This window comes from Mustela putorius, unplaced genomic scaffold (genome assembly GCF_011764305.1).
Source record: "Mustela putorius furo isolate JIRA1106 unplaced genomic scaffold, ASM1176430v1.1 tig00003871_pilon_pilon_pilon, whole genome shotgun sequence".
Taxonomy (NCBI): domain Eukaryota; kingdom Metazoa; phylum Chordata; class Mammalia; order Carnivora; family Mustelidae; genus Mustela; species Mustela putorius.
The window spans coordinates 7,387,645-7,520,175 of NW_025422023.1; the positions used below are offsets into that span (position 1 = coordinate 7,387,645).

At 37.0% G+C, this 132,531-nt stretch overlaps 3 protein-coding genes across 6 annotated transcripts; 2 read left to right on the plus strand and 1 right to left on the minus strand.

Moving 5' to 3' along the window:
- The first annotated feature begins 9,274 nt into the window (after positions 1-9,274).
- Positions 9,275-38,591, plus strand: CUNH4orf17 (chromosome unknown C4orf17 homolog). The gene is made up of 9 exons (XM_004748186.3): positions 9,275-9,519; positions 15,901-16,120; positions 23,815-24,024; positions 26,552-26,616; positions 29,388-29,531; positions 33,722-33,803; positions 35,180-35,366; positions 36,281-36,324; positions 37,778-38,591. The coding sequence occupies exons 2-9, from the start codon at positions 15,994-15,996 to the stop codon at positions 37,963-37,965; spliced, it is 1,047 nt and encodes a 348-aa protein (XP_004748243.2). The 5' UTR covers positions 9,275-9,519; positions 15,901-15,993; the 3' UTR covers positions 37,966-38,591.
- Positions 38,592-45,104: 6,513 nt separating this feature from the next.
- TRMT10A (tRNA methyltransferase 10A) lies at positions 45,105-63,711 on the minus strand. 4 transcript variants are annotated; one of them, XM_004748185.3, is made up of 8 exons: positions 63,580-63,711; positions 57,815-58,020; positions 56,816-56,978; positions 55,382-55,453; positions 54,274-54,348; positions 51,764-51,913; positions 49,983-50,088; positions 45,105-48,787 (listed from the first exon to the last, which is right to left on the minus strand). In XM_004748185.3, the coding sequence occupies exons 2-8, from the start codon at positions 57,997-57,999 to the stop codon at positions 48,519-48,521; spliced, it is 1,020 nt and encodes a 339-aa protein (XP_004748242.1). In that variant the 5' UTR covers positions 58,000-58,020; positions 63,580-63,711; the 3' UTR covers positions 45,105-48,518. The 4 variants fall into 4 exon arrangements, with proteins under 4 accessions (XP_004748242.1, XP_044923006.1, XP_044923005.1 ...); XM_045067071.1 differs by having other exon boundaries at positions 57,815-58,011; positions 63,580-63,703; XM_045067070.1 differs by lacking the exon at positions 63,580-63,711 and adding an exon at positions 63,222-63,471 and having other exon boundaries at positions 57,815-58,011.
- Positions 63,712-75,705: 11,994 nt separating this feature from the next.
- LOC101687395 (microsomal triglyceride transfer protein) lies at positions 75,706-120,338 on the plus strand. Its single transcript, XM_004748183.3, has 18 exons — positions 75,706-75,875; positions 81,354-81,541; positions 82,823-82,966; positions 88,637-88,744; positions 89,907-90,023; positions 90,335-90,474; positions 92,222-92,372; positions 94,486-94,643; positions 98,553-98,721; positions 99,552-99,659; positions 105,058-105,270; positions 106,788-106,999; positions 109,233-109,330; positions 109,455-109,576; positions 110,919-111,146; positions 115,019-115,143; positions 117,323-117,493; positions 118,971-120,338. Exons 1-18 carry the CDS (start codon positions 75,815-75,817, stop codon positions 119,140-119,142), a joined length of 2,685 nt encoding a protein of 894 aa, XP_004748240.1. The 5' UTR covers positions 75,706-75,814; the 3' UTR covers positions 119,143-120,338.
- Positions 120,339-132,531: the final 12,193 nt, after the last annotated feature.

Here is a 132,531-nt window from a genome sequence, read left to right on the forward strand (position 1 = left end):
TCCTTTCTGGGTTTTGTAGTCTGTTCTGTTGACCTATGTGTCAGTTTTTGTGCCAGTACCATCCTGCTCTAATTACTACATTTAATTACTATCTTAAAATCTGGGATTTTGATACATGCAGTTTTGGTTTTCCTTCCTCTTGTATTTTTTGAAAGAATTTGAGAGGAGTAGGTATTAACTCTTCTTTAAATACTTGAAATACCTGTGAAGCCATCTGAGTCTAAACTTTTGCTTGTTGGAAAATTGTTGATGACTGATTCAATTTTATTGCTAGCAATAGGCCTGTTCAAATTTTCTTTTTCTTCCTGATTTGGTTTTGGTAGTTTATATGTTTCTAGGAATTCATCCATTTTTTTTAGATTGCTTGATTTGTTTTCATACAATGATTTCTTAAATTTTTTATTTATTTTTTTGTGATTTTTTTTTTCAGTGTTCTAAGATTCATTGTTTATGCACCACACCCAGTGCTCCATGCAATACATGCCCTCCTTAATACCCACCACCAGGCTCACACAACCCCCCACCCCCCGGCATATAATGTTTTATAAAATTCTCTTATAATCCTTTGTATTTCTGTGATATCAGTTGTTATTTGTCATCTTTCATTTCTGATTTTATTTATTTGAGTTTCCCCCCACTTTTATGAGTCTTTCTAAAGTTTTATCAATTTTGTTGATCTTACAAAGGAAAGAGCTCCTGGTTTCATTGATCCTGTTTATTGTTTTGTTTTTAGTTTCTATTTCATTTATTTCTGCTCTAATCTTGATTATTTCCTTCCTTCTACTGGTTTTGAGTTTTGTTTGTTCTTTTCTTTTCTAGCTCCTTTAGGTGTAAGGTCAGGTTGTTTATTTGAAATTTTTCTTGTTTCTTGAAGTAGGCCTGTGTTACTGTAATAAATTTCCCTCTTAGAATAGCCTTTGCTGCATCCCATTTTTGGGCTGCTGGGTTTTCATTTTCATTTGTTTCCATGTATTATTTACTCCACCTTTGATTTTTTGGTTGACCCTTTCATTGATTAGTAGCATATTATTTAACCTCCATATATTTGTGCTCTTTCCAGATTTTTTCTTGTGGTTGATTTCTATTTTATAGAAATGTGGTTGGAAAAGATGCATGGTATGACTTCAGTCTTTTTGAATTTGTTGAGACTTGTCTTGTGGCCTAGAATGTAATCTAATCTGGAGAATGTTCCATGTGCACTTGAGTAGAATGTGTACTCTGCTGTTTTAGGATGGAATTTTCTGAATATCTCTGCTAAATCCATCTGGTCCAATGTGTCATTCAAAGCCACTGTTTCCTTGTTGATTTTCTGTTTGGCTGATCTATCCACTAATGTAAGTGGGGGTGTTAAAGCCCCCCATGGTTATTGTATTACTCTTGATTACTTCCTTAGTTTTTTTAAATTTTATTTTGATTAATTAATTAATTAATTGAGAGAGAGAGAGGGCACAGACGGGGAGGGATAGAGAGAGGGAGAATTCCAATCAGATTCCTGATGAGCACAGAGCTGGATGCAGTGCTCTATTTTACAACCCTGAGATCATGACCTAAGCAGAAACCAAGAGATGGTGCTCAACAAACTGAGTCACCCAGGTGCTCCCCTTTCTGTTTGTTATTAGCTGCTCTATGTATTTGGGTGCTTCCACGTTGGGTGCTATTAGTCTGTCCTCCAGGTCACTAATTTATTCTGCTTCCTCTAGTGTATTATTTGTATTGTCTCTAGTGTATTATTTGAAATGATTTATTTACTATTTTCAGAGAGAGAGAGAGAGAGCGGGGGGAGGTAGAGAGAAATTCAAGCAGATTCTGACCAAACACAGAGGCTGGAATCTGGCACAGGGTACAATCTCGCAACCCTGAGATCATGACCTGAGCTGAAACCAAGAGTTGGACACTTAACAGACTCCACCACCTGGGTGCCCTTCCCTCTAGTATATTTTTAATTTCAGTTATTGAGTTCTTCATCCCTGATTGGATCTTTTTTATGTTTTGTATCTCTTTGCTATGGGTCTCACTGAGGTCCTCCACTCTTTTTCAAGTCCAGTGAGCACCTTTATGACTATTACTTTAAATTCTTTATCAAGCATATTACTCATCTCCATTTCATCTAGGTATTTTTGGTGTGATTTTGTCCTGATCTTTCATGTGGAACATATTCCTCTGTCTCCTCATTTTGTCAAACACTGTGTGTCTGTTCCTATATTTTAGGAAAGTCAACAAGATCTCCTCCTACATAGTGGTCTTATGAAGAAATCCTATAATGCCCTGCAGTGCAACGTCCTCTGTTACATTTCAGGGATTACATTTTAGGGATGTCTCTTCTGCGTGTCGCATATACCCTACTGTTGTAGGGTACCACCGCTGGGGGGTCAGTCAGACTGATGTGTGTGGTTATCTTCCCTTCTCCCCAGGGCAAGAGTCACTCTGGAGTGTTGTTGATCACCATCAGGGCTGCTTTGCACACCGGCATGCTTGTGTCGCTTTGGATGGTTACCTGCCAAGGGCACGCTGGGGAGTCTGTGGGAGAACCCAGAGGTGGGGCTCGTGGTGTTAGCGAAGTTTGTGCTGGTCTGACATGAGAAGAGACTTGTAGCCGCTTTGGGGAATTCCTACCCAGAACAGGTTGGAGGGTTGGGTCAGCAGGAGAATGTGAGAGTGGGGATGGAGAGGGCACACTATTAGCAAGTTAGGTGGAGAATGTTTGCACTGTGTTGGTTCCTGCAGGTGTCTGTGCATCTGGGCTGGTGTGGGATGAAGGGAAATGGTGCCTGCTAGTTCTTTTGTTCTTGGAGAAGTCTCCCAAAGACCCTTACCTTTCCAGCACTTTCTGGGATTAGTAAGCAAATCTCCCTCTCTTATACCTCAGGTATTTTTCAAACTGCTACTTCGACGCTGTATCTCAGCAGGGATGTTTGTTTTGCTATCTCTGTAAGGGTAGGGACTGTTTCCTAGCGCCCTCTGGTTGAGCCTGATGAATTTTAAAGTTCTAGGTGTTAAGCTCCACTCATTATAAAAACTTGGGAAGTTCCCCTGTGGTTTTCAAAGCCAAATGTTATGAGGATTTCTCTTCCCAGTGTGGGGGACCCACATACCTGGGGTGTCTACTGTGAGGCCTGCTCCTCTCTCCTCTCTGCACTCTTAGTGTCCCTCCCTCCCATGGACAGTCATGCTGGTCAGTTTGGCTCCCTACCATGTCTCTGCCCTTCCCACCCTCTTCGATATGGCCTCTTCTGTCCATTTAGCTGTGGAGCGTCTCTCCATTCTGCAGGTTGTTTTCTGGGTTGTTCACACTAGGAATATCTATGTGACACGGAGAATATAGGATACTCCTCCTCCACCATCTTCCTCAGAATGACCTGGTTGGACAAACCTTAATTCCTATATGGACATGCATTTCGGACATTCTGTCCAACAGATAATGGACAAGCTGGGAGATGATATCGGTTTATGTGTTCGAGTCTGTGATTGAGTTTTCTGAAGAAAGGAGCCATCAGGCTTTTGTTGTTTCTGTTGTTCACAACTGTGTGCCCAGCACCTTGCACAATGCTTGGCCCATAGAATTTCAGAGATTCTGAAAGGAATGAATGATATACAGCTTGTGGAGTGAGACATTAATTAAAATAAAAACACTATTGGGGCGCTTGGGTGGCTGGCTTGGTGGATTAGGCCTCTGCCTTCGGCTCAGGTCATGATCTCAGGGTCTTGGGATGGAGCCCTACATTGGGCTCTCTGCTCAGAGGGGAGCCTGCTTCCTCCTCTCTCTCTCTGACTGCCTCTCTGCCTACTTGTGATCTCTCTCTGTCAAATAAATAAATAAAATTTTTTTAAAAATTAAAATAAAATAAAAACACTATTAGAGGAAAAGTGAGAGCAAAACTAAAATGCAGCAACACAGAGACCTCAGCTGCAGTGAGAATAAAGGCTGAGAGCGAGGGAGAGACAGCAAGGACAGGACTGATACTGAGAAGGAGACAGAAGCCTGACTTCTTTCCATCATCTCTCTCTGTGAAACTGTCTTTCTCATCATGCTTCCATTCTTCCCAGTGACATTCCCCAATGAAAATGACTAGTTTTCACAATGTCCTTGAAGGCGAAAGAGCACACAGACTATGTGCAGGATGGCAAGAGTGAAGGGATCACAGTGGACACCTGCGGCCTGTCCCTGCACGTCCCCTATATGTGCACGTGCGTGCGCACACATGCACACACACTCACGTTTGCTCGCATTCACACACAGATCCTGGCAAAAACAGTCAAAAGAAAAGGCTTCTGCTTAACCCTTCTTTAGACAGTTACCTCTCGCTCACTCAAGAGTTTAATTCCATGGGCCGGGCTGGGCTTCCTGTTAAGGTTCTTTTCTATCAGACAGGCCTTGAGAACATCCAGCCTCCTGCTTGCATTACTAATAGTGTGCTGAAACTGAAAGGTCCTAGAGTTGTGGCAGGCTTTGCCTGTCACATGGTCTTGGGATGGTCATAAACCTCTGAAAGCCCCGTGAAGTGCTGCACTGGCCTAACTCGTGCTCTGTCTTCCCACTATATCACCCGTGCTTTCCTGATGAGCTCCCACCTGAGGCATTTCAAATGTCAAGTTTAGGCAATGATCACCTCTTCCTTCAAGGAACTGGTTTGTTTGGGCCATTTTAGACAGTCTGTCAAAACTGAGAAGACAGAGAGGTGCCTGGGTGGCTCAGTGGGTTAAAGCCTCTGCCTTTAGCTCAGGTCATGATCTCAGGGTCCTGGGATAGAGCCCCACATAGGGCTCTCTGCTCAGCAGGGAGCCTGCTTCCCCCTCCCTCTCTCTCTGCCTGCCTCTCTGCATACTTGTGATCTCTCTCTCTGTCAAATGAATAAATAAAATCTTTTTTTAAAAAATTGAGAAGACAGAGATTATCCTATAATGAGAGATGATACTCAAAATATCTGACAACTTGTGCGGCACAGATACCAACCAACAGGAGAGGACGTAGCTGAAAATGGTCAGTACACCTGGTCAGGGCAGGGTGGCTGAATTTCACCCTGTTGGCTTGCTACCCAAGAACATGCATGCAGCCCACAACTGTAACACACCCCTGAGAACACACAGATATATTTTATGACCCAAACCTGTGAACCACCTTCAAAATCTGCCTCACTTAAAGAGATCATAATCTCATACCTGAAACAGACATTGTTTATATATTTGAGTATCAATTGTAAATAGTGTTCTTAAGTAATATTTACTGTATTAATTTTCCACTGCTGCCTAGTAAATGACTACAAACCTAGCAATTTAAAATAACACGAAGTTGTTACATCACAGTTTCCATGTGTCAGGAGTGTAGGCACAGCCTAACTTTACCTGGGTCCTATGTCCTAAGGCTGCAGTCAAAGTACCAGCTGAGTCTGAGATCTTTCTGTGGCTTGGGGTCCTTTCCCAGGCCCTCAGGGTTGTTGGCAGATTCATTTCTTTGCAGCTGTAGAACTCACGGTAGCTTGCTTTTTGAAGGCTGGCAGGGAAGCTTATCTGATCTTAGGGAAAGCCTAAATCTTCCTTTAAAGATTAAGTCAGACTCACCCCCCAAACAATCCCCTTTTGATGAACTCACAGCAATTCTGATGAGGGATTTTAATTATATCTGTGAAATCTCTTCATCTTTGCCATAGAATGTAACCTAATCACAGGAGCGACATCTACCATATTCACAGGTGTGCCCACTATCAAGGGATGGGGATTATACACCAGGGGGGAGGAAATGGAGAGGCTAATTTAGAATTCTTTCTACTTAACATCAGTACTTTTGTTACACTCTGGTGATGACAAGGTATCCTTTTCTGTAATTGCAGAAACTTGTTGCAAATTTAGGGCTCAATCATGTGTTTCCAAAATTGACAGAACAAAGTAGAGGGTGGACAAGACACCAGATGAAATAAGCTTTTATTCTTGCATTATTTAAAATAAGCATTTTTGCCTTTCCTAAATTATTTACATTACCTTCTTATATGTTAAGCAAAAACAGTGGCATATCTATAGATATAGATATAGAAAATGCAAAATAAGGATAAAGATGAATAGATCTAAGCAATTCACAGCTTTAGATGTGGCTACATTTTTTTTTATTATATGGAGAAAATGGACCTAAGAGAGTGTCCTGCTATTCACACTTGTATTCATCTGCTAGGACCGCCATAGCAGAATACCACAGATAGGGTGGCTTAAACAACAGAAGTTCTTCCCGCCCCCTCCCCCCGCCAATTCTGGAGGCTGGAAGTCCAAGGTCAAGATTCTGGAAAAGATGGTTTTTCATAAAGCCTCTCTTCCTGGCTAGTAGACGTACGGGCCTACTTAGCTAGAGGGAGCCATTTTGTGTTTATGCAGTGAACTTAGATTGACCCCGCCCCTCCCAGAGGAACTTACTTGCTAAGCCTAGATACAAGGGCAGGTCAGGCCAGGTGGAGACATCCAATAAGTGGGGCGTGCATATATCTACCAGGGTAAATTGAAATTCAATTGGCCACCCGTGTGTAACCTAGCATGACTGTGCAGTTTTCTCTGTGTGTTACAGACTTAGCAGGACTATGCAGTTTTCTCTGTGTATTGCAATCTCATTGGCCACCTGTGTATAGCCAGTCTCAACTACCTCTATAAAAGTTAGTCTGTGAGGCTGGGAGAGGTCACCTCTTTGTAAGAGATGGCCCTGACCGGTCAGTTTGATTCTCAATGCTTGGCGTGAAATAAAGCTTTGCTTGACCTTCGCTTTGTATCAATCTCGCTCCTTTGATTACGGACCCTAACAGTAGACAGACACGTTTTTGCTTTGTCCCCACATGACCTTTCTTCTATGTGTGCATGGAAAGAGAGAGTTCTGGTGTCTCTTCCTCTTCTTACAGGGTTACCAGTCCTATCAGATTTGGACTCACCCTTTTGACTTCATTTAGTCTTAATTACCTCCTTAAGGGTCCTACCTCCAAACGTAGTCACATTGCAGGTTAGGACTTCAACATATGAATTTAGGGGGACACAGTTCAGTCCATATAATACTCAAAATATCTGTGGATGATGAACAACTTGGGTTCAGCTTGCTTATGATGATAGTGTCATTGCTGTTTTTTTTTTAAGATTTTATTTATTTATTCATTTGAGAGAGAATGGGATCATTAGTGGGGGCAGGAGTAGAGGGAGGGGGACAGGCAGACTCTATGCTGAGCACAGAGCCCAGCACCGGTCTTGATCCCACGACCCTGAGACCATAACCTGAACCGAAATCAAGTGTTGGATGTTTAACCGACTGAGCCACCCAGGTGCCCCAGACAGTGTTTTTTAAAATTACTAATCACCATTCAAAAATTCATGCACATATTCCAAGAAATCTCTCCATCTATTTTCTGTCTTTGCTGAAAATAATAGTGTCTCAGACTGGTAGTCTGTTACCAAGGCAACAAAGATACATGTGTGCCCTGAGCAGAGCAACAGAGCAACCTCTTATCCCTTGATTCTGACAGAATTACTGAAAACTGTGCCCAAACAAACCAGTTGAATCATTTTTCCCAGTAATGAGACAAGAGAGGTCCCATAGGTCTTCATAAAGGGACTATAATAGACCCATAGTTCCATAGCCAGGGATATGTCCCCCCCCCCCATATGTCTGATGGACCTTTGGCTCTGTCTAATGAAAGGTGTAACTACACAGAAAGCATGGACACTTCTTCCACAGAGGTTAGGGTTGAATGTCAGGAACTGTGGTAGAGACTGCTGTTTACAACCCAATATACTTTATCTCCCCTTTTTGTTAGTAACTGAGCCCCTATTCTAAAAATCAGTGGCAACGTGCCTGGTGAAGAAGCTACATTTTCTTTCTCCACCTTGCAGCTAGAAGTGATCAGTGCATCTAGATTATTGCCTGGGACTCATGAGAAGACTTTTATGGAGGAAGCACAGAGCCATCACATGTCCTTGTCTGTGCTTACCCCCCTTTCCTTTTGTTTCTGCCTGAACTATGCATTTAATGTCTGGAAACAGAGAAGCCATTTTCGTGACTGGAACTTTAGGAAGCATCTTGGATAAGAGTTAACTTCAAGGAGGGAAACCACATGTTAAAGAAGATGGCGCTAAAACGTGGAAAAAACCTGGGTCCAAAATGACACCATGAAGCTTCTATACGAACCCTGGACTATTGGACTCTCTCATGTGACAGAGAAATAAGTCTCTGTGACTTGCTGGGTAAAGCAAATGCTTAACTGATACAAAGTGTAGAAAGAAAATCTCAGAATGTCAAAATTACCTCAGAAAATCCTTTAAATCCTCCATAAAATACAGTTAAATGGCGTGGTATAAATCCTAAATGAATTATAGGCATGAGGAGATGCTTAGCCTTTAATTCTTGAGCCAGTCAAGAAACAGACTTAATTAAGGGTGCTTGGGTGGCTCAGGGGTTAAGCTTCTGCCTTCAGCTCCGATCATGATCCCAGGGTACTGGGATCAAGCCCCACGTTAGGCTCTCTGCTCAGCGGGGAGCCTGCTTCCTCCTCTCTCTCTCTGCCTGCCTCTCTGCCTACTTGTGATTGCTGTCTGTTAAATAAATAAATAAAATCTAAAAAAGAAAGAAAGAAAGAAAGAAACAGACTCATTTATGTGCTATCCTTGTATTGTTTCAATTCGTGTTTGTCTTTTACAAATTATTTATGTTGATTTCAGAGACTGTAATTCAGAAATTAAAATCATATATGGTCTGATAAGGAAGTCCCAGTCTATCTAATCCTGATAGTTGGAAACGTGTGTGTGTGTGTGTGCACATGCATGCATATATGGAATTACTGCATATGATTCCACCTTCACTTTTGACAGGAAATTTTATGACTTTAACTGTATTAATGTTTCTTTATTGACTTTTAGTTAACATTTCAATTTCTTTTCAAGGCTCTTGAACAAGCCATCATCATGGACATCCTGGCTACCAAGCACGATGACTGAGATGTCTTTAAAATCACTCACACTTTCTCCCCCATATGTTTTGGGTGAACTAAGTTTGATTACATTTGTACATCTGCATGGTATGTTTCTTTGAGCAGAATTATGGGGAGAAGTATCAATATGACTGAAATTGCCCTCTCTTTTCTCTTTCTCTTGCATTCCATTCAACACTATGCTATGTCTGAAACGGAGGAAAGTCGCCAGTCCCATGTGGTTTTGTGAGGCTGTGAGTAAGTGAAGCTCTGAGAAGAATGGCAGGTGAAGAGGTTCTGGAATTCAGATTTCCCTAAGGAATGTTACGACGTTGCTAAGCTGTGTAGTGTATCTTAACAACCAGGGAGCCCCGTGGGCTCCTTGGAGTAACAGTGGGAGAAACTGGAGGGAGACAGTGAGATTCTTTTGGAAGCATCAGACGTTAGTCTGTCTCTGCCAATTAAAAATTCCCAGCTCAAGTGCAAAGATTAAAGGAAATCAATGACAACTAAGTACAGACCCATTATGGGGCTTGGAGGGTATCAGCAACCTTGAGTTCCTGTCAACCAGATTACCTTCTTTGAAAACTGTCCTCAGGTATAATTTTAAATTCATCATTAAAATAATTTTCAAAAATGTTTGGTATGGTTTAGGTTCATCTTCTTTTCAAGACCATGTGAAGGCTAAATAAATCTGTTTTGAGGTAATGGGGTATTATCTCTTAAAGTAAACCATCTGTTGTTGAGGAGATCATATAAATAAAATGAGCTAATGTTGTGGAATTTATTTCCACATTTATTCCACATTCTGCGGAAAACAGTAACTTCATGTAACAAATACTGAGCATATACTATGAGACAGATACTGGGAATATAGAGGTTGGACACCAGACCATTGCCTGCTTAATTATGATATCTTATGGTGAGAAGCAGAAAATAAATATAGAAATGGAAAAAAAAATCAGAAAGTGACATGTGGGGGCGCCTGGGTAGCTCAGTGGGTTAAAGCCTCTGCCTTTGGCTCAGGGGTCCTGGGATAGAGCCCCGCATCGAGTTTTCTGCTCCGCAGGGAGTCTGCTTCCTCCTCTCTCTCTCTCTCTGCCTGCCTCTCTGCCTGCTTGTGATCTCTCTCTCTCTATCAAATAAATAAATAAAATCTTTTTAAAAAAAGAAAGTGACATGTGCTATGAAGACAGCTTAAGGAGGGTAAGGGATAGAGAGTTATGGAGGCTGGGGAGATGGTAGGGAACTACTTTAGAGAAGGGTAAGGAAGACTTTTGGAGGAAGTCTCCTTTAGGCAGAGCAATGAAGTGAAGATCTGAGTGGTGTACATTTTAGGCTACTCCTAGCAAATGCAAAATATTTCAGCATTCATCATCTATGTATGTAATCTCTGCATCTCTGGGAATTCATAGTAGTTTTCAGTTCTCAATCATGTATTATGTTCTCCTGTTTTAAACACACATCATACATAAGTGTTATTTTGGACTAAGATTATTAATATTTAATACAGATTTGCATAGTTTAAAAACAACAGTGGCCAAAGTTAGGACTAGATGATTACTAATGTTTTTAAAACATAGATTTGAGGATTTTGTGTCATGTAGTCTACATAAAATTCGGTGACTTGCTAATATACAGGTCAATTCAAGAGGCTGTAGGAAAGAAAATGTTGTTCTCAGAAGCACTTTCATAATTCCCTGTATGGCAAATGGTAATTTTAATCAGATTTTCCCTCAGCTACCACTATACAGCTTTTTTTTTTCCCATTCTCCAGAATGAAAGCAGAATGCTAGCATCACAAGCAACATAGAATTATAAACAGAATTTGGCTACTTTCATTCAGCAGATCTTTTGTGCATAGCCTCTAAGTCAGGAGGGCTCCACCAAGGTTTTGCAACACAGGTGGTTAGGCAAAACACAACATATTTACTAATAATAGCTAAAATATTCATGTTTGCAAATCATTTCGCTTTTAAAAGGAATTAATATAAAGAAGGGTAAGTTTTCCAACACTATCTCTTGGTATTTAGTGGCAATGTCATTTGCCTACCTGTTTGGAAAGATTGAAGTTAAAACCTGTTAATACATACAGCTTTTCTGAACAACAGTTATTGACACACCATAGTTGCAGTGACTGAAAATGTTTTTAGTCCTTTGCTTCTCCACAACTGTGGAATGCATTCTTTAAAGTTGGAACATGAGATGGGGATGTGTCTTTCCCTGTGAACACCACCTACCACGTGCATCACGGTGGAGAAGTAGGTTGGGAACTACTCCATATTATACAGTAAAAACCTAACAAGTTAAAATAGTAGAAACAAGTATGTGTGTGTTTTGTTTTCTCTGTGTTTTCTTTTTTTGTTGTTTATTTGTTTTGGATTTTTAAAAAAAATTTCATAAAATTGTATTTGGGTATAGTAAAGAATCCATGGCTTATTTGTGAAAGTTATTATAACTGGTTTAGTCTTACAGAATCCATCCATGATATGCATCAACCAGTTTTGCATTAAAGGGTATCTCTAACATTGATTTAGGAAAATTTTTAGTCACTTCATTATAAAATAAGTGATATTTTTGATTGTATAATAAAGATAATCTTTGTTTACCAATGAGTAAATAATTTTCTGGTCTTCTGTTAATTCCTTATTTTAATAATATGTTCTTTTCATATTGCTCTTGTCTTTGGGGGGAAAATCTATTCTTACATCTGAGAATTAATGATTCATTCATTTCTTTTGAGTTATAGTCCAAAATCAGTGCTTATAACAAAGAGATACCTTAATAGAGAAAAATTATTCTAAGCCAATTCATGAACTTTATAATGATCTACATTAAAATAAATGAGGAATGAATTGTCAGTCAAAGAGTGTTAAAATCAGTATCAGCAACAGGTGGAAGCACAAGATGTGGCCATTGTTTATAGTAACTAAAAGAGTTTTGCTTTTCTTTAGACTTGAGGTAGTTTCTGGGTGGGTTTGTTTGTTTGTTTGTTTTCTTTAATCAATAGACCTTAGTTTTTAGAGTAGTTCTTAAGCTTACAGAAAAATTAAGCAGAAAGCACAGGAAGTATCTTACCTACCTAGTCTTCCCTATTATTCATATCTTGTGTTAGTGTGGTACATTTGTTATGATTGATGAACCAATATCATACCTTATTAGTAACTGAAGTCCATTCTGTATTTTAATTTTTTTAAAGATTTTATTTATTTATTTATTTGACAGACAGAGATCACAGGGAGACAGAGAGGCAGGTAGAGAGAGAGGGGGGAAGCAGGCTCCCTGCTGAGCAGAGAGCCTGATGCGGCCGGCACTCGATCCTAGGACCCTGAGATCATGATCTGAGCCAAAGACAGAGGCTTAATCTACTGACCCACTCAGGCGCCCCTGAAGTCCGTACTTTAAGCTAGCATTCACTCTGTGTTGTACAGTTCTGTAGGATTCAACAGATGCATAATGTCATGGATCCACAGTTATGGTCTAGATCAGTATAATCCAGGTTAGTGTCACTGCCCAGAAAATCTCCTGCATTCTACCTATTCATTACTCCCCCACCTCCCCTTGAGAGCTTCTTGGCCTCCACTCATGTTTTAACTGTTTCCATGGTTTTGTTTCTTCCAGAATGTCATATAGTTGGAATCAAACTGTATGTAGCCTTTTCATATGACTTCTTGGCAATATACATTGAATGTTCCTCCATGTTTTTTCATGGCTTGATAGCTCATGTCTTTTACTGCTGCATAGTACTCCATTGTATGGATGTACCACAGTTTATTTATCCATTCACCTATTGAAGGACCCCTTGGTTCCTTCCATTTTTTGGTAATTATGAACAAGCATTCATGTGTAGGTTTCTATGTCAACATGATTTCAACTCCTTTGGGTAAATATCTAGGAGTGCAATTGTTGGATCATATGGTAAGAGTATGTGTAGCTTTGTAAGAAACTTCCAATCTGTCTTCCAAAGTGGCTTAAAAAAAAATAAGATACCATTTTGCATTCTCACTGGCAATAAATAAGAGTTCCCGTTGCTCCATGTTTCTGTCAACATTTGGCATTGTCAGTATGTTGGATTTTAGCCATTCTAATGGGTGTGTAGCAGTATGTCATTGTTTAAATTTGCAATCCCCTAATGAAAAATGATGTTGAGTATATTTTTATATACATGGTTGTTTGCCATCTGATTATCTTCTTTGATGAAGAATTTGTTAAGCTTTTTTGCCCAGTTATTAATTTGGCTATTTGTTTTCTTAATGTTGAGTGTTAAGTGTTCCTTATTATTCTGGATACAAGTCCTTTATCAGATATGTGTATCACAGAATTTTCTCCCAGTCTGTGACCTGCCTTTTCATTCTGTTAACAATGTCTTTCATAAAGTGAAATATAGTTTCACTTTTATTCAGGTTCGAGGTAGTTTTATTTTTTCATCATTAGATCACTTGTTAGAACAATTCAAAGTACAACTTTGGAGTTACTCATTTACCTCATTTCTGAAAAGTTAAGGTTTTTAAAAAATATTTTATTTATTTATTTGGGCGGGGATAATAAGCAAGGGGGAGGCGCAGAGCGCAGAGGGAGAGGGAGAAGCAGACTCCTCACAGAACAGGGAGCCTCATCCAGGGTTCGATCCCAGGACACTGAGATCATGATCTCTGAAGCCACTTAACCAACTGAGCCACTCAGGTGGTCCTAAAAATTTAAGTTTAAATTAGACTTTCACTAGTCCATGATGTTTGTTGATTTTGTAAATATTTTAATGATATATATGGATAAAATATTTACATATCACCTTTATCTCTTCAACTATCTTGAAATTATTTTGAAACTTCCAATAGAAGCAATAAAAGTCACAACATCATATAATTAAGTTTTCTGTAATCCCAGAGTAAATTCTATAGCACTTTTTTAAATGTATGAATTTCAAACTTCTTGGAGGCAGCAAAATTTTCATAAGAGGAAAAAGAAGAGTTTTCTTCATTGTTTGTTTATTAACCTATAACACCAGAATTTAAAGTATATCCATACCCTTCAAATTAACCTAAGAGAATGATTGATGTGGGGAAGACACACACAGTAGAACAGGTAATATTCTAGCTGACCACTCCATCAATCCCATCAAGTTTCAGATGAGCAAATCAAAATCTAGGAAATAAAGGTATTTATCCTTGATCACTTAGCTTCTTAATGACAAATTAGGACCATATATATCATTTTTAAATTTCAGTTCAGTGTCCTTTCCACTCTCCAAATTGCCTACTGTATCCTTTTTCCCCAATAGAGACAAAATGAATTTACTAACTTAATTGTATGAAAGATATCACACAGAAAGAATCAGTAACTCTACAGTTTGAGTTAAGGAAAGAGGTTAGAACTAACTCCTCATTATTTATGAGGAACAATAAGAAAATACACATTTTATTGCTAGATAACAGTATTTTATGAATTCCAAATATTTTAATATATCTTATTTAGCCTAGAATAAGTTTAGAATTTATTAATATTAGGTGTTTTGTGACAACAGGGCTGGAAATTTATATACCATAGACTCTGAGTATATACCATGAAAAAGTTAAACACAGATTCTATGGTCTAAAAAGGTAGTCAATAAACTAAAAATGTGTGCCCCAATCTTGAGATCAGTTTCTAGAACATGGATGTATTTGAATGCTGAAAATTATTCTAACCAGAAAAACTCCCTGTCATGGTTAGTAGTAAAATGTATATTTCCCAGTACTGCTATGATGAATAAGATTTCCATGTAAGATAGGAAATATAAAATCCTCTTTAAATTTCAAGATAGTATGCCATTTTTAAAAAAGATTTTATTTATTTATTTGATAGAAAGTGAGAGAGAGAGCACAAGCAGGGGGAATGGCAGAGAAGAGGGTGAAGCTGCCACTGAGCAGGGAGCCCAACATGGGGCTGGACACAGGGCTTCATTCTAGGACCCTGGGATCATGACCTGAGCCCAAGGCAGATGCTTAACTGACTGAGCTACCCAGGCATCCCAATATTAAGCCATCTTTAAGAAAGTTTGTTTAGGGACGCTTGAGTGGCTCAGTCAGTTAAGTGACTGCCTTCTGTTCTGGTCATGATGCTAGGGTCCTGGGATTGAGTACTGCATCAGGCTTCTTGCTCAGCAGGAGAGAGCCTACTTTTCCCTCCACCTGCTGTCTCCCCCCCCCCACCTGTGCTTTCTCTCTCTCTCTCTGACAAATACATATATAATATCTTTTAAAAAAGAGAGAGAGAGAGAAAGTTTATTTAACTCTTTCCTGTGTTTCTCACCCAGAAAATTTCCCCACATAATTGTAACTTCCCAAAGAGCCATAACATTATCTTTGATCACTTAAGCCTATGACACTGTAGGTGTCTAATAAATGATTGCTGAGTGACTGAGAGAAAATCATTAAATATTACTGAATATTGCAACTAACGAATGCCAAAGCTTCCCTAGTTTATCGTTTGTAGATGCAACATCATTTGTAGACGTAACTATCAGATTTCTTTTCTCCTTTAGGTTTTACCTTCTTCTCAGAAGATGATACAAATTTAAGAAGCTGGTTGTCTTAAAGCATAATAGGGAGGGTCCTCATTATATGTATCACATCATAATAGGAAAGGTGCATCAATATAAAACACAGTTGTAGGTATTATAGTTTAAAGCTCTCATTTTCATTTATTATTTCAAAATTGATAGCCACGTTATGTATTTTTACGTTGGTAAGCTAACAAAGTGACTTTAAACGTAATTAAATATAGAACATATTTTAAGATTTTGAGTTTTCCAGGGAAAAATGCCTCTGTTCCACCCATGCCAGTATTCATTTCAATGTTTACAAAAATTTGGTCCAAAGTAAAATAGCCTCACGTTGTTTCAACAGGAGAAATAATGCAGTGCAAACAAAGAAGAAATGTTTGATGTGTAAGGAAATGTCAAGAACCCCTCATCAGAATGAATATCATTCTATGATTTCAGGGTCTAAGCACCTCTGGAAGTGAGGTTAACAAGGTAGAACCCCAGGACCTTTTGGGGCAACAGCGGAGAGGAGCAAACCAATACCTCAAGAACATGAGCCTCAAGTCCCCAGCGTCTGCTCTTCCCTTTGAGAGCAAAGGCAGCCATATCATGGCTAGAAATGGAAGCTGTTTTCTAGTTCGGCACACCCCTCACCCCAGAAGGGTCTGCCACATCAAAGGTAAGGGAACTCGAGATCCTAGAATCTCTCTCTCTCCCTGCATTTGGACTACTTGATGATTCTGGTGGGTAAACACAGGGATAGTACTCAGAATACTTATCTAATGGTGAGGCACGGGTATGGACCATCGAGACCAGAGACCAGACTTGACGTTAGAGTAGAGCCTGCAAGCATCCCCTGTGCCAGGCATTAACCCTGGATTTCCTGACTGTTAGGAAAGGGACCTGGAGGGAGGCCAAAGAGTTCACAGGCAACAACTGACCAATTGGTATAAAAGTATTCAATATTTCAACAAACTGCATATTCGTGCTAGCACTTACAGGCTAAATGTTAGCCCTAGAGAAGCATACATTTTACCCTCTAGCCCTTTTCCCCTTTCTGTTACTTTCTCTCCTTTTTTCTCTTCTTTCTCCCTCCCTCCTTCCATCTCTCTTTTTCTCCATCTTTGCCTCATGTCTTCTCTTCCCCTTTTTCTCTTTTCTTTTCTTTCTTCTTTCTTTCCTTCTCTCACTTTTTCTTTCTGTCTTTTAAAATTTAGTTTCTGTAACATCATATACTGCTAATTGTCTCCCCTATCTCTCTGACTGCTCCTTCCCAGAGTTGTTTTTTATTTTCCCCTGATTCTGTAGTAAATGTTGGAGTCCCTCACAGCCCAGTCCTTAGCCATTTCCTCTCTTTAATCTATACCGTGACCCTACTACAATTTACTCATTCACAAGTTTCAAAAACTGAATAGACCAAGTGCTTTCAGATGGGTGTCTTGGACTCAGACTACTCTTCTAAAATTGAGACCTCCATATTCAATTGCCTGTTTGACCTATATGTGAGGCATTGGATCCTTCATGGGCACCTTGAATTTGGCTCTTGGAAACAGAACTCTGGATCTTCCTTCAAAAGTGTATTTCTCCAACTACTCTACCTGAACTAGTAAGTGGTACCATACATTTTGGGTCTTGCTTGACCTCCTTCCTCTCCTTCCTTTCCTCTTGCAATACTTAACTTGATCTTGTCACTTTCTTTTCTAAATATTTTGCAAATTAAGCTACTTCTCTCCCTGGCCACTGTTACAGCTCCTTTCTAGGCCATTATTATCTCTTGGTCTGACTGCTACTTTTGTAATTCGTAGCCTCCTAACTGTCCTCTTTCCAACGCTGCCCTCATCCTATCCACTCTCCACGGAATAAGATCATATTAAAATGTAAATTTAACTGTTTCAATGCCCTACTCAAAACCCTTCAGAGACTTCCCATGTATCTAAGATAACGTTTATCTTGATGTAAGACTAAAATGTTCACTATGTTGTGGCCTCTGCCTCTTATGACTCATCTCCTATCCATAGCCACCCACCCACCCATTTTCATTATATGTATGCCATACTGCACTTGCCTAAGTTCCTTGAACGTATAATAAGACCTTTCCCATCTCTGGATTTTCACTCATACTATTTCCTCTCACCAAAAAATCCCCTCATTATTTGCTTTTTCTCGTTTCTCAGGTTTTGGTTTAAGTGTAACTTAAAAAAGACTTCTAGGCTCCACATCTTCAATCTAAATTCACTTTCTTTACTGTATATTCTCATAGTACTCTATCGGGGCAATGGTCTTAGATCAGGTTCTCTGGAAACAGACTCTGGGATGGATATTTGTGTGAAGGAGGTTTATTGGGAACTGCTCTTAGGAATAACACATATAGGGGGCCAGGGAAGCAGGACTGGACAGAGGTAATGTAAATAAAAAAAGCCTCAGTCAGTCCCATAAGGAGCCATGGACAGCTCTGTGGAGGTGTCTCAGCTTAAAGCAAGGGGGTCAGGCCTTTGTAACCCCCATCAACCACTTATTGGTCAAGTTTCCGTCATGCATGAGAGCTGTCTTCAGCTGAGAGCAATTCCCAGAGAGGGACTCAGCATGAGCCATCAGTCGCTGACACATGTCAGGTGGACGGATAAGCGTGCTAGTCCTGAAGGCATGGTTTGGGTAGTGCATCCCCACATCTACAACAGCAACTATTGCAGCTTATGACTAAATATTTTTATTTGATTATTATCAAGTATCTTCCACAAATTTGTGAGCGCCTTGAAGGCTGAAGATGTGTCTCTTTTGCTCACCACTTATTTTCAGTTTCCTAGTGTGGCTGTGATATGGGAGGTACTAGATAATTCTTGTGGAAGGAAAGAAGGAAGCTTAAATATAGATAAAATTTAAATAAAAATTTAGAGTCTCTAAAAGATTTTAAGAAGGGCTCATGTTGTACCTCAGCTATCTAGTTGTGTGTCCTTGAGCAAGTGATTTCATTCTTTAAAAAACTCCTTCTAGCTGTATTGTAGAAAGTGGAAGGGGAACAGTGGCCTTAGAAGAGGTTAGGAGATCAGTTGAAAGGCTGACCCAGTCATTCAAGTGAGAGGGATGAAGGATGGGCCAGGGCAGACAGCAGGTTAGAGAAGTGAAGACTGAACTTTGGGTTAGAGCAAGAGAAAAGCCCAGATGAGCAGTATAGGGAAAGTCATCACAGGATTATGAGATAAAATAAGATTGAATGAGAATGGCTGGGTGAACACCAAAGACAAATTCCTAAAGAATATCAGGAAAATGAAGGCCAAGAGAGAGCAAACAGATATTACAATAAAGAAGTCATAGATGCCTTGGAATCTGTTGTCTTGACAAAATCTGACAATACAGGTTTTTAAAACCCACATGAGAAAAACGTTGCATTTCATTAGAACTTTTTTTCTCTATGAGGGCAAATATTACCAAATTGAGTGTAATATTTTTTTCTGACTTCCAAATACTTGAAAGTTCTTGATATATAAGTCCTGTACATGTAATTCACATTCTGCCTTGAATTATCTTATACCTATAATCCAGTATAAAACTGTTGGCAGGCAAAGGTTGACTTTTATGTCTTCAAATCCCCTACAATGCCTACCACAAAGCCTTGCTTATAGTATGGTGTGTCCACATATAAATATACGTTCAACTGGATAGAAAATATTCTTTGGAAATCTTTCAAGGAAATCCATGCTAATTCTAGAAAGCCTAGTAACTGGAATTGCATGAGGAAGAGAAGAGGAGCAACCTGCTCTATTCTGACTGTTAACAGATCTGTAGCTTGAACCCACACTCAGCACAAGGACACTACAACTGGTTTCATTAGTTTCACCCCAAAGATAATTCTTATAGTCCATTTTTACCAACATTCAAATGTTTAAGTCTGTGAGATCTAGTGCTATTTTAGTAGATAAGTCCTTAAAAAATTAAATCATCAGTAAGTTTGTTCGGTCTAAGAAATGTCAATTTAAGTCTCCATTTGTGATACATCTATGCTTTTTGTTAGCAACACAACAAAAGCCAGTTTCTGCTCACTGTGTACTTGGAGGAGATAGGAATAATAGGAAATAATTATAATACATTGTGTTATGGGCAGTGATAGAAGAATGCTGGAAATTCAGATGTAATACACAGATAGGGAAACCACTGGATGAGTGTCAGGAATGCACTTCAAGAGGTTTATACTAGAAGATACATGATGAAAATTAAGAAGAAACAATTAGCGGGACTTGGGGGCATTTACTGGATTTAAGGATGGAATAAAAAGTCTCAAATTATTATCAATTTTTTTTTTTTTAGTTTGGTTAACTGGGTGGATAGGGAACCAACTATTAATCTTGAGCATATAGGATGAAGGACATATGTAAGAGGTAAGATTAAAAGCTTCATTTCAGACAACCTTGTACTTGATATGCCAATGGAACATTCAGGAGTAAATGACCAAGTAGAGAAATTGATAGGAGGACTTGGAGGCTAAGGGTTAGATGAGGCTAAAGTAGATGTGAAAAGCAGGAGCATATAGGTTAAAACAGTAATGTTATCGCCCAAGAAAGAAATCCCAACAGAACTCTGAAAAACACAGGGATGGAAACCCAGAGATTTTCAGAAAATCCAGAGAAAGAGACTGAAAAGAAATAGCAGAGATGTTTGATAGAAAATATCTCTGAAAACAGAGAGAAATGATTTTAAATTACATTTGCTTGGCAGAAGTTTTTAAGCTGTATTCAGAAGAGTCCTAGAAATCTAGGCAAGAGACAAAGATGGAGTAAAATGTGTTTGAACAAAGAGCACAGTAGCCAAAGAAATTTGAGTACCCCTACTTCATGGCAAAAAGCATTATATTTAGTCATGGAATTAAATGAGGCTTTTTGGAACTTTTGCTAAAGCTGTATTTTGAGATCATTTATGCATGACTTGCTAAGAAGTAATTTAGAAACTAGCCCTATGATGGTAGCCTATCTCTAGGCTTTTTTGCTTTGGAGAAAACTTGATAGAAAGGAGAGAGATTGAAGATTTCTTTGAAAAGAGTCACTGGGGTGCTGTGTACTTCCCTTCCCCTCCATGAAGAGCAGTAGTAGCTGCCTTTACCAAACGTCCAGGGCTTTCCAGGGAATCATTTATGGAGAATGTCTAGAGAGGAGACAGACCTCACAGGCTAGCTATCTCCTTGCCCATGCTGTTCTTGGTCTTCCCTACCCTGTTTCTGTAGTGGATCATGGGGAGACTACACAGTGAACTTGTTCTGTATCTTCTGTGTTATGGAGGACACAGAGAATGGTGTCTGATTCTCCTCTAAAATGTCAAGACAAGAGCTGCCTGGAGTTAGCTGAAGCTCACTGTGTCAGTGGCACAGATTGGGATTGAGTTGCTCTCCCACAGAAGACCAGGCAGAGTGTTGTTTCCTGTGGGCTGGAGTGGACACTCGGAGGAAGCTGGTCGAGAACTGTCTTGCAAGGACCCAGCCCAAGAGGATTAACTCATTGGACAACTCCAACCCAAAGAGGCTGGTGACGTTTCACCTGGGGTGAAGGTGGGAAGGAAGAGATGTTAGCAATTATCTGGTAGATACATTATCCATGACAATGAACAGTGTCAGAGATTTCCTCAGCCAGGGGTCTCCAAAGAACCCATAAAAATACCTCATGAGAGAAAGAGCCAGCATTTCTTCTCTGCCTCACAGATCTGTTTTCACAGATGCCTCAACACTAAATTAGAACCACTAAGCAAGCAGGCCTTTGTGTCCCCTTCACTATTCCTTTTTCCTCCACCCCAACTCCAGAGGAGCTGACAGCGGTGAGTGGGGAAGGAAGAGTGGAAGAGCAAGGGGGAGGAAAAACATTCCATACCCCCACTCCCCTGCTGGTCTTTAGAGGCTGGGTCATCTTTGGCCTGGAGAGGAGGGTGTGATGTGGAGTAGTAATATTTTTATAGCACTTGCTATCTTGATAGTAAGTATTTGGCATTCTTGATGGCAAGTTTTATACACAATAAAGATTAATGCAGTTACTTGTTATTTTAAAGTGAACTTTAAAATTTAAACTTCAACTTATATTTAAATATTTAAAATTTAAAATTTTAAACTTAAATTTTAAATTTACCTTATAAATTTTATTATTTTGCTTATACATCTAGAAAATTTTAACAATCACTTCAAGGGGATCTTTGATTAATATTTAGTCCCATTTGTAAACTTAGTAAAAGAATACCTTTAAAGATTTAAATGCCAATTACGCATTAAGTAGACTTGATTTTTTTAAATATTTCACATCTTTATCCTGTGAATTCTCACCAAGCTATAAATAACACCTATAAATTAAATAAATTAAGCATAAATATAGACAAATATATTATTTAAAACACTTCTATACTGTTTACCAACGTAATGATATTCTCGTGCTTTTCTGCCTAATATTATATACATTTTAAAAACACACATGCAATGGTTTTTACTAAACTTAACCGATGAATAAGAATAGTGTGTAGTTCTCACATTTTATAATTTCTATCTTTTATTTGAAACCTTCCCAAAGTTAAAAGCACACCATCAAGTAGAGAAACAGTTACCTTGGGAAAAAAAAAGAAAAAAAGGAAAAAAAAATTAGAGTTACTTTCGCATTAAGCTGGGGTTGCGTATCAGTCAGAAATAAGGCAGGAATGTGAACTTTGAATCTTCACCCAGCAGTCTCTGAAAGGCGAGTCCTTTGGAATCCTGCAGAACAGAAATTTGATGTCCAGTAGGGGGAGCTGGTCCTTCCTGAGCCCCAGACTCCATTACCTAATTCTCCTGTATTTTGAGGAAGTTAATGAAATTCTCACTCATCTTGTCCCGATCTCCTTCACTGCTGGGTTGGGTTTCACATTTCCCCGACTACCTTTAAATCATTTAATACTGTCCCATTAACTCTGTCCCATGACTCTGAAGCCATTAATGACATTGCACTTTCTGTATTTTTATGTAGTTCTTTCCTAACTCTGGGATAGATAGAATCTGAATTCTTTCATATTACTTATTACCATTTTTTAATTAAAGGAAATAACAGAGAAAATAGGGATTTTGCCATTGACCTGTCTCCATATTAATATTTTATTTCATTTGGTAAGTAATGTTTCACCATGCACCTGGTCAATCACTAAGATAAAATGGTAAGATGTGGTGTTATTTTCAAAAATTTTATTCTCATTTCTATTTGGAACCAGTTACTATCAGTAAAGTTCTAAGTATCAGACTAAATAAAAGGTTTATATTTGGTTGTGTTATTCATTCATTTGATAAATAATCATAGAGTATCAGCTTTGTGCAAGGCACTATTCTAGACACCAGGAATAGAGTGGCAAAAAAACAAAACAAACAAAGTACATGCTTTCGTGAAGCTTACATTCCAGGGCAGCTCAGCCCAGCAATATGCAAACCGATATGATAGGTCACAAATGCTATGGGAAGAATAAAAGCACTCAAAGGGACAGTGTGAGGGGGTAAATTTCAGTCAAGGTTTCCAGCCAAGAACTTTTTGATGTCATTTGAACAGATGAGAAGGCGGTGGACTGATAGTCCTAGAAGGAAATTGAGAAAAATGGGCAAGTATGAAAAACACTATTCAGAAGCTTCCTGTGCAACTTCTTGGAAACAAAGCAGACATCCATTCCTATCTCTCAAAACTTCTCACTGTTTAACATAGAGCAAAGTCCTGTATACCTTCCTAAGCTGTCTAGTATGTCATGACCATGGCATTGATACCAGGAAGAGGATCTGTCTATAACTCAATAAATCAGTCAAAGGCAAATAACTATTACAAGAGAGTGAAGGAGCCTAGAAAGCTTAGACATGAGGAAGAAGGTTCCTTTGTACCGTGTTTTCCTTCCTTCCCTCCACCACAGTCTACCTCATCCTGCCTCCTATTCCGAGCTCCCGTTGCCATTTAAACCTTCTGAGAGGACAAAAACAGGGCCAATGTATGTCTTTTCAGAGGCCGTGTACTGAGACATTCTGGATGCTTCCAAACACCTGAATGTGATACTCATGAAGAGGGCTAACACAGTTCCTTAGTCATCCTCAAGACTTGGGAAATGAGAGGTCTGTCTGCGATAGAAGCAGATCTGTTGTACTTGACTGTTAACCCCAAGATCAAAGATGTGAGCCTGGTTCTCAAGGCTACAAAGATGGCAGAACATTTTCAGGAAGCATGTATGGCAAACATAATTTGCTACACGGACCTTCAAAGAATATCCACCTGACACTGGTTCATACAATTTACAGTCTGACATCTTAACAATGTGTACACTTAACAATATCTGATCAGGAAATGGCTGATCATTTGAAGAAAATCTGCCCCAAACCTAATGTGGTGGTTTGGTCTGTTTATCCTTACCTAGGTTTGAATAACATTCCCATCTGTACCGTGAATGATGATGACAACTCATTGGGAGCATTGTGGGGTGTTGGCCAGTTCGACCACTTGGAGAAGGACGAGATACCATTTGCCAAAAGCGGTTATGCACCCAGCGCTGTAGCCCCGGAGAGCCCCGTCAGAGGAGTCTCGCCAGCCCCAAACAATGTCAAGGTGCCCCCAAGGCCTCATTCTGGTGAGTCCCTTGCAACTCATGAAATCTTTCCTGAGGCCTCCTGTAAACTATCGGGGGCGGGGGGCGGGGAGGGAAGGGAGGATAGTCTCTATGATTGTTGATGTAGCTGCAGTGATTTTTAAGTCGTCGAGAAATTTTCTCACTATGAAATAGAAAATTCATTATAAAAAGCTTTCACACATTTAATCTCATTTAAACTCAGTAATGTTAATACATATTTTTGTCTTTATTATGTCCAGGACATAGATGTGTGGTTCTTGTCTCTAATGCCGACAAAAGTAACTAAGAGGTACTAAAAATGAATGTTTAGCGAACAAGATTGGGGAAACTACTGCAGCAAAAAGTGAGTCAGGGAAATGCAGTAGCGATGGAATTTCGTGCTTCCGTCTTCCCCCACCAGATGGTCAGCTCCTGAAGCTCGGGGCCCAGTGTTATTGCCTTCAGTGTTTCTGGTATTCTTGATGTCTCCCCAGGTCCCAGCACAGTGTTTGATCTTTAGAAATCAATCAATTAATTGATGTTTACTGAAATGAAACGAAAAGTGTATGTAGTGTAATCAGCAGAACAAAGAGTTAATAAAGGGTTTTGGAAGTTAGAAGAGGAGATTTAATATTTTTCATCACAAGGAAGCGTTGGTAAATTGTGTGAGGGAAGAGTTAACTACACTTAACTGTGATCATCATTTTGCAGTATATACACATATCAGATCATTATGTTGTATGTCTTAAACTAATATATTTTAAAAAAATTATAGTATGGCAAAATCTAAAGCGCTAGGTAAAACAGAAGGAATTCTGGGTGGTGGAAATTGTATCCAGTTCTCTTTCTCTGATTTTTTTTTTAAGATTTTATTTATTATTTATTTGACAGAGACAGCAAGAGAGGGAACATAAGCAGGGGAGTGGGAGAGGAAAGCAGGTTTTCCACTGAGCAGGGAGCCAGATGTGGGCCTTGATCCCAGGACCCCAGGATCATGACCTGAGCCAAAGGCAGAAGCTTAACCCACTGAGCCACCCAGGCACTCCTCTCTTTCTCTTTTTACTGAAAGTTTCAGGGCACATGAAAATTATTTTGGTATAATGTGGGAAAATATATTATCCTTTAAAGGATAACCATAAGACGGACCATTAGTACTTACCATGTGATTCCAATCTAAGGTCTTCACGCTTGTTAACTCATTTCATGCTTTCGAGAGTTCCTCTTCCTTACATGCTAGCAACAAGGAATCAAAACCTCACATATGCCACCTTCTTTCGTTCGTTCTCATACCATAAAACCCAGAAACTTAACAGTTACGTTTGCAAAAGCCCCTTGATGGGAAGTGTCACCATCTGGTAAGATTTACATTTCAGATGTGGGGCTCAGGTCATTGTTTTGGCTGCTGTCTGCCCTCAGGCATGACTGGAGACAAGGACTTTTCCTGCTATGATATCCCAGTGCTCATATTCTGGAGTTATGGGTGTCTGTGGCAAAGTCACCCGATACGGTGGCTTTCTGACAGTAGCAGTGACCCAGTGCCTAATCTTTAGCCACACAGAGGCTGTGACAGCAACTGAAGTGTGAGGGGCATCCTGACTCCCCTTCCTCCTGATTGTGATAAAGGCTGTGCCCCATGGGTCGCCCAGGGACAAGGTTCTGCTCTTGAAGTGATTTGCGACGGTCAACACGGTCAACACCAGAGTTTACTGCTCCAGCCCTTCCAGTGAAATTGCAAAACCTAATTCTCTGTCTAATTTACAGTCTAGTTTAAAATAGAGTGGTTTCTGTTTCTCACCATGAACACTAACTTGATAGACTCACAGCCCCTAACTCCGTTCTTCCTACTTCCTCCCTGCTCTCTTCTGGAGAGAGGTAACTTTACAATATTTTTCTTTCTACAGCTAGGACTAATGACTTCAGTTACTTTTGGGAAATGCACCAAATCTTTTCATCTTTTAAGAAATTATGTTAACTGTTTTTCCATAAAAAAGATAACATTGCTTATGGAGAATATAACAAAATTAATGCAAAAGGGAATTACGTAAACATTAAAATGGTTTTAGCGTGGTTTTGTAAGATGAATCTATGAAATGTGTGGGGGTGAGAGATTGATGAAATAAGAAATAAAATAAAAAATGAAATTATAACTCAGCACACATCTCCTTCTGGCCACAGGTCAAACAGCGCACATATAATCTCTTTGATTAGAAAAGGTGTTGGTTATATGGACAGAAAACAGAAAAACATGTCATACTGAAATATGTATTTTTAAAAATTAGTTTATCCAGATCGAGAAAGCTCTTCCAGTCTTTCTTTGTACCATCTTCCTGGGCATTGAATTAGTTTTGTAAACATAAAGATCCTTTTATCATGTTATTGTAGTATAACTTTACCTGCAAGGTTTCCAATATTTAAAAACATATTTCTGAGTTGACCTTATTTGAAATCCAGGTATACTCTCATTTATTTCAGCAACTGATGTCTGTGTCACATGGTAGAAGTTTTTTCAGTTTGATCTAAATATAATTTTCCTGCAATATCATTTCAGAGCCCTGTAGAAAAATCAAGGAGTGTTTCAAAACTTCCAGTGAGAATCCCTTAGCAATTAAGAAGGTAAAGAAACAACTATTTACAATTATCTATTCAGTTCAATTTCTGTCATTTCCTCTCCTTTTCTTCCCATAGCTTTCTGAAAAAGTACATTCCACAATATTTTTTACAGCTTTTAAAAGCATTTTTTAATTTAAATTCAATTTAGTTAACATACTCTGTATTCTTAGTTTCCCGGGTGAAGGTCAGTGATTCATCAGTTGCATGCAACACCTGGTGCTCATTCCGTCACGTGCCCTCCTTCATGCCCGTCACCCGGTGACTCCACCCCCCACCCTCACCCCTCCAGCAACCCTCACGTTTGTTTCCTAGAGTCTTTTATGGTTTGTCTCATTCTGTTTTCATCTTATTTTATTTCTCCTTCCCTTCCCCTATGGTCATCTATTTTGTTTCTTAAATTCCACATATGAGTAAAATCATATGACATTTCTCTTTCTCTGGCTTATTTTGCTTAGCATAATACTCTCTAGTTCCATCCATGTTGTTGTAAATCGACATAACATAATCCTGTATGTTAACGACTGGAATTTAAATAGAAACATTAAAAATGGTTTATTTAACTCAGCAGCATTATTTTAAAATTTACCCATGTTGTTATGTTGACCAATAACTCATTCCTTTTTATTGCTAAGTAGTATTCAGTTGTATAAGAGTATCCCACAATGGGTATCCCACAATTTGTGTACATGCTCACCCGTTGATGGACATTTAGCTTGTTTCCAATTTTTGCCAAAGCTGATATGAACATCTGGGTACAAGTCTTTGTATGGGTATATATTTTCTTTCCTCTTGGTTAAATAGGTAGATGTGGAACAACTGGGTCTTATTATAGGGGTGGGTTTAAATTATTGAGAAATTGCCAAAGTGTTTTCCAAAGTGGTTGTATGAATTTATATTTCTGCCAGCAGTTTACCGATTTCCTTTCCCCCACATCCTGCCAAAATTTAGGATGGTCAGTATTTTTAACTTTAGCCAATTTAGTGGGTGTGTTGTGGTGTCTCACTGCGGTTTTAATTTGCATTTCCCTGATGTCTAGTGAGGTTGTCATGTTCTTCTTCTTCTTTTTTTTTTTTTTATGAGAGAATCTCTTTTTTTCTTTTAAAAAGATTTTATTTATTTGACAGAGAGAGATCTCAAGTAGGCAGAGAGGCAGGTAGAGAGAGAGGAGGGAGCAGGCTCCCTGCTGAGCAGAGAGCCCGATGCGGGGCTTGTAATGTAATGGTATCATGACCTGAGCCAAAGGCAGAGGCTTTAACCCACTGAGCCACCCAGGTGCCCCTCTTGTCATGTTCTTACTTGCCATCCATATACCTTCTTTTGAGAAATGTGTGTTCAAATATTTGCTCATTTTATAAATTGGGTTGTGGGTCTTTTTATTATGAAGTTTTAAAGGTTCTTTATATATTCTAGATAAAAATTATTTTGTCACATATACATTTTACAAATTTTTTTTCCAATCTGACGCTTACCTTTGATTTTTAGAACAGTGACTTTTGAAGAACCAAAATTTATAACTTTGATGAAGTCCAAATTTAGAATTTTTCTATCATAGTTTCAGGTCCACATGATGTTTACCTCTCTATTGTGCCTTACTGTAAAGGCTAACCTCTAGTACAATGTTGAATAGAAGTGATGAGAACAGACACTGTTGCCTCACACCTAATTATAGCTGTAAACCTTATACTTTCATCATTGAATGTGATGTCAGTTTTTTTGTTTATAGATGCTCTTCACATGGCTTGAGGAAGTTCCTTTCCATTCCTAGTGTTCTAAAAGTTTGTATCAGAAATAGGGATTGGTTTTTGCGTAATGCTTTTTCTACATGTATTTGAAACGATCACTCTTTTTAAATCTGCTAATATGGTGAATTGCATGGGTTAACTTCTAAATGTTAAACTACCCTTGCATTGCTGGGGTGGGAAACCCAGTTGGTCATGTTGTGATATTCTTTTTGTATATTTAATTTCATAAAATATTGTTTAACATTCTTGGTCTATGTTCATAATGAATATGAGTTTGCAGTTTACTTGTAATGTCTTTTGTGGTTTTAGTACTAGAATAACCCTGGCTTCATAGAGTAAGTTCAGAATTTCTCTTTAAAATTCTGGGAGATTTTATGTAGAATTGGTACTGTTTCTTTCTTAAAATTTTGTAGAATTCTTCAGTGAAGCTGTCTGGGCCTGGAGTTTTCTTAGAGTTAGAGTTTTAACTACAAATTCATTTTCTTATTTTCATATAGATGTAGACCATTCAGATACAGATACATTCAGGTTATCTGTTTCTTCTTTAGTGAGCTTTGGTAGTTTCTGTTAGTCAAAGTATTTGTCCATTTCATCTAAGTTGTTCAATTTACTGGTATAAAGTCATTCATAACATATCCTTTTAATGACTATATGATCTGTAGTGATGTTCTGCCTCTCATTCCTGATATTGGGAATTTGTATCTTCTTTTTTTTCTTGATGAATCTAACTAGAGGTTTGGTAGCTTTATTGAATTTCTCAAAGAATAAACCTTTCATTTCATTGATGATATCTGTTGTTTTTCTTTTCCTATTTCATCGATTTTGGTTCTTGTCTTTATAGAAGATGGAAACTTAGGTCATTGAGTTGAGACCATTTTTCTTTCTAAGATGGTCATATATTATTATGATTTTTAAATAAACACCGCTTTGGCTGCATGCTTCAAATTTAACAATGAATTGAATAAATTCAACTTTCATAGAAAATATAAGGGGTTGGATATGCATATTGATTATATTATGCCTTTGATTTAGGAAGAAATAAAGGTAAAAAAGCCACTGTCTCCTCCAAAAGCATGCTCCAGTGCTGACTCCTGTTCTTCAGAGGTGATGAGTACCAAGACTGACGTCAAAGAGAATACTGTTTGCATACCAAATTATCTGGACCAGGAAATCAAAGTAAGAGGCAGGTTTCTTAAATCCATAACCGGGGAAGAGCATGAACATACAAAACATCACATTACTAACATCCTTCAGATTCTTTAGTGGTTCCCTTAACAACCAAATTGATTTAAAACCCCTTAGCCTGAAATCCAAGGTCTACTTCAATTATTTCCAGTCACTGTTTGTTACAGAAGCACAACCCTTGGTTTAGACATAAGGAAGAACTTGGCATTTGCCAAACACTGGGCCCTTTCTCCCCATGTTTTTCTTTATCTTCCTAGTGCTTGAGAGGCACTACTCGCTGTTACCTATACATTTCCTTCCCGTACTTAAAGGCAGAGTTCCTCCAATCAACTTCCATCTCTCCGTCTTATCTGTGGAAAACTGTTTCCTCAAACCTACTCTGCCTGGGGTTATAAACTCAGTTGTATTTACAGTTGTGTCATATCAGAGGACTGGAAGGTTCTCTCCGACCACGGTTATTTCTGAGAATGACATAAAACGAAGAACGACTCAATCAGCTGATGTTTGCTTTCCTCCTTTGTTTTCCTTCTTTAGATCCTTTTGGTAACCTCCACCTTGCTTCACAGTAAGACCCGCTGCAACGAATTAAGGGTGAAAGTGTTATAATGATGACTTTGATGGCAGTTTTAAATGAGTCCTCTGTAGTAGCAATTACAAATAGAAGAGCATATTATAAGGATTGTTCTTGAATAATCCTGATAAGGAACTACTTTAAAAGGAAAGCATAACAGTGGTGTTGGGCATAATTATGCTGATGATTAAAATGAGGAAAATGAAAGGAGAAGAGAAGAGAGTATCTGTAGACAAGAGTTATGGTTATACATGTGTTCGTGATGATTCTGGTGAAAGACTCCTGATTATATAGAGTCTTCAGAATCACTGTCCATCTTACTGCTACACTCTGGCACCACTGATTCCCTATAAGAAATCTCTTCTCCCTGATCCTTTCAGTGGTCACCGTCTTCTCATTAAGGTCTCAGTTAAAATATCACGCAGAAACATTTTCCCTGACCACCCAGTCTGAAGTAGCTACCTACTTACCCTCTATGCTATTACCTCTGTTCTTCTTTGCATAGCGTATGTCCTATTTGATATGTTCGTATTTATTTGTTTCAGTAATGTCTCTGCCTCTCACTTCACTCACACTAAAATTTAAGTCTTATGGGATCTCATACTCCTCTGTCTTGGTTCCTGCTTTATCTTCCTATGTCTAGATAAGTGCTAGGCCTCTAGTAATCATTAAAAAGCATTTACTGAATGTTGAATACAAGAATTAAAAAGAAAAGTTTTACCAAGGTCAGAGTGGAACAGTAGGCAATCAGTTAACTGACATAGGGCCTGCCTATTATAGGTCATCTGATATGCTCACATCTGATAAACACAACCAAACCATAAACTGAGTGGAGTTTGAGTCAGGCTGTCTTACTTCCTTAGGCACATCAATATTGGGCCAGCAACATGATCCTACAGAACTGGACTTTGGGCATCTATAAAAGAGCCCTCCTCTCAAAAGCGTCTTCTACCTCACAGATATTGACTTAACTGGACATCAATACAAAATCCACTAAAATGTAAACTCTTTGACGGAAAGAGTTTCTACTTCACAACTCATTCGTCAGCACTCATCGCTTTGCTTGAAAACTATTAACTGCTGCATATACAGCATGGCATTTTATCAAATAGTTGGTGGCTATTTGTGAAATAAATGAAAACAGAGGGGGTCAAGTGAGAATATAAGTCTTACCAAACTCTTTTGGCTTGTATAAATGAGTCCTAAAAATAGATCCATCTTGGTTGTATTCCAACCTTTCATACCTTCTCCAAAAAAATCTGAACTCTCTTCCTATTTCCTGCAATCCAGGCTGGTAATTCTGAATAGCTGAGAAGGCAAGACATGTTTGTGCAGGGGTGTGTATGAAAGAGTATACAGTTTCACAATTATTACTTTATAGGAAAAGAAAAACAGAGTTCTGTGTCTCCTGATATCTTGTCTTTAGACTTCCTCTCAAAAATCTTGAATTTACAGAAATAATAGTCTCTTTACTATTGACATGGAAAGTCTGCCAAATACTTTCATTTATTTTGTTATCAATGACAAAATACTAGAGTTTGGGAATACAGTTCATTCCTTTATTCACATAGCTTATGAGAGGAATTGTACAGGCATTGTAAGAACATTTAGGAGATTTTGGAGCTGAGAGATTCTTCAAAGGGAAAGAAACCTAAAGAATATTTAAGATACAATTAAAAGATGAAGATTAGTATGGAAGAGATCATTCCCAGACAAGAGACCTTCATATCTAAAGGCTAAGAAGCGAGAGCACTGTTCATTCAAGAAACTAAAAACATTAAGGCTGATTCGGAGGGAGAAGGCTTTAAGGTTTGAGGTTGGAGACTTAGGCATAGACCAGAAATAAGTGTTCAGATTCATCTGAAGTGCTGTGGGAAGCTAGTGAAGAATTTCAAACACCAACTTATACTGAAATCACTTTGTAAATATAAGAATTACATGGTCAGATTTGTACTTTAGAAAAATCGCTCTAGATACAATATGCAGAACTAATTTGGAAGGTGGAGGCCAAATGGCACAGAAGGCACTCTGCTTCCAAATGTTAGATTAGGTCCAAGACTTAGCTTCCTGCTGTAAACAACTATACAAAACTGGGGAAACACATGAAGAAACTGTTTTCAGGCATTAAGCAACAGACAGCACAGATTTATGACAGTTCAGAGAGGAGAAACAATTGGGATGATTTCCACATTCAATCTAGAGGGATCTGTAAGTTAAAAGAAGCTGGGAGCACTGTGTAACCACCATTTTGATGAAAAAACCATTAAAGGCAAAGTAGCTTTGGGAATCTTTTGAAAAAAAGAAAAAATTTCAGGCAGACTAGGGAAAAGGATATTGCAGAGTAGCTTAAGCAAGAACTGATGATAGTTTAGACAAGGTCAGGGCTGTAGGGATAAAAAGAAATGGAGAAATGTGAGAAATATCGAGAATGAAGCATTTACTGAACTTGTTGTCCAGCAACATATTGTAGATGCAAGGGAGTTGTCCACGATGGATCTCTGGGTCTGGCTTGGACATCTCTTCAGGGTTTGCAAATGCTATCCACCGAGACAGGGGGATGAGGAGGAACCAATTGGAGCAGGTTCTAGAAAGAGAAAGATGGGCTTAGTTTTAGATAATCTGGGTTCTTTATATTATATAATATTATAATTATTATTATTATAAATACATATCATATATATATATGACTGAATTTCAGATGGGTCTAAATCTAAGAATAGACACAATTTAAGATCAAACTGAAATCATCATTACCCATGCTTCATGTTTGTATGTTGATGCTTATTATAGCCCATTTTTATTACAGTTATTTCATATATTTATCTCCTCTATCACCCGCATGTCAGCCCTTAACTTCAGATGAAAAATGTCAAGGAGGGATTCTGATTGACAAAAGGGAATTATGTCCCTCCCCCCCGCCCCACTGGGCCAACCACTGTGTTCAGGGAACTGAGGAAAAATGACTCCAGCTAGATTCACCCACTACGGAAAAGAGCAGTGCAGTAAGGGAGAGTCCAGACAGTTATGGAAAATTTCAGTTAGAACCCCTGGTACAGGGGCACCTGGGTGGCTCAGTCATTAAGTATCTGCCTTCAACTCGGGACATGATCCCAGGGTCCTGGGTTCAAGCCCCACTTCGTGCTCCTTTCTTGGTGGGAAGCCTGCTTCTCCCTCTCCCACTCCCCCTGCTTGTATTCCCTCTCTCCCTGTGTGTGTCTCTGTGTCAAATAAATAAAATCTTAAACAAACAACAACAATTTTAAAAAGCGTGGGGGGGGGGGAAAGACCCTGGTACAGCAGGGTAAGATCCATTCTCCAAAAGAAAAAAAGTGAATCTTGCTTCCAGAAAATTTGGGTACTGAGCAGACAAAACCAGAGGAATGCTGTATCACCTTCCACAAACTGTTGCTTGTGTTGGAGAGGTTTTGTTTTAAGATTCCACTGCATACTATTTGACATAGGGTTCCCAGGCTAACATCCCAACTGACTTAACTGAGCGTCACGTGTAGAGTGACTTTTGGAAAGATGAGATCGTGGAGGAGGTAAAGGAAGTATTAGAGACCATGTGCCATTTATTTGCTCCCTGTGTGACTCTAATACTCTCTGTCAGATTCTGGCGAAGCTCTGTAACATTTTACGCACTGATTCCCTGGCCGAAGTTCTACAGTGGCTGCTTCACGCAAGCTCAAAAGGTGAGATTAAAAGAAGCATTTGCAAACACTGAGCTCAGTGCCTTATCAGAAAATAGGGATGTGCCAATATCTGAAGTTTTCAACCTTGGCTTTGCAAACATACTGCTGCACTCTTACTTCCCTACTGATTCAGTATCCGAGTCTCTGCAGCCCTCTCTGACTGCATTCAACTGGTCATTCGATGACCACAAATTTGGCATGTCCCAATTGAAACTTCTTGGGGTGATGTGAAGTGCTTGTGTCCAGGGTTGGTTTTTGCTGCTTCTCGAGGTCGTGTAGATCTCAGGGGTCTCCCTGAGCATATCTTCTGGCCGGATGTGAACCCTGAGTGCAGAGTCTGTTTCCTTTCTCTGATATGATGGCAGGAGCATGGCCTTCCAAGTTCTGGAGTCTAACAGCCTTGCCAACTCCTCCACCAAAACCGTCAGTTCAGTCCTCTCCCAGGCTCCTTTGGGACCTTTGTGGACTGTTCCATAGAAGCATGTGCCAGTCCCAGGGGGGCAACCATAACTGGCAGAGTAGCTGTCCTGAGACCTAAATGGTCCTCAGACTGACTAAGGCAAAACTTCAGAGGTGGGTGGAGCCTGAGGATTTGTATTTCTAACAAGTTCCCAAGTGATACTGATAATGCTGGTCTGGGGGCCACTCTTTGAGAATCTGCACTAATAAGGTTAGGAAATGTCAGCATGTTAGGGATAGACTAATACTTTTGAATAGGGAGCATTTTGGAAATAGTCCTTTACCTAGAAATCCAAGACTACTTGGCAAGCAGTTAAGAAGTATTTGGGGGTAAGGAGTCTTTACTACTTATACTTTTGTTTTCCTTTTTAAGAATGTAACTTTAAAAAATATATACAAATAATAAGTGCTTACTGCTGGGGGTGGGAGGGGGGGACCCAGATGCATCAGAAAAAATACAAGAGAAGAAGAACAATAATGAATCAAATCATCATAAATATCATTTCAGTGATGACTTTGGTATCTATCTTTACAGATATGCTTGTAACTATTATTTATCAGTCTATATTTTAATGAGGTCATATTGGTCTTAGTATTTTGTATAGATATGCTTTCTTTTTTTATTTGGCAACAACCTGAAATTTTGTACTCAATATTTAGGTTATTCCATTGCAATTTGGGGACAAGTCCTTCAGTGAGTTAACTACTTGGGGCAGTCCATAATATCACAGGTCACAGATATCACGGTGATGTGACCCAGCTTGTCCACAGAAACGTTGACTCACAAATGAATGTCCACTCAGCAAACATATCACCAGCCTTTCACACTACAGTGCTGGATAAAATAACAAATCCTGTGTTTCTAGCCAACGTGATAATTATAACCTCCATGCCTACCCCCCCTTTTTTTTAATCAGAAAAAGAGTGGGTCTCAGCTTTGATTCATGCTGAACTGGCTGAAATAAACTTGTTGGCCCAACGAAGAAACATCACAGCAAACCTAGCAGCAGGGACTAGGAAGCCACCCAAAGTTAAATCACCCCCAAATTCACCTGCAAAATTGAAAGTGATGACCAGAACGAGGCAAGAACATCAACCCTCCAGGTAATTAGATATAATGGCTATTTACAGGGCATGTGGTACAGAAAGACTTAATTTTCTTTTCATTATCTTTCAAAGCACTAAACATGCTGATGTTTCAGTCTCTTCTTTATTCAGTAAATGACCACAATGTGTATTTGTTTTCTTTTACTTTCATAAATGTAATATGAGATTCATTCTAAATCCTATTGTAGCCATCCAGACATCTAAGAAAATTTTTTTTCATTTGATCTAAACATGAAAGCAATAAAGGACACCAAAATTGTATTACATATTTTGTTAAATGCATCTCACACAAGTATCACTTTTCTTGTGTCGAACAATGATAGATTAAAATAAACTGCTTCACTTAATTTTCTCTGGCACACTCCTGGAGGCTGCTAGGATGAAAATAAGTATTATAGGAATTGGGAATTTTTTTAGTATAAATTTTTCTTAAATGTTATTAGTTCAATGACAGAAGAAAATACATATGCATACTCAATGTGGTGAAAATGTAATAAGATATTATTTAAGTCAGAAGAAAAAATCTTGTTGCTTTAAAATGAAAAGTTAGGTAACGCTTAAATCAAGAGAAATTAAATATTCAAAACCCAAGTCACTTAAAAAATCACTGAGACAGAGAGTTTTGTATTGCAATTTGTCTCCACCTTAAAGTTTCCATAAAATTGGAAACTGGGAAATAGGGTTAGTCTCTCTATGTTAGTGAATAATGTATGATACTGTTTAGATGTTTACTCAAAGTCAGAAGAATCTTTTGTTGGAAAGTATACTTAATACTGTCTGCATTGAAAAACAAAGAATCGGGATAGAATGTTTAAAATATGTATGTAGTTAACATATTGATGATAGTGCAGTCAGTAGAAAGTACTTGTATATACCTGTGAATTTCATTTTCTCTTTCTCCGATTATTTAGAGTATCAAGCCAAGGATCTGAAGGAAATAATGAAGTGCCAAAAGGTTAAGTACAGTTTGTGATAATTACTGAGTTGGTATAGGGAAACCAGTAAGTATTTAAATCTGTGGTTTTAAAGGCAGTAAAATTCAATATTGATTTCCAATTACCTTTAAGGGACAGTGTCTGCTGAATTTCTTACCGAGATAAATTTGACATAAACTTAACTTTGTTTTGCAAGGTCAAGTGCCTCATCGGAGACCAATGGATACTCTTTTAGAAGTAAGATAACAGAGTAGCAGGAAGTGTAGGTTTGGACACGCCAATCCAATAGCTCTGCACTGACCTAAAAAAAGGACAATGATCTCAGAGTTTGGTTCTTCATAGCTTTTAACTATCGAGCTCAGCTATTTTAATTAGAGACCAAGTCGATCACAGAAAACAGTAAAATGGCAATCGGCTGCAAGCAGATGTTCTACAAGACAGGTGAAGTACGAGAGAGAGGAGCAGTTTATGTCCCCATCAGAAACCCAGCCACACTCCACAATTTGAACCAAGAAGAAATAAGAATTGTAGAATGTCCTACTTTGGTCCAGAATAGACCAAATCCTTGTGGGTTTGGCAGCTCCTTACTTTAAAACATGTGTGACAAAAATGACCATAGAACAACAACTAGGAAGTAGGTCTTTAAGCCTGAAACAAAAGTCTATCCTGATGTTTCTACAAGCTTCTCTTATCCAGGGAATCACATGGTAATCAGTTAGAGTTCTTTGAGGTCACTCTAAGCCCCAGCAGCTTTTATGGGGGTTAACCAAACCCAAAAGAGGCTATCTGTGCTCACAGGCACTGAGAAATACAGTAGAGAAGTTAGAAAATACTCCCTTACTCTGACACACCAAGGATAGTCTGTCGTGTCTGACTTCCACCAAACTCCTCACCCAAGACGACAAAATCAGGACAGGGTTGGTTTCCATTACTCAATTCTATGTCTTACCTGTTGGCCCCTGTCTAGATATTTGGAGAAGTTTTGTATAAGAAGCCCCAATAACACTTCTTATTCTCCAGTGGTGATAGCATCTCTCCAAATCCTAATTCCTGCTTGGGTCTGACCTTATAGGTCTTGCGAAGCTCTTATAATTAACTTGTTTTAATCTGTTTGTCTATTTTATTTTTTGTCTATCAGGACCATAGATCCTTTTCCTTTCTCTCACTTGTCCCATCCTTGCCTGTCACCTTTACAGATCAGCAGTTCTAATTCATTCCTTCCAAAATAATGTTTGATTTTAAGAGGATAGAAAATACCCTACATGTTATAGGACCAATAACGCATTAAAAAATGTGCTGGTGGTGAGAAAGATAAGTATAGACTCTTTTATGAATTTGGGGTATATTTGATTCACCTAAACATTATATATTTTTTGTAAGTCATTTGCTACTAAAACATGGCAGAGGCTATATTTGATGTCTCAATTTTGGTCTTATTTTGTTGTTTTGTTTTGTTCTGTTTTTCTATTTCAGAGGCTGAGGACAGACCTCCATTGTTTATAAGAAGAAATAATATGAGAATTCCCATTGCAGAATATTTCAGCAAACCAAAATCTCCTCCCAAGCCTAAAATTCAGGAAAACATATCAACAAAACCAATGTCTGCAAGGAATATGCAACAAGGATTCAATCTCTCTCCCCAGAGAGCATTTTATCCTTAAACATTCCAAAGGTAGAAATTCTAGACTGAGTTATTTCTTTCACAGACATGAGCTTCACTCCATAACAACATCAAATTATTTTTTAAAAAATATTTCAGTATCAGAGAATCAATAATTGGTGGCACATGTAAATCTCAAAGCACCTGTATATAATGCTACTAAATAAATAATAATGGAGACAGTATTTCTATTTGTAGTTAATCTGGTACCATGTGTAAAAGAAGTATGTTTACTTATATGCTACATTTCTAGTCTTGCACTGATTGTATTTGTACAATTGTATTTGGGTCATAAGGTCCTGATTCTAGAAAAGCCATCCATAACAGAATTTTGCAGCTGCAGTTTGATGCGTGCCCCAAACTCTTAAGAGAGAAAAATAAAAACAAAAACACAGAATTTTAACATCTGAGCTAATTTTCACAGTCTACCGTGTTTCAGTGCTGTTAGAACACTGAATGGATTCTGTAGTGATAATGGAAAAATACTGGCCTTGTCCCCAAAAAAGATACAAAAATTATCACTAATTTATGAGCCAGAGAGGAACTAGTTTCTACTCTTTGCTAATTGTGATATTAACAAATTTCCTAATACTTAGCTTTTTTGTATTTTTAAAATAAACCACTCTTGGGCCATAGCTATTATTCTTTCAGTGTATTTCTGGATTCTGTCTACCAACTAGCCAATCTTTTAGAATGTTTGCGATGATATTCAAGAGATACTATAAATTTTGTGTATGTGTGTATGGGTGTGTGCAACACTTTTATTCTTTTTTTAGAGAAGGAGTGGGGGGAGAGGCTGAGGGAGAGAGAGAATATTTAAACAGACTCTGTGCTGAATGTGGAGCCTGACATGGGGCTCGACTCATGACCCAGAGATCATGACCTGATCCAAAATCAAGAGTTGGATACTTAACCATTGGTGCCACCCAGGCACTCCATGTCTGTGAGATTTTAATGACAACATTTACATCACACTTAATTGTGTGTCAGGGATCATTCTAAACATTTTGGATATAGTAACATTTAATTTTCATGATAACTATTTGAGATAAATGCTATTGCTATTCTCTCTTTTTTAAATAAGAAAACTGAGTGGATATAGTAACATTTAATTTTCATGATAACTATTTGAGATAAATACTATTGCTATTCTCTCTTTTTTTAATAAGAAAACTGAGGTGCTGAGAGTCGTACTCATCGGGATAGGATAAATCGTTGTAATAAATGTCACTTTTCAAATACAGTAGAGGATTATTTCTCATGTAAGAGTTCAAAGTGTGTGCTTTGATGTAGTGTTCAATGACTCATTAGTTGCATATAACACCCAGTGCTCATTGCAACACATGCCCTCCTTAATACCCATCACCTGGTTTAAACTAACTATGTACTGTATGTTGGCTGACTGAACATAATAACAAAAAATAAATAAATAAACCCAACAGAGTGTGTGTTTTTAGTCAGCAGGTGATTTTGCTTTACTTGGTGATTCAGGGACCAGGGATCCTTCTATCTTGTGACTTAACCATCACCCAGGGTATCACTATCAACTGCATCCTGCTGGCAAAAGAGACGGAAAGGGAAGTGGAGGAAAGTCTTGACCTCCTCTGGCTGCTGTAATAAATTACCACACACTTAGTGGCTTAAATCAACACAAATTTAATCTCTTGCATATCTGGGACAGAGGCCTGAAATGGGTCCCATTGGGCTAAAATCAAGGTGTTGGCAGGGGTCTATTCCTTTTGGAGGCTTTAAGTGAGAATGTTTCTTTGCTTGTTACAATTTCTAGAAGTTGCCCACACTCCTTGACTCATGGCTCCCTTCTATCTTTAGAGTGAACAATGGCCAGTGGAGTCTTTCCACAACATTCCCTCCGACACTGACTCTTCTGTCCCCTTCTTCCACTGTTACGGACCCTATGATTGCACTGGGCCTGCCTGGTATCCAGCTTAGTCAAGATCATCTTCGGGGCAAATGATTAGCAATTTGACTTCCCCTCACTGTGTAACATCACAGGTTCCAGGGATTAGGATCTTGACATTATTCTGCCTTCTACAAAGACGGTACATCTACTTAAAATCTTGGCTTTGAAATGGCAAACATCACTTCTAGTCACATACCATGGTTGAAAAATGGTCTAGCAGAAAGGGGGTTGATAAAATTCTTAAGTGGGAATCATATTCCTGTTACAACTATATTCTATGGAGAGGAAAATTGAATTCTGGTGGATAGTTAACTCTCTCTGACACAAAGGTTTAGTGGCTGACTCAAAGTGTGGCTGGAACCTATCTGCTTAACCGCTAGGCACTACTGATGTGTATCAAAACCAGGCTCATTTCATAAAATTAATGTCAAAGCTTTCCTCTCTCTTTTTTTCCCCCTGTTACAGAGAGTTTACAATGGTACTGCACATCCCTTTTCCTTGAAAGCTTGGTAAAATTCACCCACCCAGACCATGTAGGTTTGGTGTTTAGCCCTTTGAAAATTTTATTCCTCCTATTGTAACTGCCCTGTTTATGTTTTCTGTATTTTTTGGAGGACTGAGATTGGAAATTTTGATTTTTCTGAGAAAATTAAGCCTTTCATCCATGTTTCCAAACTTATCTTTCTAGAGTTAAGACAGATTTACTATAATTCTAAATTCCTTGCTATATTTACCCTGCGATCTCATTTTTATGTATTTTATTTTTTTTGATTCAGCTAGCTAATGGCTTTTATATTTTATTATTACTTTCAAAAAAATCAGATGGATTCAGTGCTATTTTCCACAATGTTTCTATAATTTATTTCATTAATATCTTCTTTCATTATTTATTTTAGTTTCTTTAGATTCATTAGTATTCCAATGTCTTGAGTTGGATTACTACAGTTATATTCATTCATTCTCATGTATTTGAATACGTTTTTAAGATTACAAAACCCTTCATAATTAAAATACTCAACAAACCAGGAATAGAAAGAAACCACTTCAATATAATAAAAGCCATATATTAAAAGCTCACAGCTAACCCCATATTTGATAAGGGGGACCACTGAAAGATTTTGCTCTATGATCAGGAACCAGGCAAGGATGCCCACTCTCACTATACTTTAGTCAATATTGTACAAGAACAGAATTCCAGACAGAGTGATCAGACAAGAACATGAAATAAAAGGCAAAAAAAAATTGGGGAAAAGGCAAACTAAAATGATCTGTTTGTATATGACATCCTATTATTTGAAGAAAACTCTGAAGATTATATGCACACACACATACCACACACAGGCCTGTTAAAATTAATAAACAAATTTAGTGAAATTGATGATATAAAAATCAGTTGCATTCCTAAACAATAACAATGATTGGTTCAAAAAGGAAATTAAGAAAAAAATCCCATTTACTACAGCATCATAAAGGATAAAATACTTAGGGATACACTTAACCAAGGATGTCAAAGACTTTTACACTAAAAACCACAAAACACTGCTAACAGAAATCAAAGAAACAAATAAATGGAAAAACATCCTAAACTTACGGGTTGAAAAAAATATTGCTAAAATGTTAACAGTAGCCAAAAAGATCTATAGAGTCAGTGCAATCCCTATCAAAATCTCAATGACAATTCATGCAGAAATAGAAAAAAAAATCCTAAAAGTCATATGAAATCTCAAGGGACCCCAATAACCAAAAACATCTTGAAAAATAACAAAGTTGTAAGCCTCACACTCACTGATTTCAGAACATACTATAAAGCAACAGTAATTAAGATATTGTGGTATTGGCATAAAGACAGAAATGTAGGCCAAAGGAACAGAATAGAGAGCTCAGAAATAAACCCTTGCATTTATGGCCAAATGATTCCCAACACAGATGTGTTGGGACTACACAATGGGGAAAGGACTGTCTTCAACAAATAGTGTTAGGAAGACAGGATTCCACATGCAAAAGAGTGAAGTTACCTTATGCCATATACATAATTAACGCAAATTTGATTAAAGACATAAATGTAAGTCCTGAAACTTAAACTCTTAGAAGAAAACAGAGCAAAAACCCTTAAGAACATTGGATTGGACGATGATTTCTTGGATATAACACCAAAAACACAAGTAACAACATAAAAAAAACAGACAAATGTGACTCCATTAAACTCTAAAACTTTTTGTAAAAAGGAACAATATAATGAAAAGACAACCTATGCAATGGGGAAAAATATTTGCAAATCATATATTTGGTAAGGGGTTAATACCTAAAAAATATAAGGAACTTTTAGAACTCAATGACAAAAGACATGGCTATTTGAAATGGGCAAGGGACATGAATAAACATTTCTCTAAAGAAGATATGCCAGGTGCCATGGAGCACATGAAAAGATGCTCAACATCATTAATCATTAGGGAAATGTAATCAAATCTGTAATGAGATATCACCTCACAGCCATTAGAGCCACTATCAAGAAAACAGAAAATAAATATGGGAAGGACGTGGATAAGTTGGACCCTTATGCGTTGTTGGTGGGAATGTAAAATAGTACAGCCGCTATGGAAAATACTAGAGACAACTCAAAAAACTAAAATAGAATTACCATATGATCCAGAAATCCCACTTCAGTCTATATATGGAAAAGAATTGAAAGCAGGATCTTAAAGAGATATTTTCATACCACATTCATAGCATTATTAAGAATAGCCAAGAGGTGGAAGCAGATGAATGGATAAAGAAAATATGGTACATACATACAGTGGAATGTTATGCAGCTTTAAAAAGGAGATCCTGTCACATGCTATAACATAGATGAACCTTGAGGACATTATGCTAAGCAAAAGGACTTTAGTCACAAAAGGACGAAATACTGTGTTTCAAATTCCACCATTTGAAGTATCTGAAGTAGTCAAAATTTCAAGCAAAATAGAAAGGCGGTTACCAAGGGCAGGTGAGATAGGGGAGGTGGAATTGGGTGTTTGGTGGACATAGAATTCAGTGCTTCATGATGAGTCAGTTATAGATCTGTTGCACAACAATGTGAATATACTTAACACTACTAAACTGTACACTTAAAAATGGTTAAGATGGTAAATTTAATATTATTTTATCATAATTAAAATTATATATACATGGGAAAATATAAAGACTTCAACAGCACAGTTAATAAGCATCATAAAATGAGTGTACCCTCATTTTTAATTATCTACAAAGAGTCTGTGTAAGCTGACTTACATTTGGTATGTCTCACAGATATGCCCATAAAACATATGGGCCTAGATTTTAAAACACTACACCAGTTTACTTTTGAGTTAAGAAATTCTTGGAGTTTTCATTTTTTAAGGTTATTTTGGTAATTTTAATTTACAACTTAATTATTTCATATAAACTTTCAAATGTATTGACATGAAGTATTTTCTAATATTTATGTTTCTAATATCTCCATTATTAATTTCCATATTTATGTCTTCTCTCTCTCCCTCCCTCTTAAAAAATTTTTTTTAATTTGCCAGATGTTAGTCTATTAGTCTTTTCAAAGAGTCAGTTTTTCCTTGAGCCTCTTTATGATGTTTAATTATTATTGCCATCTTTATTATTTTCCTTTTTCAACTGTGAATTTATTCTGCAGTCCTTCTTTTAACTTGTTAAATGCACAGCTCAATAAAGATAGTTTTTCTTTCTAACTTAAGCAATTTAGGCTATACATTTTCCTTTAAATGTTGCTTTAGCTACATTCCATAAGTTTTAATTCATGGTTTCATTAAATTTACTTTTAAATATTTCTAATTTTTACTTTTTTCTGTGACCAAGTTGTTTAGAAGAGTTTTTTTCTTTAATTCCCAAATATAGACTGTTTTTCAATCTTGTTAGATTTTTAAATGATTTAATTGCATTGTGGTCAGATAATGTGATCTGTAAAAATGACCAATCCTTTTATCTTCTTGAGGGTAGTTTTGAGGTTTAGCATATGGTCAATTTTATAAATGCCTCGTAGAGAAATTAAAAATTTTTGGATGCAAATTTGCAGCTCTATCCATTAGAACAAATGTGTTATTTGTACTGTTCAAATTTTATATATACTATCTAACTTTTCTTTATCAATTAGAAAGATGTGTAATAAAAATGTCTGTATTTCTGTGGTCTTTGTAATTTTGTCCATTTTGATTCATACATTTTGACATGATGTGCAAACAGTCCACAATTTTATAATGAAGTTACGACCAAATTTATCTCTAACACTAATTTTTACAAAATATTTTACTGAAAAAAGTTCTGGGTAGTAAGGCATTCCTCCCATTCACAAGTTTATTTCCTACTTTAATATATTATCAGATAAGCTGCCTATTGCTTATGTTTGCAAATATTTTCTTTTGTGGCCTAATATATAGATACTTTAATGAACATTACATGGATGCTGAAAACTACTTTCAGCTTAGAGAACTTGATATTTATCAATTATTAATTATAGCATTTACATCTCCCATATATTTATCTTTTGTCCATTTCAGCTATCATAGGTTGTGAAGTATGCCTTAAAGTCTCCTTCTACTAATGAATTTCTTAGTATTTCATATAATCCCAGTTTTTCCTCAGTGAATTTGAATACTAAGCTTTGTGTATAGATATTCACAACTGTCAAATCTTAACTAAGGATTTCATATTTTAATTTTTTTTTAAAGATTTTATTTATTTGAGAGAAAGCATGCACCCACGCATACACAGTGAAAGGGTGGGGGGGGGGGCGGTGGATAGAGGGAGAGGGAGAAGTAGGCTCTCCACTGAGCAGGATCCTGAGATCATGACCTGAGCCAAAGGCAGACACTTAACCAACTGAGCCATGCAGCGCCCATAAGGATCGCATTCTTGAACATTACAACCTGCCCTTCTGTTCCTTTAATTAATGTTAAACTTGACTTCTTTTTATTAGCCCAATATGCCCTTCTTTATTCTTTTTAATTCAACACTGGTGGTTTTCAACATTTATACTTGCTCATAGGAGAGATTTGGTTTTGTGAGGTTATTGTGTTTTATATTAGCATTCTGTTTTCAGTGTCTTTTAAAATAATTCACTAAATGATCCATGATATCCATATTTTGTTACACGAGTGCGCATTCTGCTAATTTAGAAGTTCACATTTTAAAATCTTCTCTACATCTGGGTTCCAGAAAGCAGAGTCTGAAACAAAGGCTTATATATGGTTTATTCATTTTGCGGGGGGGGTGCATATCATGTCAAACAATGTGAAACAAGGGAAACAAGGCAAGATATGAAGGAATGTTAATGAGAAAGTATTGTGAAGTTAGCTTCTGCTCAGTTTCAAATCAATTGATTGCTCAACCCTAAGAGAAAGGATAAATGGGTAACATTCCTATTTCACAAGTGAGGACACAAAGACTGACAGAAGTTCATTAAGTTCCCCCAGAGTCATAATCAAAAGGTGGCTGTGCCAAAATTTAAGCCTATTCTTCCCACTAACTCTGTTGTCTTTTCATTGTGACACTGCTTCTTTCCTTCACATTTATGAAAAGCCTATTCTATGTGCTTGACTAGGAGCTAGAAACACACATAAGCATCTCTCTGCCAATTGAGGTCAAAGTTTAATGAGCACCATACACCACTGCTGTCTAATTCTAAGCTCTGCCATTTTTTTCCCTTTTTAAAATTTTCTTCTTACAACTGTTGTCTGTATGTGTTCTCAGTGCTCTATGGACAATTCTTGCCTTTTCCCTATATCATCTGTGACTCTCTCCATCTATAAAATGGTCTATCACTTTCCTTTTTAATTGGCAATAGTTGATAGGTTTCGTAATTGTTCATTCACCTTAACATTCTTTCAGAAGTGCTTGCCTTTTTTGTTTGTTTTCTTTTCCAATTTCAAGTATTTTCAAATGCTTCCAGATGGCAACACACTGACTTCTGGGGAATCAATCCAAAGAACGCTCCTTCCTTTATCAACAAGCTTGATTTATTAACACTGCAGGTTTTTGAAGAAATGAAGTGAGAGAAAATTTTATTATTTCAGGAGACATATTTCCTTTGGATGCATTTATTTAAATACTAACTGAATTCCTTACCTTTATTATGTCCCAATACAGGAGACTTCACTGCAAATGAAGTCTTAAATAAGGCACCTCAATAAGCCAAAACAATGTTAAAAGTAATACATTAAAATGAGAGATTACCATAATTTAAAAAAGATTTTTAAATACCTCAGCAATTACTTATTTCTCATTGTAATCTTACCCTGAGGTGAAGGTTGTATCTCCCTGTCACCAACAGCCTAAGATATAAACTTGTATGGATAGAACTGTGCCTACTCAAATATATGTTCAAGTCCTAGTATCTTGTACCTTTTAAATGTGACCTTATTTGGAAATAGGATCTTTGCAAATGTAATCCAGTTAAGATGAGGTCATACTGGATTATGTTGGACACTGATCCAATGATTGCTATGCTTATAAGAGGGACACAGACACAGGCAAGAAAGACTGGGGCAGAAACCATTTGATGACAAAGCAGATACTGGAGTGATGCAGCTGTAAGCCAAGGAACAGCAAGGATTGCTGGGACCACCAAAAACCAAGAGGCTAGGAAGGACTTTTTTCCCTTTAGCCTTCAGAGGGTACATGATCCATCTTGATTCTGAGTTTTAGCCGCCAGAACTGTAGGGAAAAAATTCCTGTTGTTTTAAACCACCGGGTGGTAATTTGTTATGGCAGCACTAGGAAATAATACAGGGCTTTCATAATGAGTGACAAACTGCACAGTGCCTGTAATGATTTTGCCCCTCCTTTCAAAATTAACTTGTGCCTCATTCCATATTAAATACTTTAAGTAAAAGGCATAATACAGTTGACCCCTGAACAACACAGGTTTGAAATGCATGGGTCCACTTATATGTGAATTTTTTTCTATATAGTACAGTATTGTAAATGTATTTTCTCTTATGATTTTCTTAACATTTTCTCTAGTTTATTTTCAGAACACAGTATATAATACATATAACATAGAAATACATGTTTAAATACACTTACTGTGTTATCAGTAAGATCTTGGGTCAACAGTAGGCTATTAAGTTTTGAGACATGGATTTTCAACTGTGGGGGTTGCTGACCCTCATCCCCACACTTTTCAAGGATTAACTAGATTTCATTTTACTAAACCGTACTTAGGAAAACCTGAACCTTTGAGAAATACAACTCGAGATATATGCTTTGCTCTTCTAGAATGGTAGGGGCTTTTATTTCTGTACCTTGCTCACAGACCTTCTTTTAAACGGATAACTATATTACTAGGAATAAAGCCAACAAAAATTAAGAGACCGTGACTATCAATACTAAATCTAATGAACTTTCTACCAAATGTGTACATAATTTGAGATGTCAGTGAGTAAAAAGAACAGAAAATTTAACCAAACTCAGTGAAGGCTTCTGAAATCTTGCTTTAGCTATGACAAAGAATAATCACTATTTTAAACAGATCTGCTCTACATTTACCAGGAGAAAATAAAAACATCTCCTTTCAGCCCCACCTTGCCAATGTCCTCATATAAAAGTTTAGCTATGGATTTTTGCACTTTCTGAAATTCAAGTTCTTAGTGTTGTTCAACACAGTCATTGAGGCAATTATACAGATATTTGGCAACTCAGTTCTGTTATTAACTGAGAATCATACATGATTGTGGATATATATACAATTATATATTTTTCATACATGCTTATTTATAGGAACATACAGTTATATTAGCTTGTATATTATATGCTAGTAGACAGATGCACATATAAAGTTAACTTTGTTCACTTTAAGAACCAAGAAATATATTATTTAATAGAAGTACATACAGAAGGAAAGGACAGCTAAGAGCTGTTTCCTTTTAAATTTAAGACAAAATTGATACTCAATGGCCTTTTAAAATAATCTAGTCTGAAGAATTACATTTGGTAATTGAAATAAGTTACCACCATTATTGAACTTCGGAAAGACCATTAAAGAGATTCTTTACCCTCTTCGGTGATTGCTTTAGAGCCACAAAAAGGCATCACAGAGGAGGAATAGAGATGGGCTCCATAGTCCAAAAGAAATAAATTGTTGAGTTTATCAGTCTAATACTTCTTCCTAAGATAACTGCATTCTTTTGAAGTAACTAAGTTGAATTAAAAAAAGCTGCAAATAGGAGGTAACCTCCCAGACAGAACATTTCAGTAGACTTAGAGGAGATTGATGAATATCTACCTCTACAACTAAGTAGGCAAAAATCAGAAAGACACTTGATATAAACATTAAAAAATAAAACTGAAAGGTCAGAAGGCACATTCTAAAAAATATAATCCAGTAAATGAGAGAATGAAGTTTTACCTCTTGAGACTTAGAAAACTATTTTAAAAATTATACATTTAAATTTTATGTAAAAACAAAAAATACTTTCTTATAAGGGCTTTTTATCAATTAGCTCTAAAAAAAGTTTTAAAAATTGACAACAGAAATAAGAGGAAATAAAATTTTCTTCCAGTTAGAATATTCTATGAAGCACCTCATTTTCTCTGGCTTTCCTTAAACTAAAAAAAAAAAAACAAAAAACAAAAAACAACAGATAACATTAGTGTGGCATAGAGTTCACTGTAGATTCATTACTATTTTCTTTATCTTGCTTTTCTTCTTCATGTGGTGATTCTAGTTCATTTCTGCTATTTTCTTCCTCACTAGAATCACTGTCCAATCCATCTTCAACCCTGACAGATGTCTTGTCATACGAAGAACTTTCACAGGTTTTGTCTGTGGGAACAGCTCCTTTCCGTTGGGGTAAGATAGTAAAAAATGCTTCCTGCCAGTCTTTGGTTTCCAGATATTCCAGAATAATCTCAAACACTGCAACAAAGAAAAAATCCATACATTTCTTGGCCAGGTTCATCACAATGTTGCATTCTGTATTTTAAAATACACTGCCTTTGTATTAAGAGTGCTAAGATGTCCTAGTAACTACATTGTTTGTATCACTTCCTTCTCCTATGCATTGTTAAGAGCCAATCTGCCCCAAGGCCCACTAGGCCTGATACCTCATCTCTAGTTTTTCCTCAATTCAGTTCTTGAGCACTCAAAGATATACCATTATCTTTTGTCAATTATAATCAATAGGCAGGGCACCATTTTCATTTCCTTCTTATTCTTCTTACCCGTTTCACTTCTATATCCTTTATATGCTAACATAAACTAGGAACAAACAAAAAAACCGGTTAGCATTAATCTAAATTTTTTCTGTCCTTCCTATAGAGAGTCACTCACTCTGGGAAGTATCTTGCCCTCCCTTTTTTTTTTTTACATTAGAGATAAAGAATATAAATACTGTCTGCAAGTTACTCTCATTTTAATATATTGCTAAAGGGCATAATTTGAATTTCTTTATGAAAAAGTAATTTCCACTATCTATCAAAGGTCTTAGAAGTTCATTCCTTGAATCAATAAATTCATTTCTGTAATTCCCTAGAGTGTGCTGTAGAGAAAGTGTTTAATTTAGCACATAAAAAGAGCTCAATAAGTAGTTGTATACTAACAAAAATCTCCACTAAAAAAAAAAATCTTAGCAAAACTCCAGGCAAAACTCAGGTCTAAGAGTATCTACTACAATGTTATTTACAAAAGTAAAAAAGAAAAAAAAATCAACAGTTACATTACTGTATATTCAGATGATGGAATATTATGTAGCCATTAATAATGATTCAATGACAGAAAATAAAATTATAAATGGGAGAAAACATCCAAATTTATAATATTTTATGCATCAGAGTAAAAATCCAATTATGTAACAAATAATATTATCTATGCATAGGAAAAGAACTGGAAGGACACACCCAAGAAGTTAATAGCAAGTAACTCTAGGTAATGGAATTATAGCGTATTTTTCTACATTTCTAATTTTTTCTAAAATATGCAATATTCAAATTATAAATGATTACATTTTATAATTTTGTCTCCAGCAAGATGTATATTTTCTACTTGTCCAAAGGTAATGTTATTCTTCACACTGTTCACTCAAGCATATTTTCATAATCCACTTATAGCTTACCATGATTAATTGCCAAAACTTTCCTACTATTCATCTTCACAAAATTTCCAAGGGGGAGCTGTGCATGGTCAATTCCATGATCTGATGCTTGTTTATATGTGAGTCCCTAAAACAAAGATACTATAACTCGGACTAGAACATTAGATTATTTTAACTTACAGTCTACAACAGAATAAGAAACAACTTTAGTTCAGAGAATATTATCTGACGAAGTGTGTGTGTTTGTGTGTGTAATTGCTAATCTGGAAGCATTCTTTCGACAGAAAGTATCGTCCAGAATGTTTAGGGCATTTGCTTTAACAGCTTTACAAATGAGGAAACCAAAGACTAATTTAGTGTTTCCTACCCCAACACAAAGCTCCTCAGTGGAAGAACCACAAGAAAAATCTGACTCATGCCTTTTGACTCAGATAGCTCTTCACCATTCCACACTGCCTTCCTCTCAGTTTAAAATACTCAAATTGAATTCCTAGAGAAGCATCATCACTCTTCCCGTAAATGTAAAAACATATAAAGATAAAACTATGTTTCAATTATATAACAGTAAGAGGCACAAATGGCAAAGACAAAGTAAAAGAAAACCTGATTTGAAAAAAATTTTAAATTGCCTATAAATTTTATTTTCCCTACCAATTAAAAGATTGTTAAATATAAATTTTCTCCTCAAAATTAAAATTCTTAGAGTCTGTTCTAAACAGAACTGAAATAGCCAAAAGACAAAGTACAGGAGAAAGAAGAGCTAAATTTCTTAACCAGTAGTTTGCAAATTTTAGGGACAAATAATAGACTGAGACAGGTGCTTTTGAAAACAAACTTAATGTAGTTCAGAAAAACATAGAACATTAGAGAAAAAAATATGATTCTACACGAACAACAAAATAGAATTTTTCCACTAAGAAAAAAATTTTAAGAAGCTAAAGATCATTCTGATACAAATTTCCTGTGATGCTACAGAGCTGCATTTCCCCAGTTACAGCCACAACTGTGACTGCTTAAGTTTAAATTGATGAGTTTCTCAATCAAACTATGTACATTACATGTGCTCAACAGCACATGGCTATCATAATGGACAAGATGATATAAACTATCCCAACAGTACTGACAGTTTCTACCTCAGAGTGATGTTATACAAGAATAATGAATTATTTCATATTATTCTGATAGCATTTCCTTAGACAACTGGTAAACATGTTTTTCTTGAGTTGGGTTGAATTTAGCATACTGCAAAGTAGCTGGCCAAGAACAAAATAATGTTTTCTTTTATAAAGTAAATTTCTGTAATTTTTCATTCAAATGAGGGTAAGGAGGTGGTGGGAAGAGACAAAAGTACAAAATACAAGAGAATAGAAAACACATCCCATGAAAATTATGTATTTAAAAACTCATATAAATTTACCATTTGGCATTAATTTTGGTATAAATCTTACCATCAGCAGCATCTACTATCAATACAGCATATCATTTAAGCATGTGGACTCTGGAACCATCTGCTGGTGTCAAATATCTGCTTTATCACCTACTACTATTGAGTTTAGACTTAGTTTCTCTGTGCCCCCAGTTCCTCATCAAAAATATAGATAATAACACTAACCTCACTGTGTTGTAGGGAGGATTAAGCAAACTAGAAATATATGTGAAATGCTTTCTTAGCTAGAAAGGTGACTGGATTATAGTAGGCATTCAATAATGATCAGCTATTGGTATTATTTTACTATCAAGAAAATTGGTGATATCCATTTTAAAATATGAGCAAAAAAGTAAAAATAAAAACTTAATAGTACCTTGTGATGGTTGTGATCTACTAACCCTCCAATCACATAAGCCTTTGATTCATCTAATTCCTTCAGCACATTAGGTGAGTCTGATGTTAGATAAATTAGGTCTTCTTTCTTTATGAATTCACTATAATGCTCTGCTTTGATGTGTATATCCTTTAAGACATAAGTAGAAAGATGTTATTAATAAGATTTTGTAAAAATTGGCTAAAAAGGATTATTTTCTTTTCCTTAAGCAAAGCCACCCGAGAGCATATGAAAAGAAGTATGAAACAATATTTTACAATTATCGAGAACCTACTACTTCAATTCCTCATCACCTCACACCCCAATTATTTAAGCAGCCTCCTATTGCTATTTCCCTGTCTCTAGCCCCAGATCCCTCCAGTTTACTTCTATATACCAATGGCAGACTCACTTTCTAAAAACCCTACTTTCAATGATTTAGGATGAAACTTAAACCCTTTTACTCAGTAACTCTTTCTTGAATATGGCACTAATGTAGCTTTCTAACTTTGGCTCTGTTCCAACAAAACAAATGTATTTTTTTGGCCACAATCTGCTCAAACTTCTCTCTAACCAAAAAATGCCTCTTCCAATCCTTCCTATCCATCTGCCTGTATCATCACAAAAGGACTATAGATTTAATAAATTCTACACATCTGTTTCTATAAAGATCACATTTGAAATCTTCACCAAAATTATCAGGTCAGAGGTACAAGACTGAACAACATTCAGCAGTCAAAATTTTGCAAACTACATTGATAGAATAAGAGATGATGCATCACCAGACTCAGATGGCATTTACTTAGTAATTTTTAAAGAAATAAAAAATGAAGGAGATTTTTCACCTTAAATGTATAACCTACTAGGTAATAAATAGCTGCTTTTCTGGAAAATGGTATTATTAATTTGACGGCCATGCTTAATGGGGGGTCCTGGAGGGCCCTGAGTAAAGACCAGTTAACTTGTGAGTCTCTGAAAAACTGGTGGTATAAATAATAAATTTAACAAGCCAGAAAATAACTGAAAGTATGCCTATACTAATTACATTATCTCTTAGGAAAATAGGCATGGGTATAAAACTTGGTAAATATATTGTACTTTAAAACTTAGGAAAGCTTTTGAAGAAAATGTTTCATACCATAGGCTATTATTAAAATAAATTCAGGGGTGCCTGGGTGGCTCAGTCGTTTAGGTGTCTCTTGATTTCACCTTAGGTCATGATCTCAAGGTCATGAGATCAAGCCCCATGTCCCAGTTTAGGATCTTCTCTCTTCCTCCCCCACCCACCTCTCCAAAAAAAAAAAAAAAAAAAAAAAGCAGTATTATGGGATTAGTGAGTGTGAGAGGGAAAGTTTATCACGTAAAAACTGGCTCTGAGACAGAAAAAAAAATAGGACTACCCCAGTACTTCTCAGAATAGGGCAAGGTTCCTCAGGGATTAGTACTAAAGCCAAACTATTTGTTATCTTTGCAAATGAGAACAGTTTAGTCCAAAAGAAAAAGAAAATGTGAGCCACATATGTAATTTTAAATCTTTCAGTAGACACATTTAAAAAAGCAAAAATTGGTGAAATTAATTTTAATACATTGTTCCCAACACATTATACCCAATATGTTAACATTTCAACATATAATAAGTTTTTTTAAAAATTTCAAGCAGGTATTATACATTCTCTCTTTTTTTTTTATACTTTCAAATCCAATGTATATTTCACATTTATAGCACATCTCCATTCAGACCAGTCCCATTTCAAGAGTTCAATATCCACAGGTGGATAGTGGTCACCACACAGGATGGCACAGATTTAGTAGAAACAGAATATAAGTACATTTCCAAGTTTTAAAGAGATTTCACTCTGGTAATGTATTACCAGTTTGCTAGGTAGAGATTATACACACAGACTTTAAAATTTTTCCTGTTTTAAAAAATTGTTTTAAAGTTGGCAGTAAAGAACAAAGTGAGGGTTGCTGGAGTGGGGGGTGGGCAGGGAATGGGCCAGATGGGTGATAGGAATTTAGGACTGCACTTGTTTTGAGGAGCACTGGGTGTGATATGTAAGTGATGAATCACTAAATTCTACACCTGAAACCAATTTCACCTTATATGTTACCTAACTAGAATTAAAACAATCTGAGGGTTTTGAAGGGGCTGGGGGTGGGAGGTCGGGGTACCAGGTAGTGGGTATTATATAGGACACGGATTGCATGGAGCACTGGGTGTGGTGCAAAAATAATGAATACTGTTATGCTGAAAATAAATAATAAATAAATTTTTAAAAAAAGAAATAACAAAATAAAAAGATAAAGGTGGCAAAATAAGTGAGACTTAATGAGAACATGTGAATAGGCATTTCAGTTTCTTTAGCTTCTACCATTAGTAACATTAGACTTAGGTATAGTGATTTAGAGACTGTCGATTCCTGTATTTATTGGCATTACTTAGAATTTAAGTAAAAAATTTAAGCATAAAAATACTTGGAATTATGTGAGAGTTCATCTATTTTAATTACCTTCCAGTTGACCCATCCTTTGTCATTTTCATCCATGTTCTTTTTCAATTGGCCTCCATGGCTTGTCAAGTAAAACTGATAAAAGAGATTGGTGGACACAGAAAGAAAGAGCAAATAACTACCAGAGTCCAGTATTTTATTTTTCTTCTAAAATCATCTGATCATCAATGAACCATATATATATATATATATAGCCATTTTAGAAAAAAATAATTTGTGACATGCTTTAAAACATACAAGAATAAATGTATGATAAAAGTGACATGTTTGGTGTATCTCATAACCCACTACTTTGAGTATTCCATCCACATTTTTCTCCCATTTTACAAGCAGCTACAATCTGACTCTCCCTTAATAATCGCTTCTCTACAAACTCCCTACATTTATGTCAAGTTTTCATTCAGTTTCTTTTGCCACCACTTTTTTTTACCAGTCCAAAGTCTTCATAATCTTCCTTTGATTCTAAACCCTGACACCGATTCCAAGTCTAATCAAGGGTGAGAAGAATATAAGATGTAAAAATATAAAAATACTATTACTTGATAAAAAGAAAGTAAATATCTAATCAGAAATATATTAAGAATTTCTGGTTCTTAACATCAGTGAGCTAGTGTTCATTTTTAGGTCACCTAGAATTCAAACAAATAGAAAAAAGACCCAATCTACTCTTAACAGTGGGAGTACTTCTCCAAATGGCCACAGACTCAAAATCCCTTAGGTAGAAGAAACCTAACCAACAGGTACGATGGCACACATCAAGCTGGGGGAAGTTCCCTCACTTTCTGTGAGGAAAGGAGTTGAGAGCTGAGAAACTGGTATGAAAATACATATATGTCCTTTAGCAAAGATGTTCAACTACACAGGAATGAGGTCAGTGGGTACAAAACACAATGACTGTGCAGCGTGTGACTAAGACTGACACAGGAAAAAACGTTGAAAATACTTTATTTTTGTAGCAAATTAGAACATTTTTCAAATAGGCATTTTGTTCTTTAGGGAAAAGCATCTGTAAGATTCTTGTACAGGCAACTGGGATTATCTACGCCTTTTCCAGAAGAAGTTTCCAGAAAAAGGAACCTGGAATCTGTTTTAAATTCCCCAAACATACCTGCACAGGATGCAGTGCTCGCCGATTTTCGGCATAACATCGCTGAATCTGTTTATGAAGTTTCTTAATGTCCTATAAAAGAGTGCAATTTTTAAAGCAGCACTTTGAAAATCACCTATGGCCATTCCATAATCTTAGTAGAATAAAATAAGCAAAAGAGAGGGTCAAGACAGTACACTTTTTCCTCTGGAAATACAGGTCCTTTGTGACATTTTCCATTCAACTTCTGTACATACTGATTTAATAATTACTGTAAGTCAAGTCAATACCCTGATCAGTAACTCAATTTTGTACCCACTTAAAATGCTCACTCATGAAAGTATTTACTCTTCTTAAAATATAACAAAAGGGGGATGCCTGGGTGGCTCAGTTGGTTAAGCGGCTGCCTTTGGCTCAGGTCATGATCCCATTGTCCTGGGATCGAGTCCCACATCAGGCTCCTTGCTCAGCAGTGAGCCTGCTTCTCCCTCTGCCTCTGCCTGCCACTCTTTCTGCCTGCGTTTGCTCTCTCGCGCGCGCTCTCTCTCTCTCTCTTTGACAAATAAATTAAAAAAAAAAAAATCTTAAAAAAAAAAACAACAACAAAAGGGGGCACCTGGGTGGCTTAGTCGTTATGAGTCTAGTCTGCCTTTGGCTCAGGTCATGATCCCAGGGTCCTGGGATCGAGCCCTGCATTGGGCTCCCTGCTCAGCCAGAAGCCTGCTTCTCCCTTTCCCTCTGCCTGCCTCTCTGCCTACTTGTGCTTTCTCTCTGTCAAATAAATAAATAAAATCTTTCAAAAAATAAATAAATAAATAAATAAAAGACAACAAAAGAAGAAAAACTCTTGTAGAGCCACACTACTGCTATTTCATAACCTACTAATGGTTTGGAAAGTAAGTAAAGCATGTTTTCTTTCCTACATTGTTCAGATAGCCAGTTTTCTCAAATTACTAAATAAGAAATAATTCTATTAAACCAATCACATTTCTTACTTTCTTCTTCTGATTAGGACAAATAACAAAAAAACTCCTGGATCTTTATGATTAATATACAGTTACTGAGTCTTATAATCTAATTACCATGTCTGTCTCTCTCTTCTATGCATATAAGAGCAATTTATTAGCTAGTTTAACTTAGGGGGCATGATCTTGAAAAACTTTATTTAAGATACATTTTAGTACATAAGTTTACATTAAAGTGATATTACCTATTAAAGCAAGAATTATTCAACCTATTTTTTTTTTTAAGACTTTATTTATTTATTTGAGAGAGAGAGTGAGAGAGCACAAGCAGGGGGAATGGCAGAGGAAGAGGAAGAAATAGGCTCTGGGCTCCCCCCAGGATCCTGGGATCATGACCTGGGCCAATGGCAGACACTTAACCTACCGAGCCACCCAAGCACCCCTCAACCTACTTTACCTACAGGATTTTTCTGACAACGATTCATGATACCTTTAATACCATCAAGCTGTCAAAACTGCAGTCAATGATAAGGCGGAGTGTACTGTGGACAACATCTCTTCGAATGCGTTTTCTGTCATTTCCATCTACGTTTGATTCCAGTTGACATTGTCGTTCTAATTGTTTTCTCTTGCGTTTTTCCTTCCGCTTTTGTCTAAAATTAGGAATTGAAACGTTTTGTTGTTATTTACACATTCTGATATTTACAAGACTCTTCTAAATAGACAAAAAAAGCCAATAGTTTTATTTGAATTAGCAGGCTGAACCACATAAAACTGCCACTTCTGTGGATCAAATGTCAGCTATTTTATACTGTCCACCAAAAAGCTTTAGATAGAAAGAATATTATTTTGTAAAAGCAATAAAATACTTTCTATACAGACCCTCACTACTCCTAATTTCATTTATCATTGGTATTACACTGTACTAAGACTTTGTAAAATACTAAATTTTGGACTTAAGGATGAATTTTTACTTTTATCATTCTTCTCCTACATGATTTTCAAACAACATTAATATAGAATAAAGCAAAGTAAGAGTGTTTTTTTAAAAACACTTCATACTTTTCCTATAATCTACACCAACTATAAGTTTATTTTCCCTCAATAAATGTTGGCATTATATAATAATAGCTTCAGCTTAACTGCTCTCACCAAAACCAATGGTTTTTCTAGCAAAATCAATGTCAGGCCCAAATTTGATCTTTCTGAGGTGGTTATTTTTGTTCTATATCTAGGACACGGATGCTAACTATATCCCTTATCTAAGTCAGCTATTTCAGAAACTGTGCTGCTATTCACAATACGCTCTGCGTGACAAAAAGTGTACTGTAAATCTACCAAGATGGAAACAAATAACAGCCAAATGACAGTGCTAACAACATACATAGCCCCAATTTTAATTATCACAGTTACTTTTGATGTGTCAAAGGGCTATGCAAAGTTCAGCACTCCTGAATGGTACAGCATATATATACATTTTGAAACATACTTGCGGAGCTCTCTTTGTTCTTCCCACTGTTTCTGTTTAATTAGCTTCTTCATTTGTCTTTTAGATATTGGTTCAAACTCTTCACCTAATCTTGGCTTCTGGCTCTTCTCTTGATCTTCACTTAAGCTTTGCTTTCTTTCAACATTAGAAGACTCAGTAAATGCTGGCAACATTTCAGAAGACATTATTTGATGCCTCTGAAAAAACTGAAAAGCAACTTTTGATGTGAACAGGTAAGTGTCTCTCTCTCTCTCACACACACACACAGAAAGTTAAAAAAAAAAAAAAAAAGACCAAAAGATGTAATTAAAATTAAATCCTATCAATAATGAAAAAAATATAAATTTAGACAATTAAATGTCATTTACTGGCAAAGACCATTTGATGAAATGGGTGTTTGCATATACTATTAGCAGTCATGGCAATTTTTCCAGAAAGTTACGCAGATCTGTGTTTCAAGAGCTTTAAAATGTCATGATACCCTTTGACCCAATAATTTGTTTCCTTAGAATAAAATCCTGTAAATGGATTAGAAATAGACACAAAATTAATGCAAAAGAGTATATGTACCAGAATATACTTTTTAACAATGAAAATTAGAAATTACTTGCATGTCAGCAAGAGGGGTCTGTAAATTACAATTCATCTATAACATGGGCTGGGAATACTAACCACCCAGTAAAAATCTTGTGTCCCCAAACTATTGTGATAAAAGGAAATGGTTATACTAAGTAGAAAAAAATAAAAACCAGAAGCAATATAAACATTATGTCCAACTTTGTTTTAAAAAGAATATGTACACATAATCATGTTTAATTTTTACCCACTTTTTTGCATTTTCTATATTTTATATAATGAAAATATATTGCTTTATGAAAGAAAAAATACTTTAAAAAAGTGATGGGAAGAACGTTTTTTTAGTTGTCATTAATGCTACAGTACAAGGGAAAGGTTATTTTCATTACCTGGGTGTACACTCGGAAATGATTTTTAACAAAAGATATGTTATAGATTTATATATTTTGGACAGTGAAGAAAACAAATTTGGTTGCCTCTCAGTATATTTCATTGTAAATACATAATTATAAATATCCACCTTAGTCTTGGCTATAGAACAAAATATGTAAGCTGATCTTATAATCAGTCATGGGAGGTGCAGGACCATCTCAAACATATTTAATTGGATTAACTGCCCACATCTTCATATCTGTTGTCCAGAACTGAATTTACCCTCAGATTAGGAAAGAGCTAAAAATACTAAGATGTCTTTTCTCTTTAATAGATTACTAGCACTACAACTTAAAAATTTATTTATCCCTAGCAAAGACTAAGCATGATTTGCAAATGTTCTACTGGCATTAAAGAAAACTCTATGATTCTTCCTTCTTAAAGAGATGGCTAACAAGTCTGTGCAGAGAAGCTAGAATCTAAGAGAAAAATTCCAACAATTCAGATAACGGAAAGGACAAAACCTTGCAGAAGATAATTTACGCAGTTTTATTAGGGTTCTCGCTTTCTTTAAAAATGTAATGTTATAACAGGACACATGGGGATAACTAAGAAAATACAAAGGTTACCAGACTTTAACTGAAAGATAAATTTTAAGATGTGTGTATTAGGGGCTACAGCAAAAACCCTGGCGTTTTGCTAAGTCACAAATTACTGAAGGGGAAAGAACCATCTGATAATCCAAGTAAGAGTTCGCAAGTTTTCCTTATGCCACTAACCAAACAGTATCCTTAGTCTGGGGGCAAATATCTCTTAGAAGTGACAACCCAAATTTGATTTTATACTGGAAACTGCCTGTGGGCATGGATGAGGTCTGCTTTTGCCTAACATTTAGCACCACATTACATTACTAACAGAGTGCCTGGATGTCAGTAGATGCTTATTATTTATTTGCAAAATAAACAAATGAGTGAATATATTACAAAAGTTTTTAAAAGTGATGAAAGTAGTTATAACGAACACTTGTTAATTCTTACTATGCTAAATAATATTATCTAAATTAATCCTTAAAACAACCCTACAAGGTAGAAAGCATCATGTCCACTTTAGGCACCGTGAGATAAAATAACTTGCCTCAAATTACAAAAGTACTAATTAATTCCTAAGAAACAAGACATCTAGAACAAATCTAGGACAAAGTCCTCTAAATACTTGCTGAATGAATAGAAAATAAAGTGATGGAGCTAAGATTCAAACCCAGCTTCAACTCTACTCTCTCCCAGAAATCCAAAATCTTATTTAGAAAATGAGGGTTTCCAAAGAATGTAAAAGAGCTGTGCAGCTTCACCCCTACAGCTGGAGGGCTCTGAGAACACTGTCACTGAAAGAGGAGAAAAAATAGCTCCAGTTCAATTCCTATGCAACTGAATACAAAAATGGGACAGAATATTCCTAGAGATAGTTACCAAAAGTTCATGTTTTGAGGCATCCTGTCTCCTGTATCTTGAAATACGTGACAACAGTAGATAAGATCCAAGGGGAAACAAAAAAGGAATAGCTTCTCTCAAAACCAAGAACTAAAATAGATGTTGTTCCTGCTGGGTCTGCAATGTAAAGACAACTGGGAGTTCTCCTAGCTTTAAAGAGGATGGTAGAGAGAATAACACTTTTTAAAATTATTATTAAAAGATTTATTTACTTATTTTAGAGAGAAAGAGAAAGAGAGAGAGAGAGAAAACACATGCACTGGTGGGGGCCGGGCAGGGAGAGAGAGGGTCAGGGAGAAAGAGAGAAGCAGGTTCCCTACTGAACAAGGGCTTAATCTCACAACCCTGAGATCATGACAGGAACCAAAATCAAGAATCTAATCAACTGAGCGCCAGGCACCCCTAGCAGAGAGTTTAAGATGAACCTTAAACTAGTGTTGGGGATGGGGCTCCTTTTTCCATGAAGAAAAGCCTGAAAACAGATGAAATTTAGACTAAAGGCTTATACCACACTGGTTACCTGGGGACACCTGAAGGAAGCCGTGTCTAGTTCTCAGCTATAACTGGAGCCAAACGATGAGATGACATATGAACTTAGAATACTTTAGAATTGGAAATCTGAATCACTTTTGCAAGCTGTGCATGGAAGGAAGCATTTAACAGGGCCAGGATAGGAGCAACCACAAATTCAGCAGCAGACAGAAAGATGGTTTTGAGGGGTGGGTAGAGATAATTCTGTAAGAGGACTATGCAAAGCAAAGTTACACAAAGAAATGATGGGAAAATCCCAGAAAAATCAATGATCAGGAGATAAATCCACTCTTCACAAACTGAAAATAATAGGACAATGTGAAAGACTTTAAAATAAATTTGATTGGAATCTTTCAGAGATCATAGCAATAGAACAATAAAAACTAAACCAGAAATTGGGACACAAAAGCAGGTATAAAATAAGCAAAAGAAGAATCTATGGAAAAGAGCCTATTTGGAAACCAGTAAATAAAGACATAAAAAATTCAAGATATAAGATAAACTCCAGATTACCTGGAGCCCAAGAGGAAATGGATGAATTAGAAGACATCCTGACAATCTCAGAATTCAGAGAAACAAAATGACATGAAAGACTTAATATTAGGATGAGAGAGATACAAGCAAAAAGGTAAACTGGAGATCAATGTACAACCTTGAGTTCATTCATTAAAGAGTGTTTTTAAAAAGCTGGAAAATAAATAAGCATTCAACTTAAGAAACAGGAGATGGAGAAAATCAGCAAACCTGAAAAAATCAGAAGAAAGAAAATTTTAAAATATATATTGTGATCCCCAGAATCACTTTTATTTTACTTCCTTTATATACATAGTTCATTAAATAAAAGCAATGCATGTATGCAAAACCGTACAAGGTAGAGAAAATAAGTTAAACCCGATCCACTAAGCTAAATACGCAAACTTAAAATTCACAGGAAACAAATTGCTCCCTTCATAAAACAATGACTCATATTCCAAAAGAGAACATTTCTGTTAATCAATGGCATCGTGTTTTGCTATTCTTTATTCTGTTAAAAAACTTCAAGTGTTGACTGGCTCTATAATGTGAAAATTAAAAAAAAAAAAAAAAAAAAAAAAAAAAAAAAAGGCAATATATAGCTATGTTTTACAGCTCATGTACACCAGGGGGAGCTTTTGTCTTTCGTACCTGAGTAGTCTAAATTTAACTTGGCCTAAAGGTCACGAGCTGGTTGACAATTTCATTATTTTAAAAGCTATTCTGAATTAAAAAAATACACTGCAGCGAGTGAATTTTTTTAAGCTTTGATAATCTAGATGCATTGAGGCACAAAATAAAAATGATGCTAGCTTGAGACCCAATATATTGCTGCTTACATCACACTCTTCAAAGATAAGTATCAACTCTCACTTCCGATACCATACAATAAGCATTTCACCATATACTAGCTTGTTCAGATGACCTGAAGCAAAATGTGGCATTTTTTACCAGGTATACTTGCTTTTTAAAGTTTGTGCCACAGTTTATAAGCTCCATAGCAGTTTTGTGTTCCTCCCTCCCATGCTGTGACACAGTATATTTTCATTTATTCAATCACGTTCAACAAATACTTAAGAATATTTTGTATAGAAATATCTGTGTGAAATTTAGTTTACTTTAATAGAGAATTTTTACAAAGTTGGTTCGCTTAGTTACAAGAATTAGGTTATCAGATGGTCTGATAACACCAAGAACTGGATAAAGGTGACTAAGGCCATTTGGTGTGAGACAAATAAGTAAGTAAAAGTCATCTCAATCTTCCTTGTATTTCCAGTTCTCAGCACAGCTTCCAGGAGGGAACACAGACATATATCAGTCAAAAGTTTAAAAAAAAAAAAAAAAGGATTTTGATTGGGCTAAATAAAGTCTTCATTACTTATGACAACCTCCCCACCTGAAAGACCCAAACGAATGTTGGAATAACTGCAAAATGGAGTTGAATGGCCTGACAGTGACAGGTCGTTTAAGAAAAGTGAGAGGGAAAGAAAACCTTTGTTAAAAGGCGCCGGCCAGATCTGCGGTATCGAAAGCGCACGATTTAGCTGGGCTGGCCTAGGGAGAGGGGAAGGAATTAAAACCACCAAAACCAAAAGGGAGAAAGTCATCATCTGTTGCTATCCTCTTTATATTTCTAGAAAAAAATTCCCGAATTTTAACACTTAAAATAGTTCGCTGAAATCAAGTAACGCCTGTCTTCTTAAAAACCAGCCTCGGCTCACCACCATGGGGCTACCTGCACCTGCAGCAACTTTCCCTGGGGCTCTCAGCATTTCAGAGCGTTCAGCTACGACCGCCCCTCGCTGGGAGAAACGCGGTAAGGCGGGTCTAAAGAGGTAAAGCGACAGCCACCAAGGGGCAGAACCACACTCGTTTGCCAGCCTTTCGGGGCCCAGATTTCCCTCTCCCTTCATTATTTGGAAACTCACTCTCTTCATACACTAGGGACCGGATCCCGACCCCCACACACACGCCGACCGTCGGCGCTCCCACTGCGGGTGGGCCGAGCCTCGCCCAACACTCCCCTCCAGGGCAGCCGTCGGCGGACGCACTCGAGGAGGGATTAAACTACAGCCAGCGAATCAGGGAGCTGCGTGGCGCGGGGGACGCGCTCTATGTGACATCACTTCCTTCGGGAACGGAGTCGCGGCTCCATTTCTACAGCCCCACTCCCCTCTCCCCCGGAAGCCGTGTTGCTAGTCGAGAATGGCATCGCCAAGAGCCCCTTTTGCGCCCAAAGAAGACCAGAGAGTAGGCAGGAACCAGAGGCAGTGCCAAGAGACTTACGGAGCCGAGGAGTTGTCAGGGAACTGAGAACACCAACCCAGAGCCTTCTCGTAATGGTCTTGATAGAGCTCACGAATCTTCCTAAGGAAACTTCAACTCCCAGAGGCAGGGACCGCGGCTACGCCTAGGAGGCTAGGGCGCGTACGTCTTTACGTCATCAAACCGCGCCACATTTGGACCTGCAGAAAGGGGAGGGAGTTCCTGTTGGGCGGGGTCTGGAGTGAGGGTTTTTGGAGGGGAGGTAGTTACAATGTTGTCTGCTTTTGCACCTCAAAGCAAGTGTATGCTTGCAGGCATGTATTCATTTATATATTCCTATGGGGATAGAGGAGGGTGTAAGGCATAACTACTTTTATAAATTTTAAATGCGAAGCAGTGTTGGAGAGCTCTTTAATTCTCTACTGGAGATGGAAGGAAAGCATAGCTACGCCTGAACTATGATGTATACGGAAGAAGGCTGTCAGTATCACATGATTTCACACAACTCAAATGGAAAATCAAATTGGAAGAGTGAGTCAAATTCCCAATAAGATGCATTTAAATCTAGAATGTTTAATTTTTTTTTCTTCATTATACCCTAAGTCTTACTCTCCATTCATTCCTTGAACTAATTTTCTTACAGTTTTGCAAAACATCATGTGACGTTTCATTGTTCATAATACATGACCTTATATGATCTTTTTGCTATATATAGACCAAGTCAACTTGAGGGAAAACTGAAACATAATCTAGTAGACTGTCGATTTTAGCTTTTATTTTAGCCTTCTTCTAATAGGTGATTGTTGCAGAATTTGAATATAAGAATGAGATTTGAATGGATGAATAGAAGACTGCCATATTGGTATGGGAAGAATTATGAAGTAAATTTTTGATACTTGAAAACATATCTGAACATGTTTAAAGGCTTTAATGAATAGAAAATTAAATTCAAAATTTGAGTTCTCTCATCACAAAACTGAAAGCATTCTTGTTTTAAACCCTCAAATTTTACTTGAAAAGCTAGGTCAGCTATAAGACTGCGGGTTACTCCCTGTTTCTTCCTCATCTTAAATCTAAAAGATCTCTTAACTGAACATTGACAACAAACTCTGGATCCATTTCTGATGTTAGTAGGGCATCTCTTTTCCAGCTGCCTCTATATCAGGGCAAAGAGTAGCTGAGTGAGGATTAGTAATTGGATATGTAGCCCTTCACATGTAGGTCATTAAACTCAGGCTGGCATAATGACGTGCCAAGTTTTTCAACAGCTGTTCAGTGCCTCTCAGGATTCTGTTTATGAGTAATAATATATTTTTTCAGTGTTACTATTTGGCATCCTTATGTATTTAAGGCAGGATTTCTTTAAGTTACCTTAAAAACCTTCATATTTTCATGGCAGAGTCTAAGTTTTCTTTTGATACAGCCATTTTAACTCTACAGTCATGTGGTGCAAATATTTAAGTGATCTACTATCAATGATTCTACTATCGAGCACCAAAAAAGTGCCAGCAAAAAAGGGGGGGGGATTAATCAGAAATTGAAGCATAATATAGAAAGTATAGGAAAGTAAATTCATGATCTGAAATAACCTTCATTGATTTATAAAATTCATGTGTTTATCGAGTTCATGTTTTTGTCTTAGTACTGTTCATACAAAGATAACTAGATCATAATCTGTGTCCTTGTAAGGAATCCATAGACTAGTGGCAAGCCAGCAGTAAATAAATACCCATACAACATACAATGTACTTGAGATACCTATACATGAAAAGGAGCAACTAAATGCTCTTGGAGACAGGAAATATAGTTTTAGAAATTGAATAATTTTGCTCCATGTTGGAAAGTAAGTGGTTTTCCAGGTATAAAGAAGAAAAAGGTATTCAAATATTGGGAGCTATAAAAACAAAGACATGTCACAATTTGGCACATGATTGAAAAGCTGTGGATAGGATGAAGAAAAAGGAGAAAAGAATAACCCTAAGGGTTTTTTAATTTGGACAACTTTAGGAATGCAATTATGTTAACTGGGTCATTTAGGGAATAGTGGGAGAAAATTAGGTTTAAAAAAAAATAGTTTGATATTGAATATGTGGGTTCCGGGGAGTATGTGGGATTTCTAAGTAAAAACAGATTTAGAAATCATTAGCAAATATTTAGTGGTTTAAGCCAAAATAAGAGTTTGAAATAAAAGAGATTCAAGTTCATGGGTTGCAAACCTATAATGTCTATGAGGACTAGAAGATAACAATGAGAGAAATTATCTGGGAGAAAAGTACGAACCTGAGAGACCATTCTCTGTTTAGTCAGGGCACTGATTCCAAGTAGGAATATGGGCTTCATTACACCAGATCTCAATTTTTAAAGAGAAGCCAGGAAACCGGATTTTTATGTAAAATCTGGTTTTTAAGTGTTGACAACTATTTTGTTCAGTTTTTTAAATAGTGAGCAGGCTAAACAAAACATGTGGACCACAGTCAGATAATTAGCAGCCAGTTTGTTAAGTTGGACTGTAGTTTGTAGGGTGAGAAAGGGGCTCAGATAGAACCAGAAATCTGTAACAACAACAACAACAATGACAACAATAACAAATGGTAATAAATACAATCCTGAGCTCCTCCAAATGTTTGGCCTGAGAACATTGGGCAGTAATCACAAATTGCATTATTTTAAGCCTACTTGTATTATTTCATTAAGTCTAAGAGTGTCCTTCAGCAAGTTGGGAGTGGGGAGGTATGGGAATAGACTAATCCTTGTGAGTACATTAATTTCAGGCTAAGAAAGCAAAACAAATTGATTTTTAAATTAGCTGGAGTTATCTAAAAGGCAGAATAATATAATAATTTCAACTTGTATTTTGATTGATTTCAAATATATAGGAAAAGTTTAAAACTTGAAAAGATATAACGTACCCCCTCTCCAATTAATACATGAATATTGAAGCTCTGTGAAGATAACTATGGAGGCATTGTAGTCTGAATCTCTTTTTAAAAACAGGTTGAACACCTTGGATAGCAAAACAATAACAATAACAAATACAGACCATGACTAAAACATAACTAAGTGAAAAAGAAGCCTCATAAAGCTCATAATATGAGCAGGTGGGAACAAACTGTCAACTTAGTATCAGTTTCTGGGTAGGAAGAAACAACAGGATGACAACAGAGCTTCTGAAGGCCATGAGAATGGGAGGACCCCCAAACTGCCCACAAGTATTTACTGAAAAGCAAGGGAGACCAATATGAGATCAAGAGCAAAACGGGCTATCTGTAATCTCAGGGTAAGTAGAAAGGGAGGAGCAGGAAGATCTGAAAGTGCTGGAGAGATATGGAGTTTATGAACTTATAAAACTTAATAAACCTGAGCTCCCCTGTTGGGCTTTTCTTCTAAGAAAAGAAACTTCTGGGAATAGAATCCAAATTGAACAGGAATGGGACAGTAGAGGCAAAGAAAAATTAAGGTCCAAATCAAAGTGAGAGAGAAGAGACAGAGCTCAGAAATGACAAGGATACATAGGTGTCATTGTAGGAAAACATGAGAAAAGGAAGTTTTAAAACCATGAGGCTAGTAATCTATTACACCCAATCTTTCCTCTTAAAGATAAAAGATAACTTATTTAGCTTTAAAATATACCACAAAAAGGATTACAGTTAAATCCTTTTCAAGTTGTTATAATAAAATATGAAATAGAGAAAAAAACATATGAAAACTATAACCCAATATTTCAAACCAAAAGATTTTTTTATTTTTTTATTTATTTTATTTTTTTTTAAAGATTTTATTTATTTATTTGACAGCAAGAGATCACAAGTAGGCAGAGAGGCAGGCAGAGAGAGAGAGGAGGAAGCAGGCTCCCTGCTGAGCAGAGAGCCTGATGCAGGACTCCATCCCAGGACCCTGAGATCATGACCTGAGCCGAAGGCAGCGGCTTAACCCACTGAGCCAACCAGGAGCCCTGAAAGACATTTTTTAAATGATAGAAGATAGAACAACATAAAACAGACAAACAAAAACCTCAGAAATAAAGTGACTGAAGAAAAGAAGATTTGAAGAGGAGTGACAACTCAGAGAATACAAAATACAAAAAGTACACATATATGTATTTGACCATCTTACTGGGCGTCTTAATGCAGTAAGATAAGAAAAGGAAATAGTTTTCTTAGAGATTACTAGACCAATATATACCAACAAATTGGAAAACCTAGAAGAAATTGATAAATTCATAGAAATGCATAACCTTGTAAGACTGAATCATAAAGAAATAGAAAATCTAAATAGACCAATTACAAGTAATGAAGTTGAAACAGTAATTTTAAAAGTCTCCAAAAAAAATAAAAGTCTGGGACCAGACAATTTCACAGGTGAATTCCACCAAACATTGAAAGAAGAGTTAGTACCTATCCTTCTCAAGTTATTCCATAAAAAATTGAACAGGGGGGAACACTTCCAAACTCATTTTACGAGGCTAGCATTATCTTGATACCAAAACCAAAGACACCAACAATATTCTGGGTGAAAACAGATCCAAAAATTCTCAACAAATTATTAGAAAACTGAATTTAACAATACGTTAAAAAGAATCATAAATTGTGATCAAATGGGATTTATTCTAGGGATGCAAGGGTAATTCAACATCTACAAATAAATGAATATGATATACCACATTGACAAAAGGTAAAATTATCATTTCAAGAGATGCAGAGATTGACAAAATTCAACATCAATTTATGATTAAAAAAAAAAAAAAACTCGGGGTGCCTGGGTGGCTCAGTGGGTTAAAGCCTCTGCGTTCGGCTCAGGTCATGATCTCAGGGTCCTGGGATTGAGCCCAGCATCATCGGGCTCTTTGCTCAGCAGGGAGCCTGCTTCCCCACCCTGTCTCTCTGCTTGCCTCTCTGCCTGCTTGTGATCTCTGTCTGTAAAATAAATAAATAAAAATCTTTTTAAAAAAATTAATTAAAAAAAAAAAACTCTTAACAAAGTGAGCATAGAAGGAAATGTCTCCATATAAAAAGGGCCACATATGACAAACTCACAGCTAACATCATACTTAATGTGAAAAACTGAAATCTTTAAGATCAGGAATAAGATAAGGATGGCCACTCTCACCACTTTTATTCAACATAGTACGGGAAGTCCTCGCCACAGTAATCAGACAAGAAAAAGAAATAAAAGGCATCCAGACTTGTAAGGAAGATGAAATCTGTCACAAGCTGCAGATGTCATGATACTGTGCATAGAAAACCCTAAAGGCTTTATTTACTAGAAAAAAACTAAAATTACGATTTAGAACTGTTAAATGACTTCAGTAAATTTGCAGGATAATATACAGAAACTTGTTGCATTTTGTACACTAATACCTATATAAGAAATTAAGACAATCCCATTTATTATAGTATCACAAATAAGATATCTAGGAATAAATTTAACTGAGGTGAAAGACCTGTATTCTGAACACTGTAAAACATTGATGAAAGAAATTGATTGACACAGATAAATATGTATACCATGCTCATGGATTGGAAGAATTAATATTGTTAAAATACCAAAGCAATTTACAGATTCACTGCAATCCCCACTGAAATACCAAGGGCATTTGGTATTTGAACTAGAACAAATAAACCTTATATGTGTATGGAACCACAGAAGATCCTGAATAGCCAAAGTAATCTTGAGAAGGAGAACAAAGCCAGAGGTATCACACTATCTGATGCTATACTACAAACCTACAGCATTCAAAACAGTATGTTACTGGCATGAAAATAGTCATATAGATCAATGAAACTGAATATATAGCCCAGAGAAAAACCCATGCATATATAGTCAATTAATTTATAACAAAGGAGACAAAAATATTCGATGGTGAAAAGACAGTCTTTTCCAGAAATGGTGTTAGGAAAACTAGACCACTATCTTACACTATATATAAAATAAATTCAAAATAGACTAAAGATTTGAATATAAGTCCTGAAATCTTAAAACTCCTAAGAGAAATCAAAGGCAATAAGGTTTCAGACATCAATCTTAACAATACCTTTTGGGGACCAGTCTCCTGGTCCAAGAGCAATGAAGCTAAAAACACCAAACAAACCAAAGGGATTATATTGAACTAAAAAGCCTTTGCACAGTGAAGGAAACCATCAAAAAAATAAAAAGGCAACCTACTGAATGGAAGATATTTGCAAATCACGTATCCAATAAGGGGTATATATCCAAAATATAAAAGAACATACACAAATTAATATCAAACACCCAAACAACCAGATTAAAAAATCATCAGAGGACCTGGGTAGGCATTTTATACCAAGAAAACATTAAGATGGACAATAGTCACATGAGAAGAAGCTCAACAATATTAATCATCAGGGAAAGGCAAATCTAAACCACAGTGAGTTATTACTTCACACCTCACATACAGCAATGCTGTTTGATAGTATTTTACCCACAGTAGTGCACTTCTTTCAAAACTGGAGTCAATCCTGTCAAACCCTGCTGCTGCTGCTTCATCAATTAATTTTATGTAAATCTTTTGTTGTCATTTCAGTGAATGTCACAGCATCTTCCCCAGGAGTAAATTCCATTTCAAGAAACCACTTGATCTTGCTCTTCATCAAAATCAAAAGCTTCTGCACAGCAAAGGAAACAGTCAACAAAACAAAGAGGCAACCCACGGAATGGGAGAAGATATGTGCAAATGACAGTACAGACAAAAGGTTGATATCCAGGATCTATAAAGAACTTCTCAAACAACACACACAAAACAGATAATCCTATCAAAAAATGGGCAGAAGATATGAACAGACACTTCTCTAATGAAGACATACAAATGGCTCTCAGACACATGAAAAAATGTTCAACATCACTAGCCATTAGGGAGATTCAAATTAAAACCACATTGAGATACCACCTTACACCAGTTAGAATGGCCAAAATTAGCAAGACAGGAAACAACGTGTGTTGGAGAGGATGTAGAGCAATAATATTTTGGGTTGAAAGGAAGGCTTCTGAGTAGTAAGTCTCAATAGTGGGCTTAAAATATTTAGTAGCCCATGTTAGAAACAGATAAACCGATATGCTGTCATCCAGGCTTTGTTGTTTCGCTGATAGAGCACAGGCAGAGTAGATTTAGCATAATTCTTAGGAGCCCTAGGATTTTCTGAAAGGCAAATGACCATTGGCTTCAACCTAAAGTCACAAGCTGCATTGTACCTAACAAGACAGCCTGTCCTTTGAAGATCTGAAGCCAGGCACTGACTTCTCTTTAGCTATAAAATTCCTAGATGGCGTCCTCTTCTGTTTCTTCCACACCAAAAAATCTATTTAGTGTAGCCACCTTCATGAATTACTTATCTAGGTCTTCTGGATAACTTGCTGCAGCTTCTACATCAGCACTTGCTGCTTCACCTTGCACATTTTTGTTATGGAGATGACTCTTTTCTTTAAACTTCATGAACCAACCTCTACTAGCTTCCAACTTTTCTTCAAACTTTTCTGTTAGCTTCAAACTTTACAGCTTCTTCACCTCTCTCACCATTCAGGGAACTGAGGAGTATTAGGAAGTTTCCCTGGATTAAGCTTTAGCTTGAGGGAATGTTGTGGCTGGTTTGATCTTCAATTCAGGTCTCTCCACCTTTATTCATATCTGCAAGAAGTTTGTTTCACCTTCTTACCACTCTTGTGTTCAATGGACTACCACTTTTAATTTCCTTCAAGAACTTTGCATTCAAAAGTTGGCTAATTGTTTGGCACTAGAGGCCTAGCTTTTGGCCTATCTGGGCTTTTGACATACCTTCCTCACTAAACTTAATAATTTCTAGCTTTTTATTTAAAGTGAGAGACATGTGATTCTTCCTTTCACTTGAACACTTAGAGGTCATTGTAGCGTTATCAACTGGTCTAATTTCAATATTGTGTCTCGGGGAATAGGGAGAACCAAGGAAAGGGAAAGAGATGGGGGAAGAGCTTGGTTGGTAAAGCACTCAGAGCACACATATTTATTTATTAAATTCTCCATTTTATATAGACTTGGTTTGTGGCGCCCTAAAACAGTTAAAATAGTAACACCAAAGATCACTAATCACGAATCACTATAATAAATATATTAATAAGGAAAAAGTTTGAAATATGGCAAGAATTACCAAAATGTGACACAGAGTCATAGAGTGAGCAAATGCTATTGGAAAAAATGGCACCAATTTGATCTATAAAGCACAATAAAGTGAAGTGCAATGAAATGAGATATGTATGTATCTTAGTTAATAATAATGTATCAATATTGGTTTGTTAATTTTAAAAACCCAAAACAAATCTTACAAATACTGTAAGATAATAGGAATAACTGGGTGTAGGCTATATGGGAAATCTCTGGACTGCCTTAGTAATAAAAATCAATCTGATCCAAATTTAAATTTTGTTTTATTTACAATAGTCTACTGAAAGAGAGTCATCCTTTCTCTCCTTTAAACGTTAGAAATTCAAGGTTTTTTTTTGTGGCCAAAGATAATGTAGTTAGACTGCTCTTAGGGAGCTGTTGGTTTACTACTGAACCATAAGGAGTTTTGTTGTTGTTGTCAAATATATGTGTGTGTGTGTAGATGGGATGAGGGTATAGTTTAATAACTTCATTTTGGAAAAATTACTATCCTTTTCAGAGAGCCTTAGATTTCAAATGTTTGAAACCTAAGTCTCAAGTTTATTCTTGTTAAGGAAAGGCGTTTAGTGTTAGGCAACTAGGTTCTTATTTTTCCCAAGAGAATTCTTAAGATATACCTTTTAAAATAGTTTGTGTATTCTCCTATACTTTTGCCTTGGCATAAAAGTGATAATTACATCATAAGAATATTCTCAACCTAACAGAATTATTTTTTGTAAGACCTCTTGAAAATTCTAACTCCCTCACTGAATCAAAAATGCTATTAGACTTTATTATGACCACTAAGGGGTAATTTGAAATGTCCTAATTCTTTTTCCCCTATTAATGTCATGGGTTTTTTTTTTCCCCCTAGGAAAAGAGTAAGGTGTTCTAATATTCTAATGTTATAAAGACTTTTTTTTTCCCCTTCTATAGCTATCTTATAGCCTAATTTACTATATCTCTATCTGGTAGGGTAATACACTTCCTTCCAACCTCTAGTGGGTGAAGTTCATTTATCTTCCAATCTACAAAACTGAGTTAACTCCTAATAACCTCTGATACTCAACAGAAACACAACTGCACTTTGGAATTAGTCATCCATCTTTATGTCATAGTCTCTTATTTGTCACTGCAAAAGAGTTGTATAGCAGATATTCCATAGTATTATGTACTATCAATAGAATTTCTTTGCAAGAGAATTGATTTAAAATCTATTATTTGATTATGACCGGCTTAACACAAATCAATTTTTTCCCCATACATTCTGGCTGGAACATCTAAACACAACAGTCAAGTGCTCTGTTCGCCACTGTACAAAATTGTGATGGATTTGCTAAAGTTAGTGACAGTCCCAATTAATATTTCTCTGTCATCATTAAGAAATCAATTTTTCCACTTCCTATCTATAACATTTTTTGAATAGAGTAGTGATTAGGTTTTAAGGTTTATTTTTCTGTATTTCGTAAGTTATTTTTACTAAACAGTCCTCATTTACTAAATTTACCTCATTTACCTCATTTACTAAATCAATCCTTTACTAAATCAAGTCTCATTTTTCTAATATGTTAATTGATTATTAGGCTATAGTGGAAAAAATCTGAAGTGTTCAGCATAGGATATTATACATAGTAATTTCTTCATAGATGGCCGCTTCTGCTATTTTTATACTGTGCTGTGCTTCTTTCCTGCTTCATATGCCATGTAAAATAGGTGACGAGTTTGGGGAGGTATCTTCCACATATATTATACCATATTTGCTCTACTTGATCAACCACGCAACAGAGAAGAATGCTTCTTCTTCAGTACACAGAATTCACTGAATATGGAAGAGTTTGACATTCTTATTTTATCTCTGGTAAAACAGTCTTAAGACTTTCAAATGTCTTTGTACAAAGTAAAAGTTATAAGCAAAATATAAAAAGATGATGTTATTTAAGGATGATGTTATTTATTACTAACAGAAACAGGCTCCTTTGAACATCCTATGCTGAAATGTTTGTTTAATACTATGATTCATAGAAGCTTTCTTTCTAGTCTGAAGCAAATGCTCAAGTGAAACAACATTTATTTTATGAAGCAATACTGATACGTCTTTTATTGGTTGGACTCTGGCAAACACTTGACAACAAATGGTACTTTACCCAAAGAGACACGTATCATGCATGCATAGCATAGTCTAACCACAAACATTAAAGCTCTATGTAACTGTGAGCCTCAAATGGAAATACAAAAGATAGTTTTCATAGAATCACATGAATCAAACCAATCTTTAATTTAAACAAATAAGAATGCAAAGTTTATGTGTCTATAATGGCTTCATATCACTATGTATGTAATGCGGATATTGTAGAGGACATAGAGATCCATTCAAATGTAAAGCAGCAAAGCACTTTCAACATTACCTTGTACTTATAATTCCTGCTATTCATAAAAACCTACATTTCTTCAACAAGCATTTTTCTAAGAATGGCCTTTTCTGTTTACCCCAGGAAAACTTATTATTTATAATTTTGATGTAGTCACAGCCAAACATTTTATTTTTGTATAAGTACTTTAACCATGATTTGTATATGAAACTTAGGATAGCAAATTAAGTTTTAATATCAATAGGTGATAAAGGCAATTTTCATCCTGCAATTCTTTTTTTTTTTTTAAGATTTTTATTTATTTGACAGACAGAGGTCACAAGTAGGCAGAGAGGCAGGCAGAGAGAGGCGGGGGAAGCAGGCTTCCTGCTGAACAGAGAGCCCTATGCGGGGCTTGATCCCAGGACCCCGGGATCATGACCTGAGCTGAAGGCAGAGGCTTAACTCACTTAGCCACCCACGTGCCCCGCATCCTGCAATTCTTTATACAAAATATATTTCAAGAGGTAATATGCTTAACTTTGGAAGTTTAAAAATTTTATATTTCATTTTGTGACCCCATTAAGATAGCTGTTTTTTATCTGGGTTGTCTAAAAGATATAAGGTTAAGGTTAGGATTTTAGAAAAGGGCTTTGAGAAAGAAGAGGGAAGATTTAAGAACCCGTTTATACTTAAAGATAGCTGTAAGTATTTTGAAGTTCATTCAAATAAAGCCCTTCACCAGTGCTTTATTCCCTGCCAAAACATCCCTACAGACACCCCCAATCCCCACCAACCATCTCATTTTAGTAGGTTTTCTTCATACCAGGTTTCTTTTGCAGAAGTTTTCAAGGACAAGAGTTGGTTTACTTAACCAAACTAGAATATTCACTTTAATTCTAGAGAAATTTCCCAATTAATTTTCTGTAGCAAAAATGCTAAGGGCTAGAATTTCCCCTCTGAATCTCTTCCTAGAAATGGGATCCAGAAAGCACAGGGGACACCTAGCTAATCTGAGGACTCAGATAAGTGTTTCCTGTCATGGAAATAGCTAGAGGTCTGCTATAATATCCTCACTTGACCTGCTAGCATGTTAGTGATGGTGCTGATTTACTACAACCCCATTAATTTCACACATAAAGAGAACAATCTAGTTTTCAAAATGGAAAGCTCTATCTGCTATAACATTATTTTGAAGTGGTTGGTGGTGGTACAACTTAAAAATTTAAAAATAAATCTTAAAATTCAGAATGATTTTTAAATAATAGCATACACATAGTCTTAAAAAATTCTAAGGATGTAATAAAATTCAATTAAGTTTAGTTTAGTTTGAGAATCCTCACCACCCTCCCATATAAAGTGGCAAAATGTACAGAAAAGCACTTAACATAGGACGATGATGACTGTGTATTGAGCAGAGAAGTATCACCACCAGTTTTTCTCAAGCGTCCTTCCACACTTCTGAATTTATAGGAAGGCAGACTGGTTTAGCTCTCAAAAGTGAAAATTTTCTTGATCTTTCTTCTTAAGTAAAAAAAATAATAATAATTAAGTAGAGTGAGAGACTGAAAACTGCAGCCCACCTAAGTTTAATCATTAATAGTGAGTTCTTTGGTGACCTTAGGTCCTCATTTTGGAGTTTGGAATCTGACCTTTCCCCAAAGATAAACATGCTTGTTGCAGGTTCTGAGGAGGGTCACTTCCTCGCTGCCATCAGAAGAGTCCACTTCTCAGTGACTCCTGGCTGGGAACTGGATGCATTAGAGGGTAGCTAGTCAATATGATTCTCCTCGCCGTGCTTTTCCTCTGCTTCATTTCCTCATATTCAGCTTCAGTTAAAGGTAAGTTTGTATTTTTGCTAAACCTTAGTTTTAATCATTGAGGGGGAAAGTGTGTGTTTGTGTGTGTGTGTGACTAGTGAAAGAGTTCCTAACTAAACCATCTTCAAAACTACGTAACTTTGGAATATTCGTGAAGTCATGCCTGGGTTGGAATGAAAACCAAATTCAAATTCCTACATACATTAAGAAAACAGAGGTTCCTTTTAGTTTCAGCCCCTTAGACTAATGTGCTCCTTGCTTCAGTTTCTCATTCATGGTCTATTTTTAAAAGAGAGAAAAGAAATGCCAGCTATTGTTACCAGCTGCTGTTGGTCACTCACTGAATGCAGCTCCTTCATTTGAATTGTAAAAGAGGATTAAAAAAAAAAAAAACCCAGTTTTTAAATTTCCTTCTAGTTGCTTAGCAATGTGACATCAAGAAGAATTAGACCCAATGAAAAAGGCATTTGATCTCCCAAAGAATTATGAATGAAATGGTAAAGCATGCATTTAATTGCATTACCATTCAAAAGTGAGAATTATCATAATTGGTGAATTAAAGAAAATAAAACTACATGGTATAGATTTAAGAAATAAGACTTATTATGTTTGGATTAATAGTGTTACCAGTTATAGTTTCTACTTGAAGAAAAGTTGATTTTAAAAAACACATAGGAATTGATACCTTTCAGAACAAACATTTTAAAAGGATGGTTTCTAAAAGCTGAATGAAATGTATTAATATGGAATCTTGTTAAAATCACCTAGTATATAAACAAACTCCTTGGATTTCTACATGTTGTACCTGATGTAAAATAAACACTTTTAGAGTCTCTTAAGAGGACACACTGTAAAAAACCAATTGATCTAACACATAACTTAGCATGATAGGATCCAGTTTTAATAACTATGTACTCTAAGTGATATAAAACAATTCACTTAAGTTCTAAAACACTTTTGGGATAAGTAGCTTTTGATCTTAAGATAAAATTAGTCTCAAGATTTCTCTTGAGAGACAATCTTTGTTATTGAAGCAATAAATGCAAGGCTAAACTTAAATTATTTTACCTAAGCAAATCACACTTTAGGTTCTTGATGGTATTTTTCACCAGTTTCCAAAGTGTTGATTATTTAAAAATACAGTCCTTATGTGATATATCTGCCAAATAAATTGTTTATAGTGTTTAAAATATGAGGGATTTATATATCATAGTATCAAATCTAATACCCTTGTTATTTTGAGAAAAATTATTGAACTATAGTAGTTATTGTACACTTCTATTTTTTCCCACTTTATAAAGGAGAAAATTGGATAAGTTGATGTTTTCCAATACATGCACTTCTGAAGACTCTAAAACACACACACACACACACACACACACACACACACTACAATGACATACAGAAATACAGTTTAGAACATGACAGATAGCTACAGTTTGTTGTATACAAGCTAGTGGCAAGTCCGGAGTTTTAGAACCTGAAGCTTATGCAATTTAGGAGCCATTTTTGAGAAAAGATTGCAAAAACATCTTACTTTTGCAAATGTTATGTAAAAAAAGAAATGGCATGTGTACACATTGCTAGGGTCCCCTTCCAAGTCCTCGGAAAGAGGACTTTGGGTCAGAGAGCCCCAAAGCTGAAGCATCATTAGCTTCAGGCTACAAGCTGCTTATGTCAAATATCATAAATAAAAAGTAGAGGACTTGACAGCTCTGTCTACCTGGATGTGATAACTTTTTGTCTTATGGTACCATGATTTCATTATAGATACCTTGCCCTCTGTAATGATTGACATTTAAGAAACAAACTACTTGTAAAAGTCTATTTTAAAATCAGACCATTATAAATTTTGGGATCTCATGTATAACCTCAAAACCCACCTCAAACTTAATTATAAATGCAACTGCTTAGCAAATCCCCAGATCTGGGGGGATTCTGAGTGCAGGTTGGACTGAAGAGAAATAAGGGTAGAATTAGTATGGACTAGGGTCTACTTAGAAGAGATAGGCTGAGTGTGAATGTCCTAAAGACTCAAGTTTTCCCTACTTTTTTTCAATTGTATTTTGTCATGGCAGGATCTATTCTCAATGCTTTCCTCAAGATTTCTTTATAGTACTTTTACTTTTGCTAACCCAGGCATGAGTTTTCTATTTAATCTTCTTACCTCTATACATGAACTGTTCCTTCATTTCCAGTCTTTCTCTCAGTCCCCAGTCAGACCTGCACTATTCAGTCCATTCACAGGAATCATCTTCCAATCTTTTTCCCTTATCCTTCATTCTACTCTTTTGCTTTTTGCCTTGTAGTTTTCTGTTGGAATCCTAAATTCCATTACCTATCCTTATCAATACTGCATTTGTCTTTAAATCTCACCTTGAATTTACCTGATTTTGGTAAATGCATATTTTAAGATATTTCTTAACAGGTTCAAAACTGAGAGTTTTGTTGCTTTTAAGTCACTTAAAATGTTTAAATGCATTTGAAGGAGCATATTGAAGAGGTTTTATCTAAACTTAGTTTCTAAAAAGTGCCATTTGCATATTTTATAGAGCAATAGCCTAAGAAAGAAATAAGTCAATAGTATGAATAGAATATGTTCCCATTGCCCATTGTTGCCAGATCTCTGAATAACATAAACAGAGGAATACTTTTCAAAGAGGAAAGGATAACAGGGACAATATTACAGCAGTCCACTTATTTGAATCCTTTTAGGTTTTATCTCCTGTTAGAGGTAAGAAAGGGACACGTGGGTGGTTAAGCATCTGGGTCTTGGTTTTGGCTTAGGTCATGATCTCAGCGTGGTGAGATCGAGCCCCATGTTGGGCTCAGCTCTGGGTGTGGAGCCTGCTTAAGATTCTCTTTCTCCCTTTCCCTCTGCCTTTCCCCAATCCCTTTCTCTTTCTCTAAGAAAAAAAAAAAAAGTGGGAAAAAGATATGGAATGAGGCATACTTTTTCCAATGCTTTAATCACTTCCAAATCATAGTCAAGAACTGATCTATTATATATATATAATACAGATTATATATATATAATATATTGTCTGTTTTCACATTCTTTTGATTGGTAAAGTAAAAGTAAGGAAAAAATGATCAGCATGATACTTTGGAGATCTTTGGAATTTAAGAGAGGCTACCTCCCTACAAAATTTTCATAGTTATTTTAAGCAGAAGACATCTTTGTGTAGTGCACAAAACTTGGATCTCATTAATTTAGACAGCAAATTCTGCATTCTATCTGCTATGTTGGATTGAAAGCAGAGTCAGCTTTTCTCAGCTTGTCATATAATGCTTACCTTTCAGAATTTCTGTGAGGATTAGATAAGATATGTATTTCCTTTATGCCCTCTGTGGAATTCGATACGCATCATAAAAAGTAGGCCTCTCTGACCAAAATACCTTTCCTGGCCAAAAAGCCAATGTTTGACTTGTAGCCGTGTCCCCAGTTAAAATGAAGAAGAGGTGGAGGTAGGGGAGGCACGGGATAGTCACAGACTTTATCTCCTTCAAGGTTTTTCCTGACTTTTTTTATCTTCTATATTTTATACCTGAGGTTCTACCTGCTTGGTGCTTAGACACAGTCTGTTTTTATATGTATACTCTTAGATACCCACCTCCCACCTTTCCTTTTCATGGCTTTTCTAGATTCCTATTTCTTGTTTCCTTATCTCCTTTCTTTGAAGGTTTGTCAGAACATGTAACTTCACCACCCAAAACTTTCTAGGGGCTTCCTATATCATGTCCCTGCAAATCTCCTGGTCACCCATAGATAGCTATTTGACCTCATCTTTTGTAGTGTCTTTCACTTAACTGCAGCCTCTTTGGCCTTCCTGATCTTCATTACACCTACGCTGAGCTCTCCCGCAGGGCCTTTAAACTTGCTATTACCTTTATGCGTGTGTGTGAGGGGGAGGGTTGGAGGGGAAGGTAAAAGTGTGGGGATCAAGGAGAGGGAAAGTCTCCTCCCACAGATATCCATGTGGCTAGCCTAAGTAGCCTTTGCCCAGAATATTACCTTTTCAGAAAGGTCTTTCCCTCAACATTCCTATTCCCTTTCTTATTTCATTTTTCTTCATTAGTATTTCTAACACTTTGTAATTTGCTTATATACTTTTTTATTGTCCATCTCCTCCTCATTCAAGTGTAAACTTCACAAAGGCAGATATTCTGTCTGCTTATAACAGGTATAACCCCAGAAATAGAAAAGTGCCTAACACCCAGTAGGTGCTCAGTATATCCTTATTGAATGTATGAGTGAATCCCTAACTCACTCCTTAGGAATGGAAAAGAGTTCAACCCAAAGGTTTAGATGTATGTAATAAAGGAAGAGCATGGTCTCTAGAGCCAGACAGGCTGGGTTCAAGTCCTGTCTCTATCACTAACTGTCTGGGTAACCTTGGATAAAATGTATAATCTCTGTGCCCTTCCCTTTCCTTATCTGTAAAAGGAAACGAATAATGGTAACTACCCCATTAGGTTTGAAAGAGTTGATCCTACTCCTTCACATTTCTTTGGATTAAGTTAACCTGAATTAGAGAGTAGGTGAATTGCTCCATGTATCAATTATTTTAGCTCACTATTTGACATTAAACCCCCTGCCATATTAAAGCCTGTACTAAGATTGATTTTATGTGTAAAACATTATTTTATTCAGCTAATTTAAATTTACCTATGTGTAGCTTTGAAATGTACCTTTGTGCTAATTTTTTTTCTTCAAGATTTTTACTTATTTATTTGACAGAGATCACAAGCAGGCAGAGAGGCAGGCAGAGAGAGAGGGGGGAGCAGGCTCCCTGCCAAGCAGAGAGCCCAATGTGGGGCTGGATCCCAGGACCCTGGAATCATGACCTGAGCCAAAGGCAGAGGCTTTAATCCACTGAGCCACCCAGGTGCCCCTGTGCTAAAGTTTATTAGAGTTAAATAAACTTAAATAAATATATTTACTATAACTAATAGAGTAAATTACATTGCAGGGGATTGTCTTTAAATATCCAATTCAAGGAGTTGCCTTCTAGCCCTTAAAATTACCTTGGCATTGATCTGTTAAACTGAAATGTTATCTGAATTACAAATGGTTTTTATTAATTTTGTAAAGTGTTTCCTGGCTAACCCTTTACTTTAAATCATATTCATCATACTGCAATAAAGCTGGGGGAGAAGAGAAATCATATAATTTAAAAGCAATATGATGACATTTCTTTAAAAAATGTTCTATGGTTCAATCAGGGCAAAATTAGATAATCTGATTGTTGATTAGGAATACAAACAAAAGTTTTCTGAAAGGGAAGCTTATTTGTTTGTTAGTTGTTCTTCTTGTTGTTCAAGTCTATAATTTTAGCAGATGGAGAATAGAATTATCTTTCATTTAGCAAATATTACTAAGCTCCCACCAGGCACCACTGTGCTAGATGAGCAATGCTTTATAGCAAGAAAGCACAGTTCTTGGCCTGACAGGTCCCTTACAACTGAAACTTGACTTGTGTCACAATCTTTATGCAGGTCACACAACTGGTCTCTCATTAAATAATGACCGGCTGTACAAACTGACATATTCCACCGAAGTTTTTCTTGATCGGGGCAAAGGAAAACAAGAAGACAGTGTAGGCTACCGAATTTCATCTAATGTGGATGTCATCTTACTCTGGAGGAATCCTGATGGCGATGATGACCAACTTATCCAAATAACAGTAGGTATCCTCTACCAGAGATGCGAAGATTGGAGGTCAGCAAAGTCTTTGTGAAGAGTATCATTCGATGCTTTTGTGCTCTTCATTATATATCCATTTAGTCTGTTATCTATAACTAAAATAAGTAGATCTATAGTTTTGAAGTTTTTGCTAATCAAAAGTGATCTGATCTTTCCAAGTTGTTGAGTCAAGCAAAAGAAGGTATATATTGGTAAGTAACTATAGCATGATGTTCAGTTCTATATTTTGCATTAATAGGCACACTTAAATTAAAATTCACTTGAGATGTTTTAGGAATGAGAAGTCTGGAATCCATAGTCATGTGAAAAATAAGACCATTCTAGCATAAAGAAGAGATAAATAGGGAGGTCTCAATTTTTCTGAGTTCTTTCTTGTAACAGAATTACCAATGAGGAGGTGAACCAATTCTGTGTTCTTCCTGAGGTAAGAACCATGCATTGGCCTGCATCGCAGTGTTTGGGCAGTTATGATAATTAGATTTATGCGTTGAGAAAGGAGGTCAATTTAATGGCTTCTGCGGCCTTGAACTTTCAGTTTTAATATATAGTGATTCCATATTTGCTTTTAAGAGCCTAAAGGCAATAGATTTCTCTAGTAAAGTCAGTTATTCTTCTCCATGTTAGTGTGAAACAGGTACACAGGACCAAGATCTGTTCCCTTGTAACTGATAAGTAGTTGTTGATAAACTTTATAATGAGGTGTCAGTGTAATACGTGTACCAAGTGATCTTTGCTTCTTTGGATGTCTCTCATAGTTGTATCATAGTTTTGGATCAAAACTTCATCATCCACCTCTCTGAGCCATTTCTCAATAGGACAGTAAAGTACTTTGTGGAAAACATATGTACTTCCTTTTTCAGTAACCAGACTGTTCATCTTTAATTTTGCATATGTAAGCGAAGTACAATGGGTTAGTATCCCTTTCACAAAAATGGTAAAGAGACCAGGCAGACAGCAACCATCAACATGAATAAGGACAGTAACTGACAAAAAAGAGCCACCTTCCATTCATAATTATTGTAAACCTGAATTCACAGATTTCTTTAGGAATCAGAATTTTTACCCAATTCAAAAACCCAATTTTTGGGTACCTTCTCCATTCTTTTAAAGGTAATGGCTAAGTCCTAGAATCGTGAATTGAAAACCAACAGAATACATTATGGGCAACCCTGTTTATTGCTTTATCATTTTATTTTCTAAGAGACTGTAATGGAAATGCACATAGCAAATTTTTCTAACAGGTTTCTTTCCATGATTCCAGATGAAAGATGTAAATGTTGAAAATGTGAATGAGCAGAGAGGAGAGAAGAGCATTTTCAAAGGAAAAAACCCACCCAAAATCATAAGAAAAGAAAACTTAGAAGCTTTACAAAGACCTGTGCTCCTTCATCTAGTCCATGGAAAGGTAAAAGTGATTTTGGGGATCCCACATCTTTCCTACCTCAAATTTTTCTTCCCGTCAGTAGTTATTATTTTGAAGTAATCATGATATCATCACTTTCAAAGTAATGGAACTTTTTCAAGAATAAGTAGAGATTGCAAATTAAATACTTCAGAAGTAAATCAAGGAATTGAATTCACTTATATTTTTTAGCCATTTGTTTCCCATTTTTATGAAAATCTTTATAGTAGAATCAAGTATTTATTGAGAGGCATTCTTAAAAGGTATATTCCTTAGTAAATTAAGAAGGATTAGAAAAATACTGTAACTCACTAGGTCATCACAGGTGATTATATCATTCAGGAAAGTGGACAAATTATGAGATTTAAATGATCTAATTTGGATTAATGATATTAACTCATAAGAATATCAGTATCTGGCTAATGTACAAAACTGAAGCTTTGGAAAGGGCATGGCATTCCTAAGGTTGAGTTGATTTTTTAAAAAAGGTACTTAGAGCTTATTTAAAAGCTATGATTTTGAAAAGCATTTTATTTAATAAAGTAATGTATGAATACTATAATATCCATTTGGAAATTTGCTCAGAGAATTCTATAAGTGTACATTACTTATGATTTGATTGTAGTCTATTAAAAATGGTCTAAATATGTTTGGAATTAAGATACAATTGTGATCAGTGAATTACTAGATATTACATATGTGGACTTATGAAAAGCATAGATACTATATTGACAGACCTAAAAACGTATCTGTAAAGATGATCAATTTTAGGTACCAAAGTAGAAAAATAATAAGAGATCATTAGAGTTTAAGTGCCATATGTCTCCAAAATGTCTCTAGATTAAAATTTTCTAGATTCAAAATAAAGGTAAAAACAAATACTTTAAAGTATAAATTTCAGACATGTGATATATTGCTAATAATGATGTGCATTTTTATAGGAAATACTAAAAAAGGACTCTTGTGTTGTAATTTCTACAACCAAATATGAATCCCCATTTTAAGAATGCTTTTCTTCTCCTTGTCAAAATACTTATCATGCCTCAGGCTTTGCTCACAGGCCCTTTCTTTTATAAAGTTTATATTCTTCTAACCAGTTGAAAATCACCACCCCTCTTTAAAACCTGCTTAGCACCTTGTAGCTTACTCATAGCCCTTATCACTGTCCTTAGGTCATTTGTGTTCATTATTAGATTATGGGTTTCAGTAGAGAAAATTCCCATTGCTCTTTATATTCCAGGCTCTCCCTCTCTCCTTCATGCACTTCCACTCCCTTCCTCCCCAGAGTACCCAGAACCATGCCTTGTACCGACTGACTTGGTGTTCTGGGAGAATTTCCTAGCATTCTCCCAAACCCCATATTCTTCTAGGCTCGTTTATATTTGGTGTTTATCACTGTAGGTTGAGATTCTCTCTGTATTTGTCTGCATTCAGTATTCAGAGTAAGCTCATGGGTGCAATTGTGTCTTTAACTCTGTATATTCAGTGCCTTTGCTCATAGTGTCCTCTCAATGAATGTTTATAAACTAAAGGAATGCTTGTATAAGGATACCTGGGGTTAAAATGAGTTGAACTTTGAGAGTGGCTTTGGTTATTGTTTGCTTAATAATAGCTAAATCAGACTGAGCACTTATTGTGCCAGGGGCTGAAGGCATTTCATGAATTATGTCTTCTATCCTCATGACAGCTCTGGGAAGCATCTTGTAATAGATTAGGAAACCATATTTAAGAGCAGTAAAGAAACTTGCCTAGGGTCCTACAACTGGCAAGCAGTGGAGGTGGTATTAAAACAGAAGGTCTAATTTCAGAGGCTAGGTTGGAAACCTCTACATTGTACTGTCTTCCAGGGGTAAGGCTTTGGGGAAGTACCACCTCTTTGGGGGACTTGTAATATTCCTATTTGATCCTTCAATATATCTAGTAACTCACTTGATTTTCATATGGCACAACAACTTGAAATACTGTTTTTTTCTTTTCTGGCCTTCCAATGTGTAAATACACTTGAGCCTGTAAAATATTAGTTGCATTTATAATCTTAATGACAACCTACCATTTTATAGCTCCTTGGGTAGCAGTGGAGTACAAAGTCTTGTTACACACACAAAAGGACTTGGTGCCCTCACTGTTCAAAGGCTGGGCTGGAGCTGCCACATCACTATATTGGTGACTCTGACATGCCAATTCTACATGAGCTGTGATTGTAATGATTTACGATCGCCTCAGGTTAAAGTGCACTGTGCTCTCTATCAGTGATATGATTAAAGTACTTGTTGGAAAAAAAAAATATATGACCCTGGAGACTAAGATGCCATGTGGAATTTTCAGCCACATCACTGTCAGAAAGATCATTATTTAAATGATCACTTCAATTTACTATGAGAGGAGTTGTGAAAGGAAAATCTGAACTACTGATTGGCAGTGTTGTTAAAAAATATGTTCTACCCCAGGTTCGAATTAAGTTTTACCCCCCTGAAATTTCTGTGATTTCAAGGATGCTAAGCAACATGTATTTTTTTGTCTTTCCGGAACCCCTGTTTTAAGCTCCTACATTTGCATTATAAACGAGAGCCCATTAAAACACTCAAATGCATATTTATTGCGCATAATCTTTTTTCCATGCCCACTCATCTTCCCTATATAGGTGTTTGGGCATGGCTCTAGTTTTGTCTACAAATCATAAGTGAAGTTGGAAACATGACAGTTTCCTGGTTAAGTTGATTAACACTGACAAGTAAAAGATGCATGGACTCTTTTTTGGGCCTGAAATGCTAATCCAATTAACTGGATAATTACCAGATTTCCATTTCTGGTTTTCACTGTCACTATTGATTAAATTAACCTCGTGGCTGCTGAGATGGCCCTTTATTTTGTATTGTTTCTGGTCATTGATTTGTTCCCTGAATCTGGCAGTTTGGCTCCTTCACACACATATAAGAAATAGGACACCTTGAAAACCTTCAATTCTTCATATATACCTTCACTCGTCTGTTTTCCAACGTGTCATTGCCTAGCTATACTCTGTTAGATATGTATAACAAAGATGTATGTAGAGACATCGCTCCAGCTAAAAGTAGATTAAATAAAATGATAAGTCTGTTGGCTGGGATTCTTTTTGTTTATTTTTGCTATTTGGGCCAGTTAATGGAATTTTGCTTTCTCTTATACTTAAAGAATGTAAAAACTAAGAGGATGTATGGAAACATTTTTTCCCCCAAGGAAAAGAATATGATGAATCCCTACGGATTCCAAGGCAAAATTGGCCCTCAGAATTTGACAAAAAGAGGCACTGCATCTCCTTTTTCCCAACTCACCCGTCTTCCTCTATGTTTGGTTTCCTTGGGTTTAAGACTTAATTTGTAACTAGCTGGTATCACTGTTGCTTTCCAGAAGCTGTGGGTACTGTGAATTTAGATAAGAGTCCTGTGCTCTCCGATGTTCAGAGCTCATTTCAGAACTGAATGAAGAAAATCAGCTTTATGGCCTGAATGTAATAAAGCTTACTTGGTTCCTGTTGCAAAATAATGAATTTAAGATTATTGCTGTGACAGCCAAATGGATTGAACTGCAAAGTTCTGACTTACTATTTTTTTTTTTAAATTTTTGAGAGCCTACTCAATTCTAACAGTTTGGCGTTTAGCTAGTATGGGTACCAGAGCTTTAATTCTCTTTGGTCTGCACTAAAAGAACAGTATTTAAGCCCTAAAGATAGCAGCCATACAAGTGAGGTAAAACAGATTTGTCTACTTTTCTAGTTTTAGGGAAACAATAAATATTAATAGAAGAATTTAAAAAAACTCTTTTTGTCTTCCAATTTATCTTGTTCAATCTGTTAGGGGAAAAAAAGTTCTTAATACCATTTTTTTAGAGATCTAGCAGTCAAGATCAAAGCTTAATCCATAGGCATGGGCCATTGATAAAAGAGCATTTAATCTTTTCTGTAGTCCAAAGATTAAATCAGAGAACTAGGTTGCCTGAAATTTTAAGTAAAACTTTATATAAATACTTCAGGCACATTTTATAGCCTGGAAGGAAAGTGAGATACTGATGACCATACAAGTGTTTTCACCATTTAATGGATCCTCTTTTCTTTCTGAAGTACTTAAGACTCAAGCCACAAAAATCACAGGTCGTAGGCTATGTGTATTGCCACTATGTGAGTCCTTCTGGCTGTGTCTGGGTTTAAGCGATCCACTTATGAACCTTTAATAATCATGATATCTGGAGATATACTTCCAGAAATTTGAAAAGGAAGTTACACTGTAATTCTGAAAAGGAAGGAATACCCAGTTTACAAAATAGAACATCAGAAACTCAGCCTTGGAACTGAGAAATTGCCAGTGATTTGTTTGAGAATATGATACCATGGATTTTCAGACGCTTAGGTCACCATTCCAGTTCCTTTTTAACCTGGACAAACACAATTCCAACATTTATAGATTCGTTCAGTATAATGACTAAAATTGATTGCTGGATAAAGTACCTAGTAAATTTATCGCTAGGCAGAATATATGTAGAAAATAAAAATAAAGATTTGAGTCACTTGTTTGGCTAAGTCAGGCCGAATATTCTCTTCTAAGGTGTGAGGGAGTTTTCATATAGGTTGAATTGTTCAACTGGTATTAATTGAATTCATTATGTAATTACTGAGCTTTCTGTTTTACTTGAGAAATCATGGTTGGTTTTAAAGAGAATAGGAAGGCATTCAGGATATTTCCAGTAGGAATGCTCAGCTATAATTACCATAGACCTTGAGGATTTTTACAAGGAAGCCAAATTCATGCTCTACTTCTAAATTGTGTGAGGTGTTTGGAGTTAATACAGGGTGAAGAGTGACAGACTTTCCAGAATATTCTCTGTATTTTTATTCTTGTTTCTTAAACATGACCTAAATTACCAAAATGGTATGAGACATTGTTATCACCCCTGGGCCTATAAATGTCAAGGATAAAGTAAAGCTACGTCATTGACTATTACAGACAAATCACAGTCATCCTCCTCATTTCAACCTCATCTCCTGCGTTCTGAAGGGACTCAAAGATTGCCTGTGTCAGGGCATGCAATGGTAGCAATCCCAACCTCAAATCCTCCAACCATCTCTATCTCCTTATATTCAGGGTCTACATGAATGCTCTGGAGGGCCAGAGAAAATCACCCCTGTGGAATTTTGTTCATGGATCTTATGGCCGTGTGTAGGCCCTAGTCATAGCCCTTAGAGGTTGTGCTAGCTTATGAATATCAAGTATGTTAATTGATAATATCTTCCCAAAACTGATTTCTTTGTTTTAAACATTGGTTCATTTTTGTTTCAAGCAGTGTTGCAGGTAGGGAACATATTGATATGTTCAAAGAAAATATTCCTGATTTCTCTTCCTTGGGCAATCCTTCTTGCTTTCACAGAAATCTCGGTCTAAATCAGTTCACTCTTTCCATCCCTAGGCTATGCCCATCATGTTCAGAGCCTTAATTATCTGCCTCCCAAATTTTCATGGTCTAGCTTCATAGAAACGTAAATAACATATTTTTACAAAAAAAGAAATTCCCAGCTTTGGAGTAACAGATCTCTGTCTTCTAGACTGATAAGGGTGAAAATCTGATCTTTCCCACTAATTATTTAACCAATTTGATAAATGATGCATTTTTGCTTCATATATGTTTGTCTCCCCCCCCCCCCAGGTCAAAGAGTTCTACTCATATCCAAATGAACCGGTGGCTATAGAGAATCTCAAGAGAGGACTGGCTAGCCTATTTCAGATGCAGTTAAGCTCTGGAACCACCAATGAGGTACTTACTAATATTAAGGATCCTGTATATTATTTGTCAATAGTTACAGAAGTTGCTTATATGGAGTTCTATTTTAAGAAATTCAGTAAAAATTTACTACTATGGTAGTGCTCAGAAAGGGTGACTAGGGTGGTTAAGTCTCATTTACATGTGAAACAGATTGCCATTTATCCCAATTTGTACCCAAATACAGGATGAAGGAAATTCAAATCTATTATACTAAGGAGACTTACAGAATGACTAAATGGCAGAGGTGCAGAAAACATTGGGGAGCATTTCAGTGGCATCACTGTACATCACTATCCCATGGGGACCTTATTTAAGATCTGGATTCCCTGCAGAGATTCTGATTCAATAGATCAGGGAGGACATGAGCATCTGTATTATAACAGTTTTCTCAGAGAGTTTGGATGCATTGTCAGTTTGGGCAACCAGAGGTCGATACCAACCCCCTTCATTTTACAGATGAAGAAACTGGGGTTAAACTAGAGAAGTTAAGTGTCTCTCCCAGTATTACACTTTGGGTCAAAGGCGGGGCTGAGTCTGAATTCAGCCAACCCAGGAATGGGTGAAAAAAATATAATCGGGCAGGGCTGGGCCAAGGGAATATTGGGTAGTTTACTAGAATAAAAGCCAGGTATGGTGCCAGTTGAGACCCAAGGGAAGGGACAGAGAAGCTAAACAGTCTATACAGACATACATTTGCCCACACTCAAATTGTTAATGTGACTTACAATGAGTTGAATTAATCCCACAAGTTTTTAAGGATTTCTTATTATATTTAGCTAGTCAAAGAGCGAGTGCACGCCCATACTCACATCTAGATACAGCATTAAAAGTCAGATCCCTTTCCCGTGTAATTATCCACTTACCAGAGGTTTTGATTATGACCAGGTCATTTGTCCAATTCTTCCTAGATGTTAAAGAGAAGTAGGAAATCCTTTATTATTGGGGTTCATAAGACCCAACAAAAGAGGATGGAAAAGAATCCACACGCTTCAGAAAACACTGAATTCTTCCTGTCCTTTGGTCTTGTCAGCCTGGACAAAAAAGCAGCCCCCCATCACAATATCAGGAACCCTAGTTTTCAGGCCACTTCCCACTGGAATTTAAGTGGTCCATGTGAAAATCCTTAAAAATATGCTTTTACTTTTCTTTTTAGGTAGATATCTCTGGAGATTGTAAGGTGACATACCAGGCTCATCAGGACAAAGTGACCAAAATTAAGGCCTTGGATTCATGCAAAATAGAGAGATCTGGATTTACAACCTCAAATCAGGTATGGCCGATATCATGCTTTTTAAGGCATCCAAATAATTACATCTTATAGAGATTAATTTAAAATAATAGAAGAATAAGGTAACAAAGAATTGGGGAACATTTATAGTTTTTAGTTTAGGGTATTGTTTCACACATACCAAATGAAAAGGTTTATTTTCATATGTTACAAGTTTGGGTGGTGAAGGAAAGGTTTTAAGAGGAAGCTCTTTTGAAAATTAGAAGAGAGTTTGCTATTTGACTTGATTCAGAAATAGAAAGCTGATTGTTGCAACTACAAATATTTATTTACTTACATATTTATTTATTTAGGTCTTGGGTGTCACTTCAAAAGCCACATCTGTTACTACCTATAAGATAGAAGACAGCTTTGTTATAGCTGTGTTCGCAGAAGAGACACATGCTTTTCGGATGAATTTTCTACAGACCATTGCAGGCAATATAGTATCAAAGTAAGATAATGAGGAAATTTAAATTCTCTTTCTTATTCTTTGATATATTATTGTATTTGGCTTTTAAATATACATGTTAGAAATGTTAAATGTATATATGTTTTATATATGTATTTACTATATAGAGAGAGTTTTCTTATTTTGACTTTTAGCTTCTTGAGAACTGTGATTATATCTTGTTCACCATTAGTTTTCATGTCATCTACAATAATATAGGGCATACATTAAATACTGTTTTTTAATAGAATCTCATTTAAAATTATATCAATCATTTATTGAATCGAAATACATTTTAACCCACTGAGCCACCCAGGCGCCCCATTGAAATACATTTTAAAAAGGCAAACTACTTGATTCATTCTAGTTTATATTCTAATTTCTCTGTCAGATCTTTCCAATGGTAAGGTTAAAAAGTGGTGGCAATTGCCTGTTCTCTCTTTGAGCTTTTTGTTGTTGTTAAGAAACACATAAAAATTCCATCATAAAGTGATATGACAGGATTTTTGTATTTTTGATTTATAATACTGTATTCAAGCCCATTATTTCAGTGTGAGAAAATTTCTCTGATCAGAAGTTCACAGGGGCTTAAGGACTAGAATTTTTAAATCTAAGAGTATATATTTTTTTCAGATTTTAATTTAGAAGATTTCCTAACATTAAATATATTCTATCTTATGCCATCACTTGTCAAATGCTTTCTCTCAAGTAGCTCTAATATCAAAGTGCAGTGGATGCAAAGTCTTGGGAGAAGTGCTTCACACCATAAATTCTTGAAAATTCTTTTGAAGTCTCATCTGGATAGAATTTTGCATTTTGCTTTGCACCATATTCTTTTCATGTATTTTCGTATAAAATAAATATTTTAAATTACTTATCAGGTCTATCAGGTTTCCATTGCCCTATAACAAACAACTCCCAATTTAGTGGTGCAAAAAGCAACTGTCATTTTATTATTCTGTCTTGGAATTCTGGTCTTGCCTTGGCTCAGCGAGGCATGCCTTGTTTGGCCTCTATTCTGCAGTGGCAGTCACTGGCCAGAGCTGGTTCAAAGGTTGCTCCCTCACCTATTTGCTATCTGGTCTGGGAAGACTGAAACTACTATGGTTTCCCCCAAGCATTTCTCTTTATCAACATGTGGCCTCTCAAAATGGCAGCTTCAGGGAGTCACACTTTGTTCATGGCAGCTCAAGTCTCCAGAGGGACATGTGCTGCTGGCATTCCAGATGAAGGCTGAATTCCTTTTTAAGATTTAGCCTTAGAAGTCACATAGTTTCCTTCTACTGTCCTTCTCTTAGTTGGGGGAAATCACAGAGTCCTGCCCAGGATCAAGGATAAGCTTGCAGAGTCTACATCTTGATGGGCGAAAGCATTTCAGGCAAAAAATATGGAAATCATTTTCAGTAAATACAATTTCCTAATTATCTTAGATAATAAATGGTTGTATGGATGATATTTTCAGAAAGCAGGGCTAAATTTGAAAGAAGTGATAGCACGTATCTTTTTCAACATCTGAGCAAGTTTTCTTCCCTGTGTTCTCTTAAATCCAGACCCAGATTCTGAAGCTCTTGAGTAAAATTGTTGTTCCAGGAAGATTTCATAATGATCTTGAGGTTTCTGCAGTTTGAAAGACACAGACTCACATAGTGTGAAGAAATTTGTATCTGGTTTGCCAAAAGAATGGCGATCGGTAGCTTGTTCACTCGAAAGAAAGCTGCTAATGTGATATTTCTCTTCCTTGGTTGTGCAGGCAGAAATTAGAGCTGAAGACCACTGAAGCAGGCCCAAGACTGATACCCGGAAAGCAGGTTGCAGCAGTAATTAAAGCTGTTGATTCAGAGTACAGGGCCCTTCCCATCGTGGGACAGAACTTCCAGAGCGAGTGTAAAGGATGCCCTTCTGTAAGTGTGAAGAACTTGGTGGGGTGGTCAGATAGGGGAATAATCATGGCTTAAAATTCAATTTTCCTTTTGTCTCCAATGGAAGCTTCAGTTAATTCTTTGAAGAAAGCTTATGAAGAGCTACCAGCCACCACTGAGTTCAAATGGCACTAGTACTTAACAGTATGTACCCGAGATGATGTGTAATCCAACAGTAATTAACTAATAATCATCATCCACTCATTTCAAATTAAAAATGTTATGACCTAAGGGCGGCTTCTGAATAATAATACCTAGAATGCAGTGGGGGGTAAAGGGCCCAAAGAAATTTGGGGAAAGCATGTAGTGTGAAGAGCATGGACAAGAATCTAAATCCTGAAAATTCTACCACTGAGTAGCAGTAAGTCCTCAGGTGAAATATTTTACTGAGCTCAGTGTTCTGAGTATTGATGTGAGGACTAAAAAAGGATTCTGAACTCTCTGCTAAATTAGGAAAATTTTCTTTACCACGCCCCAACTCCCTTACCATTACGGACAGAAATGAGATAGCACATCTCCAAGGCAAAGCATAGGTCATCATAACTTTTTAAGTCCAACAAAGAGAAATTTCATTTATCACATGAGTCATTTGTGTTGGTGGCCATGTATAGGACGTTAGGGTCCAGCATTTCCTAATACTTAGCCTCTTGTCAGGAGAACAAACCGTTGGCTTCATGCTTTGTTGGTAGCTACTGGAAAATGCCATTCCCTTGGATATTATTGGCATTCAGAGAAGTAGAATTATCAAGAACTAATATCATAATTTGCTTAAAGTATAAGACACTAAGTCATTGCTAATTTCTCAAATTTATCAAAATTAAACTAAGGAAAAAACAAAAAGTAAGAATCATCATTCTTAAATCTCATTTTTTTTTCTTCCATATATAAGTTAATGTTCCAGAGTAAATTTTATAATGTGTCATATGAAGGTGGAAATTATTTAGGAAAGTGACTGATGAAACCAATCATCTTTTTTAGTGCTGTGAACTATTAATTTCTCTCCCCATGGTTATTAAAAATTATAAGTCATTTTTAGATTTGATAATTACTTCTTCATTATTGTAGGAAGGGTTTTTGTCTTTGAGGAATTGCTTTTGCAATTTCAGTACATTGTCACTATTGCAACCCTTTTAAGAAAAAAATCTGAATTCACACTAGTATGCTCTCTGCCCTCAAAATGACCCAGTAAGTCTTTAACTAAGAATAGTTGGAATTTTGCTTTGGGATATCCTCTTAAGATTATATAATCAAAAAGGATTTGAAAAGGAGAAAATATGTGTCTATTGCTTATTAGGAGCAAATAATTTAAATATTAGTAGAATGCTGAATACCCCAGAATTAGAGAGCTGGAGGTCACGAACAGGATTAAACACATTTTTTACAATGAGGGGAAAAGTGGTAAATTATGAAAAATCAATTATTTAGCATATTTCAAAGCCAGAATATCACTAATTAGAATTATTTACTATTGTTAAAATCATAATAGAATAACAATAGTATAAGAATTACTTTCATCTAAATATACGCTACTTAACATGCAAATAATGAACCGTTCAGACCTTAGCATAGTTAAACATTGCATTTCCTAAAAACAATAAAATAAAGATATAGAATAGGGAGCTCAAGTTATTACGAAGATTAATTTTCAGTGAGGTCCCAGTACATAAGAAACCTGACACAGTTATTCAGCAGTTTTATGTTTTCCCCCCTTCCAACATCTCCTGCCCTTAAAGAAAATTCTGCACAATTGCAGGATGGTTGTCAAAGCCTGGCCTTGGGTCTAATTCCATTGGTGTAATGAATGACCTTATAGGCCTGGAAGCCTCGGTTCTTTGGAGCTAAGTTCTAACAGACAAAAATGGTCCTCTTGCAGAGGAATCGTACAGGGGTTCAGGAGGCCTCTAGATTTGTCTCTGAGAGTCACAGGAATGTGAGCGGGGCAGGTGGCAATCAGGGATATGGAAGTAAGGCACAAAAAGCTTCTTTTGCTTGTTAGTTACAAGGCAAGCTTTCTTTCTGGGGAGAGTGTCCCTTGACAATGCGGATGTTCAGAATCCCGACTGGGGTATGAGCCTGCAGCCTGGTTTCTTTGCAGCTGGCGGAGCACTGGCAGTCGACCAGAAAACACCTGCAGCCTGACAACCTCTCCAAGGCTGAGGCTGTCAGAAGCTTCCTGGCCTTTATTCAGCATCTCCGGACAGCAAGAAGAGAAGAGATCCTCCAGATCCTCAAGGCTGAAAGCAAGGAAGTGCTGTAAGTTCCCGAATCTGGTGTGGGGTTATCTGTAGAAAAGTGTTTCTGGGTTATTGGTTCTTCTTAAGCAAGAAAGACCCCTTTTAACCAACTGTCCAGCTTCCAAATCAATTATTGTGTTGTTTTTGCATTTTCATCAAAGAGTTATTATGCCACGATACAATAATTTTTTAACAATCACTTGGCCAGAAATATGTGAGAACAAAGTTTTGGCAGTGAGTCAGAATGAACATTTTTTGAGTGTTTATGAGTTTAAATCAGGTCTACATTGGTACATAGATAAGGGAGGGCAGGGCTTCATCTTGACCCCAGTAAGCATGTGCTGCCTCCCTGTGCGTAGACCTATTAATTTACATTTGAAAAGATTCTGGAGTTGATTATAAAAACAAAAAAAGTATGACTTTTCGATTGAAAAATGTGATTTTATTAAAGATCATACCCATCAAAGCCATTTTTTTATATAGAAAAATTGAGAACTAGGGAAATAGTCAAAAGGATCTAGAAAAAAGAAATCTGTGCATTATTTGAATGTTTGCTGCAAGTGTGATTCATTGACATGTATAATAAAGAGAGTTGACTTAATTCTCAGATTTACTTTGTAAATGCAAGTGGTTTTTGTCTGTAACATAAAATTTGTACATACAAATTCAGCTGTATGGTACTAATTACCCTATTGATACAGAAAGTGGCTCAATTACTTTGACAGTCAAAATAGCCATTAACATAATAAAAAATGGAAATTGGTTAATTCACACACACACCCACACACACACAGTACCAGTAGCTGTTGTCACTGAGTTCAAGAACTCAGTTCTCCAAGAAGAGAATTGAGGTTTTTTTGAAGAAGTTGTTCATTCTTGATTCTATTTGTTATTTACTTGTCTCAAGGACATTTTTTAAATTGTTAGGAATTCCATATGACTAACCGGAGTTGGTTGTTCTCTTCAAAAAATAAATATTTAAACAAGAAGTTGAAAAATACACAAAATCAGAGATTATCAGACTCCTGTTTTAATCATAGAACTTTAAGATATGTTTGTAAGGTGATTTATCTTTATAGGAAAGGCAAAGATACTGACAAGAAACGTAAAAAATATTGTTATTAGTTTAGAATGGAGATTGAATTAAACTTTAACCTTATTTGTACCCTAAAAACCTTAAGATAGCAATTATTTGGATAATTTCATGATGTAGTTTCTAAATCAGATTACAGGTTTCTTCTGCTACCCATAAGTGAAGACTTCCTATTAAACCTTTTGTAACCCAAAATGGTATTAAGCAAAGAATTACCATTAATTCACATGGAAAATTTTTGAGCATTTTCAGACCGAAAAAAACGATCTCTCTTAGGTTTTTCTGGTACCTTAGAACACATCTTGTAAATGGATACACAAAATAAATGGAGATATAGCCCAGATGCTCATAGATACAGTTCTAAGCTATGGTGGCCTGATGCTGAGATGCTCAGTATAGGTCCCAGGGAAGGGGATTGGTGTGAACATACTTGCTGTTCAGGAGGCATACTGCCTCAAAACATGTTGAAAGCTATTTTGTTTTTAACCTTTTTTTTTTTTTTTGTAAAATCAAAAATCCTCTTCAGATTTCTTTTGGTTACCAAAAACAGTACTAACGTAGGTCTTTTGTAAAAGCAAAGTAGCCTAAAACAAACTTTGGAAAAGCAGGGGATACTCATATTTATGTAATATTATACTCTATAATATGAACCCACAGGTAACGTTGTGTAATAGAAAGGATACTAGGATGAACTAAAATCAGAAGACCTAGTTTAGTTCAGTGTTTTTTTTTTTTTAATGTTTATTTATTTGAGAGAGAGAAAGAGAGAGGGGGCAGGGGGAGGAGCAGAGGGAGAGAGTCTCCATCAGACTTAGCACTGGGCAGGAAGCCCCATAGGCGGTGCATTCCCAGGACCCTGAGATCATGACCTGAGCAGAAATCAAGAGTCAACACCTAACAGACTGAGCCACCCAGGCAAGTTTTTAATTTTGGGAGACCTGATTTTTAATTTTGACCTCCAGCAACGTACAATCTTTGAGCAAATTGTTTACTTTTAGCCTCTCCAATCCTCACTTCTAATGTCTGTATATTACGGAGAATGATTCCTTCTATTTATTATAGCATAGTGGAAGACAGGGTGGTGGAATATAACATTTCTCAAAGTGTCCATTGTGTGTACCTTGTTAATTTGCATAATATTACCAAGTATGCCAAGAAGAAATAATTCTGTGAGCAACCGAGTTGGAAAAATGCTGAGTGAAACCAAATTAAATAATTCTCTTGGCTGCAGAAATTTTCAACATCTTCAATTGTAAATTATTACATATAAGTTTACTTAAACATTTTCTAAACTTAAATAATCTTGAAGATCCCTTTCCTTACAGAATTTCATAGGAATAGAATCACATGGAAAAAAACAAACAAGCAAACAAACAAACAAACAAAACAACACTTTGGGAAACACTAATGTATTTAACATTAATCCATGGAATCATGGATTCCAGAGTCAGAAAAACCTGAGCTATACACTTACCAGCTATCCAACCCCAGCTATACACTTAATAGCTAGGGGCTATGAACATCTCTGAGTCTGTTTCTTCATATATAAAGGGGAATATTAGCACTAAACTGACAGAGATGTCTCATGGGTTAAATGAAATGATTGTATTATTAACAGCATATATTTATCAAGTGTTTTAAGTGCTCTACGTAGATTACATAATCTAATCCTCCCAACAGTTCTAAGGTAACCACTATTTTTAGCCCTGTCTTACAGATAAAGAAATGAGAGAAGTTGCACACCTAAAATTTCTGGTGCAGTACTTGTGTAATAGGCACCTAATAAGTATTCTCTCTCAGTCTCTCCTTCATTCACTACTAGGTTTTTGATAGGAACAAAATGATAAAGTGCAAGTGTTTCTTTCTTTCTTTCTTTTTTTTTAAGTAAAAAGCACTAAACACATGTATGGTGTGTTTATACAATGTGGAACAAACCTACATTCGTAATATATTCATCACTATTACAAATAGTTTCAGAAATTTTAGCATCCAGACTCAACCAGATGCCTGACAGCTGGTGTATGTAATTAGAACTTGCCTATAGGAGTTCTACTCTGTCCACACATAGCCATTATGGCTGAACATTGAACATGAACATGGTAACTATACCATGATATTTTTTATTTTTAGAAAAAATGAACAACATCTTCTCCCTCAGATATAAATTAAAATTAAAAGGATTTCCCATCTTTTCTTTAAATAATACTGCCTGAGTTAAACTAGGCATTTGAGAAATGTGTACATTTGCAAAGCTAATTAGACAAAAGAGAATCAATATTTGAGATCAATAACTGATGTATTACTCATAGAGAAAAGGATTTAAACCTAATTTATAATTTTGCATATATAATTTTGACATATAAATTTCCAAATTATGTTTGGTTTAGGCTATTACAGTAAAACTTGTTTCTATATTCTGAGTTTACATTGAATTAGAGAGTCACTAAATGAAAGGTTTAAAATAAAATGGGGGTATTTCGAGGAAGTTATTCATTTTTTGTTTATTTTTTTAAAAGATTTTATTTATTTATTTGACACAGAGAGCGGTCACAATTAGACAGAACAGCAGGCAGAGAGAGAGAGGGGGGAAGCAGGCTCTCCACTGAGCAGAGAGCCTGATGGGGCTCAATCCCAGGACCCTGGGATCGTGACTTAAGCTGAAGGCAGAGACTTAACCCACTGAGCCACCCATGGACCCCATCATTTTTTGTTTATATTAAAAAATTTCACTTCTTTAGGAAACTCAAATCAATGGAGAGTCTGTGACTGGTAGAGATTTAAATAATTCCTTAAGTACACTAAATATTGATATCCATGACTCTCCTTTTTTTGTAGGCCTCAACTGGTGGACGCTGTCACCTCTGCTCAGACTTCAGACTCATTAGATGCTATTTTGGACTTTTTGGATTTCAAAAGTGACAGTAGTGTTATCCTCCAGGAGAGGTTTCTCTATGCCTGTGGATTTGCCTCCCATCCCGATGAAGAACTCCTGAGAGCCCTCATTGTAAGTCAAGTGAACACTGGGAAAATAAAGGCTCTCAGCTACTAAAATGTTCATTAAGAATCTAGGCAATGATTGGATTATTTTCTATCCATTAATCCATTAACTGTAGTAAACTGTTTTACATAGTGTCTTCTTTGCAATTCCTTTAAAATAACATAAACTGTATTATAAGGAAATTAAAAGATTATATTCACTTATCATATAATATGACATAGAACAAAATTTCAGAGGAGATGACTCTTGGTTATGCTTCAGAAATTGATTTTAAAATATTTGTTTTGACTTCAAAATTCTTCTTGGCATTTAATATATAATACGTTGAAGAGATACAATTCTTCTAATACAAAAAAATTGTATTGGAAACAAAAGCTAGACTTCTCTTGGGTTCAAGATTTAAAAACAAAATGTCCTCTTATCCACTTACAATCTAGTGGAATAATTTATAATCTTTTTGGAAAATGGGACCATTTGAAGACCTGATGAAAGCCATGAAGCTCCTCTTCACCCATATGCAAAATTTTAAAGACTGTTTTTTTGGTTCACTGACACAGTGAACACAGTCCATAAACCCCTCGGGAGTTCATAGACTCATGTTAAGAAGACCGGGAGAGAAGAGATTCTATTAACTCTTCAATTCAAAGTTAGAAAGTGAATTTGTATGTGTTGCCAAATCAAAATTTTGAATTTGCTATCAAGGACCATAAAACATTTTCCTTAGATGTTGGTTTCTTTGCTTCTTGAAAAAAATGTTTCTAAAAATGTCCCATGGAAATGCTTAAATGTGTTGATAACCTATTTTACCTCTGTTTATCAATTACTCTGGCTAATAGAGTAAGTTCAAAGGTTCCTTTGGGAGCAATGACATCAGAGAAACTGTTATGATCATCGCTGGGGCCCTCGTCAGGAAGCTGTGTCAGAATGAAGGCTGCAAACTCAAAGTAAGTGCAAATCCAGTCCCATGTGTTGTGCAGTTCCATATCTTTCTATGTCATACTCACTGGGCTGCCTATCACCGGCACTCCTAATCTCCCTTACCCTACTCCACTTTCTCTATTTCATAGCAGTTATTGTCATCTAGCATACTTTACAGTTCATTTATTCATGACATTTATTGCTTATTTCTGTCTCTCACGGAAATGTAAGCACCATGCAAAAATGGATCTTTGTCTTATTAATACCACTTGCTTAAAATAATAGCTGATGCATAGATAATGTTCAACAAATACTTCCTAAAAAGTAAATAGTCTAATACTCCCTCACCAACATATGTTTATTGAGTGCCCACTACATATGTGGCTTTCAGTGGCATGTATGGTATAGTCCTTTTCCTCAGAAACATATTAGACTCTAGGGCTATCTCCTAAAGGAGAAGTTTTCTTTTCTTTTCTTTTTTTAAAAGATTTTATTTATTTATTTGACAGAGAGAAAGAGAGAGAGAGATCACAAGTAAGCAAAGAGGCAGGTAGAGAGAGAGGGAGGAGCAGGCTCCCTGCCAAGTAGAGAGCCTGATGCGAGGCTCCATGACCCTGAGATCATGACCTGAGCTGAAGGCAGAGGCTTAACCCACTGAGCCACCCAGGCCCCTGAGGAGAACTTTTCTTTTTAAAGGCTTATTTATTTATTTTAGAGAGGGAAGGAGAGTATGAGCAGAAATGGTGAAGGGAGAGGGGGAGAGAATGCCAAGCACACTCCATACTGAGCGTGGAGCCCTAAGCAGGGCTCAATCTCACAATCCTGAAATCATGACCTGAGCAGAAACAAAGAGTCAGATCCTTAACTGACTGACTGCAGTGCCCTGAGGAGAGCTTTATAATAAGTGTGGTGTGCAGTTTTGAGTTTTGATGGAGGGAATTTAGTTACTTCTAATTATCTAAAATTTTACATTTTGTTTTTAATTTCATTTGCTCAAAGCTTCTCCATTTGTCTGAGTGGACTATTAATTTTAACATCTTTCTCATAGAAAACCAAAACCTTACTTTGTAAGCATAACTAGATATAGAAAATCCAAATGGATTAATGTCCAAAGCAGCCTATCTTTCTATAATGCAAATAGATTAAAGATGCTGAATATATAAAAAATCTTTTTTGGTCCACATTTATTATACAGTCAGCTTCTAGTCAGCATTTTTCTTCTCTCTCAAAAAAGACACCACTATATTATTTTCCTTGCTGAGTGCTTGCTCTTAAAAATAATAGGGAGAACATTCTTGAAATAGTGCCAAAGAGGCAACCTAAGCTAGAATATAAATTAAGTACGAGAAAGATTACTAAAAAAAGAAATGGCATTGAAAATGTTTGAACATCAGCCTGTTGCGTTCTGGCAGAAATCAAATTTGTATTACTTCTATGACATCAAAGAACTATGACCTCTTACATATTTTTTCCAATTTCTATAATTATTTGAATAGCTGATTTACATCAGTAATCATATATCAAATATCTTGACTAAAGATAGAATTCATATATGAAACATCCATTCAGCAGAATTTAATAAGCATCTACTCTGTGCTTATTATTATTAGTCACTTAACATAAAGATGCATAGAATATTCTATCTTCCTCAGAGAACTCCCAGTCCTTTTATCAAATAGAAACAAAAAAATAATATTGAAATATAAACAACATGCTCTGAGAATACAGAATATATAGCAAACTCTTCTTTTTGGGGGTACTGGGGAAGGTTTAACCAAAATAGTAGTATTTGAGCTTTGTCTAGAAAAGCTTTTTAGGTAAAGGCACGATAGTATGGAATAAAGGGAATTCTAGGAGAAATATAACAATGCATGAAAAGGCCTGAAGTAAAAATGAGTTGGGTATGCCTGAGAACAGTGAGAAATTCTGTGGAGCTGGAGCACAAAGTTTTCATATTAGTGGGGCAGATAGGTGAGAGCAGAGCTACAGGAAAGAAGGGAAGAGAGAAAATAAGTTGTATCTTTATTAATGAGAGGCTAACGGCCATCACTCCGCAGAGAGAGGGGAGAATCGTGTGTTTTTAGACAGGTGAATGAGATGCTCAGATTTTTTTTTTCTTATTTAGAAAGATTCAGAGTGCAGGAACCAGCTTTTGACTAGATTAGAGCCAGCGAGATCTGATTGGAAATATTTGCAACAACAAGACAAGAATTAGTAAAGTTCACACAGTGGCAGTAAGGTGAGAGAAGGAGACAGATTCAAGAGTCAGTTAGGAGGTAGATTTAATAGTACTCAGCGACTGATGGGAGGTGGGGAGTGTGAGAGAGGTAAGAAGCTGGATGACTAGTAAGGTTCCAGGGTAGGGTACTAGGTATGGTACTAGCACGGTTTATAGAACGTGGTTTGGGACTGGGAGGTGGGTAGAGCTATGAATTTGTTTTCACCATGTTAATTTTGAAATCTTCTGGGTCACCAAGTTGAAAAGAGACTTGAAAAGAGACTTTGGACTTGGGTCACCAAGTCCAAAAGAGAGATGGCCATAGCCACCTGCAGCCCAGAAGAGGAGTTCGGGCCAGGAACAGAGTGGCTGCAACCTTGGGAGAGAGTAGAATGTAGAATAAGAAGGAAACTGAACAAAGGATTAAATGTAAAGTTTGGCTGAAAACAGGATAGCCAAGTTCTCATCACATCTTTAAAGTCATCTTGTAGGGAGCTTAAGACTATCCCCTTTCACTGTCATTCAATTTTGTTAATATCTTGGGGGAACTTTTTAAAAAATGTATCTTTGAAGATGATTAACCACCAGATGGGATTGTTGTAAATGTTCACGTTTGTGTTTCAACATTTTGCTGTGGAATATTCATCTATCTATAGCTTAGTTTGAGGACATATGAATAGAAAGAAAATGATGTATTCTCAGCAAAAATTTAAGCTATTTACTGGGCATACAATGCTCTGACTGCCCAAAAGGTACGTGCCATCCTATCGAGTGCTAAAGTTTTTGAGCATTTACTAGCATGAAATTTCTTGCTTACCCCATGGCAGTCGGAGTGACAGCTAGTCAAGTTTACTCACTGAGTACAAAGTCCCCTATTTCTTTTTCTTATTAGTTTTTTGTTATGTCTTGACTTCCTTGCATTGTAATTTTGTTTTTCCTTAAATGTGTATTTGAAAAGATTCAAACCTACAGAAAATAAGAAGAATAGCATAATTCCATGAACATCTGTGTTTCCTTCACCTAATTTGCCAGTTTTTAACATCTTGCATATTTCCATTATCTCATTGTTTTATCTCAATTATTTTCTATTTTGATTCAACTATGTGAGAGTGAGTTGCAGACATCTGGCATTTTACCCCTAAATGCTTTTAGTTCTTACTGCGTGAATACAGTTGCATGTAGGCCCTTACGATGGACAAAGTACATATATATATATATTTATTAGTTGGTGAGTTCATACTGTTATCTTTAATTCCAGTCCAATATAACAAGCTTCTTTCTCTCCTTCCATTCCATACATTTATCTTCCTTCTCCTACAGAGAGAACTTTGGTGTTCAAGAACATCAATATATTAAAATTCATTTACTCAAACCTAAAACACACACAAAATAGTTTTGGAATTGCTACACTAGTATTGCTACAAAAGTCAAACTAAATAAAGTATAAGACTTCATCACAGCTCTTTTGTTTTTAGGATGTAGCCCACTAAATGTGTACTGTCAGAGTTCTATATTCTAAGTCTCTTGCATCAAGTCTTTGTTATTCTCTTCTGTTTAATTATGTTTAATTAATTAATTATATTTGATATATACTTCTATTTGTTTGTTTCTCTTTGAATTCAATTTTGGCAATCTTCCATCCCTGTTGACTTAATTTTATTTTTTGTATATATGAAGTATTAACATGGTTCAAAAGTCAAAACTACGTTTTAAAAACATTCTCAAAGGTGTCCCATTCCCTTTCCTAGCCTTCTCACCCTTTCTTGCCTGCCTCCTCCATGTACCTGTTGTCATTAGTTTTTGGTTTCTCCTTGTGTTTCCTTTTGCAACAGTAAGCAGATGTACACACATGCTTTCCTTTTTTTTCTTTCACAAAATACAGCATTCTATATACACTCTTTTGTAGCTTATTCTTTCCACTTAACAGTATACCCTGGAAATTACCCGATACTGGTCCTCAGAGATCTTTCTCATTCTTTTTCATAACTACCTAGTTTTCCACTATGTCTATGGACCAGTGTATTGAGAATCTCCTGCATATGGTCATGAGATGGTTTCTACTATTTTGTGATTAAAAATCATGCTGAGATGAATGATCTTGCATGAAAATGCATGTAGGCATTTTTTCTTATTGTTGGAGATATTTTCTTATTGTTGGCTAGGGTTGCTGGAACAAAATGCAAATATGTTAGCTTTTGCCAATTATGTTCCTTAGGAATTGTACCATTTTATGCTTTTACCAATAATGCAAGAAAATGCCTATTTCCCCATAGCCTCAATAGGAAAGTATTTATCAAACCTTTGAATTTTTAATCAATCTGATAGTTAATAAATAACATTTCTCTGATTACACATGAAATTTAGTATCTTTCCTTCTATTTGGGGACCTTTTATATCTTTCTCCACCCCTATCTCCCACTCTCTCTCTCTCTCCCCTATTGTATGTGTGTGTGTCTGTGTACCTGCGGCCTAATTTCAGAATTTGCAAACCCTATGGATGGATTAGACCCTAAGAATCTTTAAAGATGAAACTGAATCCCCTAAAACATATGTAATAGCAAAGACCAGAATCTAGGTGTATCCATTTGTAATTTGCTTTTCCATTAAATTATTAACGTATACTCAATTCTTTTTTTCCCCGAGGCCAGAAAAGTACCTAGCTTTTCAAAAAAAAGTGTTTGCCACATAGAAGGCATTTGAGAAATATTTTTTGAACTGTATGGTAGCATTAATCAAATTTGGATTCAAGTGGAAACGAGCACTTTTTAAACATTTAGAACAAGACCTTATGGTCAAGTTCAGTACTTTCACCAAATTGTTACTTAAGAAAATGTACGTGGCATCACTTAGGTGCCATCTAATTGCTGCTTTAGAAATACAATGAACAGGCAATTTTATGACTAACCAATCACAAAGGAATCAAAAATGACTTTATACATTCAGAATGTGTTCACAAGTAGATATATCAATTATTGTACTCATTCCTTCATAAGAATATGTTAGCATATGCATTTTTTTAAAAAAAACACAATACCTTCATCAAGTATATGTGTCCATTTTCATTGTGTGTCTTGGTCAGCCAACCAGTGCAAAATTTTCTAACACTTTGGGTTGTTTTCTTGGGCCCAAGAGTGAAGCCAGTCCTGTCCAAGCCTTATTTCATATATGATTATACATATGTCTGAGGTGGTATGTGATTTTTTTAGGCAGTGGTAGAAGCCAAGAAGTTAATCCTGGGAGGACTCGAAAGAGCAGAGAAAAAAGAGGACACAATGATGTACCTCCTGTCTCTGAAGAATGCACTGCTCCCGGAAGGCATCCCACTCCTTCTGAAGTACGCAGAGGCAGGGGAAGGGCCCATCAGCCACCTTGCCACCACCACGCTCCAGAGATATGATGTCCGTTTCATAACTGATGAGGTAAATTCCCTGAGAGTATTTGCAACATTCACAGAAGGAAAAGAAGCCTGTCTAAACTTGAGTCAAATGCAAAGTTCTCTGAAGTCAGTCTCTTTTCCTCTGCAAACTAATGATCTCTCTTTCCTGTTTAGAAAAAACTCATAAATTGAATTTAAGGCTATTCTGAAGCAGCCTTACATTTTGAATAGATAATGTCCTGTATCCTAAAGCATAAATATTGAAGCACATCCTCTTATTTTAAGAAACAAATTCTTTCCAGAAATACCTTTACTTCCGTAAGTTTTAAGATGCTGTTAAATGTTTCAACACTGAAATATCCTGGCTTAAGAATTCCTGTGTTGGTTCCTATAGCTGCATTTTCAGGAAGCTGTCTAAATTAAACTTGGGTTAGAACAGAAAAGTTTTTAAACCTCAAGATGAGCTGCCTGCTGAGAATGATATTTCCAGTTTGCTGCTGAGCACCTTCCTACCACTTTTGGGTCAAAGTTGGTAGGCTGCAAAGCATGACAGCTAGCATCATGGGCTTTTGAGACAGACAGAACTATACATTCTGGCTATTTTTTCCCAGTTGTTTGTGCTCAGGTGAGTTGTTTAACTCCTCTCTGCTTGAGAACAAGGTCAGTATTTCAGGGAGATTGAAAAAAGCAGAGAAAGGTGGAATTGAAAGAACTATTTATAAATGCCTAATATAAAACCTCCCCTGCTCATATCACATATTTTTAGGCAGTGCTGATAATGAACAAAATCATTTGTTGCCCTTATTTATTGCCACAGAGTGCCAGCATTTTGGCAGATTTTTTTTTTTTTTTTTTTTGGTGTTAATGTTTTATTAAGAAAAGGGTTCCCTAATGTAACTTGTGGACTTTGGGTGACAATGATGTGTCAGTATAAATCTGTGAACTGTAACAAATGTACGACCGTGGAGCAGGATGCTAATGGAAGGGGAGGTTGCTTGTATACTGGCAGGGGGAGACAAGAAGCAAGGGGTATAGAGAAACTTTCTGTACTTCCAGCTTGGTTTTGTTGTGAACCTAAATGTGTCCTAAAAAAATGAAGTTGATTAATTTTTTAAAAAAGGATAAGGAAATATCCTGAGGGACTTCATTGTAAGGAAATATCAGTTACTAGATCCATTGCTCCTTAGTACCATCTTTAAAAATTGATATTAGTTAGCTAATGCCATGATATGCTGCAATAACAAATGGGCTTCAAAAATCTCAGCTTACGAAAAGGTTCTCATTCATGCCATGCCTAATGAAGGTAAGGGAAAATGTGGCCCTGAGCTTACTACAATAGTAGTAAGAAGAGAGAGAGAAGACACACAAGCTCTTAACTGTCTCAGTCCAGAAGTCACCCGCAGCAGTGGTCCTTTGGCTAGAACTATGGTCCCAACCTAATCGCAAAGAACCCTGGGAAATAAAAGAGAATGTGACTATTTTTAAGAGCACTAACTCTTCCTATCACAATATCAACTTCAAAAATCTAGATATGCACTAAGTTTGAACATCTTTGAACAGGTGAAGAAGACTTTGAACAGGATATACCACCAGAATCGTAAAGTTCATGAAAAGACTGTACGCACTACTGCAGCCACTATCATTTTAAACAACAATCCATCCTACATGGAAGTAAAAAACATTCTACTCTCTATTGGGGAGCTTCCCAAAGAAATGAATAAATACATGCTTGCTGTTGTTCAAGACATCCTACGTTTTGAAATGCCTGCAAGGTATGATGGAGTGCATCTGTTTCCCTGTTTATTTAAGCCAACTTATTTTATTTGTTCAAGCTTATTTATACATTGGTGTAGTACACATGTGGCTAATAATAATGGTATGGTCCTTTTGCTAGGTTATGTTATATAAAACCAGAATTTGCCAAATTTCCTCCTAGAACTATTTAGCGGGCCAGATAAAACAACTTTACTTTGGCACTATGATTTTAAACTCTATGATTTTACTTAGGTCTCCTGTTCAGTCTGGTAAATATATATTGCCAAACATTTGTAATGTTTTAAAACCCAACTACATTTTTGATAGGACTATTTTTATCAATAGTGCAACAAAGTGATACATGTTCTTACCAAGTCATTTCTAATGTTAACTTTCCAAATGTTGGTGATCTAACATTGAAGCCTCATCCATCACAGATCAATGAATCTACTACTTAAGTTAAAAGCTTCAGGCATGGCTCATGTTTTGGGACTATGCAAGGTATGGGGAGGAGAATCAGCAGACTTCATCATTCTCAGTAACTTTTACTGGATTCATCTTCCTTCTAATTCTCAGGTCTCTTCTTCCGAATTCACTGATGTCTCCCTTCAAAGTGGGGCTTCCCCAGAGCTCTCTGCCTTTCCTCACTGAACTGAGAGGGCTGGAAAAGAAATTTCCATTTTCCCTGAGTTACTTGCACAGCAGGATCCCCAGGAAAGATAAAACTTGAGCATTTCCAGTTGAAAAGGAAAACAGATTATGGGGGAGTTTGGAAAATAGATAAAGACAAAGGAAAAAAAAAATTAAAGGTAGCGAAAGAAAGGGGTACAGAAGGAGTGAGTAGAAGGGAGAAAAGAGCAGGACAGATAAGGAAGGAGCAGGTGAGCGAGGGAGGAAGAAGCAAAGTCTGTCTGTAGCCAGGTATGCCAAGTGGAATGGGTTTGACTTCTGTTTCTTTGTTTGCTTTTATAAGACTCTGTGGAGGAGATCCTGGGTGGGTTTTCTGCCCTTGTCTTGTGAACCTAATGATGCAGGGGACAGTAAAAGAGGAGGCACTGGGGTAGAGAGCAGCCAGGGAAAGGTGAGGAAGCTGTCGCAACACTGCAGGGCAGATTCTCGGGACTAGAATGGTTAGAGTTGGAAAGAACATTATAGGGCCACTTTGCTTGGTATCTCTCTCTGGTATGGGATCTAGTCTCCTGGCAGGTGGTGTCCAGTCTTTGCTTGCACTAGTCCAGTGGCAGGGGGCCCACCTCCTCTGAGGGAACTTATGTCATTATTCAAAGACTATCACCAGTACTTCTTTGTGTAACTGAAAGCTTCCTATTGGCCCTATTTGCCCCAATCCCTGGAGCAGAGCAGAGAAGAGCCGGTCAAATCATTCATCCATGTGCAGGCCCTTTGAATATTTTAAGACCGCCATCATGACCTCCTCATCCCTTCTTGTCCAGGCTAACAATACCTTATAACTTAGTGATAGTGTAGGGGGGGCCTATAGGGTTACTGTTCCCTCCCCTCAATAATTTTCTTCCTCAGATTTAGATCCAGATTTCTTTAGCTGATTCTTTTGATATTTTTTGTATTATTGCCATAATTTTATTATTACTGATATGATTAGTATTAAGTAATCAGGATTGGAAGACCTCAACACTCCTTAGACAGCAGACAAGATAGAGGCATAGGAGTAAGATTTCAGACTTACTTTAGAGGAGATAATCATTTATTTATGGGTTTTACTGAGATGTCTCTTTAATTGAAAACTCTGTAAGTAGAAAAAATTCCTGGAAATGAACTATGGCATGTCATCAGCCACTGATAATGTGAGAGAGCATAGGAAAATGTTTAAAGAAATATATTGGCACACCATCCCCCACCCCACCCCCAGTTTGGTATAGCTTTCCTTGAAAGTATATAGTACTTAACAAGAGAACCATGATGATTCATACAACATGTGTTTTCCACTCCTGAGGTGTGTCCACCAGTTGGCTGAAGCCATTCATAGCTGGGCGTCCTCACCTTGCTGTCATTTTGATACCAACCCAAATTCCACATATCTGAGGAATGAAGGGGAAAGCCCTAATCCCAGCGCTGGCACTCCGGCGGGCACCTCCCCAGTCTTGGAGTGGCATGAGGAACACTAGGCCCCATCTTCTTTTCCCTGAGGATTTGTTTTTGTTTTTGTTTTCCAAATCTGACTTGGGAAGCAGCCATTACAAAGAATGTGCAGCTTTTTCCTTTTCTTTGTTGCAGCAAAATGGTCCGTCGAGTTCTGAAGGAAATGGTTACTCATAATTATGACCGTTTCTCCAAGAGTGGGTCCTCTTCTGCCTACACTGGCTACATAGAACGTATGTCACCCAAAAAGTGGTTCTCCCTCTCTTCCCTTCCCCAAGTTGGTATTGCTGGAACTGTTGCTAAATTACAGGGGTTTGGGTTTTTGTTGTTTGTTTGTTTTTTTGTGGTTGTGATTAGGTGCTCCCCACTCGGCGTCTACTTACAGCCTGGACATTCTTTATTCTGGTTCTGGCATCCTAAGGAGAAGTAACCTCAACATCTTTCAGTACATTGGGAAAGCTAATCTTCACAGTAGCCAGGTAACTCATTTTCCATTAGTTTTGCTTCATAAAGTATATAAAAACTTAGTCCAAAGTAAAATAACATATATACCAATGATAACGCCATAGGATGCATAAGTTAACAGTGGCTTCTGCTTTAAGTTGCTCACGAGTCCATCATCTGCAGGAAGCTGTATGGTTTATAATTCCAAGTATGAACTTGAAACCTAAGTAATTTGATTTACTGGACTTGCCAAACATCCGTTTGTTATTTCAAAGCAAACCTATTCACAACATTGAAATTGTGCTAATATTTTTCACTTATGTTTTTTTAAAATATTGTATCTTTATTTATAGATATAGTCCTTAATGTTCCATGTATCTAACTCTGGAATATATTTTCCTTCTTTGGGTATTTATATGAAGAAATTGACTCCCTATAATAAAAATTTTGACTCTGAAGAGTCCATTATATTTTTCAGTACTACCAGAAGAAAAAAGAATAAAGTGTAGGCATTTGACAACTGGCTGAATTCCATCTCTTTAGTTTTACCCAAAATTTGGTTACAATCTATAAAGGCTTCCTAATCATAAAATATATTTTCTTTTTAGTTTTTATGTAGATCAAAGTATAACCTTCTCAATAAGCTCATTTAAGCATTAAAATGATCCAGTGCCACACAAACTTGAGTTCTCATCCCTATTATATTACTATAGCCTTTGATGAGACTCTAGTCAGAATACTATGTCCTTCCATCCTGAGGAATCACCATCTGTTTGCTGATATGCACTCGGAAATGCCAAACACCCAGTGGGTACGGGGGACCAAGAATATATATGATTCCTGTGTATGGGAGAGATCTTGATGCGAGCCTCTATCATCTTTTCTTTCAGCTTAAGAGAGAAGTTGGACAGGAAGGTTGTGAGTCATGGCTTAGGGTGCTCTACTCCCTCTCATAGCAGCAGCCTTATAGCCATTGTCCCAACATCTCTCCATCTCCTTTTAGGAGCTCTGCAAGACAGCTGACCCATTATGTATGACAGTCCTGGAGGGAGAGGGACTAGGAGTCTCAAGGATGCTATCATAAAATGGAAAGCTCGTGGCCTTTATAGTCAGACAGAAGGGGTTTGAGTTCTACCTCTGCCATTTGACTTTTTTTTTTTTTGACATCTACAAACAGGATAAATGGTTGTAAGCATTAAATGAAGAAAACCTGTGTTCAGACATGGAGTTTGTTGTTGTTGTTGTTTGCCTAGCTGCTGCAGATGTCTGAATTTCTGACCCTTAGGAAAGTTCTAGCCACAGCTCAGAAGCCTCACCATCACTTACGGGGCAGGCAAGGAGCTTGTTTCAGGACTGTTCTCTCCCTTTTTTCCCCAGGTGGTCATTGAAGCCCAAGGGCTGGAGGCCTTGATTGCAGCTACTCCCGATGAGGGGGAGGAGAACCTTGACTCCTACGCTGGCATGTCAGCCATCCTCTTTGATGTTCAGCTCAGACCTGTCACTTTCTTCAATGGATACAGTGATTTGATGTCCAAAATGCTGTCAGCATCTGGTGACCCTGTCAGTGTGGTGAAGGGACTCATTCTGCTGATAGATCATTCCCAGGTAATCTGTTCATTCTGCAAGTATTTATTGAATCCCTAACCTTTTTGTAGGCACATTTGAAATGTGCTCTGTGCTCAGAGGATACAGGACAAGGTTCAGCCTATCCAGGAGTTCACGTTCTAAACACTCACCCTATTGGTATCGCTGCCCTTCCTCCACTTCCTCTTTGTTATAGGGAAGCAGGGTTTTCTTTCACCTTTGTTAGTTGATGAAAACACCTCCTCACTGTTGGGGCAAAAGAGAAAATAATCAATATAACATGAGTACAGTAATGTCATATATAATTCAATAAAACTAGAAGAAAAAAAAAGAGAAAATACTGATGCTAACAGAAACAAGAAATTATGGAGAAAATAAGCTAAGCCCTTTTGTTGTTGGTCAAAACTGTGTCTTATGGATATCCTTAGCTGCAAGGAAAACTGGTAAGTGTAGTTTTGCAAAGGGTGCATTGTCACTCTAAACTAGTCTGTGTTGTAGTAAATATGAATGAAGAGAAGGACAATCAGCAGTACCTGTCTATTCCTTAATCCCCAAGGTCACATATAAAGAAACAGTTCTCAGATTATATCAGAATTTTGCATTGCGTGTATCTATTGCAGTATTAACTCTGAGGAGATGAATTTTTTGAGAGAGAGAGAGAGAGAATGAGCATGTGTGTGCATGTGGCATGGGGGTGGGCCACAGGGAGAGGGAAGGAATCCTGAGCAGGCTCCACACACAGCATGGAGCCCAGTGTGGGGCTTGATCTCACAACCCCGAGGTCATGACCTGAGCTGAAATCAAGAGTTGGGTGCTTAACCAACAGAGCCACCCAGGTGCTCCGAAAGGGAGATGGATTCTTAATGAATAAAATCTCTGAAGAAGGCATAAGAGTGCTGAGGAAGTGATCTACATTTTAAGACACAGGAATCATGACAGTACAGCCCCATCTGTGTGTGCCCAGCTACCCATCAACAATCTCTGATGGTCAGAATTGGACTGTAAAACTTGATGAAAACACAATAATCTAGAAGTCAGACTCAGCAGACTTCTTATGTAAAGGGTAGAAAGCAAATATTTTAGACTTTGTGGGCCATATGGTCTCTATTGCAATTACTCAGCTCTGCCACCCTGGAGTGAAAACAGCCCTCAGCAATATATTAACAAACGAGTGTGGCAGTGCTCCAACAATATTGTATTTACAAAAACAGCAAGTGGGCCAGATTAGCCTGCAGGACGTAGTTTGCCAACTCCTGATCTAGATGATCTTGTAAAGTTCTTCTGTTCGTTAAGAGAGGGCACATAAGGTGCATTCTAAGCCAAAGATCATCCCGTGGCTATTAAAACATAACCCAATGTCTGTGTATTTCCTGTTGGAGTACTTGGCAGATCAGGGGTTACTATACAAATAAGCTGTTTGAGGCTCCTAGGTTCTGCAGAGCAATCCAGTAATGCCATCCCAGCTTCAGAGGCACATACCACTCTAGGTCAAGTGCTGACATTGAAGGAAATTTTGGCAGTGGATAGCCTGTCAAAGCCTCCAGGGCAGATGGAATTACTCTGTGCTTATTCTCACTGTCTCTTTTCGGCTAATTGGATTACTCTTCAGAGAAGGATGTCTGATAAAGTCAGCTTAATAGGGAGATCCTCTTTAGCCAGCAAAGAACATATTTTCCTGAATGGAAGCAATGGGGTAATTTTTCAAAATATCAGTGTTTGAACTCGAAGAGACACCTCTGAGACCAGAGGTCCAAGATCAAGGGGTCACACTAGCTACAAATGTAATGTATCTTGTTCTTGTAGCTCATAGGCAATAATTTCAATAAATATGCATTCTGGGTCAAATGAGGACATAAGCCTATGATCTTTATTACAATATTTCTCAGAACATGATTTCTTGCACACCAGGAGACAAGAGAGTTATGATTGTGTGATAGCCATGTGTGGTAATAGAAAAGTATCCTCCCTAGAGACAGTCTGGGTATTCATTCTGCCTCCATGTGTGGCTACCAGGCCTGATTTCCTGTTCAATCTTCAGATGTAATGTAGACCATGGAAGATTAGTATGGGAATTAAATGACATACCAAATGTAGAGCTTTGGGGACACAGTAGCTACTCAAAAGTGTTAGTTCCACTTACTTTGTACCCTTAAAAATGAGAACCACTGCACTATGTGATTGAGACCCTTTCACAAAGAAAGAGTGGTGTGTCCCTCTACAGGGATCAATGTTTAGACCTTCAATGGGAGCTCAGAAAAATTCTTCTGTGACTACATCTAAGAATTCTGTCATGGTCCCTTTGCATGAGAGAAATGGAATCTTCCCAGAAAGTCAAGGCACTCCTTAAAACCCAGACTGCAGTGGAAATGCTCTCTCTTCACAAAAGGCACATTGTCTCAAAGCTGTGAAATAGTCTTTTCCATGGTATTTGGTGTGTTTTGACATCTACCTAATATATGGCCAATGGGAAAACCAAAGTCCACATCAAAGAACTTTTTTTTATTGAATGGACTAACAAGATGATAGTTTTCAAATAGGGAAGAAAGGAAAAGATACAAAGAAAGAAATACTTCTTCTTTTATTCTTTTTAGAGAGGAAGAGAGAGAGAAAGATAGAGTGTGTGTGCATGTATGAGTGAGCACAGGTGAGAGTAGAGGGACCGAGGGAGAGGGAGAGAAGAAATCTTAAGCAGGCTATATGCTGACCATGGAGCTCAATCTCATGATCCTGAGATCATGATCTGAGCTGAAATCAAGAGTCGGAGGCTTGCGGTTGCCTGAGGGACTCCGTCAGTTGGGCATCTACCTTCAGCTCAGGTCATGGTCCCAAGGTTCTGGGATTGAGCCCCACAACAGGGCTCCTGCTTGGCGGGGAGTCTGCTTCTCCCTCCCATTCTACCTGCCACTCCCCTGCTTATACTCTGTCTCTCTCTCTGTGTCAAATAAATAAATTAAAAAATATATTTTGAAAAAAGAAGAGTTGGACACTTAATTGACTGAGCTTTGGGAACAATCATGGTTATAATTCAAATGCAGAACTCTGAAATCTTGATTCTGTAGTTCATAGGCATTGGTTAAAATTTGGGCATAATTATTCTAGCTTTCTCAGGATAATTTGTGTTCCTTCAATATTAGTTATGATGCATGAGACAACCTGGCATCCCACTACAACCATATTTAGTTCTAGACTAAATGTAGCTGTAAGTATTCTTAAGATTCTCTCCTAATGTGTCCTGAGTTCTATATTAAGAAGCTCACACTTTCATCCAAGTGTTTTTTAGACTGAAAGTAGCTTCATGCCACAAGGAGACTTTTTGGTATACCTGGTTGTAAACCAATGCCTTTGATTGAGATTTTTGCCACTTATTTCAGAAAGCGGAGAGAATTCAGAAAGATCAATGTGATCCTTTCTAGAAAGCAAAATCGTGGCATTTTTAGTTAGGGAAATCAGGTCTTGTTTGGTCTGAGTAGGACAGTTACATAAGGAAGTTAGTCATGCTGCTAGCTACCACGAACCTAAGATCTGTGGAGGGATATCAAAATTAAAGATACTTAGCCTTTTTTTCTCCAGAGCCATTATCTTTTCCAACACTGTCTGCAGGCAATGTGATGGCAATCCAGCTGAAGAAATTTTCAGCCAACATCACCCCAGCTAATGTCCTCAGAAAATGCAAGACTTAAAGGCTAAATACTGATAAACACATTGAATGCACAGTCTGCTTCTAGGGATCAAGATTAGGATAATGTGTTTCCAAGCCTCAAGAAAGACTCCAACCTTAGCACAACTCAAATGTCATTATCTATAGCAGGAGATTGAACATGCCTTTGGGAAGGGGTAGACTAAATTTGCGTATTGTTATTATTATTATTATTATTAAATATTTTTGCTTCTAGGAGCTTCAGTTGCAATCTGGACTAAAGGCCAATATGGATGTCCAGGGTGGTATAGCTATTGACATTTCAGGTGCAATGGAGTTTAGCCTGTGGTATCGGGAGTCTAAAACCCGGGTGAAAAATCGGTAAGCATATGTATAATATTCTATTCAATGAACTGCAGAGATATGCTTCTGGAACTGTTTAGCTCTCTGCCTTTTCAAAACCTATGTTTTCTATTTGTAATTATTAAATCACGGAGTGGGAAGAAACCATGGGAAGTCATTCTTTCCATATCTTCTCATGAGTAGGCCAGTCATCTGATCGATTCAGCCAAGAATCATCATGCTTGGTATTTGGTGTGCTTGCTTCACAAATGAGAAGTTCATCTGCTCTTGGTTATTCTACTTTGGTAACTGACAAAATTGTCAGGAAAGGTGACTTCAAAGCAAACTTTTTAGTTTATCCCTCTTGTTGAAAGTTTTTAAAAAAAGATTTTATGTGTCAGAGAGATATAGAGAGAGCAGAAGCAGGAGGAGCTGCAGGCAGAGGGCGAAGAAGGCCCTCTGCTGAGAAAGGAAGCCAATGTGGGACTCAATCCCAGGACGGGGGGGTCATGAGCTGAGCCAACAGCAGCCACTTACCCGACTGAGCCCCCCAGGTGTCCATCTTTTTGGGATTTTAAATCTTTACTCCTTTGCTATCTTCAGTGGAGAAAAATAAAAACATGTTGCAGAATTGAAGTCTTAAATATTAAGTCCTTAAGTTTTTTCATTAGTATTATTTTTTTTTTAAATAAAATGTTCTCAACTCTTTTAGTTTTTCTAATGTACATGTTGAGTCAAATGGACGTGTTTGATTTTGAGAATAAGACACTGGTTCTAAACCAGTGTGATAATCAGGAGAATTATTCTTCTGTTTGTTGTGGAATTGAAGAAAAGAAAATGGAAGTGCAATTGATTTTTCCCTTTTTGGATATTTAAAAATACGGTGGGGCAGAAGTGAAATAGGAGTGGCAAAATTAAAGTTTTGATTTCTATGAAACTGTACTTAAGGAATTGAGAAATCAAAAGGCAGCACATTTTAATGTGAAAGGTGACCCACAGTGTTACTAAAAGGAACCTAAGAAGAGAAATGAAACAGGCCATCAGAGGGATAAGCAGTTTAATTTAGGGCTTCTCAGTGAATCTATCTTCTTTCCCCTTTTTTGAGTTATTTTCTAGATAGAAGTTCCCGCAAATTAAATGGAATTGAATTTTTGCTGAAAGAAATCAACAAGATCCACACCCAAAATTATCTGGATTTTTAAAAAGGACACAGTATCCCTAAGACTTTACCAGTATCCATGCTGTAGCCAAACTATCTTTAATTTTTCATTTGTTCATTTAAAAAATATCTCTTTAGCCTTTGTTGAGTGTAAGATATTAGAAGATATGGTAAGGGATTCAGGGACTTGCATGAAACCACCTCTGACCTACTTTTACACCAACAACAGCAACAGGGACTTTAATTTTTACAGCCAACTTTGATAGTATCCTTCTATCAGAAAAGCCTGTGCATAAAGCTCTGATTTAATTGGGGGAATAATTTCACACAATTTCATTTAAAGTCTAATTAAATTAAATTAGAGTGATCCTAGAGGTAAACCTTCTACTGGGATTGTTTATCCCTCCATTGTCATCCAACCCACGTTCCCTTGTCAACCCAACCTGCCTGTCTAGTTCTCTAGGCGACTACTGGGGAACCCACCATATTTGTTCTTCCTGGAGCAATTCATTGTATGTGCCTCACTGTAGGAATAGTTTTTGGTGACACAACATTTTTTTCAAATATCTGGACAACTATAGACTTATGTCTCTGAAGACCCTTTAGAGAAAGTAATGAAATGGAACCAAAATAGCTCCATAGAAGCCCACAGAGAGATAGTTACCAAGAAAATTGTTGAACGTCAGCTGTCTTTGTGAGTTTAGACTTTTTTTAAGCTAGCTCAGGTGGTTCTGACTTGAAAGGATCAGGTTCCAGGCATATTTTCCCTTTGGCCCTTGCTATCACACAGTAGTGCCTGCTAGATCCTTCATTCTGACATCTGGAATTGAAGGCCATGGGCGGGTGCAGGGGAAGGGCAGACCTTCAAGGCCTCATCCAGGGGACTAGCCAGGCCCTGATTGCTAGCAGAACTCTGAGCGCATTTAGGTCTTACAGTAGTCCTTTATATGTTTCCTTCCAGTTGCGAGTTCAGACCCTGCGAAATTAGAGCTATTGGTCCAGATTCCAGATCAATTAAATGTGATAGTAACAGGGTTTTTTTTTGGCCTCAATCTTTAGGGTGGCTCTGGCAATAGTTGGCAGCATCACCGTTGACTCCTCTTTTGTGAAAGCTGGGCTGGAAATCAGTGCAGAAACAGAAGCAGGCCTCGAGTTTGTGTCCACGGTGCAGTTTTCTCAGTACCCGTTCTTGGTTTGCATGCAGATGGACAAGGATGGAGTCCCATTCAGGTAAGAGGCAGTGCTCGGGGAATGTTCCTGGGCAGTCTCCAGTTCTCCAGGAACATGCACCCAGTTTTGAGCATTTAGTTTCAGAAATTGAAAGAAAATGGTAAAAATACAGTGAAACATAAATTTCCTTTAAATAAATAAGAGAATAATTAATAAGGTTTAAAAATCAGTTTCTAGGATACCAAGAAAATATGAGGACTAATTCATTTGATTCTGGGGATAATATTGTATTCTTGTCCAGAAATTATTTTTTCAAGGTAACAAAGGGATTTGAATTACCCTAAGAGTTGCCATGTAGTTTCAGCAAAAATAGCGAACGTGTACTTATTATCAGCTAACTTCACAACTATCTCCTAGACCAAAAATTCAAAACAAAATACTTGGCAATCATTTACCCTGGTTTAAGAGCCCAAATTAATTCATAATTCTTAGGTAATCATACAATAGGAACTTGGTCTTGTTTAAGTTTTGGGTTAAACTTGAGAGTTTGGGACTTGGAATTGAAAAAAAAAAAATGCTTTCGGTAGAACTCTTAGAGTCTCAAATACCAAATACCTGATTGTTCGTGAAGCTTCCTATCACCTCTTTTACCCTACAGCTTCTCATTTACACTGTGTCCTTTGAATCTTATAACGGTTGTTTATAACAATACTATCACATGGAAATAGAAGCTTTGGATAGCATCAACTCTTCTGTAGTTCTAGAGGTCTCCCCGACATACATTATTAACCATGAAGGCAATTGGATATTTAAAATACCAAGCATATCTTATATCATCTCCTTCAATAAGAAGACCAGAGTTGAGCACCTTCTTTATTCTGCTGATATTTCATGACTCATATGAGGAATGTATAAATGATATCAGTACAAATATGAATAGCTTATATTTTTACAGAATAAAAGCTGTTGTCTTATATTAGCTTATATTTAGAATAAATCTCCATTAATGAATTAAAAAAAAAAAATCAGCCTTCCAGTGGTCAAAATACAGTGACCACCAAGCCAGGCTCATGACTAACTGGTTTCATTCCACATTCCACTTGGCCCAGAGCTCTAGAAATGTTTGCCTGTCTGCATTCTCAGCCTCCATCCAGTTGGATTTGCCACTTACTCAAAAGGGGAGTGCTCCCAAGGTGGGGCTCCTGGAATGAGGGGTGGGAGACATAGCAAGGCCTGCAAAGCTTAACAGCATCTCCAAAAAGCTGAGAGGAATTTGGTCCTTCATTCTAGAAAAATATATGTCAGGACTCCCATATTCCAGGCATTCAAAATATATCTGTCGGTGTAGAAAGAAATGGGAAGAAAACAGTTACCCCATTCATGGGAATGGAAGCTGGTAGTCTTTGGCACTCCCGTCCTTTCTCAAATTGCTTTGAAACATAAGCTTCAAGTACACACACTTAGTAGCTTGGCTCAGAGGAGTGTGGGGTCCCTTTAATATGTGTGTAATTTTATTATTGTTGCTGTCATTATGCAGGCAATTTGAGACCAAGTATGAAAGGCTATCCACAGGCAGAGGTTACGTCTCTCGGAGAAGAAAAGAAAGCCTCATAGCGGGATCTGAATTCCCGCTCCACCAAGAGAACTCTGACATGTGCAAGGTGGTGTTTGCCCCTGAGCCTGAGAGTAGTTCTGGCGGTTGGTTTTGAGACCGGTTGGTAAGGTTTCACTTGGATCTGTCTTCTGAGATGGGATACGATGTGACATGCCCATGTACTTGCTCTCTGAGAGCACAGTGTTTACATATTTACCTGTATTTAAGATTTTTGTAAAGACCTCTGAAAAACCTCAAATGATTAAATACGGGCCCAATTCCGTGTAGTACTGATAGTGTCATTTTGAGCCAATGTATGAGACACTTCCAGCAGCATTCCTAGTGTTCTGTTACCTTTGTCCATCCCATTTGGTACAGTGGTAAAAGTGTTATTCCAAGGAGAAACAATTGTCTGTAAAACACAAAACAAAACACACGTACCCTCAGGAGAACCCAACTTTGTTTCAACGATTTTTCAGTCCATGTTTTTGAAGCCCTCTATAGGACCTTACACATGCTTGTTTCTACCAAATATCTTGCCTAATCGGGGACAAAAACAAAGACAAAACAAACAAACAAACAAGAAATGACCTTTTTTTTTTTTTGAGGGGAAGTTGGGGGAGGCAATAAGACTTTCTAAAGACTTTTTTCACAGCTTCAAGGTTGGATATTTATCTCTTTGTCATTAGTTTTACGAAGCACTGAGGTAGAAGGCACACAGAATTCAAACACAGCATCATCTTTCCACTGACCACATGGTCACGTTGGTAGAAGAGCGCCATTTTGCCCTCTGCCTTCTGCCCTGCAAGGATATTGGACTTAGCAGTACAAGTTAGAAATACGAACTTCAAAAACTCCATTTGATTTTACTTGTGCTGTGTCCCTTTGAGACTGCAATGTGGGACACTGTCCTTTATAAGGGACATTTTCATATGTTCATTAGTTTTTCTTTCATCCAAGTGTTTTGTGGTAGAAGTTCTAGTCTGTTTGACTACAGTCTGTACAAAACCCAGAATGACCAAGAGAATTTACTACTGCTTTAAGAACCTGATGGATTTGGACTTCTAAAATATGAAATCAAGAAAAGTTTGTCTTTATTTGTACAAGTTAAAAGAGCCATGTTAAACGTTTTCAAATACCTATTAATAAACAAGATGTATGTGTTGCTAGTGATAAACTCAAAACAGGTCACAGGTGCTCATTTGTCCATTAAACACAGACACATACACACATGCAATGGAAGTTTAGCTAGCCCACCTCTGGTTGTAAATTTTAAATGGTATGTGATGAAATAAATATATGGACATCCTATTGAGTTGTCTTGTCTTCCATTACTTTGAACACCATATTTCTCTCTTTCTGCCACTTTCTGAGCTCAGACACATACACTGTAAGCCTCTGACACTCTATAGAACAGGATGGATTCTCTAATAGGAGGTCAGAGCCCTGTGGAACATGAGCCACAGATTACCAACAGTCAGAACCTTGTCAGTACCTGCAAACTTGAAAACGAGCTCTAATTCCAGTTTCCATAAGGCTCTGGACTGGCACCTTCATTGTGGTGTTATGAGAAGAAAGACAGGAATCAAAACCTAGAAGGGGCCATGTGTCATGGCGGCATTGGTCTTGGGAGAAGCATTCTGTAAAGACACTCATGCTACATACAGCAAAAGCAAGTTGACCTCGGACACTAAGCCAAAGATGTCATGGGCCAAGGAACCTCAGCCAGGTGATGCTTAACACACCACAACTGCTTCTGTAAAATGCAAAATAGTATTTGACTCAAGAGTGATGTGTGTGGTGTCCTGGACATCAGTGTTATACTACTTCCCAACAGCTTGTCTGCCTGGCTCCATCAAACATGGTCGCCCTTTTGGAGAATGGATAGCACTGACAAAACAAAGACAAAACAAACAAACAAACAAGAAATGACCTTTTTTTTTTTTGAGGGGAAGTTGGGGGAGGCAATAAGACTTTCTAAAGACTTTTTTCACAGCTTCAAGGTTGGATATTTATCTCTTTGTCATTAGTTTTACTAATTAGCTAACTTCCTCCAGAGAGATAAGAAACCTGAAGCATAGGACAACACTGACTCCTTTCTGGATGAACAAGGTAGAAGTCTAGGAGGGCTGGAGTGATAATCCATATTTTGAAATGATGTACTGGAGCCAGAAATACCACTGTAAGCCTCACTTGCTGTCTCTAATTCTGACCAATTCACTGTTTCAAACATCAGTGTCCAGACAGCTTTGTCCTCAGCAAAGGTGTCTGCCGGGCAAGAGTACAACCCTTGGACATGAGTCCTCTGCCCTGTCAGCTTCTTCCTGCAAACCTGAAGGATTTAGTCTGGCTGCATTTCTGCTGTGGAGGGCCTACTGCCATTCCCTGTATCTCATTAGATCTCTGCACACAACAAGTTGTTCCCTGCTTCTCTGAACCTGGCCGCCTTCAGAAATATCTTTAAAGCTAACACTTATTTAGTGCTTGTTATGTGGCAGGTATTTTAAACATTATATATATATATTAGATAATTTAATTCTCACCATAACTATATTGAGTAGGTAGCATTATTATTTCCATGTTATAGATCATTGCTGTCCAATAGAACTATAAGGTGAGCCACAGAAGCACTTTTAACTTTCAAGCAGTGACTTTAAAAAAAATAAGCAGAAACCAGTGCAATGAATTTTAATAACGTGTTTTTAATCCAATATATGTAAAGTGTTGTATCAACATGTAATAAATATAAAAAGTATTAATGGGATATTTTGGGGGGAAGGAATAGATCTTTGAGTTGTGCTATATAATTTGCATACCCTATAGCACATCTCCATTTGGATTAGCCCCATTTCAAATGTTTGCCAGCCCTGTGGGGCTCGTGGTTACTGAACTGGCCAATACAATAGAATGGAGAAACTGGGGCATAGAAGACATTTGGACAATTCACCCCACAGAAGACATTTTCTCAGCTAAATAATAGTAAAACCAGGATTCAAATATAAGTGGTCTTTTCCAAGACCTGCTCTCTGACTTTGTGAATTCTATATTCATACTATATTTTCCAGATCACTTTGGTTTTTAAAAATTTGCTGCTAGAAGAAGCCAGACAGTAGTTAAGAGAATGGCCAATGTGGGACAGCAACTATAAGGCTTTAAGATGTATTACAAAATTCTAGAGCCAATGCCCTTTTTCTGTGGGTCTTGTGTCTCCGTCTCTGATAGTACCAGGAGTGCTTGTATACTTAGAGACCTCTATTTTCTTTGCCAACCAATCTTTCCTCCATGAAGAGTATTACAGTTTTAGCTTTAAATTTAGGTATTTTTTCCATTTTGAGTGAATTTGTATATAATGTGTATAGTAGCTGGTCCAAATTTATTCCTTTGTATATGGATATCCAATTGTCCCAACAGCATTTTTTGGAAGCTGACTCTTTCCAATTAAATTGTTTTTAGCTCCCTTGCTTAGAATCGATTGACTATAAACAATCATTTTGGGATGTCAGTTTTATTCCATTAATCTGTATGTCTATCTTTATGCCAATACCACACTCTCTTCATTACTGTTGCTTTGTGGTAAGTTTTGAAATAGGAAGTGTGAGTTCACCTCCTTTGTTCTTTTTCAGGATTGTTTTGGCTGTTGTGAGTCCCTTGAGTTTCCATATGGATTTTAGGATCAGCCAGTCAATTTCTACAAAGCTAGCTAGGAAGCTAGCTAGGAATCTGATAGGGCTTGTGTTGAACTTGTGTATCAGTTTTAGGAATATTGCCACTTTAAATTTAAATGCATGAACACGGAGCATCTTTCTACTTACTTAAATGTTCTTTAATTTCTTTCAACAGTGTTTTACGACTTTCAGGGTCTAAGTTTTATACTTCTTTTGTTAAATTTATCCCACATGTTTTATTCCTTTTGATGCTATTATAAATGAAATTATTTTCAAATTTCAAATTTACTTTCAAATCTAAATTGTTTGTTGCAAGTGTTTTTATATATTGATCACGAGTCTTGCAACCCTACTGAACTTAATTAATTTTGATAGGTACTTAGGACTTTCTATGTAAAAGATCATGCCGTCTGGAGACAGAGATCATTCTACTTCTGCCTTTCCAATCTGAATTTCTTTAATTTAATCTTATGGTTGGATTGGCTAGAATCTCTAGGACACCACTGAATAAGGGTGGTAAGAATAGTCATAGCCAAGAGAATAGTGCCGGTAAAGACGGTGATGAGGAGGAATGGCAGACAGACAGTCATGATCACAGAACATAAAAGTCAGGCTCACATCATCTGGGAACGGCTCTAGTTCTATTTTCACTAAGTAATATATTTGAAAATTCATAAAATCTTATTTGAAAGTTTAAAGGATTTAAATAGTCTATGTGCCCTCCCTAAATATGGGGAGGAGGAAAGCATCTATCCTGGCATCAAGAATCTTCCAGATTCAGATCAGCTGAAGCTTCACTACTCTTCATCAGTTTAGTTGTTAACTAAAGATCAGTGGGGATGGCAGGGAGTGAGAAAGGAGGCCCTGTTTGGAATTCTAGTTCCACCACCTACTGTTTGAATGATCTTAGGCATGTGACTCAATCGTCATCCTTAACATGGGTATGATAATCTCTGTTTCACTGGGTTATTTTAAGCTGAGATAATGCATGTGCCAAGCATACAGTAGCATTTGATAAATGTTTTCTACTCTCATTAATGTTGTTTTTAATATTAGAGAGGTGGTGAGCAATGTTCTCACTTAACAATCAGCTTTGATCTTATTTGTTATCAACGAGGTTCGTTGGTACTTTATTTGCCTTTACCTTGCACCTAGTTGGGGAGCACAGTGGTCCTCTAACTCTCGGGGCTTAGTGCAGTATGGTTTGGATATCTAAACCTCTTGTATGGAGCATGCAGAAAGGCAGGAAGTAGGGCAGTACAGCAGTGAGGGCAATTTGGAGTAAGATACTCCTGCACACCTGCAGTCTCACCTTTTCCATGTGCTCCTGCTATACAAACCTCCCAGCCTCTCAGTTTCTGCACCTGTAAAATGAGCAGCCACTCATAGGTTGTTGTAAAGATGAAGTTAAGGTAATGGGCTAGTGCCTGGTATGTAGCAAGCACTTAGTACGTATTCCCTAATATTAACTTTTAATATGTGGTCCTATAGAACTCCTGAATAAAGCAATATTTTATATTCTGACTCCATGGAGCTAATCTATTTTCTGTATTTTCACCCATAAGCATCATGGATGATCAGGAAGATTACCAGGTTTGCTTATTTGTTATCATGAAATCACTAGTTTCACATTATAAAAATCATTTTCATATTTTATGACAGCACGACTTTTACCCATTTCTCCACATGCCCAAGCTGACTTCAGATTTCATCAATTCTTTCTTTACCAAATTGCTTTGCTTTTGTTCTGTGTGACTGATCATTACCAAGAAGAAAGAGTAAGTATTTTCATGAGAAAACATAGAATGGATCTAAAATTCAGCCATAAAATGAACAAGTTCCAGTAGAGTTCTTGGAGAAAACAGTAAGAGGACTCCACATCATAAATGAGATGGATAGCATTTTGAGAGGGAAGAAAACACTGGGAAGAAGACTGCATCTCAGCTCAGTCCTCATCCTTCTTCAGGAACTCGAACAGAATGTCCTGTGTCTAAGCTTCTGTCTATTCTTACTCACCCCACACCCCTACTATCAGGTTCTCTTTCTTTGTCAGGGACCATGCAGGCACAGAGTCGCTGTGTGAAACGGATGGCACATCCGAAGTGGGTAATTTGAGAAGAGCTCAATAAATGTTACAAAGATAGGAGCAGGATGAAGGAAAGCCACAGTGGATGGTGCAGCACCCTGAGGCTCCTAACAATAGGGAGCCTGAAAGGTCAAGGGAGAGAGTAAGCACTGGAACCCAGAGAACATAAACTTTATGGAACTATGGCTTCAAATTTAAAAGCACAAGCAGCCCTCACCACACTCCCCCAGAAGGAACCAGGGGAACAAACACTGTGACCTCACTTTCTTTCCTCCCTCTGATCTCCTATCAGTGTTGGCTGAAACCCACCAGAAGCAGAGGCAAGAGTGCCTACTGATCCACACAATCCATACTGGTGTAAGGCGTAGAGAGGGGTTTGGAAGGAAGATGGGAAAAATTCCAGCCCAGGTTTGTATGATAATTCCATCCATATAATTTATTCATTGATTTAATCCATCATTTTATACAATGTGGTGGGTCTATTTGGATCAAGAAATGTACTAGGTTAAAAAAAAAAGTAAAATAGGTTGCCTTCAAGAAAATCAGTGAGGTGAGGGAATTAATATGGCTAAAAATAGTTTTAGCACAATAGTATAAATGCTGTGAAAGAAATGTGTTCCATATCCTAAGAGAGCATAAAGGAAAGAAAGAAGAGGTGAAGAAAGACCAAGGAGTTTAAATTTGAGCTGAGCTACATGATTTCTTTACTTCTATCCCAGCCACTAGTCAACCAGAATTGGCCTCTTCCTTTGGCTGTGTATCAGATTCCTTTACTATCCACGATATCTGAAACCCCAAAGTGAAGTGTGTTCTGTGTACCTTCAGTCTGAGTGTGCAGAGACTGTAAACAATTCTCGCTGTCAGAGAACCTACTGTGTAATTCCATATTCTAATTGATGAGATTATAAAGGAATATAAAAATTTAGATCAATAACGAGTCCATCATTGGTGGTACATTAGTTCATCATTTACCTTCCATCATGGGATTACAGCTAATCTACAATGAATTTGTAATCATTTGCTACCCTCCTATTAATAAAAGTTTAATTTATTCACAGTTGACTTGGAACATCACATAAAACCTGGATGCTATTTTCATCCTTCTATTTTTACTAGAAAGATTCCTGCCATAATCTTCTAGGATTACATGTAAAAGTTTGTTCTCTCTTGGCCATGTGTTTGTCTTCTTTGGAAGGATGTCTACTCAGGTCCTCTGCCCATTTTTAAATTGGATTATTTGGGGTTTTTTGGTGTTGAGTTGTATAAATTCTTGTTGTATTTTGGGTACTAACTCCTTATTGAATATGTCATTAGCAAATACCTTCTTCCATTCAGTAGGTTGCCTTGTCATTTTGTTTGTGGTTTCCTTTACCATGCAAATGAAAAGATGCTTATCATCACTAATCATCAGGGAAATGCAAATCAAAGCCACGATGATGAGCTATCACTTTACACCTATCAGAATGGTTTGAATAAAAAAGAAATAAGAAGTGTTGGTGAGGATGTGGAGAAAAAGGAACCCTCCTGCCCTGTTGGTGGGAGTACAAATTGGCACAGCTACTGTGAAAAAGTGTGGAGGTTCCTCAAAAAATTAAAAATAGAATTGTCATATACTACTGGGTACCTACCCAAAGAAAATGAAAACACTAATTTAAAAAGATTCATGCACCTCTTTGTTTACTGTAGCATTGTTTTTACAATAGACAAGATAGGGAAGCAACCCAAGTGTCCATGGATAGATGAATGGATAAAGGAAATGTGAGATATATATATATGTGTGTGTGTGTGTGTTTACACACGTGTATATATATAAATCATATATAATATATATGTGCATATATAATGGAATATTACTTAGCCATAAAAAAGAATCTTGCCATTAGCAACAACATGGGTGGACCAAGAGAGGATAATATCAAGTGAAATAAGTCAGAGAAAGACAAATACCATGTGATTTCACCCATATGTGAAATTTAAGAAACAAAACAAATGACCAAAGGAAAAAGAGACAAGCAAAGAAACAATTTTAAATACAGAGAACAAACGGGTCATTACTAGAGGGTTGGTGGGTAAGGGAATGGCTGAACTAGGTGAAGGGGATTAACAGTTCACCTGTTGTAATGAGCACTGAGTGATGTATAGAATTGTTGAATCACTGTATTGTATACCTGAAACTAATATGACACAGTATGTTAACTATACTTCAATAAAAAAAAGTTGGATGTATTCTCTCCAGAATAGGTTCTATCTAGGTTTAAACTACCTGATTCCTTCTTCTGTGATATCGACCATAACAACTTTTTTCTAGATACATCTCCTGAAGCAAGGGAAACAAAAAGAAAAGCAAAAATAAATATTAGGACTACCTCAAAATAAAAATCTTCTGAACAGTGAAGGAAACAATCAACAAAACTAAAAGGCAACTTATGGAGTAGGAGAAGATATTTGCAAATGGCATGCCTGATATAAAGTTAGTATCCAAATTATATAAAAATTAATAAAGCCCATCACCCCCCAAAATGAATAATACAATTAAAAATGGGCAAAAGACAGGTATAGACATTTTTCCAAAGAAGACATACAGATGGCTAACAGACACATGAACAGATGCTCAACATCATTTATCATCAGGGAAATGCAAATCAAAACTACCATGATATATTTATAGCAACATTATCTACAATAGCTAAATTATGGAAATAGCCCAAGCGTCCATTGATTGATGAATGGATAAAGAAGTGGTACACACACACACACACACACACACACACACACACAGGAATATTACTCAGCCATAAAAAAGAATGAAATTGTGCCATTTGTAATGACATAGATGAGCTAGAGTATTCTGCTAAGCGAAATAAGTCAGAGAAAGAAATATACCATATGATTTCATTCATATGTGGAATTTAAGAAACAAAACAAAACAAGAAAAACAGTGAGAGACAAACTGAGAGACACTCTTAACTGTGGAGAACAAACTGATATTTACTAGAAAGAAGGTGAGTTGGGGATGGGGGAAATAGGTGATGGGGATTAAGGAGGGTACTTGCTCTGATGAGCACAGGGTGATGTATGGAAGTGCTGAATTATTATATTGTACACCTGAAACTAACACTACACTGTATGTTAACTAACTGGAATTTATATGAAAACTTAAAAGAATAAATTATCCAATTCCTTTCGTTAGTAGAAGTGAGTCACCATTCTACTTTGGAGTACCTAGCCCCACTTCTTTTTTTATACTTCTCACACTTAGTTTGCCTGAAGATTAACCATGTAACCACAGTCATGGAATAAGATGTGTGAGATGAATCTTTCAAATTATTGAGATATGAAGACATGCCTAGCAGTGGTATTCTAATATATTTCTCAGAAGACATTAGCCCTTTAAAGAAATCCAAGGGGGACATGAATATGAAACATTTATTGGATGAATAAACAATTTTCTAAAAATTAAAATTATTTATGCCTAACCTAAAATTATTTATGCCTTTATGACCTACCAAATGTTTTACGTTAGGTGCATCTGTTAGGTGCCATAGTTCATAGGTATCTGATCATCTCATTCTTAAAACAACCGTATAAAGTAGGAACCACCCGTGGGGCATGGAGCACAGAAAGACTCAGTGACAGGTCTAAGACCTCACAGCTGGTAAAGAGCAGAGCCAGGATTTAAATCAGGAGTCTCCCTCTAGAGTTCAAGTGTGTATCTACTGCACTCTGCTAACTACCTGGGGTCCAGTCTGAGTCCCTAAGCCTGGAAATCCATTCCCCTCCACACTCAGGTCAACATTTCATTGCAGCCTCATATGTACTGCTCTTCATAAACAATATGCCTCCTGTTTCTTTAGCGTGCACACTCTGAACACACCAGCATTCACTATTTCAGTTCCTCTGCTCTTGTTTTTCCTTCTGCCTTCTGCCCAAAGGGATCTTAGCAAGCCCAGCTCCCACCACGTTTCCTGCACATGGAGGCTGCCAGCTGCTGGGACACCTGCTTCCCAGGTATGCTTATTACATACACCACCCACTTGGGAATTAACCATACCGACATGAGTGACTACCCTTCTTCATTGTCTCGTGTTGCTAAAAAATTACTTTCATTATGTAAATATCTTATTTTCCCAAATACAGTATGAGCTTCTCAAGCTCAGGACTATGTATATCGTCCTTAGTATCCTCCACAGAGGGTGTGATGGTCAGTAAGTACTGAGGTGTTCCCTATGGATGTCAGTGCGTTTGTAACTTTCAGGATGTTCAGACTGCTTTCAGGATAGCCAAAGAGCTATTCAACGTAGATCTGTTCCAGTCAGATCCTCCCGAATAGATCAATTTTCTCCCCTTTCATCATGGCTCAGTGCTTTTACACTCCCCTCAAAAACAACAACAACACAAAAAACAAAGGAGAAAGAAATAAAGGCTAGATTAACTTTGCCAAAAAAGAAAGAAAGCAATATTTCTGAAGCACTATCTTTTAAAAATATTCACAAGAACCTTGAAGCAGGTGTCCATTGGCTCTGCTAGGAAAAAAAAAAAAAAAAGTCATTGAAAAAAATGAAGATCTTGAAGGAAGTTTTCCACTGGAAAATGGTATGCTAAGACCAGAGCTCTCTACTCAGCGGCATCAACCTTCTTGCTTCCTTCCAAGTGTCAGCCTGTGGTTGTTGGTGAACTGGAGTCCAGAGCGGTGGTTCCCAAAATGGTGTGCACTAGACTCTCTTGGAGGGCTTGTTAAAACACAGATGATGCCTGCCCCTGCCCATTTCAGGTTCACCTGGCCTGAGGTAGGCAGAGGATTTGCATTGAGAACAGGTGATGTCTGCTCTCTGAAGCCCATGCTGTCAGTATGGGGGCTACTCTTTGAGATCCTTGCTCTAGAGAAAGAGGAAGAGACTTAACATCAAGTAAAACATTGATCTCTCCTAATGTTTGTAAACTGTGTGTGTGTAAGAGTTTGTAGTTTCTACAATGAATATCTATTTCAGCAAATCATTAGGAACCTCTCACCCCTCATATTTAGGATAATTTTACACAAATACTTAAATATGAAGTTTCAAGAGAGCATGAGTGTATGTTTAGGGGGAATATAAGAGGTAGGAAAACATCTCAAAATCCCATGTGTCACAAGTTTTAACAATATTCATGGCCTTTTTATTTAGTAATTCCACTTACAGGGCTTGGACTTTATCTCAAGGAAGTAGTCAGAGATGCTTGGAAGAATTTGTGTTCAATGATGTTCATTGAGGCATCATTTTCATAGCCCCAAACTAAAAACTAAGTACTTAAAAATATAAAATTGATTAAACATGATGTGATACAGCCATATGAGGAAATAAGACACAGCTGTTAAGAATTAGTCATCTAAGGGGCGCCTGGGTGGCTCAGTGGGTTAAAGAATTAGTCATCTAAGAATATAGGGAGATAAGGAGGTCAGTGTATAATTCCATGAAGCAAAAAAGTAGATCATAAAATAGCATGTAAAGTATCACATATACTTATAAGTATTTATTTCTAGGGGGCCATTTGTGTAGTGGGTACCTCTGGGCGATTACAAATTTTCCTAACTAGTTTCTAGAATATTATAACATTTTCTAAATTTCCTTCAAAGAACATGCTTTATTTTTATAACTACAATGTGTCCCAATAAATGGTTTGAATATTTTTGAGCAACCTGTAGAGCAGTGAATTTGAATTTTTCAGAAGCAGAAACACTGCCATGGAGATGCATATTGTAGCAGTTAATAATTCTTGAGTGCTAACCTCAGGCTAGAGGTAATACATAGTATCTCTTTATAATTCTCACATTATAAGAATATGTGTAATCCAATAATGTTATTCTGCAACACTCTATTTCTAGTGTGTGTTTGTGCGTGCATATACATATGTATGTAATAAAACCTGTTCTTATTCTGTATCTGATGGTACTGAAGTACATAACGGTGCAGGGGAGACGACACTCAAGGGACAATCTGTTGATCAAGGTTGTAACTTCAAGGGGGCAGAGAGAAATACTAGTTTTGACTATGTCTTTGATGACTATCTTTTCTCGACACTTCTATCGGGTAAGCTTCCTATCAAAGGACTTTGGCCAGGCTGCCTCTCCCTATCTCCTTCAGTGTAGGTATACTATCTCTTTTGTAGCTCCATGCACCCTGGACAACTACAAAGTTCCTTCACTTTTGGTCTCCTGCTATTGCTCTGGTTTTCCTGATTCTCTTTACACCTAGCCCTCTGCTCCCTGCCTGCCCCATGTTGGGTTATTGGCATGGATCTCTTTTTTGTGGCCGTCAGCCAGTTTCCTCTTTCATTCTCCATGCCTTTGACAAGGCTTAGACTAGATAGCTTCATCAGCGTATCAGGCATTCTCACCATATTTAAAGGCTTTCTGAAATCCTAACCTTTTCATGAATCACAACACCTGGCATTCAGTAGGCGTTCATTCATTCTTAAACGATGTTGAGTCCCTCCACACTAGAAATGCAAGAGTGATTTCTGCTGTATGAGACTCCGACATATACTGAGCACACACAGAAAAATCACGCCCACTAAACCTTGTATAGGCTACTCTCACTCTAGATTTTTTCTAGAATCTTTGACTGAGCCTATACTAACCTTAGAACCAACTTTAGAGTTCCTTTAAAAGAAAGTGTCTGTTTAAAAACACACCTTAATGAGGATGCTGGTCATAAAACATGTCCCCAAATTATTTGACACTTTTCCTGTCGAGGAAGGTGGGATCAGTGTTCCAGCTCATTGAATCTGGGTTCTGTGTTTGCCTGTCGAATGGATTATGGAGAAGGTGATGCCATGTCATTATGTAAATTTAGGCCTCGAGAATGGGCAACATCTGCTACTGTCTGTTGAGATACTCATTGTTGGAACTCACCACCATGTTTTGAGGACGTTCAAGCAGCCCCTGGAGAGGGCAGGCTGAATAGCATCAGCTTTCCAGTCATTTGAGTAAGCCATTTGGGAGGTAGAGTCTCTGGTCCTTAGTCGAGCTGCTGGGTAAAGCAGACCCAGACCTTCCATGCTGAGCCCCACCCAAATGACAGATTCGTGAGCTCAAGAGACAGTTTTTGAACGACGGATGTACTGAGTTATGAAGGTGAGGTCTTCTGTACATATTGTAGTGGGCTTGCATTAGCGGGGCTCCAGTAGGTGGCTAAATGGCTCTGTGTAAGAAATAAGAGGCTATTGGACAGTTCTAAGGCAGCGAGCGAAGGAACAGAGGAGGCAGAGGATGAAGGGAGGGAGAGGGCTGTAGCAACAGGGAGAGAGGCTGATGCACAGACGAACTCCAGAGCCTGTGATCTTAGCGAGCGCCAGAGATGCCAGAGAGGATCTAGAACGGGGATATCTGTGGTTCGGGTTTGAGGGGTTTGCTAAGGCAGCTGGCTGCCATGAGAGGGGGCACCTGCTAATCTCCATCCCATGCACCTTAAACCTTCTGCCTGTTCCTGCTGTACAACTAGCTTCGAGTCTGGAACACTCAGGATTCAATGAGTGTACGGCCTTAAAGTCTACAGGGCGATGCTGTGCCGAGTAACAGTGAACACTTGAAGCAAAACCTCCAGTGCAATTTGAGAAGTCACTGGAAACAAGAGCTGGAAGCCAGAGGTGACTCAGGAAAACACTCCACTCTTTCTTGCCCCATGACTCCCAACCCCTGGACATATGTGAGGGATCTGCAATGTCTCTCTTTGTGGAAGGTGGACTCAAATCTTTGGGGGGGCTTTTATCTTAATGT

Excerpts from the sequence above, each read along its gene's own strand:
- CUNH4orf17 (XM_004748186.3), top strand. The coding sequence starts at position 15,994 with ATGAGCCTCAAGTCCCCAGCGTCTGCTCTTCCCTTTGAGAGCAAAGGC. Across the intron at positions 29,532-33,721 it reads ATCTGGACCAGGAAATCAAA|ATTCTGGCGAAGCTCTGTAA; the intron begins GTAAGAGGCAGG and ends ACTCTCTGTCAG. Across the intron at positions 36,325-37,777 it reads AAATAATGAAGTGCCAAAAG|AGGCTGAGGACAGACCTCCA; the intron begins GTTAAGTACAGT and ends TTTCTATTTCAG.
- TRMT10A (XM_004748184.3), bottom strand. Across the intron at positions 55,454-56,815 it reads ACAGCTTGATGGTATTAAAG|GACATTAAGAAACTTCATAA; the intron begins GTATCATGAATC and ends ACTCTTTTATAG. Across the intron at positions 51,914-54,273 it reads AAGGATGGGTCAACTGGAAG|GATATACACATCAAAGCAGA; the intron begins GTAATTAAAATA and ends TATGTCTTAAAG.
- LOC101687395 (XM_004748183.3), top strand. The coding sequence starts at position 75,815 with ATGATTCTCCTCGCCGTGCTTTTCCTCTGCTTCATTTCCTCATATTCA. Across the intron at positions 99,660-105,057 it reads ATGAAGGCTGCAAACTCAAA|GCAGTGGTAGAAGCCAAGAA; the intron begins GTAAGTGCAAAT and ends TGATTTTTTTAG. Across the intron at positions 107,000-109,232 it reads CGTTTTGAAATGCCTGCAAG|CAAAATGGTCCGTCGAGTTC; the intron begins GTATGATGGAGT and ends TCTTTGTTGCAG.